We start from the raw sequence: 142,644 nt of genomic DNA, 5'->3' as shown, positions 1-142,644 counted from the left end.
TACAAATTTTAATGTAACATGAAGCAAGACTGTTCAGCCATGACTATGTGAGGTTGTAGTCACAGGTGCACTTTTGACCACAGTGACCAAGCTAGCATGCAGACATTTTACCAATCAATGTACTGCCCTGTTCAGACTTTGCATCCATCCTGCGCAATCCAGGCAAGTGGGAATTCCTAGTTTTTGCAGATGCAGAAGATAATTACCTCTCGCTGAAAAGTCAGTCGATTAACTCAAAATTATTATTTTATCATCTGGAGAATTAAATACAACATTCTCGGCAATTGAATAAGTATTTGCTAAAATATTTTAACTGTAACTTCCCAGGCTAAGCAATGTGGAAGTGCCAAAATCTGCAGTTCCTCCAATGGCCACTTGAGGCTGGCTGTAAAAGTGACAATAGACCTCTATGTTAAAATTTTCAACTTTACAGCAGAAACAAGTGGGCTCCACCCCTTTGCCCATTTTTGAATTAGCTGGGAGTTGGGTGGCGTCAGGCACTGCCAAGATGGCAACGGCCGGAAACACCACACTGAGCTTCAAAACTGCTCTTCTGGAAACCTATGGGTGGCTTCACGGAGGGTTTATCCATCTTTATCCACTCAGTGGTCTAGTCAAAAGTTGTGGACAAATGATAATGAAAAAAGCAACCTGCATTCTTCAAGTTGTACATGTCAACCCATGCAACATAACCATTTTACAATCAATTTATCAGTAAATTTGTTTCTGTGAAAGATGTTCGGCTGTAGTTCTCATTCCCAATTCTTCTACAGTTGTCTGTTTTTACATTTTTTAAGATGACTTCGCAAACATATTAGTCCTCCAGCCTCAATATTCTACTCATCTAAATTATTAACATTATAAATCAAGGCACATGAATGTATTATTTAGTAAGGTCTTTCACACTACTCTATAAAACAGACTGGCCCTCTTGTAGTTTATAACCATATCTGCATTCTCCTCATTCGTTTTGTAACCTACTTTTTCATGGTTCACTCCAATAAGCACCTAAAGAGGTCTGTACAAGCCATCGGCGATTAGAAGGCTCTGCTCCGAGCTTGACCCATTGACATGTGGAAAAACTGATTGCATTCTCCCTCCACAACAAATACTTGTTCTCACTTTCCACCGCAAACAGACCTCAGTCTTGCAGAGTGGCATGTTTGAGGAGAGGATTTCTCTCGTTTTGTGGAATGTGATTTACAGCCCAGCGTGTTTGTGTCCCGTTTATAATGGCCTCTTTGTCAAACCCTGATTAGGCCAAATGTTATTTCAACCCCAGCGAGATAATGTGATAACCACAGCCACCCCTCGCTGACTTAGGTAATCTGTATTTGGATTCAAATAATGAGGCAAAGAGTGCAAAGGCAGAAAGACCAGGCTAGCAGAGAGGACAGAGGTGTGGAGGCGATCAAGCAGAGTGCTGTAAATCTCAGTAAGCTCAGACTTAAATATGATGTTATAAAGCATCCCTGTGGCATTTTGTTGTTACAGACTTGCTGAACCTTTTCCGGCAACATTTGATTATCGGCCATCCTGAATTACATGAGTTTGTGAAGTCATGTTATATCACAATGACTGAACTGTTTTCATGTTTATAATCTGGTTACACATGAACATGTAAATCCACAAATGCATGACCTGCTCTGAATCGAGAACACTGGTAGATTTGTCTTCTTGTTTCTTGTTTCTCCATATATGGAGATTGTATTTTCTGTGCTACTTGTGTAACCATTTAATATAGGATTAAACATTTAGTCACTGATAAGTATTACACAGCTTTATCTCTTGACTTCAGACTTTTTTAACAAAATGTCCTTTGACCAAAAATGTGTACATGAGAGACCAGTGGTCTATAGCTGGAGTTATGGAGGTCCCAGCTCCAATACTACTATCAGTATCAGATGTGATATTATAATAATCAGAGTTATGAAACCACAGAAATGTAACATTACTCTCTCCGTAAGCTACGGACACACCAAACCAACATTAAGGAAGTTCCGGCAATTGTCGTTGCCTGTGCCTGGACGTTACACTTGAACGCCGCACAAAGACTACAACCAATGGCCTGTTGGCACATGTGTATTGGGCCTCTTTTCTTTTTAGATCCCTCACCAATTTGTTAAGTCATCATCAGAAGTCCAGCTAGTGGTAATGTTGCAGACACACTGCAAGAACTAGGGTCACAGATGCTTGTTGACTGCCCAACCCTAGGGAAAGGGCTACGCAAGTACCTGGTTTACTCACCTAACAACCAAAAGATGCATGTAGTCGCAGGTTAGCTCACTTTTAACTCATATCTCATAGAGTAGAAGTATCTTATTCTTATTGACACTATATAAATAAAACTGAATTGAAATTAATTGTTCTGGCATCATAACAACGAAAGAAACCTTTCAAAACCTGACACTGTCAAAAGACACTTCCCTGACACACACATACAGCATACAGCATATAAAGATAGATATAGATCAATGTGTATGATCATTTCATCCCTGACAGTCCACATCTGTGAGATGGACTGATGATATGTGTTGCTTGACCCTGACATGCCATGATTGTCCTGGATGTAAGACAAGGTTTTACACCCCTTCCAAACCATACGATTGGATGTCAAGACGGTCAAGATCCCAGAAAAGCCACAAATCATCTAAATGGAGCACAATGGAGGCTTTAACTAGCTCTGTGATTGACCTCACAGCTGTGATCGGCAGTCTTTTGGACAGTGTCCATTAGCTCAGTTCTATCTTTAAACCCCAGCTATTAGCGAGCTGGATGGAGCTGGCGAGACACATTGACATGTGGCTGGACGGAAGCCGATCAACGGGTCGCCTGCTGCTGCTGATGTCATTTCTAATTGATTTACCACTTAATCTCAAGTTAGCAGGAAGGATGTGGGAAATTTAGTCTGAATTTTTTCCACCGGAGCTATAAGGCTGGCTGCAGAAATACAGATAATGGAAACCAAGCATCTCAAGCCTCTGGATCAACACCCTGTGAGGTCTGTCGATTGGTGACTTACACATCCCGAATCATTACCAACATGGTTGACTGAGGAACTTGTGTCAGGCTCACTGTGACATTGAGGATTACACAATATTAGATGCATTCAGTGATCAGGCATAACATTATGACCACTGACAGGGGAAGTAAATAACAATGACCTTCTTGTGACAATCCAATGTTCTTCTTGGAAACCTTTGGACCTGGCATTCATGTGGATGTTACTTAGACATGTACCCCCCACTTAGACTAGACCGGGCACCCCCACCCCATAGCAATGACACTCCTTGATGACAGCAGCCATCCCCAGCAGGATGCAGCCTGGCACGGGGACAAACACAAAAATGATTTAGGAACAATTCAAAAAACATTAGCACAAGGTGTTGACCTGGCCTCCAAATTCCCTAGATCCCAAACTGATCAAGTATCTGTGGGATGATCCACATAGACCCCTCCCCTCAACCCATAGGACCCAAAGCCCCACACTAACAACATTCTGTTACCAGACACCACAGGACACTCTCAGAAGGCTCGTGTCCATTCTCTGATGAGTCATAAATGTTTTGGAGGCACAAGGGAGATCTACACAATATTATGAAGGTGGTCATGGGAGAAAAATAAAAGGAAACTTGAATGCACTTTAGGACTACACATGATTACAACTGGGCGGGGGTTGTGTTGTTTCCATCCTATGTTCAATATTGTTTGCAGCACCACAGATTTTGCACTGCTCAACATTCAACATACTTCTCTGTCTTATATCATAAAGGGTTGGGTTTTTTTTTCAACATTGTCATAAGATCAAGCCAGATGTGAACATTGCATTATAGATAGTGGTGTACATTATCCCATAAACTCTCAGTCACCTGTGTAGAGGTTTTATTTTGCTGTTGAGTAAGGGCTTCTCCTGCACTCCCAGGCCCTTGCTGCTATCCCTCTGTATGCATGTGTAACCTTGACAGAGAAAGCTGAGCTTCATTGAGTGCCTGCAAGCGCTGTGCTATCTTTAGCTTTTGTTGAAGCCTTTTTACCACTGGCCTCCTCCACCCACTCCTCCTCCTCAACCTCCTCCACTCCCCTCAGCCCACTTACTGCTGGCTTCACATGCACACACTTATGCATGCTTGCACACAACCATCAAACCCATGCACGGCCGCTAACGCACATATGCACACTGACTAACTGTTACTGGGCAGATTATAGCAAGCAACCTACTTCTGGGATAAAAACATGAAACCGATGTTTGTTTCTGAGTGCAGAGCGAAAGGCTGACTCTTGTTCCCTGAGTAGTCCTGATTCCTGCCTGAAGGCAAGTTATGAGCTGAGGGTCCTGCAGGATTCACTCCTGTTCTCCAAAATGAATTAAAATCAGTCAGTAGTACACTCACAGGCCATAAACTATTAATAAATGAATTCGCTCTTAAACCAAACTGTTCCTACAACAATTATCATTCATGAGACTGTAATGCTTCAGCACTTCTGCTTCTGTTATACCGAATATTTTGCACATGGCCTGTTTGGGTTTTTTCCAGTGATGTGGAATGCATTCTGATTGCTGCTGCCTATTTCTGTTTTTAACTAGCCATTCACATGCTGCTCTCCATACAGATAGGTATCTTTGATTTTAACAACAATAAAAGAAAAAATAGCTACTTGCAGGGTATTAATTACCATTAGAGGCTATTTTATTTCCAATCCACAAACTGCGTGGTCAGTCAACAAGTGTTAATCATGTTAACTGCTGCCATACTGAGGCTAAAGTGAGGGCAGCCAAGCATCAGCCTAAGGTGATGCAGAAAAACTAATCCTGTTTGTGCTGCGATACTAGTTCCCATGACGCTTTGCTGTTTGTGCACATACCCAATGTATTTCTCTTGGTATAATTCTATATAGTGGTAATTGTTTTGTAAAGACAAATGAAAGGAACAAACTGTAGAAATTATAGATGTTAAACTAATTGTCTTTAACTGTATGAACCCTTGAGACATCACCAGTATGTTTCCTGAGGAGCGGATTTGAAGCCCAGTGTGGTGTCTGTGGCCGTCGCCATCTCATCAGTACTTGACTGGCCCTAACTCCCAGCTAATTTTTGATTTTTTGTTTGTGCCAGGCTGCAAACATGTTTATTTCTACACGGAGGCCTATGCGAATTTGCTCCATTTTACAGTGAGCCCCCAGTAGTCATTCCTGGAACTGCAGTTTGTTGTTGGCGCATCATGTTTTCTTAAGTTTTCAGCCACAAGGGTTGCCTCTTAATGCAGATATGCACATAAGATAAACTTTAATCATTATTTGGGATGTTGGAATGCTTTAACTATAGGTTTATTGTGCTATTTAATTCAAGCACTGTTACAGGAAGCAAACTGAATAAATGTAAAACCATATACTTCACACAACATCTCATCATGTTAGATCTTTTCTTCTTCTTAAAGCAGATTATGGTGTTCAAAATGCAAAACTAAAATTCACCTTAAATGGTTCACATTTCCCACAACAAACAAACTGATTTGATTGCATTAGATGGTTGATACCAGATAGTCAATTAGCTTAGTTTAGCTTAGCCAAGCATAAAGCTAGCCTGGCTTTGTCAACCTACCATTTTTATACTCTATCATTTTATATTATGAGACAAAAGAAATCAGAGAACTGATGAACTGATTTTTACATGTGGACACACAGTAACCAAGCATGCTGTTTCCCCGTGCTTCCACCTTTTTTTTTGCTAAACTAAGCTAGCTGACTGGCTGTAGCTTTGTATTAAACAGGGAGATATACAAGTGGTATTAATCTTCTTTTCTAAGTCTCTGCAAATGTTGACCTAGTAAAGCCAAAATACATTACATGCACTAAATATAAATTCACTTGCTCTGTGATCCCACTTTTCCGTCGTATCGTTGCCTGCCATAATTTATTTGCAGTGCATGCTTATGTCTGTGTACTCTGTGCATGTGATAAAATTAGCTCCACTTTGAACATCTGCATATTGTGTTGTTCAAAAATGTCAAAAGAACATTTGATTGCGTCTGTGAAGTGTTTTAAAGCTTTAGTTTGCATCAGTGCTGCAGCAAAGCCTATGTTGAAATAATACAATATAGATGGGACTTCTCAACCAAGCTGAGATGATCTGGTTTAATTCAATTTAATAAATGTTAAGGAAAGGATGAATGAGGAAGTAGTCATCTATTTTTTTATATAAATCCAAAGAAGTGATATCATTGCCTGTTTGTGTCTTCTTACTGAACTTCGACAGCTTAACAAGCAACAAAAAATATCTCTCTTCCCACTGTGTGATAATTATCTGGGAACTACTCATGCATTTTTAATATCCATTCAATCATGTCTGTGTGAGATCGTCTAATAATAGTCATTTTACCCCGCAGAATGAGAGTTATTGGTGTCAGTGTGCACCTGTAATTGTGTCCTCCCCGTATTCCCTCTGTTTTTCTGCACTGCAGACTCTGAAACTGTCAGTCGAGCACATCCATCGCGTGTCATCTCCGGCCTGTGCGCCGACCACCAGGCGACGACGCATTGGGAAACACAATACTTCCTCTGTCGTCCTGCTTCACCTTCCGAGCTGCTGTCCCATGACACACGCTGAGCCGTGAGCTCTACGCTGCAGCTGACACATATATTCCTGTTGCACTGTGCTGCCTCTTTGCCTCTGGGAAGAAAACATCAGATTCTTATGTGACACTAATCATGTTTTTCTGTATTTATTCTCCTAACAAATGCTACAATTTCCAGTGTGTTTTTTTTTTCTCCTAACCTCCTGGTGTTTCTAGTGCAGCTGTTACGCTGTTCTGAAGCCCAGTATGTGTGCTTTAACGCAAATAAAACACAGCTGGTGAATAATGAATGGCAAATTGTGGTCTCCACTGCCTTAATAGAACTATAACCACGTAAAAGCAACTGCCAGGCTGAAGTCTCGAATCCTCTGCATTTGCCTAAAATTGCAGAGTGCCCTTGAAAGAATGACAGGGTATTTAGTCGCATTCAGCTGCAGCCTGAGGCGTTTTTCTTTCTTTTTTTTTTCTTTTTTTTTTAATGTTGCACTCACCAAGTTTCCATTCAGGTTTAATAAGTTGCTAATGAAAGAGGGCCGGCGGATGCAGTTTAAGTCAAGCTCCTCTGCACAGATCGTTGGATGCTCCATTTAGGGTGATTTAAATGTGTGCCACGGGACATATTCCAAAAAGCGTTCACACAATGGCTTTCCATTTACTTTCCTGCCTTTCCTCTTCTATTACAGTAATGGAAGCGGGGGTGTCTTGGGCGACAGACAAAGGGGAATCACAATGGTAATGCCCCCCCCCTCCTATACTTGGGAAGTGGCATGACGGTTTCAAGTGTGCACCGGGGTTTCATCCTTAAATACAGAAATAAAGATGCATGCACAATTGAGTGAGGAAAAAAAGAGGTGGTGCTACCTCAGTATTTCATCACATTGCAGCATGAGAGAAAAATAACTAATGGAGGAAGGGGGATAATGAAGGCCATTGTGCAACCTTTGAGGGTTTTTTTTTCCTGTTCTTTCATCAACAATGTGCAGCTCAAATGGATAGGGCAAGGCAGAAAAATACAGAAGTTTGATACTGAGAAGTCCTTTGCTAACTTAGATATAGATATAGTAGGCCCAAATGTTAGATAAAGTTGGAGCATCCGTGTCCTCTTGAAGTTTAACCTGTAATTATAATAGTTGACTCCAACAAATTAATTTAGCTTGACACCTTTTTTTGGTGACAAATGAAGCAAGTTAGAAAATGTTCATTGTACTTTACGTACAGTATATGTTCTCGTGGCAGAGAGAACACTTACACCTTGATATGTAAAGTGTCACATACAGTGATGTGATGAACTGTTAATTTAGTAAAATTTCACAATAAATTAATAGACAAAGATACAGAAATAGACAACAAAAGTTCAGATTTGAAAACATCTGGCGCCAATCTATTTTCAAACCGACATGAGACAGTTGGCACGCTAACTTGCCTGTAGCCAGTGCTCCACTAGTGGGATAAATTAAAAAAACAAATGGCACATTAGCATGTTAATAATGACCTTCTTATTCAAGAGGTAAACTCCCACCATTCGGGTGGTTTTAATAAACAAAACCATTTAGTTTTGTGTGTACTATCCCATGTTTTTCAAAATCTTGTTGACATGTTAAGTCACTCAAATGACTTAGTTAAGTCACCAAACTAAGCCAATTTCCTAAGTTAATCTAGCAAACGTTTTCTAGCTAGAGCCAGAAGATTATTATCTTAGCATAAAAAACTACAAATAGCTAACCTTGCTCTGTCCATGACATCTAGAATTTGTTTTTAAATTTAGGTGTGGATTCCAGATAAACTAACAAGCAAAAAGTGTTGGTTTAAAAATTTTGTTCATGACTCAAAGCCAGTCTAGTCTTTTTTCTCCAGATAGTCCAGTGATTGTGTGAAGCTAAGCTAACTCCCTCCATTCTGGTAGTTTTGATGGAATATGCCGCTAGTCAGTGGCAATATACAAATCATTGAACCCATTACCATTTAGTTTTGTGTGAACTATCTCATGTTTCTCAAAATGTATCACCAAAACCAAAATGGCCGACCTATCCTGACCTTTCAACCTTCAGCTGCTCTGTTATTATTGACAGTATTTCTTATTTTTTTACAAAACAGTGTTCCATGGTGTCCACAGGAATAGTGTAACGGGCCAAAAATATGACCTATTCATATTCACTGTGACCGAACAAAGTAAATGTTTCCTTTATTGTAATCATCTAAAATAAGATAAAGGAATCCTAATTCTTTTGTTTGACTCTTTCCCATATCATTTTCTAATCGTTTGGCAGGACGTGTGGGTCTGCATATGTAGGGTCTTACCATCCATTAGCTCTCATGTCTAGACGGGACTTAAGGCTATTTGTGACCTGCTGGTCTCATTCCACTGGTGATCCCTGGCAACACTCCCAGTTTTAGTCCTTTCTAACAAGATTAAAGCGACACTGGAGGACTTTGACTATGTCACCTTTGAACATGGGTCGTGAGTACACATGAATAAACAAACAGCTACGGCACCGCCTGTGCTTGATGTACAGCAACATTACCTGGGACATAGAGCTGAAAACTTGTTATTAGTCAGTACTGTTATGTTCAGGTTTATTGTCAACATGCATTACGTTGACTCTGAATATTATAGCAAAACAATTGGTAGCCTAATTGTAGGCGACGAAACTGAGATGTTTGGGAAAGTAAGAATTTGCTTAGTGTACGAAAAATCCGTTAATGACAGTAAACTTGGTTATATACGTAGGCAAAAGAAAATGTCTTGTCGGTATATTAAGTCCCTAATGCAAATTTCTCCTGCTTTTAGTCTGCATATTTAATTAAGCCAGTTTTCTTCACAATCTAGCATAAGTTTAGCTAGCTAGATCTAGAACCAGAAGATTATTAGCTTAGCATTAAAAATACAGGTAATCTGGCCCTTTCCGTAAAATCTAGGAAACTGTTGTTTTTAAATTTAGGTTTGGGGTCCAGGTAAACTAACAAACTAAAAGTGTTGGTTTATATTTTTGTTTTTTATGATACAAGTTAGGCTAGTTTTTTTTTTTGTTTTTTTTAACAGACAGTCCAGTCTTTGTGTTAAGCTAAGCTAACTTCGTGTCCCATGAAGTTTTATAAGAAGGCGCAGATAAGAAACAATTTTCCATCACTCTATCAGTAAGAAAATAAATGATAATTTACTGACATGACTATTTAACTGGAAAATAAAGCAACCATCTCTGCCCTTTGGAAGTTTTTCTTAGCAAAACAATTTGATTACATTTGTAATTGTATAATTTAGGAGTACTAGGAATAACCGCCTCTCAAACACAAGCAAATATGCACAATTAATTTGCGGCCAAATGCTTTTTTTTTTTTTGTCAATTTGAAACTAATTTGATGTTGATTTGAGTCAATAACTACATCCCCTGTTGTCATATCAGCAGTGATGAGCATCGGCCTGGCAGTCTGGCCAACTTCAGAAGCTCAAACAGAGAAATCTTTGATAAAATAACATGCAAAAGCAACAAAAGGAATCCTGTGATGGCTTGTGGAATACCGCAGTGTGGCTGGGATGAACAGAAACGCCACTGTGGGTGCCTCATTTGGGAGACAGAGTCCCAAATACCAGATCTGATCCGCATGGGTTCCCCTTCACAGCCTCCATCAAGATTCCTGGGGTCTTCTCTCCACAGTACAGTTTTCAGTTCTTTGCACACACGCATAATTCACAGCGGAGATATTCTTCAGCTAAGTGACAAATAAACAATAAGATTAATGACTACTAATAATGTTTAGCATGAGTTAGGATTTGTCATCATATGTTGCTGTATTACAATTGCTTTGTTTCAGAGAATCTGATATTTTTACTGCCTCCTTCTCTCTGATACAGTTCTGGTGTTTTGTGTAGTGTACAAAACATAGGTTGTATGTACAGAACCACTGCAATTGGTGATGACAGTAGCTCAGCAATACTAATATACTGATTTGAATCATATTTGCAGGTATAATTGTTTGCCATCTTACTTATATTAGCATGAATTAGGTCTATTAGGTCAAGGAAATAAAGTAGGTCTATTGAAAATGTAAATTTTTGACATATTGGTGGCATTGGTTGGAAAAGGAAGAGGTCACAAAAATAACTTTGTGGCAAGCAATCAAATCGTTATTAATCAAGACGTTGTACTCCATCAAGTTCATGTTCGTGAAGGAGGAAAAATCTAAGATATCACCAACGTCAGCAGAAATGACCAGTCGAGTGAGAAGATCCTGGAGGTGGACACTTTGGACATTTCTCTGGTAATGAAACAAACTCAGACTATGCTACAGTCAAACCTTGCAGCGTTGTGATAACCTCAGGGTTGGCTTTTTTCTTTCTTTCTCTTCCCTCCTTTCGTTTAGCTGATAGGCGGAGCTGAGCCCTTATTAGAGATGCACCACACCTGAGCAGACTGGGTTCAAGAGCATATAAACAAGGCTTGCAAGATCTGCGCTCTCTCTCAGCTCTAGCTGGCAGATTGAGTTACCGTGTTACTTTGTGGAAACCTTTAAAATGTTGTTAATGTAATTAAAAGACGGTCTGCACACCACGACTATGTGTTGTCTCCCTCTCTCATCACTTCTTAAGAGCCGGGTTGTGATAGCATGTATGTGCACCTAAGCTGAGAAGCATTTGTCAACTTCTCTTTCCAGCATAAAAAATGAACGGTCAGTCTCAAGGTTAGCTAAGACCTTTACGGAAGATTGTGTTTCTGATTTATTCAGAAACTAGAATGGAAGGAAGAAAGAAAGAAAGTGACAACAGGGAGAAAAACAGATATGCGTGACATGCCATGATTTGTCAGTGATCATCCTCCCACTGGCAGCACACACACAGAGAAAAACCTTCCCAACACGAATCGTCAGCTCACGTGCATCAGTCTCATGCTCACGTGCTTTCCCTGTCTGGCCAAAACTAAACAAAACCCCAGGCAGCTCTTGCATCCTGGGGGGAGAGCCACGGTATTGGGGTCCCACACTTGCTGGAGCTCTGGTCTTGGTCTCCCAGGCAGGATGCAGAGCCAACAAAGGACCCGTGGAGAGACAGAGAGAAAGACAGCATGACCTCAAAGATACAGTCTGTGTTTTCAGTGGGCCGAGTCATCCTTTCTTCAGACACAGCTGTGCTTCACTGGAGTGACAAAGTTCAAGTTCACTTTAATATGAGGTGGAAAACTGTTTTCCAACTACATTACAGAGAGCGACGTCAATTTGACAGCTATAGTTGCTTATTTGCACATGTGGCAGTTACAAAGCAACATTATGATTCTTGCAGGGTTTAGGTTCAGCTCATTAAAGTGAAGTACTCGTTCTGTTTTAGCTCAGTTTTTGGTCCGTACCAACACCTGAAGGAAACATCTTTGTTTAATGTTAAATGTGACCCGATAGCTAGCCTCTTACTGTGTCATCTTCTATTTAATGTTGAGCTGGTGTTTGATAGCACGTCTTGGACAATTTTTAATTTAAAATAGTTTGGTGGAAAACGGTGTAGGTGAACCAAAACACCGGACAGCTAACAAAAATAACAGGTTCGTTATTTTGGGGATTTTATTATGTAAGATCTAAATGTGTTCTTGTATTCTTAAGCGGCTGCTCTATTTGTTAAGATGTGAATACATTGGAAGCAACTAGCAGCGATTACCGCTTTTTGAAACTGAGCGAATTGTGACAATGATAAGAGAAAAACACCCAACTTTAAAGCCGATTTAGGCGACAACCAAAGGAAGCATCTGATACAGTTGGCTGACATATGACGTAAAAGTTTACCTCAAGAAATAACAAATTTGGTTCCTACCACCAAATTCAGCACACGGATAGCGGCTTTAGAGATTCGGGTAAACCGAGAGTCGATGTTGATATTTTATCTTCAATAAGAAAGCAGTGAAGAGAAGAACCTTCTCCTTCTATACTCTAGCAATATTTTCACATTCTGCTTGTTTCACTCAAATATTTGCGATTGAAAATGTACAGGAGTCTAACCTAGGCAAACACAGCCTGGAACGTACACTAGTGACCAAATGTCAACTACAAAGACGATCAAGTAACTTAACATGCGGATAGCTCTCAAGACCTGTGATGGCTCAGCATTATGCAGAGTCGCAGTTGTTATCCTCAAGTACATCTTTAACAGCACCAATTCTTTTACGTCTCTCCTGTCATATTAAAACATTAAATCAAGCCACATAATCCCGATGCCAGGGTGACACAGATAAACAGCTCTGATCACCTCACAGCAGGTTTGTTCCTCACCAGTCTGGGTTGCAGATCAGAGGTCTGTCTGCTTCCAAACAGCAACAACAGTCGGGATTAACAAGAGCTGGTGTTTAGTGGGTGCTGTTCATGTACACCCAACTAGCTGGCAAGCGCCAGATGGGTTTCTGGGTAATCCTAGTGTGGGATCAGGGGAAAGACCCAGGGTGGCGGATATGGGAGTACAGAATCTACAGTGGATTAAATGCTGCCGCTTTAAAGTGATAGTTTGGTTTCTCTGAAGTGGGCTACTTATCCGTGTTTTACCTACAGTAGATGGTGGTAGGCACGCCCCCATTTAAGACAGTCAAACAGGAGTGCTGGCAAAAAAGACAAGCAATGACTGTCTGAACTAAAACTTAAATCCACCCCTTCATAGCTACCAAAGTTTGTTAACAAAAACAGTAATTTTACCACACAGATCATGAGAGTTGCTTCCTCTACTCCTGTCTAATTTGGCGCTTTAACGCATTCATGTGGATGTCAATTTAAGGTCTTACCAAAGCCAAACGATAACCCATAGAAACAAACCAACCGATGAAGGCAGCAGTAGATCAGCAACCTGTGTGTTTGAGGTAAAATGACTGTTTTTGCCAATGGAGTCTGGTGGCTAGCCCTACGATAGACTGGCGACCTGTCCAGGGTGTAGCCCGCCTCTCACCCGAAGACAGCTGGGATAGGCTCCAGCAGATCCCCGCGACCCTTAACAGGAATAAGCGGGTACAGAAGATGAATAAATGAATGAATGAATGAGTCTGGTGGCTTTGAAGAGAGCATAGATTGTTATAACAGCTTCAGTTACCCATTGGAAAAGGCTGCGTATTAATGTTCTGAATATAGCACGCCGACCATCATTTACTTTAGGTAATACACCGACTATGAATATACCTCATATAACCCAACTTCAAAAAAACAGAGCTAGCCTAAGGAAAATACAAAATAAAAAAATACAGAAATGGTAATAGTTTCCAAAGTGTTTAGTAATAACCAATCTGTGTAATAATAATTCAAAACACAATTGTAGTGTGATTTGCCACACCTATTAAAATCAACATTTATGAAACACCTCGTGAGCCACATGCATCAAGGGAACAGGAGAAGAGATTGCTTTTGAAAAGCGATTGAATCTTGACCCTTTGAGTCTCTTTGTGCAAGGATGAAATCATCCATGAGGTCATATTTATATCCCCCTCCTGCAGCCAGACAAGTTATGGAAAAGTCTGGCCATGAAGTTTGAATCACAGTAAATATGTGGCCCATTATTTCCTCGTGGCTCCCTTGGTAATAAATCATCCTTGACTCTGAGTATTTGCTTGGAAACAAGTGTCTGTATAAAAGCTTCCACGCCCCTGATGTGAAATTGCCTATTCCCAATAAATCGAAAATGATTCCTGTGCTTTAGCTGGGGGATGTATTAAATGGACAATTGGGTCCATACGTTTTGGTGTAGGTTCACCTCAGAGATAAAGGCCATTCGACACAAACATAGAATCCCCTCCCACTGTGACATTGTCTCCTTCACATCCAAGAAATACAGCCTTGTTGTTAATTCTTTCTTCCTTTATAGCCCCGAGTGCAAAAGATTTCAAGCTTCACTTTCCTTTGCAATCCCTTCCCACCCATTCAATCCTACGAGCGTGACTCTAAATGAAGGCCAAGTGGCAGCTTTACGACCTTTCAGGAATAAAAGCTGAAGCAACTAATCCAGCCCTCCCACATACACTGTCCCTTTTGAACCTTCGAAAGACCTTCACTCTGCACCAACCTTGCCCTGCAACCACACCAGTGTCAACAAGCTCAGTTGGCTAGAAACGCTCTGTTGGCATGAAATTTGAGATATTGCCAAGGTAATTGACATCAGTATCAATAAACGGCAAAGTTCATGTAGAGAGTTAAAGAAGTTTAAAACAAGAAAGAGAATGGAAAAGAAACAGACAGAGAGTCAGACAGTGTGAGGTGGTGATCTCAGGGTTCCCGTATTGATCGGAGCTTCTTTTTCTAATCTCCCTGCCCCCTCAGTAACCTCAGCTGGATTGGACATCCAGCCACAAAAAGCAATTTGACCCCCACCACTGCCCTCTCGGGTCACCCTTTAGTGACTGCTGACTTCGGGTTGTCATGGCGACGGAAGATCACGTCTAGGGCCTGGTTGGACATGTTAAGAGGGTTGGATTTGTGCCCAGCTCCCCGCTGCTTTTCATCTCAGGGGCTATAAAGAGACTGCAGCAGAGCATTACTGCCCTGTTGTTATTTATGTGTTGTTGTTTTATCATAAATGTTACAGCGTTGATGGTGTTGTTGGTGGTTTACACCCCTAAGCTCACCGACGGAAATTAGTTTTTGTATTCTGTTTCGAGCCAAGCCAGGTGTATGTTGGTTGGTTGACCTCGTCAGTCCAATACGTTGGTTTACACTTGAATATTTTTTTTAAAAAAGCTATTTGATGCATTGCTATGAAATTTACCAAAAAATATTCACCATGCCCAGAGGATTTATTCTAAGAGGTTTGATGATCCCCTGATCTTTAACATAATGGTGCCACCACAAACACATTTGCCTAGCTGAGTCTCTTCGTATTTGCTTAGTTATGTTTAACAAGTCAGTTCACTAGTGAAACATTGCTTCATCTACCACTGCTTTCTTCTCAAAATGTGTTACAAATATTCAGGGTCTATAGGGCAGCTTGTTGTGCTTTGGTTCAAGACCAATCACCAGCAAAACTAACAATTCCCATCTCAGTTTCTTACTAGCATGCTAACACTCTAAGCAAAGATGGTGATAGCAAACTATGTTAGCATGCTGATTTAGTTCAAATCACAGCCTTATTAATACTCTGCTAGCATAACCCCGTAACCTTGTTTAAAATCAACTTATCTTTATTTAAACATTCCAGCTACTGCACAAAGAATAAGGAGGAAAAGGTTTTGCATATGGAGCGAGCATACAAATTTGCTTGTCGTTCAAGAAATGTTATCTGTCTTCATCCAGTGTTTTTGTGTAAAACTGGAAGTTACTAATCAAAGTTTTTTCTTCTACCTGCTAAGGAAACATGCTAAACAACAGAGTCTTAGCATTGTTAGCATTTTGTAACATGTACGACCTTGAAAGTACGAAGTGTTTGCTGATGTTTTCAGAAACGAATGATAAGTTAATATGCTACAGTTTCGGTCAGTAATTTTATAATATATTTTAGGAAAGGTTTGATATTGACAATGACCTTTACAAGTTACCCGGTCATTAGCTTGCTTAATTGTTAACCTAGTAGGCTGTGGACGCCAACAGTTGCCAAGCAGCTCTGTTCTCATGACTTACAGCTGATGTTGAACACCAAGTGTTTTACACGACCTCCCATGCTGTAACCACAAGCTCATGAGTTCCATTTGAAGGTAGCACAAACCCCACTGAGAGCTGCTTCACGGAGCTGCTAGCATGGCTGCAGGCTAGTCTTGTTATACACACTGTGCACCCTCGCATTCATTGCTTTATAATTTTGTAGGAGAATAGCGGGAAGAATTAGTTGTTTGTGTCTTTTTAGTATTTTTTTAAGCCCAGTGACGTTCCTGTCACTGATTTATGTCACAATGTTCCAGGTATAAACACCTGTCTATGTGAAACTCCCCTGTCTACGCGCTGACACACAGTCCCCAAGGCTTCCGTCTCTTGTGTGTCAGCCACCATTACGCCCTAGAAAACAGAAGGCGCGGCAGAGAGTAACAAGCAGTCTGCACAGCATGTGGCAGAAACGAAATGCAGAGTGCAAAAAAGCTCCCTTAGGTTTTTTTTCCCCTACTGCTGGGAAGTCAATCAAGCGTGCAGTATACTGTAAGCACAACAACACCTTTCCCTTTTTGCAGTACAGTGTCTTTGACACCTTTTATTCCGGGCAGAGAATCTCAATCACAGAATGTTTAGATGTTTTTCATTGGCTGACTGATGCTTCCAAATGGCCGCAGCGTGTCTCAGCTGTTGCAAACACATCGCAATGCAAATTTATTCAGGGACCAGCTGCTGTGTCAAGATGATTCTGCAAAAGGCATCCTTGAAACTTTTAATGAGCTCACCAGTGTGAATAAGGGGTACGGTGAGGTCACAGAAGTCAAGATGTGTGTGCGGGTGTGTTCACCTCTTGTCATATGTGCATGCGTCTACGTGCGAGCAAGTCTGGCTTGACATTGAGCATTTAAGGACGCTCAGCAGGAGGCCCGTGAGTAGGTAACAAGTCATTATCTCATCATGTCAGGCAAGACGAATACATCGCAGGAGCACACACGCACAAACAGTATGCAGGTCAGCAATTTGCCATCTGTAGATTGGACCTTGTATTTGTTGCATAATATCATCTTTGAGTGGCAGCTTAAGAGATTTGCAAGTATAAGTAAGAGGATAAGTGACAGAGCTGCCACAAGTAGTTTGAACACAATAATCGAACAATAATCCATCGGTGTGCAGGAATATATTGACACAAGTATAGTGAAATGCAAATAACCGGAAAGGTCAATGCCTTTACTTTCTCTTCTCTGGTATTGTTTTGCATCTTAGTCAACAAGTGAGCAGGAGATCATGTTTTGTCCGATTGTATTCAAAATACCAGGCATCCGGCAGTGACGTTATTTCCTTGAAAACGATTGAGGACACCTCCTTAATCAGATTGCAGCTATCTATAGAGTTACGATACTAAACAGCAATAAAATCTAAACTGATGTGAAGTGGTCTGTCTAAATCAGAATTACTTCATTCAGTGCGACAGAGCATCTGCTGTGCAACTACGATGCCCTCCGGTGATTCAGTCGCCCATGATCACAACATCAACAACAGGACTGAAGCGCCTCATCTCTGAGCCAACTCACCGCTAATTGATGCAATTACGCTGTCAGCAGTTGGCCGACTAGAAGGTGGGGATCAAACTAAATGGATTGTTTTGTCTTGTGTCGGGGAGCGGAAGGGGGCGCCGCACCTCCCCCCCCTCCGATGGCCTCGTTTGCTGATCCAGGCAGGCAAGGGTGTCGCAATCTGGACGGTCTTAAAATGGTGTATGAACATGCGTACTGAGTTATTGCATCACAAGCGAGAATAATAAACAGCACTGTTTGTTGGGTGTGCGCCCAGACGTGGTGATATGATGTAAATTCTGGATCACAGTGACGTGTTAAGTCTCACTCACTGAAAACGCACTCATTAAATCATTATTTAGGCACAAAGATTAGAACTCAAACCCTGGAAGTGTTATGCACTGGTAGCAGCAATAAATAAAGGTAAATAAAGACACCAGTCATTATTTAGGATGGCTACTTATATACTTATATATCACATGTTAAAGCCAGGTCTGAACTGGGTCTTAGATCGTACAGACATTCAAACCTGCTATAGCTGTACTTCTTTTGCTAACTGGGTGAGGAACAGAAACAAGCTTAGGATGCAGGACTGATGTGTGATCACCTTTAAGGTTAGCAAACTGTTCCCTATTTACACACAAACATGGAGCAACATTAGCTGTGTGTTTTAAGCCAAACATTCATTTAGCTCTGTGTAGGACTCCTGTGGGAAACATCTGTTTCTTAAGCCGCTAAATACTCTGTTGTTTGTGGCTCAGCAGGTAGCGTCAGATTAACAGCTTCCAGCTAACACAACCGAAACCAAGTTAAAATGCATGCCAGACAAGCAAAACATTAAACTGAAAGGCGCTGAAATGGATAGCTGAGAAATTTAATCATTTTAAAGCATATTTGTATGTAGTAACAGGCATTCCTCTCACTCATAATCATATTTTGGCCCCAGGTCTGAGCTATCGAGATGTTCGGTTTGTTAATTTAATTCTCTACAAAGAATGTTCTGTACAAGGCTTATATTTATTAAGTCTTCAGTTTTACAAAAATGTACAATTTGTATAAACACTATTATTATACGAACTGAAAAATCTGTGTCTATGAAGGGAATGCACTTAGGATCACTTTTCCATGGCAATCAAACTAAATCTGCGCTGCACTGCTTCATTTCATATCATTTACAAAACAAAAGTCCGTCTGTCCGAGCCAAATACTTGAATAAATATTCTGGGGAAACATCCATACACTCTGGAACAAAAGCAGATATTTAGTGGGGCAGATTCAGAAATTTATTTCATACTTTCTTCACCACACATCTGCCCCGTGGAAGTAAATGTGCTCATATTTTAGTCCTAAAATTCACATGCAAATGTCTTGTTTGTTAGAAATCTTCTTTAAAGCACTTAGTGAAGACTAACTGCTATCAAGATTTCCTTTAAATCTATAGCTTTCAAAGGGCAGCTGCATGATTGCAGAACAAAGAATGTCAATACTGCTTCAGTTATTATGAGCAAATCCATTCCTCCTGACCCCGAGGCCATGTGTAATTGTTGTTTTGTTGGCACAAATCGCTCTCCCATTAAAAGGGACTATTAAGCTTGGAAGCGTCTCAGCAGTGGATAAATCTCCTAAGGTAGCGTCCACTGTGTGAGCCAAGAGTTCATCTCTTTCTGTTCCTGTTGTTCTTCACCATCTTCCTCCTCTTCAGGATCATCTCGTACAGTTTCTCCAGGCCCAGCTGGAGTCCCTGACCGTCCACAGCGCTGCAGCTCTGCACGTGGTGCAGCGTGTACATGCTCAGTTCATGAACAGAAAGCAGCTTCTCCACCTCGCTGACAGACAAGGCCGAGTCCAGGTCCTGTTTGTTGGCCAGGATTAGCACGGGGACTCCCTGGTTCTCTGAGGTGCGGGTGATCTTGTGGAGCTCCACTTTGGCCTCCTCCATCCTCTCAAGCTCGGTGGAGTCCACCACAAACACCAGCCCGTCCGTCCGCCGGGTGTAAGACTTCCAAAGCGGGCGCAGCTTCTCCTGTCCGCCTACATCCCACACCTGGAAGTTTATAGCTCGGGATGTCCCCACCGCCACCTTGATCTTCTCCATGTTGAACCCCTTGGTGGGGATCGTCTTCACGAACTCCTTCAGCTTGAGCCTGTACAGCAGAGAGGTTTTGCCGGCTGAATCGAGGCCGATAACCACCACATGCACAGACTGAAAGCTTGGCAGGAACGGCGTGCTGGGAGCGATATCAGTCAGCTGGTTCCCCATGATTCCAGCCAAGCAGTTCACACCCACTTAAGCGAGGTGACAGATTCCTGATGTTATCCTTTCTCAGTAGATTGGCATTTGTCCTCGGAGGCAGGCGGGATCAGATGGTGCTGGATACCTTATCAGAGCACACAAGCAGAGGCTGGGTTAACATTCAATGAGAAGATAATGGGTGTTTAAGGAATGTCTGCAATCTAGGTGCTAGTTCACAGTGTCACCTAAGGGATCGCAGAGGAGACGCTGGCAATAGATAGCGGCGATTGTCAGTGGAAGAACATTTTAAAGTGTTTGATGCATTTTAATCCCATCAGCGCAGCAGTTCCTGTTGAGATTTATCAATCACTGTCCCACAGTTTAATTTCACACAAACTTGAGCCATTTTTACTTTGGATTATTTAAAACAATCAGCGTCTTTTAAACCGCAGAGCCAAACAACTGGGTGTCTGAGGTTATGTACAGTAATTTTCTTATTTGCTAAGGCTAATCCTCTTAAGACTGCTAAACCTGGAAGGCTTTTCCTGGGGCAGATTGATTTCAGCACAGCGGATGGATAATATGTATTCTATGAGGACTGCTGCAGCAGCACTAATCCGGTTGTTGTTGACATCCTGATACCCATCAAACAGCTGCATTTGGACAGAATACAGCCATTGCATGTTTACAAGAGGACATCTATTTGCTTATGAACCGAAAAATGTTGTTTCTGCATGTTCTAGGTGTCTCATCCAGCAGTAATGTTTTTTTCAGGAGGCAAAATGCATGTCTTTGAACTGATCTTTTCATTGCTTAACTGTATTTGAAGTATATACTTTTATTAATTTTCTTCCTCTCCTGCACGAAACTCTCCTCATCTAGTCTGTACTGCACACATTTTAGCCACTTGGTTAACTGTGCAAATAATTTACCTCAACATCTCCAACAGCGCTTGTAAGATTATCTTTGAGGTTAAGTTAACAAACACGCACGCAGTTTTTTCCAAGACCGCACGAAGCAAAGATTAAAATAATAAGCTGAGCTCGTTCTTACCTTTTTAAATGTTCGTCGGGATCATCATCCACAAGCAATAAACACGTCCATAGCTGGCAGCAAATGATGTTTGTCCCGTCGCTCGGCTCTCCTGCTGCTCTCCTCCTGCAGCACTGAGGATCTCTGGAGGGACTGTGGAGAGCACGGCACCTTAAAGCCGGCCTGACGACACGGACAACTGGAGAGCTGCTCTACGCCCCCTGCATGTGAAAGAGTGAACTGCAGGAGGGGGGACGCTCAAATCTGCACTTGAGAATAAACTGTATTTAAATCTTTATTTTACCTCGCCTTTTTTATTTTTTTATACTGATTGTGCTTATTTAATTCTATAAAAATATTTTAAACATCAAGGACAGAATAATAATATTTCACTTGTGTGTGACAGATGACACTCTGGAGTTTAACTGGCAAATTTGCACATGGAAGCTTTTGGTTGTCGTTTCATTCATTAATTTCACTGTAATATTTTTGATATATACTTACCTATCTTTACAGATTTTGTATGGTCTATCTATCTATCATTTAAAAAAAATCACCTTCCCATAGAGCATTAGAGGTCACAGTTAATACACAGAATAGGGTTATGCCCAATTATCAGGGGACCCATCACAACTTTTATCGTATGATTCTGGTTACATGTACCAATCACACGGCATGGTAGTCACAATCGCAGTCCAGATGGTCACTAATTTAAATAACATCTGAAACTGAGGTCATCACTGAGTTCATTTCGGCTCAGGGTATTGAGTGTGTGCATCCAAAACATTTCTCCATGGGACAGTTTGTTGAGATGATCTCCCTCTCTGTCAGGCATCCTGACCTCCTCAATCCCCCAGAATCTCAGTGAAGAAGGTGAACCGTGGTTTGCTTCAGCACAATGCTTTCCAGCTGCATAATCCATGTTACCTGTAGGGACTGCAGTTCTCCGCTCTGATATTCATAGTTTCAGGGAGCGTTTCCATATATGCAAGGCCAGATCTACACATGCCAGTTGTTGTCAGTCATGTATTTTTATTTAGATATATATTTTAGTACATGAGAATCGTGGGTGCTCTTCTAAATGAAAAACAATGGGTGGGATCTTACAGAAGTCCTTCAAGGAGTACATGCAAGTGTCACCAGAATGCCTTTCATTATTCCACAGATAAATTAGTACACAAATACATAAAAGTATAAGAGTATCTGAAAACAAAGCTAAAACAAAACAACACAACTAGACTTGCTTGGGATTTTCTCAAAGACATTTCACCCCTCATGGGTGAGTCGTTGGAGTACCACTAATTGTGGAAATAAACAGAACAGCACCCAGGTTAATCTGAGCAACACCCTTTATTTCCAGCTGAGTATCCGGTCGTTACAGACTTCAGTCACGCGAGTGACAAAAAGTGGGCAGCAACCACAGATGTACTAAATAAAACTCCTAACTAGTCTTTTTAATCTGAAGAACCATGACCTGGATGAATAAGAAACTTCAGAGACAAAAGTACAAGAGTAAAGTGTCAAACATATATGTACGCAAAAAAATATAAACATCCCTGTCATCGTTTATCTTTTGATAAAGATTAATTTCATTAAACAAAAATTCCCTTATACTATCATATACAGCAACTTGTACATGTACTGTGATTCTGTAATAATGCTTTGGCTCCACCATGTGTACAAACTCTTAAAGAGCAGGAGGAAATATTCTCTGGTCAATCTCACAAATGAGATCTTGAGCTAAAAGAGTCTTGCTGATTACATTAATAAAAACAAAAATGTCTGATTAGGATTAATATTTGTAATTCTCAGTGGTGGTATACAGCTGAGAGCTTTGAGGTATTTGCACTATGAGTATTTTATTTGATTTTATTTACATGATAAAATAATTGTAGTTACTTTACCAAAAAAGATTTGACTTGAGCTTCTAAAACATATACATTAAACTACAAAAATTCCAAATACTTTGTGCCAATTTCCCAAAATTTGACAAAAGATTAAGGCTATTAATAATAAAAAATATATATATTTATCATGATGAAAATAAACAATGTATGAACCTTGGGGTTAAAGTTGAAATTAGTTGCAGCTTTACAAAAATACTTAAACATTATTTCTATGATCTCAACCTGTTTCAGCATTGACATGTTCTTTACATGTGTGCTTGATCAGTTATATTTTAATTATATAACACTGTGGATTCAATTTTTCTGCATTGCATGCTCATACTTTAAATATTTAAGTAAAATTCCCAAATCATAACTACGTACTTTTACACACAGTAACTACATACTTTTACATAAGTGCATTGTTTATTCTTGTAATGGAGAACTTCTACACTGTGGTATTTGCATGCGGATTTAAGTAAAACCAACCAGTGGATTTCCTTCGTACCGACACTACACTAAATGTTTTTTAACTCGCCTTTAACGTCACCCTTAAAACCACAAAAAAAGAAGAAATGAAAAAAAAAAACACAATCTGCCACAGTTTAATAAAGTGCAAATGAAAAACAGAGGTCAACATCCAACAACACAAAAATTAAGCTACTTAAAAAGCATAGTGACATTTACATTACTATACAATACTGTTTGAATTGCACATTATGAGACATTTGATCTTGTGATTAACTCACAGATATCACACAAAAAAGAGCAAAAATTATCCTTGCTAAGACATAGGAAGCATCAGTATTTATAAACGACATTGTAGTGATTGATAGTAACCTCACAGTATGCTCTGACAACATACAGAATAAGACGAGACGTATTGTCACAGCGGTTATTACTCACATATTCAGATGAAATACAAAGAGGATAAAGGTATGGTGACTTGTCATTTGGATTTCACAGGATGAGGGATTGTTGAATTTGTGCCACAGTCAATATATTCATAGGCGTCCAGAGACAGCTGCTCCGTGTGAGACATGTAGGAAATATTCATCGTCATTCTGAGGGGAACAAAAGAAGAAAAAAAAACATACTTAATCCTGTTTTTCTAATGTTTTAAAGCTGAGCTAATCAATATTTCTATATTAATAATGGATCCTTTGGCTGTGTGTGATGTAAAAGAAGCTGATATCGAGAAAAGAAGCCACGATAAATTATCACCTAACTCTGCAGATACCCACAACTGAACAGCCTGGTTTATACTTCAGCAACTGATCTTTGCTGAACTTAAATTGTATCCTCCGTTTTGAGGTATTGTGGTCTATGATGTTTAGTTATATTTCTGGAGGGGGTCAGGCTACAGCACAAGCTATGGGGTACAGAGTATGGAGCTATGCTGTACCATGTGTACCATAGATCCAACAGAGAAGCATATATCTTACTTGAGGAACATTTTATTGTCTTTTAGCTCTTTGTTTTGTAGTAGTTACATTTCTGGAGAGGTGCATGTCAACTACGGCACTAGGGTCTGTGCAGGGTCTACGTATGCTCTGCACTGTCACCATAGCTTCTGCGTCAATAGTCTAAACCTCCTATTACTCAGCACCAAAAGTGTAGACAGAAAAAGCTAGTGGAGATTTAGCAGCTTAAGAGCCACATAATTTTCTCAGGCATTGGTGGAGACCAAAACGGACCTAGAAGGAGCATAAACATTTATCTTGGCCAGAGACATGTCTCAACAAGAGAGCAGTTCAGTGTCATTATTGCTTGCTATCACATATCAAATTGTAATACATATACTGTATATTATATTGTATGCCAAAGTCAATAATTTGTCTCATCACAAGAATAATGTGTATTGACTGTTGACTGTTTGGTGTGCAACTTGAAAACAGGACACTACGTACAGCAAATTATTAGCCCAGTATGACAATGTTATTTGCATTTACTTGCCCCTTAAGCGCAAATGTGTCATTCACTGTTTACAGAAGAAACTGCTGACCACATTTGAGACTCATCAAAACCAGAAATGTTTCCTGTACAAAACAGAAGTAAAGCAAATGAAAAAGCCACATGCTTGTTTTTGTGGGGAAGATCACATCCAGTTTTGCTTAATTCAAAAAGCAGCACAACACTGAGTTATCAGAAAGCAGATTTAGAGATTTGACCTGAACGTATAATGCGATTGTGCTTTGTGACCTGACACTGCAGAAGAATGATGCCTCTAACACCCTGTGGGTTTGAGATAAACTAACGTGTCTGCCTCTTCCGTTGGTTTCTACATTGATATTGACACTTACTGCAGCTGCAGAAATAAGGTGTGAATCTTGAAAGAGCTGGACTTGCAGTAAGATCTGAAAGAGATGTGTGGACATGCTGAATTCAGACATATAAACAGTAATGGTGGATATGTATTTTTATACAAAACTGTGATGTTTTGAATTTAAAGGTTCATTTCTTACACTAAGCCTTTGTCTGTAAGAGGAAGGTCAATTTCAATGGTGTACTGCAAAAGGTCAAAACACAGAGGTAAGAAACATACTGCACGTCAAAGATATATTATTGCATATTCTATTCTGCGTGAAACTCACCGATTTCTGTGACCGGGGCTGGATGGCTGTCATATTAGATATCTTGGTCTTACCCATGACCATGTCAGCAATCACCCCCTGCATGTTAAACTCAACAATCTGCAGTGGGAAAAAGTTCTCGTTGGAGATGTTGATGAGATTCTGTAGAAGGAAACACGCAGCTCGTCAGATGCAACCAACACACCTTTCCATTAATAAAGAGTCTCAGGGAACATTGACCTTCGCATAACTGTGGCTGCTATCTGCAGTCTGTCATGTGAATGCAATTTAGGCGACTCCTTGTGGATAGTGATTTGACAAATACCATAAAACAGTTGCTAGGGATGTCTGGTTACCATAGTTGGAAAAGTAGACTATACATACTGAATGAAGAATGATATACTGTATGTAGTGTCATCATTAGTCATCAAACAGATTTTAAACTGCTGCTGCTGCACTTGTCATAATCAAGGAAGAATCAGTTTCTGATGTGTTTAAAGAACATAATAAACAGATCCCTCAATTTTTTTACGATAAGTGAGCTAATTTTTTTACGATAAGTGAGCTAGTACCCAGAACCGGATTGTATTTCATATGACTTATACGATATGATACTGACGCAATATACAACCAGCAGTCAATATCTATCGCCAAACAAAATGCTTACAGTGTTTGAATCTGGGTATCTGTGGAGACATTCCTGCTTCAAATTTGTACAAAGATGGAATGTAACATTAATAATTCACCATTTTCAGGAGGGTTGGTGTTGGCTATCATTTGACAGACCCTGCTAGCTGTTTTCCCTGTTTCTTATCTTTGTGCTAAGTTAACCAGCAGCTGGCTGTATTCTTAGTCAAGTTGCCAATGTTCATTTGTTTTAACAGTGACCACAACTGTAAAGTAGCTAAAAGGAAAATGTGTTTGCTTTCATATGTGTAACTTAAATAACTCCAAATCTCATGAATCCATTTACGGTCAGAAGCTAATGGAAGTTACTGCAACACTGCAAAGCTATGCTAGTTTGCTTTCAGCATAACTAGTCATATCATGTTACATAACTTTTGAATTAGTTCCTAAGTGAACTGTAAACATGCTGGACATCAGTTCTGTTTATTTAGAGGAAAAATAAAAACTTTAAGATTAGTGTTGAGTGTAGCTAAGAAGCTAGCTTTGAGTCGACAAAATTAGCTTAACTCATGTTCGGATGCCGAGATTAGAGCCAGAGGGCACATTTTTTTAAATGTAATTTTAATATGTGTGTCATTGATGCAAGTCTTACTACATATTATTTGCCTCACTAATTAAAACATTTGTTAAGGATAACAATCTTTTAATAGGCAAACAAATGTCAAATAGTGTTGTCTTAGAGACTGTGTTTACATGGACATGCGCATCCCAGTTTTGATCGGGTTCTTGAAATATCCTGTTTTGGTGATTATAAACATCATATCCAGATTTCAAAAGACCGGACAAGCCTCTGCATTGCAGTTACTTACTGTCACTTCCATTTCAACTGTATCTGGGGAGAAGTACACTGTCACTGACATCACAGACACTGGTGTCAGGGTGATACTCCGTGGGAAGAGGAAAAACAGAATCAGGCAGCAAAGAAGGAGACACACAACCATGGAGACGAAAACGTACAGCTTCCTGAAATGCACAATTGTTCATATTAAATGACATGGTGCAACAGTGCAAGTCCTCTCATAAGCACAAATCCACTGCAGACTTTATAAAAGCACACACGCATGCTCATACAGGCCTATTCCTTACGTGCGTCTGGGTTTCAGCCTCACGTCATTACATGGTATTACGGCAACTAGCTGGTCTTCGTGACCTGTCAACATAAACAAACAGAAGAAAAAGTACTTTTTAAATTGCAAACATGAAGTGAAAGTATTTGGCTTTGTCTCACTTCCAGTTTTTTGGAGATGTGGAATGCAACACAGTGTCGGTTTTTAGCAAAGGAAAGATGGCTGACTATTTGGACTCTCTTCCTAAACTAAAAAGGGAAAATCAGGAATATAATGCCTCATCTTGGGGTGTAGGTTCATATTAATGCAGTAAATATTAACATCAAACATTTAAACAATAAACATTTAAAATCTGACTTTTCAGCAAACCAACCTCTGGGAATTCGTCCAGTGCCTCGACATGTTGGACAGGTGTCTCCTGTAGCGTTTCCAGTGGCGTTTCCATTGACGGAACCATATGGGGGAAAGTACTTCAGTGTTTTCGCTGTCTCCATCCCTTCTGTCCAGTCAGGATCCTCTACAGTTTTGCTGTTGTGGCCAGGCCTAACCACCATACTTTATAAGAGGTAAATGTCCAACCTAAAGTAGAAAACAAGAGACCAGACTTGTATCGTCGTCTTTCCTGAGTCTTTTCCAGCTACCTGTTGCCTTCCTCGCAAACCCTTAAATGACCAATAAAGCACATATTTCCTACAACTGTCACGAGGTGAGCAAAGTCTACACTGTGGTGGCAACAAAAAAAAAACACCTCAATGAAATTATTTTATAGTTCTATGGTCCACTATAGAATCATAAAACTAAATGAACTACTAAAATGGCATTAAAAGAAGAAGCAAAGCAATGTGTTGGATTTTAGATACAACAACATCAGATCTTGAGGCTCAGGATTTTAAATAGGTTCAGCATCAACTTTCAGTATCACATTCAATGTTCCATTTCCTGCTGGATGACATAAATATAGCAGACTTGCAATGATGCAACAAGTACTGATAATGACTGTGTCATCCTTCGCGAGATACTGAATCACTCTGTTCTGATGATGCAAAAGCTGTGAGTTAACAAGAGTTTATTTCCTGTTTACTGCGATTTTGAATTGCTTTTACACGTACATTCTATGTGTTTAATTTGAATAATTTCAGCTGGACATGTGGCTTTAGATGTCTTCGATCTTTCTTAGGAAGAGGAAACTCAACTGGTTTGTTCTGTTTGCTGAGTTGTAGCTCCACACAGTAAGCCTACATTAAACATTGATTAGCATGCACTCACTTTAAAGCCACTTACAAAAAACGTCTGGCTATATTTTTTCTTCACTTTCCCTAGCTACATCATAAATCATTCATAACATATACATATGCAGTATTCATCCAAAATCCAAAATGAATCCAAAATATGAATTAAATGCATGCCTACAATTGTGTTTTCAGTGCTTAGTAAATTTAGAAATCTGATTATTGCTGTTTAATACAGAAGGCTACACCACATCTTTGTAATGAGAGTTTAATACAACAACATTAAGATGAACCTACCTTCAGTTTTAACTCCAAATATCGCCTGGTGAAGAGACATAAATTCTGCCGATGGCCATAAAATTTCAAAACAAAGAGAGCCGAGTAGCTGCTTCCACAAAACTAGAATCTAGTGGGAGGAACACTTCCTCGTTCTTTAGGTAACGGATCAGACACTACTGCAGATCACATGTGCTTTTCTTGCTTCATACAGCACTACTACGCAGTTCAGATACACCCAAAATAACAGGCACTATTATACTTTGAAATTCAGTTGCAAGTACACACATGGATGCATTAAACTCATATATTGTCACAGAGGAAAAAAAATGTTTCCTGCTGCTCTTTTGAGAGCAAAGCCAACTCCACTCTGCCCCCTAGCAGTTGCAAGAATTAATGTTAGTTTGCGTTAGATTAACAGAGGTTTTATTTTAATAGCGACCACAATTGTAAAATAAATTTTGGAGAATTTTTATATTTGTTGCTCAGCTTGACTTTGCCTGTTAAATACATCCAGTAGCTGGTTACCTTAGCCCAGCATGATGCCAGGAGAAACGGGATCTACTCAACACCCCTTGCTTACTAATAATTCATCATTGTACAAATATATAAGTGTAAAAGCAATAATTTATCATTCCACAGACTTGACAGTTTCCTGTTTTTCCGCCTTTGTGCTGAGCTAACCAGTTGCTGGCTGCATTCTTGGTCAACTTACAAATGTTGGTTTATTTTAATAGTGGCCACAACTATAAAGCGGTTGCTTGACATGCTTTTCTGTTACATAACGTGGCCACCCTTAGCAAAAAGTAGTATACTTGAAGTTCATTTTATTAAGTATGCTTGAGTATAAGTATAGGAATATACTACAGACCATGTACTTGTAGTGTACTACAAAGTATACTAATTTAATACTTCTTCGGACTAAATTGGAACATTTTTAAGTTTATAAAAGTATACTTTAAGTATACTTTATAAGGTCATTTTAAGTTTACAAAAGTACACTTTCAAGTATACCACAAGTACACACATCTATATACTACTAGTGTACTAGGTATATACTTCTAGTCCACATTTTAGTTTATAAAAGTATACCACAAGTACACTCTTCAGTATACTACTAGTGTACTAGTTATATGTTTTAGTTTATAAAAGTATACTCTAAGTATACCACAAGTACACTCATCTATATACTGCTAGTGTACTAGGTATATACTTCTAGTCCATATTTTAGTTTATAAAAGTATACTTAAAGTATACTTTTATAAGTAGACTTAAAGTATACTTTTATATACTTAAAACGTTCCAATTTAGCCGGAAGAAGTATTAAATTAGTATACTTTCTACACTACAAGTACATGGTCTGTAGTATACTTACTATACTTATACTTATACTCAAGTACACTTAATAAAATGAACTTCAAGTATACTACTTTTTGCTAAGGGCACATCTAGCAGGATCATGTTTTCCTGCTTAAGGTGTTTCTCTCAGCAGCTGATTTTAGTCACACACACCTTGTAATGTTCCACAAAGATTTATCTCTTGAGATTGAGGCTCGAGGTTCTTGGGGCCAAAACACAGACATGGATTCTGATCAGTCTTTCTAGTTTGGGACTAGGGTCGAGAGATACAATAGCCAGGCTCAAATAAGTATGAGTCTATAACACAGCATTTGGATTTATGTGGTGCGTGTCAACTGATACAGAAAAATACCTCTGCACGCAGTTGAATAGTCTTACCATCAATCAGAGCCATTTTGTTGGCGCTCAGATGACATGTAGAACTACATCGTTGTTAGTCTTCCGTCCGTCACCACATAAATCCCAACCAAACAATCTTGCTCCATATTCGGTTCCAGTTCCAGTCCAACGCCACAAAGGTTGGACTGGACGGGGAAGTTAGTCTGGCTTGTGGGACAGTATTTTGCTTTTAGGTAAAAGCTAAGCTAACTGGATGTCATATATGCTTTTAATTTTACCACACAAAACAATTACAGTGGTATCAATCTCCTCCACACTTTTTGACGAGACAGCAAATTTCCAGAATTCAAAATTAATTATAAATCTTAAAACTTATATTTTCAGTCATATATTGTGTAATTCAGTAAGAAGTGTCATTCCAAAATGAATGAGCAAATAAAGAATGACACCATATGGACCTCTGAATTGGATATTGGCCCCTAAATCCTCAACGCACTCAGTAATCCAACTCTGAAGCATAAAAAGGCTGTTTAAAGGTTGCCATAAACACAGTATAATCAACACATAGTAACCTCTGTACTTCCGACATCACATGGTTAACCTTTTCCATAATGTAGCGTATCAACAACAGAAAAAGGTGCACAGTATTGCTTGACCTATATTTTGAGATATTCCATTAACAGAGAGGCAAGGAAGGTGTGCAAATAGTTTATTGGCGGATTGACAGACGGGTATTTAATGTACAAATACACTCTGTTTCAGAAGAATAGTTTGACAAGCGTTGTAGATATGTTCAGAATTATTGTCTGGATCGTGGTTCCATAAAACATGGACAATCAGAAATGTAATAAGTAGTAATGGATCAAAATACCTCAATCACACACACACACACAAGGAGGAAATCATTCAAAAACATAAAAATAAAGGCGTACACATTAACTTAAATCCTGACACACGCAAGAAGGTCAACTCACAAATGTTTCAGTAAACTAATGATCATCTTTTTGTAAAAGGCAACAAAATCAAACAGACTTGGTTCCACTATGAGATCGAGGAATGTATTGTATTGTACTGAATTAATGGTTTCAGCTGGTGGTTAAATGAGGACAAAATGCAGGCAGGCAGGCAGGCAGGCGGGGGAGGGGGTCGATAAAATATGACGCAGAGCGGACATTTTCCAGTGACTGTGCTAAGACCACGAGAACACGACTCATCTCTAAAGCCTCTACCTGTCATGCAGGTGTCTCCTAAAAAGCCGTAGAAAACATCTGAACGTCTGAGCGGTGATCCGCCCAGACGGTTTTGTATACATTCCACATGTCAACGTCTAAAATAACAGTACTCTGATTCAGAAAAAGGATTGCATTGTTAGGCAGATTTCACTACGATGATCGAGGAAAAAGTCTTAAATATCTGTTTCTCGTTACTGCACTCTGACCCTTCGCACACCCACGAAGATCCACGCTGCTCCGATAGCGCCGCCGTACGCGAGAGCCGGCTGTTCAGCACATTTTCTATGTTTTAAGGACATTCAACAAACTTTAATTTGTGGTTAGAATCCAGACTATTCAGTGCCGAGGAAGCAGCTACAACAGCCACACAAACACTAAAGATGAAGAGCGGAAATACACACCTGCTCATTTTGACATAAAGCCCCGGTAAACAAAGTCATAATCCATAATAATTTACACGTGTGTAATGGTGAAGCTAAATTAAAGGCAGGAGAAGCCATTCATGAATGTTCACCTATCTCTAATAATCAAGAACTCCTATTTCATTTTAATGTTTTTTTATTATTATTATTGTCGTCCTATTGGTCCAAATAAATGATTCAAATCAATCATAAATAGTTTTTCTCCATTTTAAATAACTCAAAATAATCCAGCACCTGGTTACACAGGTTGTTCTCTAATTATACTCTTTACATTATGTTTTAAAGTCGCCTCGATTCCTTCTTACGACTCTTCCGTTATTTTTAGCGGCCTTACAGTTGCCTCCCTCCCCCCCTCCTTAGCTTTCCCCCTCCCTCAGCGCCGAGCGTCGGCGGCTCCGTTCTGGCCGTCCTCGGCCATCTGCACCAGCTCGTTGACGGTGTGCAGCAAGCTGTAGCCGTGCTTCCTCAGCAGCTGCTGGTTGAGCCGCTGGTCTCTGAAGCCCATCTCCAGGAGCATGGCCATCATGGAAGGGTCCTGCCTGGCGGCGGGGTCGATGCCTCGCTGGAAAACAAGGAGCGTGAGATGAACGAGGTTAACGGGGAGGCTCAGGAACGATGAGAGAGGCTGGGGTGAATGTTAGAAGAAAAAGAGGTCTCTCTGAGGCGTACTGTGTCACGCCCATTCTGATGCTTTCAAAGAAAACCACAAGTCCAAATTTCTTTTATAACTCTGACACAGCTTCACCAATCTGTTTAACAATCAAAACTGTTTTTACCTTTATGTCATGATGAGGAGTCAGTTATAAAAGTGGAATTTATTATTTATTTATTTTACAGCCGTGAATACTGCAAACCTATGACCCTATAAAGTTGTGTAGTGAGGAGTCAACTCTCTGCAGAAAGGATGGGAGTGAGATTCTCCCTTTAACTACTAATATTCACCTTTTTAACTTTCATAGTAAAGAGAATGAGTCATCTTTTCATTCATATTAATTTGCCATAGACAGAATTTAGTCAGACCAGGTGCCTTAGACCCTAACCCTATGTGGAGGACTGCACCATCACGCTTTAGAAACAGAATAGACCAAAATCTTACTTTCACCTTCTCCTATAACCAAACCTAAAGGACGCTTTACACACAAAAAAGATTTCACCCTCTCCCTCTCCTATCCTAATCTTACCTTCCTCTCCACTATAAATCACATGTGCATTCCTGAAAGTAATTTTAAGCTGAACCTGCCAAACTGAAGCACACGTACGAAGTCTGTAAGAATTAACCGCTACCCGAATGTTTTTCTTTTATCGCGTATAATAACACTTATCGCGTTGGATGCAGCGTAGCGTGGCGTGGCTCATGTGAGATATACGAGTTTCAATTTTATTGATAGCTTGACTGGACACAGTGATAAACTGCACTGTGCCTGACTGTGCACACACACCAGAACTTTTTTCTGTTTCATTAATCGTTTTCCATTCTTCAAGACTGTTCTAAACTACATAATGATTTAAAGTTGCATGTAGCGTGTATTTAACATTGAAGCTAATGCCCTAGCATAATTTGATAGGGATTTGTACGTTTTGTTGTCTGGACAACGGCATTACTTTACAGTTTCCTTGTGCTAAGATCTAGCAGTATCTTGTTTATAGCCACTTTAAGTACTATCAAAACTTTTAGTGCCTTTTTTGGAAAATCATTGAGCAAATTTAGTTTGGTTCTGCTCTCATTAAGAGAGTTACCTTTCTCTTTACCTTTACATACAGTATCGCTGCAAAGCGCTTGTATTTAGCACCAGAGAGATTCATCATTCATCTAAGTCATTTGCACACTGCAGTGTAATCTACCTGTATTGAACAGTTTGGTCCAGTGAAGAGAGCCTTATAAGCAGATGCTGCCACAGAGAGGGCCCCCTTGACAAGTCCCTCTGTGATGCCTCCTTGGCCCCTAACACAGACACAGCGCTGTGGTTACACTGAGTTCTGCAGCAGTAGTAGTCTTTTAACGTTGCAATCAACACAAAATAGGAAACTAAGCAGCAGAACCTCCCGCACAACAAACAGGTGGACATATTAGGTTGCACACTTTGTTGTATTGCACCTTGGCAGCAGCGCGTTGCCGGGTCTGGGATTATACGTCTCAAAGGCACTGGATGCTGAGCCTGCTGATCTCGACAGACCAGATGACACTGCAGAAAATGAAAGGAAATAACAAATGAAAACACGTATGAGAGGAGGAACAGAGTCTTGTGCTGAAGATGCTGAGGTAATGTATTCTGAAAACTTGCGTGATATCTTACTTCCCATCTTCTTACAATGGACTGAAGAATGAAAACTCTTAATTCAGGTCAACGTTTAACTTTAGATCTAGGACTGTATTGTACCGTTGATGGTAAAACTCACCATTTAGGTGGACACATGGCTGGGGTGGCTCATACGGATCACAGGCCGGAGGACTGGGATCCTCTGCCAAGTACAGTGCCTCAGACCTTTAACGCAGAGCACCAAGAATTAAACCCCTGAAGGCTGCAGCAGTGGAAATATTTATTAAAAAGGAAATGTCGTTATGTGTGTGTTAAGACATTTCTGAACTACTCAGGGATCATTTGACCGAGCCCCCATCTAACCTTGGTGAGTAGAGGGCCGGTGGGGGCAGCGGTGGGTTAGGCAGGACAGGCGGCGGCACCACCTCAGGGGTGAGCGTCACGGCGTCCAGAGTCTGGGAGGCGCAGAGCATCTGGTTCACGGTGCTGTTGATGGGAGGGGCAGGCGGAGGCCAGGTGTTCTCCAGCGACTCCTCGGCAGCATCCACATCTGTCTGCCCCTCCGTCAGCGGTGCTGCCGCCCTAACCGGCTCCACGATGGAGTCCTCCTCTTGCTCCTGCTCTGGGTCGGCTGAGGTTTCGGTTTCAGCAGCAGCAGCAGCAGCAGCAGCAGCAGCAGCAGAGTCAGGCTGCGACATGGCTGAGCTGTACATGGACTCCCCCAGAGGCCGGCTGGTGTCAAAGCAGTCTGGGAGGACGATGATGTAATCATCACAGGAGGAGACTGAGGAGGTCTGGCTGCTGACCTGAGACGCAGGAGGAGACGGGGACATTTACAAACGTCATTCCCACTGAGGTGAACAGAATTCAGGCTTTTATTTTAGGCACATTTCTTTTGCCCGTCAGTTAATCTGAACTCAGAGGGTTAGGGTTAGGGTTAGATGCTTACATGTTGTCTTTATAAATTCAAAATAATCTCATTTTAACTTCATCAGTACAAGGAGAAACTTGCAGCTTTTTTTTAAAAATTATTTTCAAAAGAAAAAGATTCAAAAGATTCAATCCTCACCTCATCCCAGTCTTCTCCTTTGGCTCCGCCCTCCTCTTTCTCTTCCTGATCATCCTTCATGTTTTGCGTTGCGTGCAAGACGTCATTGTCCTCATTAGTGTGATGTGAGCGGAGATGCAGGTTTTCATTCTCTGGTTCCAGCATAAGAACTTGAGAGTGGGAGAACAAAAAAAAAAACACCAAAATGAGATTCCAGATATTGCAGGCGAGGCTCTGTAAAATTAAAATACATAGTTCTTCTTTCACCTGGCCCCGTCTCTCGCTCCAGGGTGATCTGGTTGAGACCCGTGTTCTCAGGCAGAGCTGAACTCTCGAGTCTAACGGCACAGATCTCTTTATTTCCCTCTTGGGGCCTCTCTGAGTCCTCAGCCTCGACTGTTGTCTCCAAGCAGAAGCTTGGACCCCGGGAAACAACTGGAAACGGTTTCAAGAAGAAAGAGTCGATCATTTTAATAACAAAACTGTGCAGTGTAGTCAAAGTTCAGCGTTCACAGAGGCTCCTCACGCTGTGGTTTGTGGCTGCTGTGCGAGGCCCTGCGCAGGGGTCGGTGGTCGGGGGCTTCCTCCAAAGTGAGGGAGCGGATGAGCGTCTCACAGAGGAACTGAGCTCCGCTGATTTCCTCCTCCCTCTCTTCCTCCTGGGTCACAGGCTCCGACACCTCCGTCTGCTGCCTCAGTTTAACTCCTTGGAAAATATAAGACAAGAGTGTAATGCTCTCAGTTAGAAGATAAAAAATATCTTCAACTTCTTCCTTCATCATTCAAATAATGATACCTAAATTACCCACAATGCAATCTAACACACAGCTCAACAATTGCTAGTAACGTATCCTGGTGCTGCTGGCCTCAAGATTCTTTCTAACTTCACAGCTCTTAGTCTAATTCTTGGATGGACTGGATAACATTAACATAGCATAACATTATGACCACCTTCCTAGTATTGTGTAGATGTAGATCTCCCTTGTGCCTCCAAAACAGTTGTGACTCATCAGTGAATGGACATGGGCCTTCTGAGGGTGTCCTGTGGTGTCTGGCAACATAATGTTGTTAGTGGGGGGCCTTTGGGTCCTATGGGTGGAGGGGAGGGGCCTCTGTGGATCATCCCACAGATACTTGATCAGTTTATGATCTAGTAAATTTGTTCTTCGTGTATTTTAAGTTGTTCCTGAACCATTTTTGTGTGTGTGCCTGTGTCAGGCTGCATCCTGCTGGGGATGGCTGCTGCCATCAAGGAGTGTCATTGCCATGGGTTGGGGGTGCCTGGTCTGGTCTAGGTGGGTGGTACGGTCATTCTCTTCTCCTGTCAGTGGTCATAATGTTGTGGCTGATTGCTGTATAATAACTATGACTAACTCACCAAAAAGTGTTTTGACTCCTGCGACCTGTGTGTCCTCCTTTATCTGCGAAGTGATGTTCTTTTCCAACACTGGTGCATCGTGGGGGAGAGGAGATATGCAAGGTGTCAAATCTAGAAATGAAGCAGAGCGGACACGACATTTACGTACTTGATGCTGCCAAAATAAATGTTTGGAAGTAAAAGGTGTTAAAGAGCGGAGAAGCAAAGGATACACACACAAAATTGTCTCAAAGAAAATGTTAAATGTTTAAAAATCTTCCTCACCCGCGGGAGTATTGTTAGGAACCTTTTCCAACTCCTGCACAATATTTATATCCAGCAACTCAAATGACAGCAGATCCTAAACAGACGGAGCAGATCAGAGATTATGAACACCGGTCCACTACTCCACCTCCAGCATACTTTCTCTCAAATGAGCTATCCGAGTGTGCACCTGTGCAGTAAGCAGGTCGACTGAGGGGAAGTAGTAGTCGTCATGGTGGAGGTCCACCGACAGGTCTGGGATGCTGACCCGGGGCCTTACCTCCCTCTCCTTCTCCACCGGCTTCACCTCCTCCTTCTAAAGCACAAACAAGAACGGCACCGTTAGTACGACAAACCGGTGATCACTCAGACATTTACATTTACATCAAGACTGCGACGCATCTCTTATTTTGACGTAAATCCTCATTTTTTCGCGCACAGAAATTTCTACTGGTCTTATTTGTGACTTTAGGGTTTAATTGATATTGTAAAATCATGACAAACATTCCTGTAATAGTGAAAAGGATTTGTAAAAGGTTTCTCCAGATTCAAGCATTATCGGCATCTTTAAATTTAAACCCCTTCGCTTGCATTATTTATTTTTTCTACTTTTAGCCTGGACGATCTTTTAATTTCAAATAATTAAGGGTTGCAACTATAGATTCATCTTTTAATTATTTGCTGTGATATAAAAACTATATATATTTTTGGATCCGGAAACAGACAGCATTTTTTTTTTAATGATTATACAGTGTATAAAATGGTTCATGGTTGTTTTTCTGTGACTGGTCACTAGACTGTTAAAGAAGAAAAAAACAGAATGTGTGAACTGAATCGGTAGCAGCTGTGCAGCGTGTCACTGGTTTTGCAGACTTGCCGGCGGTTTGCTCTGGTGCCCCAGTGCGTTGCGGGCGTCGCCGGGGTCGACCACGATGCTGCACCACACGCGCGGGCCGAACTGGCAGCCGCAGTGCGCCAGCCGCCAGTGGGAGGTGTACGTCCCCTCCATCACGGGAGCGACAAAGGCCACACTGACCACTCCCACTTGGCCGGGCAGCAGCAGGGGCACGGGCACCTCCCTCTTCTCCTCTGACGCCAAGCCAAGGTTTCCCCACATGAACACTAGCTGGGTGCACGTACACACATACACAAAACACAAAATAGGAATACACATGCGAAAAGGCACAAAGACGACAGCATGCAACCAAGGTCACGAAACGGAAAACACGCACGCGCTCAAGTGAGAGCCACGCTCACAGACATTCGAACAATGACAAAGACTTAAAAACTTAAAGCACAACACAGATTCAACTGATTTAAAATGATAAACATCTCAGACAAAAAGGCCATTAGTGCTATTAGACTGGCAAAGAAATCTTAGCTGGTGTTAGAGGATAAGAAGAGGCAATGAGTTGAGTGGAGACTCAAAGTGGAAGTGAAGCAGGGGGGCATAGAGAGTGGGGCCTGTCCTCTCGGCGAGTGGGAGGGGTACCTTAGTCTCTGAGGTCCAGCTGATAGTGCCCGAGTTCCTCATCTTCCAGTATTTGATGAACTTGGTGCCAGGATCCAGACGGGTGCCGTCAGGCAGATTTTCATCCAGAAACAAGGCAGCCATAGTGGGCACCAAGGACGTGTGCGAGACCCCAGGACCCCTAGTTTCAAGTGTACAGAGCATTGTTGAAAATAGCCCTGGTTTCTTATAATACCCATCTCTTTTGTTCTCTACGAATCAAAAAAGCAGGACCCCAGATTTTTTTTGCAGCTCAAAAGCAATTTTCTTAGAAAATCTATGAAGCAGCAGCAGCAGTTTTCACATTGAGGTAGTTCCAACATTTTCCACCACCCCAGAGCAGCCAGCGACACACTCATACAGACTAGATTACAAAGATGGCATATTTTGATTTCTTTTCTTGGAAAAAAATGACTTTTTTGCATCCATGCTGGGTTCGAGGTACCCAGCACTGTCGGACGCCCTTCCGAGGTGGCGCTTACTCTGGACTGGAGGCCTGGGGATCAGGGACCGGGGCAGGGATGGGACCTTGGGCTGGGGCTGGACCTGAGGCTGTTTCTGAGGCAGCAGGAGGGGGCAGGGCTGGGACCTGGGTGGACGCTGAGGTCATGTTTGTCAGGTTGGCTCTGCCTGAGGTAGAGGGCCCACTCCACTGCAGCCCCCTCTTCTCCAGTCTCAGTTTCTTCTTGATTTCCTTCACTTCGGCTCTTAGCTGCCTTCTTTCAGCTTTGAGGCGCTGTCGCTCGGCCTTGCGCACTGTCCTGTCTCCTCGCCTTGGGAACCTGGTTTGAAATGTCATCAGGAACACCTATTTGTTGACTATCAAAAGTTTATTTTCCAAAAACAAGACACATCCCCACCCATAAATTCATGAATGACAGTTATCTAGCTGCTAGAGAATGATTTGCAATCCTGCCTTGTGCATTTATATTCATGTTTTCCTGCATTAACGTAGAAGAAGTGAGAGCAAAAAGGGCCTAGCACAGTTGTACGTACAAATATCTATCAGCTTCAAGAAGTAGTTGAATTCAACATCAGTTTTGGAGGTGTACCTTAACTCTCCTGACATTCCGTGCTCAGGGATGGAGAGAGGTGTCTTGGTTCTCACGAGGTTGTGGCTGGGGTCATGGCTATGTCTGCACAACTCACACAGGATGCAGGACGGGCACACACTAGAGAGGAAAAGCATCGAAGGCATCAGTGTGGACACACTCAGAGCAACACTTAGGAACAGCAACTATGCAAGAAAATGCCAAAAGCACCACGTTAGGATGTATTTCATGCCTACCTGCATTTGTAGGCTCCCTCCGAGGTGAGTTTGTTGCAGCTGCTGCAGTTTGGGGTGTAGCCAAGGGATCCATTCGAGGTGGAGGGGCCCGGCCTGGGTCCCACAGTGCCACCACTTGCCCCGATGGCCTCAAGGGGGCCATCAGAGGATTTGTGGGTACAACACTGGCCAGAAAAGTCGCTGCACATCCTTTCCACTACTTCTTTTACAACCTCATCCTTAAACTGCGAAAAATTATTTAATTCAGTACAAGAGAAACACAAAGGAGATTCTAATTAAAAATCCAAATTCTGAGTTGTTGCTTTACTGATTCCAAATGAAACTTACTTTCTCCATGTACGATCTAAACCACATGGGAGGGGGCTCATCTTCTGGTTTGCTCGCCTTGTCCTTTACTGCAACCTGTATCAAAATCACACTTGCATCAGTACAAGGCAGAATTCAGAGCTGAACTGAATTCTTCTTATTTACATGCGGTCAGCTGTTATAGTAGAGTTCCTCACGATCTTTAACTGATCTGAGGCAACATTCAAATTATTTCAAAAACCTTACACGTGACTTAGCGAGCTATAAACACTTAAAATGCAAAAATAAAGCGGGTCCAAGGGGAGAGGAGAGTCAACAGTTTCCTTACAGCTTCGCGCTCTGGGGTGACCTGCGTGCCTTTGTCCACCGTTTTGACCCGGGATGGGTAAGGAGGAGCCGGCCGGAGGTCGCCCTTCAGCTCCTTCACCTCCGTCTTCAGCGGGCCTCCACAGGCCTGCCCTTTCATCTTGTACACGTTCATGTGCAACTGGTTCCCCTGCTTCTCTGCGCTCTGAAATTAGCATGAAGCACACTGCGCTGGAGGCTGACACGACAACGTACAAAAGGCAAACACCTGCACATGTATGCATATTCAATGAGTCAGTGTATGTACTGGTACAGAGCTGTCTTTTGTTCTTCTACAGCTGTGAGAATGCTGCTACACTGGGATAATAACATGTTTGCAGTGTGTTTAGGTCCTCTCAAAATAATCTGTGTGGCGTTTTGTTACGTTTGACAGTACCTTGATGGCTTCTTCATATTCATCTGGGGGGAAATAAACAGTCATAATAATAGTAGGATTAGCATTTTCATATTGCGCAATGAAACAGGGAATTTCTTAGTGAATGATTAACTTATTTTTATGAGGGAAAAAATTACTCACCTTGACTGTTTATGCAAATCTGAAAAAAGTAAATGAAATACGAATAAATAGATGATATTAAAATCAGTCAAAACATAAACACGACCCTCATCCAGCCATTTAAAAACACACAAAACCCCATTTGTACACAACGAGCCTCCTACCTCTTCGTTGTCCTCGTCAAAGTATTTAACTTGGAAGTGGTTGATCCCAAATGACGCTTTGATCTGAAACACAAAGGTGGTCGAGGTGAAATCCACAGCAGACACTTTCTCATTGAATCAGCGGTTTGTTTTCTCACGTGTGTCGCGAAAACATCAATCATGGCAGGGTGGCTGAGAAATATACCTCGACAAAAAAAAAAAAACGCAGTAACCTTAAAGCGCTCGTTGTCCTCTCTCGGTGTCTTTTCCCGAGACACGCTAAGTTAGCTTAAAGATTAGCTTCACGTGTACATATTTTGTCGCAACGGTACCGTCTGTCCTTCAGGTGCTCTATTGTTTACGTGTCTAGGCCATGTCTGGGCCTGCTTTTTTTTTTTTCTCCACCAAACTGCGCCAGCGTTTAGCCAACGCGCTCTGCTAGCAGCTTACCCAGGCTTCAACGGATTCCCACTCCAGTTTGTCCAAATCCTGGGCCAGAAATCGCTTCACGTTCCCCCGGAAGTTGACTTTAATCGTGACGGGGAGCCCCATGTCGGCCACCTACGGGCATAAGCGGGCTATCATTTGAGGTGACACCGGCCTGTTTGATCCCTGTTGCCCTCGACTGTCTTTTCTTGTTTACATCGTCAGCTGCGTCTCGAAAAAATACGGTGACGTTTCGCGCAAGCGCACTCGGAGCAGCGCCTTTTGCCGGTCGCGCGTTGACGACGTCATCTTTAAGCTCACAAGTGTGGCTGACAAGTAGTAAGCCACACGTTTGTCAGTGAATTTAATGTTGTCGGGACAATCGCTCTCTGCATATTAGATTACATAAGATGTCTTCACTCCTCAAGGTGGACAATGAAATTAAAACTAAGGTGAGGCTTGTCCTTTGGATACTCATTCTAAGGTTATATGACGTGTTGTTGTTGCTATTTGCTTGCTAGCATGTTAGCCACACTTTGTAGCATGATGTGAGAGCACTGATAAGGCCAGTGCTAATAGCAGCTATCGGCGGCTTACCGGCTTTTTTCCCGCCTGCCACAATACACCTGTCCAACCTTCCTACAGGTGCTGTGTCACAGTGACGTTACGCTTCACTGGGGACGCTGTAAGCTTATGTGAACAACGCTCTGTGTGTAATTATCAGTTATTGTCGGAAGAGCACATGTGAGAATGCGGGCCTCAGGCTACCAAGCTGGCTAACCCAACAAGCTGCAGGCGTCAACTTATCTTACCTTAAAGCTTTTATCTCACACACAGACGCATCGGTTTACTTTACAGAGCCCGTGGCGATAATTTAGACCACAATGGCTCATCCTGATTTCTATCGAAATGCAAGGAAGAGACCACGTTTACCCAGAACAATACTCGGGACTAATGCTTGGACTGTTGTGCGTGTGTGTGTTCGCAGGTTGATGCTTTCAGGGAACGTATCACCTCAGAAGTAAGTAGTAAAAAATGTATTATTATTATTATTATGCTTTCACGGCTGTCACTGGTGTTTAGTTTTAAAACGTGACTCCACTTAAATGTGTCTGATTTGCTTGCAGGCAGAGGATCTAGTCGCAAACTTTTTCCCAAAGAAATTACTGGAGCTTGATCACTTTCTCAAGGTAAGTTATTTGTTTCATCCAACTCAATACACAATACACTCAATATACAATTTCATATATAATATTTGGATTGTTTTTTTTTTCCGATTGAATCATGACACTGAAATAATAACATCAGTCAATGCCAAAACAAGAGTCTTGTCATTTCCTGTGTTTACATGGACACTGGTGTTCCACCAATAAGAGGAAAATGGCTCATCGCAATAAAAATGCCTTATGTAACCGCCTCAGAACAGACTGACTCGATCAGAAGGAGTTTTCAAAGGAGACTGAGAGGGGTGTTGTGAATATTAGCTTCTAATAACCATATTACAGTGTATCTTATTACATAATATTAATCAGCGTCCATGTAAACAGTTGGACTCTGCCCACTCTGGTCTATTACACCCAAAAATATTAAGGAGGCATACTTTACTGACACGATAAAAATATGTATATATGTAGTTTGTTTGGCAAAATATCAACCAAAGTTTTTCTTAGAAAGTCTTATGACATATTTTGCCAAGTGAAAACTAATCATGCGTTTGCTGTGCAGGATCCCAGCATAAACATCACCGAACTGAAGGAGATCCACTCGGAGATAAACCTGACGGTGCCCGACCCCATCTTGCTCTCAAACCTCCACGACGGACTAGAGGGGGTAAGGTTCTGTTTGCAAAGTGAAGCGTTCCTCAATACTTAAAGCAGCAGAGCTTAGACATGACACTTAATCCTGCTGCGTCTTTCCACAGCAAAATGCCAAAAAGCGAAAGCTTGAGGATGGAGGCGGAGAGGATATGGGTAAGTGCTGTGCAAAACGAACGTTTAGCTGCCCAACTCTGCCTGACCTGTAAGTTTGAATTATAATTTCTTTCTCTTACATGTTCCTCTGCTTCTTCTGTCTCCCAGTGAGTGGCACCAAGGTGTTCGTCATGCCTGGTGGGATGATGAAGAGCAACGGGAACCTTGTTGAGCTTATTGAAAAGGTCAAGCCAGAGATCAGGACGCTCATAGAGAAATGTAACACAGTAAGTAATGTTTATGATGTCTTTAAGTCATCAGCTGGATTATTTTATCTTGGATGGGATTTGGCTGCAACACTTAAGACCACTAAGTGTGGCATTACAGCTGGAAATGTGTAAAATATGGATGAAGACATGTAGAAAAATATAACATCATCTTCACAAGATATTCACTGCCAGGGTCGACTTGACTCCTGGCCGTCCATATGTTGCTCTCTTCTTTTCTCAGCAACATGTCTTTCTTTCCTCAGGTTAAAATGTGGGTTCAGCTGCTCATCCCCAGGATAGAGGACGGCAACAACTTCGGAGTGTCGATCCAGGAGGAGACGGTAGCCGAACTCCGAACGGTTGAAGGGGAGGCAGCGTCTTACCTTGACCAGATATCAAGGTTCGTAGAAATCATAACGATGTGAGGCGTGAAAATGTGTGTGTCTTTGAAATTGTAAAAAAAAATTCTTCTGTTTGTCTTGTTTACTTCTAGATACTACATCACAAGAGCAAAGCTGGTTTCAAAAATAGCTAAATATCCTCATGTGGTAAGTCAAGTATATCATAAAGTAGAAAAGTAGTCTATTCAATATTCGTTGTGGGAGTTGGTGTCAGATAAAGCCTTAGGAGGCCTTTTAGTCTGTTGTAGCAAGCTATTTGGATTTAATTATGGGGTGTTTCAACCAATACAGAGGAAAAAGAAAACCTCTGCACGCAATTGAATAGTCCTCCAACCACCGAGAGACATTTTGCTGTAAACAAATTCAACTCCATGGCTCTCAGATGACGTAGATGACCATGTGGTGCGGTTGCTCTTGTGTACATCACCACAAACATTTATGCTGCAGCATATCCTAACGGAGAGACTGCAGACTAAATTTCCACCACGAAACATGTGCAGGCTGGGAAGTTGGTCTGTCTTACAAGATAAAGATTTTAGGTTTTTGTGGTTTTTCGTGAGTGAGCACAGTGACACCTGGTGGTTTCCAACGTGTATAGCAGCCCTTTAAAGCCCTTTAGAAGAAAGAGGGTTTTAAAAAAAAAAAAAAAAAGACTAAGAGGGGTGATGTAAGAAACTGAAAACACAATATGTAACTTTTAAAATTCACTTTTTATTTGAGGATCAATTTTGGATTAAATCAGCAACTAGTGTCCCCAGGTTTTATTCGTAGTTCCAACACAAAGCTGAGTTTTACTTCTTCTTGAATTCACCACTTGTTGTCTTTATAGCAAAAAAAAATATGAAGCCTTATCAGCATTACCATATTTTTTAAGCTGTCTGCAAAGATGAATGACAAAACATGATATCTCATAAACAAAACTGAAATAATTATAGTTGCGGTGCTGCCAGAGGCTCACACTGCCCATGTTTTAAGAATTTTGAGGGTAAAAAAACAATGGTTACATCTCTCTGCATACGTGATCATGGCATGTGGAGCGGTTTTCAACACTCGAAAGAAATATTTTCACTTCTGAAGCCATGTGGATGAGTGGTGAAAATATTATTTTCCAGAAACAAAAGTTCAGAACGTAAGATCGACTCATGTTCTGTCCCTGGACTCATATCCCGGTTTCTCCAAAGGTTTAAAAGTCATGTTTAAATGATCAACAGACACCCAAAAACCCTGATGAAATAAATACACTTCATGTTAACACAAATCGAAAATCACATCATCACACACTATGATTTCTCAACTCTATTCACTGTTTGAATTGCTGGCTAATAGAAGATATATATGTAGAGAGAGATAGAATATTAACGTTTTATTAACTTATTTTAATTTTTTATTTATTTTTTTAACAGGAGGACTATCGGCGCACAGTAACCGAGATTGACGAGAAGGAGTACATCAGCCTGAAGATCATAGTATCTGAGCTCAGAAATCAATACGTATGTCGTGGTCTTTATTGATTAATCATCATCATTTGCTGAAGTTTATTTCATACCTGCTCGGGGCTCACAGGGTAATTGTCTGTTTATGTCCAGGTAACGTTACACGACATGATCCTGAAGAACATCGAGAAGATCAAGAGGCCTCGAAGCAGTAACGCCGACGCCCTGTACTGATGTTCCTCCCGCCGTCTCCGCCCCCGTCTCCCCATCTCGTCATGCCCGTTGAGCTCCAGTAGCCCAAGGACTACACAACTTAGACATTCACCTACTTCAGTACAATCAGCTCAGCCCAGTACGACAAACATAGCTTTCATAGATGGACACATGCAACTTTTTTTTTTTTTCCTGGTTTGTTTTAATTGTAAAATATTTTTCTTGTTTTAAAGCCTTTGAAGACATAAATATTCTCTCAGAAAATGGCGAGATAGATGATAGACAACAAAAAGCGCTATGTATTTTTTAATTTTAATTAAACGTTTTGTCCTCGGATCTTTGTGAAATGTATTCATTTGTAGCTCTTAAAGTAAAGTGAGATGTTGTCTGGGGTTTATTCATTACGCCATGCAGTGGAAATAAATAAATGTTGAGGTTTTAGGTCCACAGACTTAATGGTGTTCAGTGAAAAGTCTCCAAAGCGTCTACTATGTTGAGGCATTGACTCTGCTAAATAAAAGTTTTGATAAGAGATTTTGATTTTATTTTTATTTATTTTTTTGAGTATGAAAGTTTGGGGAAACCAAACTATAGAATTGAATAATTATTAAAAAAACAAAAAAAACAATGTACTACTATTCAAATCCAAATATATCTGGTTTAAATGTGTTCCTTATAGGATAATTAATGCACATCTGTGCAGTTTGTGTTAAACTGCAGCAGTTTGAGTTGAGACATGCTTGTCATGTCTCCTCTTGACCTGCAGATGGCACTATAGCGCATAAAAGCATTCAGGCGCCTTGCGTTCAGAACAGACGAGATGAATAATAAACTCATGAATAGTAGGATGTGACTTTACTCTGTACAACACCTTCAAATTAAGCATATAATGTTCCCACTGCTAAGAAGTTTTCAGAAAACCAGATTTAACATTCAATCTACTCTCTGTGGCATCAACACTTCCAATATTTCAGGGGACCTAAGACAATTAAAGTCTTATTAAGGCAAATTAACTTTAATTCCATACGGAGAAATAATTTAGAATTTAAGTACAAAATTTAATAAAGTCAAGTCAAAAATCCTTTATAGGACACTCTTTGAAATACTTCAAATTTTCAACATTCATTCATTCATTCATCTTCTGTACCCGCTTATTCCTGTTAAGGGTCGCAGGGTCTGCTGGAGCCTATCCCAGCTGTCATCGGGCGAGAGGCGTGGTACACCCTGGACAGGTCTCCAGTCTATTGCAGGGCTAACATAGAGAGACAGACAACCATTCACACTCACATTCACACCTACGGCCAATTTAGAATCACCAATTAACCTAACCAGCATGTCTTTGGACACATACACATTATCACATTAGACAATATTAGGACACTTATTCGTGGTACCTAATAAAGCAGAGGTGGACCTTGCAGACCACATTTTACCCTGATTTTAAAATGTTGCCTTGATCTTTACTGACTGGCTGGGGGAAAACCACATGCCTCACTCACAACCTCAGTGAGAGGCGCAGGAACGCAATTTAAAATGTGTGTGGAAGTTACCAAATATGGTTCCTCGCCCAATAAAGGGTTAAGAAAATGCATGAAATAGCTGAAATTAACTATAGAGGAACAGAGACTGTGTGGTGTCTAAAGACCTGCAGACACTACTCAGGGCAGGAAAAAATGTCTTGCATTCAAAAAAAAAAAAAACCTTTAGAAAGCATTTAAAATTCAATATCACCTAATCACCTAAAAATGTGCCATAACAGAACATTAAATGGTGAAATAAAATGTTTTTCATCATAATTTCTTATTTGCTAGACTGAATTAAGAAACTAAAAATAAAGAAATACACCCAAAAAATATGCAATCCTCCCATAAATTCTATAGCCTTTATTGTCATTATACACAGTACAATGAGATTTAAGCAGCTCCTTAAAAGTGCACCCAGCGCAATATGCCTTAATAGAATAATAAGTAAATGCCTAAAGCATTTAATGAAAATATTTTCATGTGTATGAAATCATTTCTCATTTGCTTGACTGAATTAGGAACCTCAAGATACTTATGAAACCTTTTTGAACCTGGAAAACAGGACGAGGGAAGATCAATACACTACACTGATAAAAAAACATTTGATGCAACTTTTGCACCACTTCCCTCCATGTGCAGTATTTCATCACCTTTCACGACGACTCCAAACTTTCATGTGAACAATATGAACGCTACTGATGTAAACTAAAACTGTGTTTTTTTTGGTGTTGCTGTTTTTCCTGAAGCAACCGAGGTGATAAGATTAGACCTGCACATTATACCTGAGGAAAAACAACCAATCTGAGCCAACCGTCGTGCATGTGAACTGATGTCAACAGTTGCTCAACGTCCCTGACGCAGTTGGGATGTCTGTCCGCTGACCCCTCCACCCTCTCCTTCACGCGCATGCAGCCTGCCCGTATATAGCAGCGCCATATAGATATAGCTTCTGGAGATAAGCGTAGGAAACGACTACAACAGATAAAAGTGAGAGGAGGTGGTTGAAAAAATAAAAGGAGACTTGTGATTTGCAGGCGGGAAATGTGTCAATGCCACGGTGTTTGTGTCATCAGACCGTGACTTCTGGACAGTTTTCACATTTGAAAAAGTGGAGTTCATGTGCAAAACTATCTAGGAATTAAAGGCAATGTGAGAAAACAATACTGTGAATAGTTTTCATTACATTTTATCTTTGCACAAGGCTTCATCTTTGTTTGATTCTTCATGCCTTTTGTCAAATCATTTATTTTAAGCAGGCTTTCATGGAGCCCAAAGTGACTCCATAATGTCGAGGTCAGGACTAATAAACCATCTTCTGCAGGACTCCATCTTTTTCTTTTTCTTCTTCTTCTTCTTTGACTCTTGTCGTGTGTTTGAGCTCATTATTATGCTTCAGAATAAATTCCACAGCTCCTTCCTGCACAGTTCTGTACTATGAATATTACATTTGAAGTAAAAAAGAAACCCACATGAGATTGATTGATTAATTGAAAATTTCCTCTGGTCATGACCAGATTACTCCTTACTGACCCACAATGATACATTACCAACATTGTTTTATGATCTCATTATCAAATTTACGGAGGTGAGTCCGTCGTAATGGTGACCTTTGAAACGCTGCTGATCTCAGTACCATGCGTCCAGAACTCCCCTGACATGTCACCGGAACAATGTGTGACATTAAACGCACGTGTTGTCTGCAACGCTTTCTGCCCCTTGACCCCCCGAGCCGCTGGTGGAGACGCATGGCTGAAAGGCAGTGCCACTATGTGGGAGTGAAGAGAGCATGCTCTGGTTAATGTTTAATGGTTGTTCCCTGCCGGAGAATTAATCAGTCTGAGACGTTCTGAGAAAACAGCTCAACGCTTCTAAAATAAGCACCACTCTTTGTAGAAAACAGGTTGTTATAAAAAACAGTTTTATTTGTTAGCTAAGGAATAACAGTGTTTGTATAAAAGTCTTTCTTATTTTACATGAGTAGCCTATATTTCTGGGGCATGTAATATGTGCAGACAATTTTTTTCTGAGAGAAAAATTAGATGGCAACATTTACAGATGACTAAATCTAATTAGGAACAAAAACAAAAATCTATAATAATTTGATTATGACCATATTAGCACTGTTACAGCACAGCTTATAGAAGCTAACAGGCATTACAATTTTTTATTTTATTTTGTGATATAGTCTGACATTTTAGAGAGAAATATGAAAATTGACACCCCTGTCATGTCTGAGCCAGCTCACAAGTTTAGCCTATAGCTACTCCAGCTCTTATTTAAACAAAAATTAAACAAATGTAATGTAACATATTCATTAATGAGATTCAGAGGTGCCTGTTTGTCCATTATTTCACCTGACAGAGCCAGGCTAGTTGTTACTTCCAGTTTCTAGTACTCACTCTAAGCTAAGCTAACCAGTTGCTAACAGTTGGTCATATTTAGACATTTAGACATTAGAGTGACATCAGTCTCATGTTGCCTTCAAATGGGTGGTAATTACTGCGTAAACAAGAGACGTCAACATGAACCACGTCATCTTGTGGTATTCCTAATCTTGTGACTGCAAATGTTTTGCTAATCTGGCTTTAAGTGTTAGCTTAAAGTCATGTTAGCTGATGTTTTTACAAATGGCAGAAGTGCAGCATAAATTAATATTTTGTCATTTATTACAATATTTCTTTGCAGTTTTACAAAACTATGAGTAAAATATTGATATTCCCAATGTCCTTGTCCTTTAAATACACTTTTGTATTCCCTAATTTAAATTACCTGGTCGTTAGCTTATTAATAGTTAGCCTCAGTGGCTTCTAGACCTCAACAGTTGCCTAGCAGCGGTTGGGGCACTTGAACTCCAAGCATTTTGTGTACCCTACGTGACTTCATGTGGTAAACAAAAGCTCATGAGTTCCATTTGAAGATAACCTAACTCTCAGTAATAAGTCTATTCACTAAAATATTAAACTTAAACTCCTGAAACTTTAAATGTCCTAGAGCCTAAAACAAAAAGAAGAAACAATCCTAGTAGATACAGAAAAATTAAACTACAACTTTTTGTCTTCTTTCTTTCCCTTGCAAATACTGTAGAGAGCCCAAGGCACAAGAGTGGTTGGGATTAAAAGTGCGACTGCACTCTTACCGAAAGACAGGCCATAAAAAGTCACGTGGTTTTCAGAGGAAAATGTCCACCCATCCAACAACTGTAGCAGGATTAAAGAGATTACAATACATCCCATCTTGAACGTGGTGCTTGTGTTCTCCTTCCTGGTGTTGTTGAAGAGCGGCGAGTGCAGCCCAAGGCCAAGGCCAAACAGAGATCCCATGTTACGAAGGAGGCTAGCGAAGGGCGCGGAGTCCAGGTTGACCCACTCTGGCCTGATGCACCACTTCTGAGCTTTTGCCATGGTCCACAGCAGGTCCACACCCAGAGCTTTGAGGAGGAGGTAGAAGCCGAAGGCAAAGGAGGTCAGGAAGAGGGTTATGAAGAAGTACTTGTTCATGCTGGCGTTGTAGATCCATTTCACCTTGGAGCTCAGCTCAGCAACCAGAACACCTGGCAAAAAAAATAAATAAAAGAAGAGGGTCCATCAAACATAATAGATATTAATCAAGTTGAATGGGAAGTAACTCTGGCCTTGGGACTGGAGGGTCACCAGTTCGAATCCCAGGACTGAGGGTGAAGACGCATCTAAGACCAAGGGGACTCACTACTCTTTGTCTGTGTGCACAAATGGATGTCAGGTAAAACAAGTCACATAGCAACATTTGTAAAGCTAATTAATGTTACATGTTACAGCCCAATAGGGTTGTACTGGTAGGTTTTGTCCTTGTTAGACAAGGCCATGCTAAACTTTCCAGACATTATGCTAAGCTAAGCTAAGCAATCTCTTTGTCTAAAATACTGATTAGGGAGAATGGTCCCGTTCAGATGATTATCATCAACCTAAATATATCATGTTAGTGGAACTTTATAATTGAGAGAAGCCTTTTAATATCACAGTTGCTTCTATATTTGTCAATCAGACAAACTTTACAAAACAACACCAACCTGTGATGACTCCAGCAATGACCTGGTGGGGGAAGTGGGCAGCCATGTAGACCCTGGACATGCAGACCATCAGCAATACCAGGAGCATGAGCGACCACAGGACAATCTGCAACAATCTGAAACCCGGATCATGAGTCTACACCCTCTCCCAGAAGCTTGTTTTCAGAGGAATAAATAATTACGAATTACTCACTTGTATAGTAAAGGGGGGCATCGTTTTTCTGTTGCAAAAGAGAGCAGCGCTGTCACCATGACATACCAGACACCAGCTGCGCCCATGGCATGACCTGAAGGGCTTCCTGCAAGGAATAGACTTAAACTTAGCATTTCCTAATTTAAGGCAAAGGTTGCATAAATTATATTAAAGCTTTGCACAGTTGACAAATGCAAACCACTGAGAAAAAAATTAAAGGCACCACAAAAGGCCAAAGGTACTGGAGTTTATAACCCAATTATTACCACTTAAATCATTTCATAGAAAGCTGTGCTCTCTTGCCAAACATCACACAACAACAATTGTCTGGCGATTTACTTAACTAGGCTAATAGTTCACTGTGCCAAATCTAATCATCCTGCTGTGACAGACTAAATCAATGAATTCTTTGGAAAGAAAAGAGAGTCGTCATGTGATCTCCTGGTCTGTCGTGAACTCTACCTGGTCCAGTCTCACATGTGATGGGAAACTGCTGCAGCGAGGGAGCTTGTCCTGCGCCGTAAAACTTGGTCTCCTGAACCCACCAGTAGGGTCTCTCCCCAAACATAACCCTGTCACGGGGGAAACCGAGAAACACGAAACACAACTGTGAGCCCTCTCCATTTGTATGTGACTAGATCTTTTGATTAGTTTACCATTTCAGGACCAAGTTGAGCCAGTCTCCAATGACCGCCACCCAGATGAGCCTGAGCCCCGAGTCCTTGCGCAGGTGGAACCAGATCGGGAACCAGCAGAAGAACGTGGTGTGCAGATCTGCCACCGTGGACGCCAGGCTGAACAAGCCCTCGTAGCTGCTGTGTCTGGTCTGCAGATGGACTGCCAGCTCAACCCCCCAGCTGTGGAGAAGATCCATGATATCGCAGACCCAGATCTCCGTCTGGGGATGATGCACTGAATCTGGGGTGTTTTGTCTTTTATTGTTGATTATGTTCCTGTCAGCAGGCTGGCCCTTCTGTCCTAGCTCTGTGTGATTCCCATTGGACTTTACTCAAGGCTAGCAAATTTGTTTGCCTTTGGGACAGTGCAGACAGGTTCCCTAACCTTTAAACCCCTGAGGCCCCCTCTGCTGAAATCTATCGTCACAGAAAGGTGCCCTCTGGCAGATCCTAGATTTCTAGAAAAAAATAAAAAATGTTCTCTTATCTGAGAAATAAAGTAGCTCCTGTACAAACTCCAAGTGAAATCCATTGATCTTAGCTCACAGTTAATCCTTTTTATCCCTTGCATACACTTTCTGTACCTTCTACTTGTGGTTAGGATGCCAAACTGAGAAACAATAATTCAACTTTTCATGAATGAGTCCCAAAAACAAGGATCTAACATGATCTCTTCTTTGCAGACCTGTGCAAAAAAAAAAAAAAAAAAAAAAAAAGTCTGCAATTTCCCCATTGCGGGACTAATAAAGGTTTTTCTTTTTTCTTATGTCATAACAGAGCAGTAAGTTGAGCACAGCCTCTAACCTGCTAATCTGTTTTCTTCTGTTTTATCACCAGCTATCTCCACAACATCTACTCAGGGCAATCACTTAATTACTGAGCGCATTATGTAACCCACAAATGGGTTACTCCATCGTTCTGAACGGGGTTATGTTTTCACCAATTCATCGAAAAAAAACAATTACATAACTGAGAAATTAATAGTCAGTGCAAGCATTCATAAAAACGTTTTCGAGAAATTCTGTAAAAATCTAAGCAACATGGAGGGAAGTTAAAAGTTCAGAGCTCACACATATAATTTCTGTGTAAAGAAAATTAATTTAACTATGGAAGGCAGCCATTTGTCAATGACGTCCTCGCTCCCGTGCTACGTACAGTAATTCAGCGTCAAAGATACCAATTGACGTTTTTGTTTTCCCACTATCTTTTCAGCTTGTTTGTGTGACAAACCTCCCAAACTCTCCCAGTGTTTTATTACACATGCGTAAGGTCCAAAGATCAGTGTGAGCATGCGTTTGGGTGGTGGGTCCCTCTGGTATAAAACCACCCGGCTCTGTCACTGATAGCAACAGTCCTCTCTTTTTTTGTCACTCACACATCAACAGACTGAGATTTCTCCCTCAGACAGCTGAGATGTTTAATGCCATGATGGACGTCTTGCAGGGCTTTGGGGTGAGCAGCACTCACTACCTGCAGACCAACTACGCAGACGCCCAGGGTTTGTTTCTCTGGGTGTCCTGGGCGGCGGATCTCAGGAACACCTTCTTCATCTTCTTCCCGCTTTGGTTTCATCTGCGGGCTTCAGTAGGCATTAAGCTCATCTGGGTGGCCGTGATTGGAGACTGGCTGAACTTGGTGTTCAAATGGTGAGAGTTCACTATCCATACCTTTAAACTGAGCATGTGAAATCAGTTTTTAACAACTATAACTGAGTGCACATTTCTGTCGTCTTCTTCAGGATCCTGTTTGGAGAGAGGCCGTACTGGTGGGTCCACGAGACGGCTCATTATGCAAACACTGTTCCTCCTCACATTGAGCAGTATCCCATGACCTGTGAGACTGGGCCAGGTGAGACATAAACATGCACTGCTGCATTTACCCCCAGCTCTTTCCACTCTCCATCTTTTAATCATTTGGCTCCAGGTTTGAGGTGGTGTAGTAATTTAGTATTTACACACTGAAGGTCTAGATTCTGACACGTCCTCAAGATCATGTGAGAAAGAAAAGCCCGTCTTAAGATTGAGATGTCAGTTGATATTGTGCTTAAATGGTGCATGTGCTTAGACTCCTAAATAAAATTAGGATTAAACAAACCTGTTTCTGCACAATGGACCAGAAGCCAGAATCAATGAGTACTTAAATACTTTTAAAGTAGTGCTCTTTACGCACTCATTCACTCTCTTATCTTTTGGCACAACAATGAACAATGAATGAAAAATGCGAGTGAATCAGACACTGATATGTACCCTTTCCTCTCCATCTATGTTATCTAGGCAGCCCCTCTGGCCACGCTATGGGAGCTGCAGGCATCTACTACACCCTGGTGACCTCGATCCTCGCCGTAATGTCCAGCAAGAAGAAACCTGCAAGCAAGAAATCCACCAGCAACCACTGGTGAGTCAGAGAACTGTCTGCAAAACCTACAAGTTTAGCTTTGCTCTCTGGTGTCCTCTGACGTCAACATTGTTGACCATTTTGCTTTGAACAGGGCTTATCGTTCTGGACACACTATCTGTTCTTTGCTGTGGTTGATCATTGACTTATGAGACCTATTGGTTGGAAAGATGGGTTACATGGGTTGTTGTTTTGACTCAGAGGTGGATGAAGTCCTCATGATAAGCGGGTTTAGTGGGGTGCGCTGACAAATCTACCTTTGCGTGTCAACAGGTATCTGAAGGCCGTTCTGTGGACGCTGTTTTGGGGAGTCCAGGTGTGTGTCTGTCTGTCCAGGGTCTTCATCGCTGCACACTTCCCCCACCAGGTTGTTGCTGGTGTTATCACAGGTCAGCATGGAAACTGTTTGTGTACTATTTCAGTGGGTGAAAGGTCAGTTGTCTAGTCTGCAGTGGTTTACCTGGGGTTCTAATGTACATCCTAGGTATGATTGTGGCCGAGGCTTTCAGCAGAACTCAGTGGATCTACAACGCCAGCATGAAGAAATACTTCTACACCACTCTCTTCTTGACCTCCTTCGCTGTCGGCTTCTACCTCCTGCTCAAAGCTATGGGAGTGGACCTGCTGTGGACTCTGGAGAAAGCTCAGAAGTGGTGCATCAAGGCTGAGTGGGTGCACCTGGACTCCACGCCCTTCGCCAGCCTCCTTCGCAACATGGGCACTCTGTTTGGCCTTGGCCTTGGCCTGCACTCACCGCTCTACACAGAGACCAAAAAGAGCAACAGCACAGCGGTCAAAGCGGGATGCATCATCAGCTCTCTATTCCTGCTGCACCTGTTTGACTCCTTCAGGCCTCCCACGCACACCGCAGTCCTTTTCTACCTGCTGTCCTTCTGCAAGAGCGCCACCGTGCCTCTGGTCACCGTCAGCCTCATTCCGTACTGTGTCAACAGAGCTATGAGCATGGACAGCAAAAAGGGAGTGTGAGCTCTGGTTATAAAAGACTAATGAGATGGAACTCTCTTCCTGATAAAATTAAAAAAACACTCTCCTTTTCTGCTTATTACATTCACATGACCAGCTGATCCAGCAGAAAAGCTATGAGATCAATCGTGTGGATGCTGAACTCTGAACACTGTGACACAAAGAGAAAGCACTATCCAAGATGCCCGCTGGCACAATTAGCTATTCTGAAGTAAGCACAACATGATAATTAAGGTCATTTCAGAGTCCATGCACAAGTCTAGCAGCAAATGTTTGCTCATCAGTCACTCAAAGATGTTATTTCAGCTGGGATAGTGATGTATTTTTAAATGTTATAGAAAATATTTTTTGAAAATGTTTGTATTTTTTAATAAAAATCTTGAATGAATGGCTTGGTTTGTAATTTAATGATATGTAATTACGCTGGACTTTTATTTTATATAGTTCTAGGGATATTTTATTGGAGGAGATAACACACTTGTTTATGAGTAATAGTTTTGCAGTAAACTGATTTATTACCATGCATGGAAAGGTCGATATTGTAGAAGTTCTCAAACCAATAACCATACTTTAATCTATTTAATGCTGTTTTAAGACCACAAAATTTATCTGTATTTCAAAAATGTCTTTTAATTTAGCTACAGTAAATTGGCTAACTACAGTAGTAGTTAGTTTAAAAGCCATGTTGTTGAGACAGCTGTAAACCATTAGCGTTGGCTAGTTAGCCAATGCTAGCTACGCCACAGGCACAGGCAACTAGCTTAGCTAAACTTAATTAGCATTACGCCATATTTGCCCCAGACTTTTCCATGTACTGCTTGGTAGTGTTTTGTATATTTTTTTATTCATTCAAATAAATGGAATAAAAAACAAGTAATGTTAAAATTGTACCTATTATACTTTAGTTAAAAGTGCAGTACCAGAAAAAAAAAAGTTATCTATTCCTCCTTTTCATTTAAAATTTTCATTTAGAATTAAGTAATAATAAATAACAGCAGAAATAAAAGCACAAAAAGCACAATTTTGTAATGTTTTCAATACTTTATAAAACCCCATTCGTAAAACGGTTGCTCTTAAATAAAGGTATTTTCCATTGACTGTATATACTAGGTATTTTCCTATAAAACGGAAGATGGCGGTATTGAGCCACCATCATGATCGACCCGATTTGGAAAAGAAGAAGAAGAAGTCGACAGCGGAAGTAATATGGCTCCTCTTTAGTGGATGTATGCGTTTCTACCACAACAAAACTAGTCAAAGCTACAAAATGCTGACGGTTTGAAGAACAAACCTCGTCGGTCCGTCATGGCTAAACTGACGGCGCTGCGGACGCTGGTGGCCGAAAGACTGGCGGCAGCTGCGGAGGAGATATTCACTGTTACGGAGAAGATGATAAGAGAAAACATGCTTCACACGTCAGGTAGTAAACACAACACACTTAATAAGAAATACTGCAATTATTATTATTATTATTATTATTATTATTATTATTATTATCAGATATTAAAATGGTTTTATAGTAAGACCTCAAACGCAAATTATTATGAAAATATACAGACAAAAATTGTTCATTTAAAATTCACAAAATGGGCTGGGTAGAAAAATTTTTTTTGAAGTGGGTTTATATAAACGAGATTTTTTAAAATAAGTTTCCTGTTACAAAAATAATAATAATAAAATAAATACAGATGTTACCCAGTGAAATAAAATTAATGTTTTGATATGAGGGGTAGTATCAGTCAAGAAAATATTTGTAGTGTAGTTTGGAACAGAAAACACGGCCTCTAAAAAATAAATAATAATAATAACCACACTTTTAGTCTTTCTAACATCACTTCTAATAATAGCATTTGATCTAATAATGGGTATTTTCCTACAAATAAGTTTCTAAATCTACAGAACTACTGTCTTATAACACTGGTCCTTCTATATGGCCAACTTTTAATGAATGTTAATGTGAACTTCTTCTTAAAACTGAATGGAAAAGTGGTTGAGTCCGCTTAGAAGTTATTTTTTCAGGCTCTAGTTTGTGGCGATGGTGACCTGTATTCCACTGACGGATGTTTTATGTATTTCATCTACCCCTGTGGATAGAAACCATGTGAATATTAGACATGCCTCTCGGTATAAAAGTCCAGTTGTTGTGCTTATTCTTTTCATTAACTCTTTCCATCAGAAATGTCGCCTGAACAGCAAAGGGCCATCGTACAAAAGGTGGCTGATGAGATATTCAGGATCCTTGAGATTATGATGAATGAATGTGAGGCAGAGGTGTCATGTTCCCGTCTCAGAACAGGTATACTGAACATTAAACCAACTCATTTTTAACAGCATTAGCTGCAAATAGTTTTTTTTTTTCTTTTTCTCTACAGCTCATGCATACAAGCTTTGTATTTAATGAATGTTCTATCAACATTTTCTTTGCAGATAAACTGCCAGACTCTGGGTCGGATTGTGAAAAGGACATTTCCTCTGAGCATCAGAAATGTGAGCAGATTAGGAGCTTCAGTCCGGTTCAGACAATGCTGGATCCACCTCACCTTAAAGACGCATCGACAGAGACAAACTCTGAGTCTAGCAACCGACAAGCAGGTAAAGGCGCCTCAACAGTGATAGAAACAGAGAGACAAAGAGAGCACTGTCACCAGCGGGACCCGTCGCCGAATATCTCAGAGGCTGTGTGTGAAAATAACAAAAGTGATAGAGAAGTAAGTGAGACACCACTTAAACCAAACAAAAGAAGAAGAGTTCAAAGAGAAATTCAGGGTGCAGATTTTTGCAAAAAGTGTGGAAGATCTTCTCACGGAGAGCCTCAAAAGAAAAAAGCCGCAGCAAACAAGAACGATAAAGCCAGACGCAGCTGTTGCAGAGTTTGTGGCAAGTTTTTCCGGTACAAACGCTCTTTCCTCAAGCATGCCCTGACACATGAGCAGACTGCTGATTTGTGCGGCGTCTGTGGAAAACATCTGGAGTCTGATGAGAGACTGAAGGTGCATTTACAGACCCACAACGAGGGAAATGGCTGCAAGGATGAGACAGATGACAACCAGTCCGGGGCAGAGATCGCTGTGAGTACAGCAGGGGAAAGTGATGAGGATAGCGACAACGGAGGCAGCGATAAAGACACCGGAGAAGGATCTTGTTTACATAGAGAGTCAAAAACAGAAACTGAACAAAAACCTAACGACTGCACAGATTTATCTGATATGAAATACAGTTGCAAAGTCTGTGACAAATCACTCTCCTACAGTGCTTATGTGCAAGAACATAAGAGGGATTCAGGTCAGAATTTTGAGACCGAGGACAGCTTGAGGCTTCACTTGAGCCAATCTACGGGCCAGAGTTGTTGCAGAGTGTGTGGCAAGTTTTTTCACTACCACCGTTCTTTTCTCAAACACGTACTCAAGCACGAGCAGAGCACAGATCTGTGTGGAGTCTGTGGAAAACACCTGGAGTCCGACGAGACACTGAAGGTGCATTTACAAACCCACAACGAAGAAAACTGTTGCAGGGATCAAACTGATGACAAACAATTGGAAGAAAGGGGCTTGGAGAGTGAACTGGAGGATGGTGGTGAGGACTGGAGGGAGAGTGGAGGAAGTGATAGTGACGATGGAGAGAGTGATAAAGAGGAGACCAATGAAAGATCTTGTTTACAAAAGTCAAAAAGTAAACCTAAGCCATCTAAGAATCTGGATTTATCTCATCTGAAATACTGCTGTAAAGTTTGTGGCAAGTCTTTCCGCTACAGAGCCTCTTTTCTGAAGCATGTACAAGAAGACGAGAGCAATGCAGATCTGTGTGGTGTGTGCGGGAAACACTTTGAGAATGAAGAGAGCTTAAGGCTTCACTTGCAAACCTACATCAGAACAAACGACTGTGAAGTCTGTGGCAAACATTTTGACGGCCATAAACAGCTGGAGATGCACATGAGAACTCACACGGGAGAGAAACCGTTCGTCTGCACCGTCTGCGGCAAGGCCTTTGCTCAAAATGGAAACTTGATGGGACACATGAGGGTTCACACGGGGGAGAAGCCGTACATCTGCAGCGTGTGCGGTCAGAGCTTTAGCTTTAAAGAATATATGAGGGCACACATGAGAATCCACACCGGGGAGAAACCGTTCCTTTGCAGCATCTGCGGGAAAGGCTTCAGGCAGAGGGGGACTCTGAAAACGCACATGATGATCCACACGGGAGAGTCCACGCACCGGTGCGCCATCTGTGACAAAAAGTTCTACAAGAGCGGAGCGTTGAAAATCCACATGAGGTCCCACACGGGAGAGAAGCCGTATCTGTGTAACGTGTGCGGGAAAAGCTTCAGCGCTGGAGGATCGCTGACCAAACACATGGGAGTTCACGAAGGGGAGCGAACGCACTGCTGCAGCGTCTGCGGCAGAGGATTCCTGAGGAAAGACGATCTGAAAAGACACGCTCAGACTCACGGGGATGAATCCACCCAGCTGACAAACCTTTAATGCTGAGACATGCTGCTTTTTGAAGCGATAGTCCAACATTTAAGGAATAATGTGAGGTGAGAAGATCCGCAAGATGTTTATGATTTTAACAAGAGAAAAAAACAATTAAAAATGAAACCACCACTGTTTGTAGAATGCAGTGTTTAGATCTGCTACCAAACCTCACATAGTGAAATAAGCCAGTTGTAGGTCATGTTTCTCTGCTGAGATGTTACAGTTAATGTTACTGATATTATGCCAAATGTAATGAGTTACACTTACTTGATGGATCACACTACATTTCTATATTCATGTGAACAACCCTGATCACTTACCGTAATGATTATATTCCACAGTTTTATTATACCTCATTTTAAAGGTTTCAAAATGCTGGTACGCAAATTATGTGGAAAAATATCAAATATTTATTCCATATCAAGATTTTTTTATTTTATTTAGATATATAAAAAAAGTAAAAGCTATGTACAAAGAATGAGCCAACTAGCTTTAATATATCGGGACAGGCATTTGTTCTGAATATTTTGTAGACCATAACAAATGCAGATTAATCAATAATTAGCTGTTATAAATCTGTTGAAAACAGGATCAAGCGGTTACAGAAGATGAATGAATGAATGACTGAATGAATGAAATCTGTTGAAAATACAATGAATGTCTACCTGCTGCAACAATTATTATTTATTTTTTTGTTTGTTTTTTTTCTTTATAACTTTCATGTATTATGTTTAAATAATGATCAGGGAGTCAGTTTTTATCAGTAGTTTCAAACACGTCATTGTAAGTTTTGTTACAAATAAATCTATTGGTTTCTGTTATTCTACAAATCATCAGGGGAAAAAAAAAAAAACAGTCCAATATGGGAGCTTCATGAGTATTATTTTCTCCGACCAGCCATCCTTTATCCAAAAATGTCAAAGTCACAATAATATAAAATGGAGTGAAGCAGGATATCCTTCACATCTGGAATAATTTAACAAATATTGGAAGGATCGATGATGGACATTTGCAAAAAATATGGACTACATTTAAATTTGTATCCTGTTGCGCCATATTGACACCGACAGCTATTGGCCTAGATTTGTCATGAAACATGCAGGTCACCTTCAGGATCATTTGTAATCATCCAGATTATTCACAACAAAATAAAAAAATGAGAAATAAAAAATATAAACTCCCCACCAGTTGTTTAGAACTGAAGAGGCCACTTGAATTAGCGGTGAAATGTCTTTGAGAAAACTCAGCAAGTCTAACTGCTGTAATTTTAACTTTCACGGATGACTGAAAATCTTCACAGACACGTTACTGATTCATTAATTTTTCCTGTAGCTTGTCCAATATGTCTGTGACTAATTAACCTGCGAAGGTAATAAAATAATCCATTCATCTTTTATCAACAAATTATCACACATTATCAAGCCGAATTAAAGGGGAATTACCGTTTTTTTACAACCTGGACCTTATTTCTGGCATAAAATACGATCGTTTACTCACCCATATAACTTTGGTATCATTTGGAGTCATTTGGGAGTCGTTTAGATCCAGTGGAGCGCTGCGTATATCCATATAGTGGGAGTGACTGGGGCACCGAAAACGCAGCCTCTAAATAAAACATTAACTGCTGTGAAACTCGTTCATTTCACTAGTATTTTGTTACGATAGGCTAGTGCTATTCCCTGTTGAGTCTGGAGTTACCTGTTGTCATCATCTGAGGTCTGTAGATTTGACCTGGATGATGTCATCTCTGAGCGCCGTGCGCACCCTCGACGGTCGGCTTGTTTACCTGTAATTTGCTGCTGCTATTTTTTTGCAACATGGCTGAATATTTTTCCGATTCTGAGGTTGTGGACGACGACTTTGTTTATGATGGACGTCCTTACTGTTTTGAGCCAGAGTATACGGATGAGGAGCTTGTTGAAAGGAGGATGCGGAGGCAGAGAGAGGAGCAGCTGGCCAAAGAACAACAAACCGCTGCACGTCTGTGAATAGATAACAGGAAACTCGGGACTCAACGGGGAATAGCAGTTTCGTGGCAGATAACGTGTTATTTAGAGGCTGCGTTTTGGTGCCCCAGTCACTCCCACTATATGGATATACGGGGCGCTCCGCTGGATCTAATATCTTCCAAACAACTCCAAATGACACCAAAGTTATATGGGTGAATAAACGATTGTATTTTATGCCAGAAATAAGGTCCAGGTTGTAAAAAACGGTAATTCCTCTTTAATTTGGCTTGATAACGTGTGATAATTTGTTGATAAAAGTTGAATGGAGTATTTTATTACCTTCGCAAGTTAATCAGTCCGACGGAGAAACATTACCGCTGTGTCTTAACACGCAAATAGATGCCAATGCTGCAGTCTAAAGATCAAGAAAGCAGACAAGACTCGGCTCAGTTTAAACACCATTTATTTTTTCTGCTTAAATAATTACTTGGATCATCCAGTGTAGGCTATGTTGGTTCGTCATACATGTTGGTACCAGATTTATCATCGACAACGGATGCTTAGGGTGGATTTGTATGAAAAAAAATAAAATAAAGGACGAGAATAAAAACATTTACACATGAACAGAAAACCTCATTTTAACTACGTGTGTGTGATCAATAGAGTGATTTGTGTGATTTCAGCTGTCGGTACAAAGAATTAGACTTGGGGCTGAAAAATAAAAAAATAAAAAATGGGATTCTCTGTTCTCATGTAAAGACAACCAATCAAACCAGATAAAAGTCAACGGACCGCCAAAATAAAACACAGGCCCCTTTTTAAAACCACAGTAGACCTAAAAGCCTAAACGTACAGTTGCGGTTATGCATGGGGGGCTTACGCACAGACGGGTTTTATTTGATGTTTTACACAAATAAAATCCAATAAAAGCAGTTTCCTTGCGGCGCAAGAATGAAGCTTTGCTATTTCGCCATGTGACTGTGGAGTGTGTGTTTTTCGATTGTAAAAAATAAATCCGAAGAACAGTTATAGATGACAGATGGGTTATGAGAGCTCACACAGACATAAGTACCATCAAACCCCCCTCTAATTGTATTACAGTGCTTTTGAGTTAGGAGGAAAAATAAAAGGAAAGCGTTAAAAATAAAGTGACGTCACATGCAGCAAAATATCCTTTCTCTGAATTCAAAGAATGTTCCACAGACAGAGCGGCGTTCAAAAGAAACGTGTTTAAAAATCAAGCAGTTGTTTTTTTTTTTTCTTTTCCATTCGTCTCTCATTCACATAACGGCTTTATTGTTCCTTTTTAAATTGGGAAGAGCATGTCAGGTGACACTCTCAAGGCTGCTCAAACAGTGTCGACCTCCCGATACAGACGCACCGACTCTGCCAAGCTTCAACTCAAATCAGTGCATAAACAATCTGTGAAGCTACTGATTTTTTTGATTTTTTTTTTTTTAGATTTTATACAGTGTCGTTTATATACAACAAAATCACCCATTTACTATATTATATATCAGTTTTTATAAAAGAACCACGCGGTACACCCCAATACTGTGGATCCAGGAGGAAAAAATAGACCATATAAGGCGAGTGTCAGAGAGAGTGAAGTCTTATCTGTCAGCAGTTCGCCCCCCCCCCCCCCCCCCCCCCCCCCCCCCAACACCTTCCACCCCTCGCAACTTGTGCCAGACGCCTTTCATTCGCTGTAGGTAAAAGGAAGTTCCAGCTCACGTCCATGCGTGTCCTTCGGTGTTGTTGTTTTTTCCGAACAGTGAGTGACTTTGGTGACATGCTCATGCGAAATCAAAGAAAAGTAGCTTGTTTTTGCGTTGTCTTGCTGAAAACCATGCGTTGTTAAGTGAAAGCTTCAGACACGTGTTGACTGATTGACATGGCTCCGCTGTTTCTCGGGCTCCGGTCCGTTTTTCCTCCCAGGGTGTATGTGTGGTGGGGGGGGGCCGCAGGTGGACGTCTGTGGACCTGGGGTAAAGGATCACAAGTTTTAATTGAAAGCCTGAGCCCAGAATATGTCTGAAATGATGGTTTGACTAGATGTCAGGTGGCAAGGTGAAGAAGGCATTTTTCTTTGTTTTATATCACTTCTATTTGAACATCTTCAGGTTTTAGACTGTTAGTTAAATAACAAGTGATTAAAATATGTTTTAAACTATTTTTATATAACAAATGATTAAAAATAATTGAATTAATTTAATGATTATTGTGAAGAAAATGTGAAACTATAGGTGATTAACTTAACCAACCATACTGTAAGTATGACAAAATTTCACATGAATGTCTAATAGGATAAATTATGAAATATTATAATACATGATTACAAAAACCTTTGTTAAATTCCCTCAAAATCTTCACTACGTATATTATTTTAGTCTGAACCATAGACTTTATAAAGATGGACTGAGGAACAGCTCCTTGAAAGTGTAACCAAAGCAAGTAGAGCTCCCCCTGGTGGCTGGCTGCAGTATAGGTCATAAATAAGTTCCACCCCCTCTATGTTAGCGGATGGGACTTGGGCGCATCAAAAAAAATTTTAAGGATGGTTTCTGTCATCTTAGGTAGTTAATTCAGTTAACTCAGACATGCAACGCCACAGGAAGTGGAGGTAGAGCAGAGCGTAGTATTAGTTAAACAAAAACACGAGTGAGTCTGGCGGAAGTGTGGTTCGATATCATAGACTGATTGATATCACGGCTCCGCGTGGTTCCACTCTCGGACCGTACTGCTCAGTCTCCAAACTCGCAAGATGGCGCCACCAGTATCCACGGGAAAATAGCGCCAGTTTGGTCAATGCAAGGAAGTGGGGACGGGTTGTCCATATTTATATACAGTCTATGGTCTGCACAGACAAAGATGAAAGCTGCAACTTAATGCTTGATGTTTTTTTTACCTTGGAACAGCATCAGACTAAAGTTTCCCCATCTTTCCAGTCTTGGTGTTAAGCTAATAACCAGCTGGCTAAAGCTTTAGCGATTTCTTTGCTTAACTCTCAAAAAGAAAGCAAATAAGCAGATATTCTAAAATGTCAAACTATTTCTAAGAACTAGTTTAAGCGCCAGTAACATAATGTATAATCAATGTGGTTGCTAAAATAAGCGACATGTACATCACTATGGCACACTGTTTCTGTTATTCTTCATATTATTAGGCCCTTACCAGGTTTTAGGTGAGAGCTCTGCTGTTATGAATGACTCTTCTTCCTTGTTTCTTGTTGGCACCATCTCCAGACTTGAGAGAGATCGATGGAAGCGGTGAGGTTCATCGTGAGACAGAAAAACAAAGAAACAGTCAGTTCCGTACTCAAACTAAATATGAACCTCAGGTGTTAATGAAGCGCAGTTGAGCTCAGCTACTACATCAGACAGCATGCTGGAAGAAAGATGAGATTAAGGAGAGAGAAAGGAATGTTAAAATTATTACATCTGTACAACTATAAACTAAATCACACATGCTCAAACTAACATTTCTTCTATATTAGTTGAAACACTGGATATTAGTAGTTCTGAAGCCCAGTCAATGAGCTTAGACTTAGGGACAAAGACTGTTGGCACTACCGGAGAAACACACACATCACAACCACTGCAAACTGCAAAACACATATCCAGACAGCGAGATAAGATTAATGATTCTGCGATTTCTGCGTATCCACTCTGGTGATATGTGCTCAAAATGTATATAAAACACAGCTAAAGTCCTGGGAGTCTCATGAGGACAGAATTCTGCACAAAGACTTTGATTTATTTTTGCTTTCTCTCAACCGTCTCTTGCTCATCTTCACCAACTGCCTTTGCTCAACATATAAAGCTCTGAAACTACCGGAAGGCCTGACATGCACCTTTCCGGAAACGTATGTGCTGTGAAGGCTCCAAAATGCATTTCTTTGTTCGCATCTCTAGGACAAGCGCAGAAAATTCCCCTTCCATATGTCAAGACATGTCATAGTCATAGATGCATCATTGCAAGCATTTATACTTTGGTGTGTTGGCATCATTTTGTCATTACGCCTCTAAAATGCCAGTCAACGGGTCGCCAGCTGTTTTTAGTTTCTCTGTGTACTTTGGTTGGAACTGAGCGGCTAATGTTGGAGTTGGAGCTACGTTGCAGCATGTCTCTGATGAACTAGCCTCAAACTGCACATGTGAAGCACTTCCAAAAAGCGTTTAACAAAGGCAGCTGGACTTGTAGAGATTTCTGAGAAGGCGTTTCGCCACTCGTCCGAGTCTTCAGCTCTGATTTCATCTCTACGGATAAGCCATGACCTGGATGACTGAGAACCTTCACACACATGTGAAGTACTTCTCTACAGTCAAACTCTAGATACCAGGATTAATCAGGAGAATACTTTGGGGCAAATGGGCTTTAAATACGAATAAACCGTCCTCACTTGGGAGCCTATTAGTGTGTACTCTACTCATCCTTTCTGGCATGGACGAGTTATACGTTGTAAAGATCTGCAGGGTTGGGATTTTTTTTTCCACATTAGTCTACATGATTTTACTCTACATTCGGTTACAGGTTCATGCAGGTGTAAGTGAGCCAGGGTAGCTCAGACGACTAAGTCAGGCGGTCGGTTTTAACGGCAACCTCAGTTTTCCCTCTCTGGGCCTCCTCCTTGTGGCCATGACGAGAGCGCTTCCCCTTCTTCTTCCCCTTCCCCCCTGGTGCTGCTGCTGCTGCTGCTGCTGCTGCTGGTGGTGTTGAAGAAGCAGCATCTGCTCCACCTGAAGCTACACCACTACCACCACCATCACCACCAGCTCCTTCTTCTGCAATAATTTCGCCTTCACTTTGACTCCTTTCCTGCGAGTGCAACACTCGGCGCACCACCTTTCTGATCACCTGTAGGGGGCAGAAGCGTGTCACGGGGGGGTTGTGGGTGAAGCATTTTGAGAAAGGAAATGATGAAAAGAAGGAAGATGCATGGGCGTGTGTGTGTGTTCTGGTGTATGAGATGCTTGGTGATACAGTCTGTGTGTTACTATGTGAGAGTACTATGTGAAGCTAACAGATTCTAGCAACTGGAAACACTGTGTGTGTTTATTATGTGTGTGTGCCAGCAGTGGGATAATGATGAGGTAATGCAGGAGGAGGAGGATGATGATGATGGTTACTTTTCTGGTGACCAGATTTCCGTCTTCGTCTGTGAACTGCTCCTCGATCACAGACTCTCCAGGAATGTTTTTGGCCTCCTCTCCCTGGGGTGAAGGTTTGAATACAGATGGAGGAGTAGTGAGAGACAAGGGGGTGGGAAGCATGAGGCGGGAAAGGTTGCATGTTGGGTTATCTATGAGATTGTTATTCGTCTGTTGTCGTTTTTTTCAAGCAAATGGAGAAGCATTTCCAGAAAGACCTCAGCCTGCCTGTCACAACTGCACTGCAGTCTTTATACATGCACAACCAGGGTAATTATGATTATTATTTTCATTACTAGAATGGTCAGATTGGTTAAAAAATATATCTAGAACTAAATGACCATTCATAGGTCGTATTCATGATGCAGAACTCTTTACATAGAGCTGGGAAGGAAGCCAATAGTTTACTGTTTTACAAGCATTTATTCTATAGAAATATAAAACAAAATGTTTATGATTCAAATTCGGCTTCAAGTGGAAAACCAAAAACCAAAAAGAAATACACAAAATTTCACTTGCAACCGTCCGTTGGAATGACTTTTCCAACCAAATCCTTCGTGCACAAGCAGAACCAAGGCAACACCGCATTTAACAAGACCACACAAATGTATTATTATGCGCTCAAAAGTCAAACCGATCAACAATCTATTGATTAGTCGCCATAAAATAAATCAGTTTTCATCAATTTTTTTGCAGCCTTCCGTAAACAAGTGTAAACATTTGTTGGCGTAGCCTTTTGCAGTTGTAAATTGTCTTGTTGGGTCTAGAAAACATTGTCAGACTAAGAGATTAAATGATTCCCTGAGAAAATATTCAGAAAATTAATCAAATTTAAGTTGCAGCTCGTATCTTGTTTGAATTAAGACATTAACTACCACCACTTTAGCCCTCGTGTGTCAGAAGGCGGTTGGACACACTCAGATCTTCTGCTTCTGTGGAAATCCAGCCTCAGAATGACTTCCAGGAGCTACATGCAGTACACCAACCAGGAAGAAACTCCCAAACCAATCAAACCAAACAGCATTTCTGGGAGTGTAGAGGCTCACAGCAGCAAACAGTGAGTAGCATGTCATGCTATAGCAACTGCAGTCTAGTTTCCATCTCAGCGCAGTGTACTTTTTCAAATATGTTCAGAACATTATCAAAAGGCAAAGCCAGTTTCTGCACATTTTACAAGCACTGCTTCTTCACACACTTGCGCAGAGTCACGCAGCTTCTGCTACACTCGAGCGAGCAATCTCCACACACCAGGCCGCACACACCTTGAGTATGACCCGTCTGCGGTACACCCTTGTGGTGACAGTGGTCTCCTCGTCAGAGCTGGACTCCATCGGTCTAACACCCCGCTGGTGAAGGCAGCGTGTTGAAGTGTACACATAACATCCATGTTGTCAATTAAAGACTTAGTGGGCACAGTCGTAATACCCGTAGTTAGGGCAGGCTCTTAATCCTGGGCTGTGCTTTGGAGCCTTAAACGTTTTAATCCCGCTAAAACCGAAATTGATTCTTGAAAGGCTTTAGACAACAGCACATGAGGATTTGAATGAATCCAAAATGCATTCAAAGACTTTTCAGTAGATAAACTGTGAGCTTAATTTCCCGTCTGGAAGAATGACTCTCACCTGGACTTTGTGCTGGGACCTGTCACCTCCCTCCTCCCGTCCTCTGCTCGGTCCCGCTGTGCTGCTGTCCTCCTTCTTCTTGGCCTCCTTTTCCTTCCCTGCCTCGGTGTGACCTCCATTCTGGGCCGGCGGTTGCTCCAGTGAATCGGCTAGACTGTCAGGACTGGAAGAGTGGAGCATGGAGGTGATTATATCAGCGTCTAGACTCACACTGAAGTTTTGTACAGAAATACGAATCAGATGGAATCCTACCTGCCCTCCTCAGCGCCGGGACTGTGGCGTTGAGCTGCCGACTCTACGGTTGCGCCAGACGTCTCACTTCTCCAACCTGGAACTGAACAAATGTCTTTTTCTGCTTGGCGTACTTGTTCAATGATGGCATTCACCCTCTCTTCCGTCATCTCCTCGTCCTCCACGCCTCCTTCCAGCTTTATATCCTCCAGCAGACTCTGCAGCCTCTCCTCGGTCATCTCCTCTTCGTCCTCCTTTCCGTTCCCAGGACCGGCGTCTGAGGTGACCTCCTCTTTTAGGTTTCCTCCCAGACTCTTCAAAACAACACCTCCCTCTGCAATCAGTTCTTCTGCCCCCTTTCCTGATTGCTCTACTGCTCTTCTGTCATTATCCGCTCCGGGTCTTTCTTCCTCAGATATCCTTCTATCTCCGCCGGTCAAGGCTGTGTCTTCAGCCCCAGCCATGGGCGGCTTCAGCCCATTGGAGCTGGGGCCCGGGGCCACCGTGGGGGGGTCGCTGCTGGAGGTACTGGTGGTCTGAGTGAGAGAGAGGTCGCTAGGTCTAGTAAGCACGGTCTTGCTAGGGGACTCTACGCTACCATCGCCCTCGCTAAAGAAGTCGTCTGAGTGCAGCGGGGTAGGGGGCACGTAGTTGAGTTCTGTGGGGGTTTTCAGCTCCAGCTCTATATTCTGGTATCCTGGGTGGACGGCAGGAGTAAAGGATTAGAGGCCGAGAGGTTCCAAGAGGGACGAACAGACACAAAAAAATACGTGAGGAAAGAGGGAGGGGAAGGAGAGGTACAGTGGTGGAAGTGATGAAATGAGAAACACTTGAAACATTTAAGGGTGGCATGTGTTCACAAGTCACACGTTTAACCTTAACACATTAATGCTGCATTTACTCTCTACCTGTGAATCCAGCACAGAGCAACGTTAGCCATCATTTAGAGGGGAGCTTGAGACTCTCTCTAGTTCTGGGCGTTGTCTGCCCAGGACTAGACAATGGAGTTCTTTAGTTAGCGACTAGCTGGTGAAAATAGTGGAGGACTTAGCAGCTAAAGAGTCGGGTATCTTCCAGGGATTGAGAACAAATTAGAGCTAAAAGAAGCGTGAATGTTGGACTGCTACTCTGTATCTAGCCTGAAAGCCAGCCCAACCCAGGATATTGGTCTGGGGTTGCTCCGTTGAGAACGGATTATACTCGTGCACAGATTTGCTTATGCGGTTGACGCATGAGATTAACAGCGACATACACGTCATCTGAGCAGATAGTCCTCAATATCCAACTTTTTTGTCTGTATCGGTTAAAAAAAATTCTTTGTAATGAAATCATGTCAGCGTTGTTGCGTTTACATCTTGTTCCTGCTGCTGCCATCAAGTGGAATTAAAAATACACATGTTTAAATGAATCCATATTAACATGAACTCCAGTGTGACTTCTGAACCAGCTCCCCAGAGAAGACAGGACAAGATCGAAAATAGATGGTAACAGAGTATAAAACGTACCCTAAAAAGTTAACATACTGTTTTTATAAAATTTCCACAAACATTATCTGCAATGTCCCTAAAAGTGGCACTTAACTAAGTCAGTAGTTTGGTAAATGCACTTCAGCGTCAAGTTTTGTAACATAAATTACCATGAATTAAATGCGTGAAATTTGTGAGGAAGGACTTCGTTACAGCACCTCAAAACACAATCTTCACCAATGCTCATTGTCAGTAACCACGTTAGTTAACGAGCAAAAGGCTTGAGCGTTATTCAAGTAGCTCGGTTGTGTTGATTTAAAGAAAAAAGGCGGAGAGGAGCAGAGCAACCGTCTAAATGTAAACCTCGGGAACCGAACGATCCCGGCGGAAGTAAGGAGGGATACCAGGAGGGAGGGGAGAGGTTGGAGGAGAGACAGGGGGAAGAGCTGGAGCTGGAGAAGGAGAAGATTGGGGTGGGGGAGAGGGAGAAGCGGTGGCGGGATGTGGAGATGAAGAGGAGGCACGTATTAAAGAAGGAGAGGGCAAAGGAGGAGAAACTGGGGAATGAACAGGAGGAGGAGATGGGAAGGTGGGAGAGGAAGGGCCAGATAAGGAGAGGTGTGGGGGAGTAGACTGAGAGGCAGGATGAAGAGGAGGGGAAAGGACAATAGGAGGAAGCGAGGAAGAAGGAGGAGGAGGAGGAGGCGAGGGCAGACAGAGGGCAGAGGGGGAGAAGTGAGGAGGAAAGAAGAACGAGGTGCCGGTTAAAGGACTTCGAGGTGAGGACGGAAGAGAAGAGGAGTAAGTCAGGGTGGAGAGGTGAGGGAGAACAGGAGCGACAGGTAGGAGGTAAACAGGAGGCGTGGAAGGGGGAAAGGCAGATGAAGGAGAAGTGAAAGGTGTGATAAGGCTGGGGAGAGAGGGATGAGGAGGAGGAGGAGGAGGAGAAGAGACAGAGGTAGTGTGCAGAGGGGAGGGCCGACGCGTTCGGGGACACAGGGGGAACGTAGGACTTCTAAAAAGTTTCGGAGCTGTTGCAGTTATCACAATTCACAAGGGACAGAAAAAGAAACGAAGAGCACGGTTAGACAAGATGAAAAGACAAACACGAGCATGTAGCGTCAAAACCAAAGTGGTCAGTACGCAGAGACAGTGAAGACAGTGAACATGTGACTGATGAAGGCTGAATTGTTCAGGAAGCTGCAGAAGCGGAAAAGATTGCACATCAGAAACATGGGTTTGCTTATCTGGGCCGATAAGCAAGAGGAAGCTTCTTAGCGGTAGCATCGTTCAGAACAGTTCATCACGGGATGGTAAAAAAATAGTTTGAAATCTTGAGGACAAAAGTTTGTTGAGCTGCAAACTAACTAACTGTCATAGGGACTGTAAGTGGGTGGGGGGTGGGGACGTTGAAAAGAAGGCTTGTTTAAATACTGAGGTCCAGCTGTGCACCCTCTCTAAGAAAAACTCCAGACTACTTTCTTTGTATATACAGCACATGTTGTATATAATCAACATTAAAGCGCGACGTATGTCACCAAAGCATTGACCAGTCTCACATGATTCCCATGGGAAGGTTGAGCGCTGCTCTTTTGCAGAGGTGAGATAAACAGGTGTACATTCACAAAGCCAGTCAGTTCGTCTTCGTGCTAGTTAGCATTTGCTGTCTGAAGTGTTTGCCTCTTTCAAAAACAAAGACTTAGAGGCTCAGGACTAATTGCTGGCTTATATAAACGCACATCTGGTCAACCTTCCAAATCTCCACTCAAGAGCAGCTGCCTACTCCGTGCAGCAGATATGACAAACTAGCTCTCACAGAAGTCGCCTAAACCTGTCAGCTCCCTGAAGTGACTTGCGGGGAAGTTGTATGTGTCTCATTCTGATCAGCAGCAAGGGTAGCAGCGCAAGCTATGATTGGGTCCAGAAGCTGCTAGCAAAAGGTAGGCATTGCTGGGAATTAGCCGGTTAGTGGTGCTCAGCGCTGTAGAAGTTAGTTGCTCAGAAGCAAGAAGAGGAAGAGGTAGAGGAAGAGGAGGAGGAGGAGGCTGGAGGTCTCAAAGCAGGAGAAGCTACAGTGGAGCGTAGAGGCTGGGAGGCTGGGAGGCTCGGAGGAACCCAGGAGATGACAGGTACAGTACAGCTAACAGCGGCGACACAGAAGCACAATTATACACTGCACACTTTGAAAAAAGGTGTTTCATTTTCAGCTCATCTCAGAGTGTCGCTGTGTTACGTGGGCACATCCTGATCCAAAGGGACAAAAATAAATAACATAAAAAACACTCCTGGATGTGTTGAAAAGGCTCCACCCGTTTAAAGAGTGTTAAAAGTGTATCGCTGGGAGTCAACGACATTCAGAGCAGGCAGCCTCTCACACAGAGCCACAGCCATGCATTTTGTTGATTTATTCTTCTTTTTTTTTAAATTTCAAATATCGGTTTCGCTTGAAAGTCATCTTCGCAAAAAGATCCTCTCGGTTCCGCTGTTGGTCAGAGCAACGGGAACACCGATCCTTGTGTTAAGATGACTTTAAGAAACCTAAATAGACAGACTGGGAATGAGGAGCATCTCAGAGCTTTGTTTCAAAGTGTGCCTCTGGTTAGCGAACTAACCCTGATTTCACCGAGGCTCTTTATCTCCTTGTTTCCTCAGACGACAGATTAAAACATATATTTTTATTATTTCTAAGGATTTGCATGGGCAAAACTAATAGCAGCAAGCATACAGTTAATGAAGCGATGGAGGAAGAAGACATTAATATGGACCTTCAGGTTATTATTATTGAAACATATAGCAGCTATTAATGTAGTTGCTTAAAGCTTACTACTTTATATCCTTTTATTAATATAAAATCTGCATCTGTAAAGTGATTAGCACCTATAGATGTCAGATTACTCTTTTAAATGGAGTGTTTTCTGTAATTATCCACGGCAATAAAGAGGAAAATCGCCTCATGACTTGCAATATATCGACCACAAACGGCACATTGTCAAAGTCCTGAAATGGCCCTCGGTGTATCCGTCACAACCACTGATTACTGCCACATTTCACGTTCTTTTGAGAGGAAAGAGAGAAATGTAGAAGGAGAGAGGAAACATACTGCTTAAAGCGACCATGCAGTTTGTTATAAATTGGTTCTTATAATTATGTTTTTATGTATTTCAATCAAACCAATCTGCAGAAGATAAACCTGTGTTGTACCCGAGGTCAAATTTCAAAAACATACACATAAACATAACTATTGTTAAACCAAATTACAAACCAGTGCACGGCCCCATCTGAAAAACGCACACCGTCAATCTTGTCGACAGGATTACCAGTACCTTTATCAGATGAGATGCCGTTCAGTTCCTTCATCATGCTTTTGTACATTTTACAAAAACAGTCTCATGCACCAAAAGTGGTACAGATTTCCCTGCACTTAATTAAAATCAAATAAGTTTAAAGATCTGTCACTTGTCATTATTGTTCCAATGACTGAGTGCTATGAATGAGTCGCACTGCCCAGTGTTGGAAGACTAACAAGCTGACTGATGCTATTGCTACCTGATGGTCCGTTAGCGCCTAATTAACTTCCATTGTTTGGTCGAGCCGGATTGGTTCCGTTATTTGTTTGCACCGTCAGGTCTGACTATCTGGCTGAGAGAGGAGGTGAAGAAGGGTGAAGGGACAGACTGAGAGATAGACTGAGAGTTCAGCTAGGGTGGGCTACACTTTACCATCGGACTGATCCGGGAATACTGCGTTATCATCGGCAAAGCAGCGTGTGCCTGAAATGTTACCGTAGTCAAATATGGGCCCTTCCAGCAAAGTCACAATATCCAACCGATTGATCTTAGTCAGCACCGCAGTTAAAGCATCCGCTAGAGAGGACGGAGAGAGAGGGAGTCAGGTTGTAGCGCCACAAAACATTCATATTATTTATATAGATTATTGTTTCACATACTCTAGCAGCTATTCAGCCTAATATCTTATATACATGAGCTTTGCTTACTTGTGGCATTTTTACCGTCCCTGTGCACCCATTTCTTTAGGAGCATGAAGCTCTGTGCTGTCAGGGAATTGGGGTTCTCCACTCTGATGAAGTTGATCTCTTCCACAGAGAACTCCAGCTCCCTGGCCAGCTCTGTAACAGCAGCAAAAAATTTTTTATTTTTCTGTAGAAAGTACCACCGAAAAGGACCAAAATTCACATACAAGTTAGGTGGTGGCTCACAGCATCATAGAACATCAATAAGGATGTGAGAGTACTTTATGAAGAGGAGCTGCTAATGCACAGGTTGGTTTGGCTCTAAAATTAGTTGACATACAAAAAAACTGCAATAATAATGAGTTAGAAAAGATACCTAAGCGTTGCAGATTATTTCACAGTTACAAGCTGCATTTGATTGCTTCCTGAAACAAGAGGCGACGGGCATAAAACATCCGCTCTAACTGCCAAAATGCTTCCTGTCCAGACAAGAGTACGGCGATAAATCTAAAAACATGGGAACATGATGTTCAGCAGATCGACTCGTTCACTGCGGCTTTGCAACAGGAACACACATTAAATATGGATTAGATTCCTTTCCTTGGCTCGCTCGCTCGCTCACTCAGTCAGTCCCGGCACAGGACAGACAGGCGCGGCGCGCGGCGACAACTATTCACACTTTAGAGGATGCCTCCGAATGCGTGCACACACATACACACACACGATTACAGGGCATCCACACCCAGCCGCTCACATGCAGGCTAGTGCTGCAGTGCAGGTGGTCAGGCTTGGAGCAAACTGCAGAGGCCACGCCTTTATCGTTGCTCACATGCAGTATACACATAAATCCTCTTAATGTTTCTCTCCAATACATTTAAACACACAAATGCATGTAACACAATTTGTTCATTATAATTAGCAAAACATGTACTGCTGCACATATTTTTCACTTCCCAAATCCTTTTATTTCTCACAGTGAGTTGAAAATGTTTAACTTTTCAAAACAATCCGAAGGTTAGAATATTATCTGAGTTTTCTAATATCCCAGATGATGTGTATGCGAGTATAAATGCCACTGCGGTACTGCTCAGTCCAGGATATTGTCATAATATTCGTCCACCAGATGGCAACAAACACTGTAAAACTAATCCTCTCTCAGTGCTCTTTAAAATGCACCTAATGAATCCTCTCATGCTGCATGATGGCCATCAAGTCCAATGGAAAAACTGAGTGCAATCACACGAGCACGAGAGCTGAACTGATTGAGATGGAAATGATTTTCTCTTGCGCTGATTAGCACACATTAGTGTTCCGGTGCTGGTTTTTAGAGTGAAAATGTGAGGTGCGTTTCGACTCACCAGTCCAGCTGAGTCCCAGGTGGTCAGCTACTATTGCCATGCGAATGTCTGTTCTCTCACAGGGACTCTGAGGGCCTGTGAGAGGTAGCAAGGAAGGGCAGGATACAAACAGTTAGTGTGAGATTATGACAGGAATCAAAGAGTGTGCTTCTCAATAGGAGACTCACAAAAATAGCTCCCAGAAGGAATCAGTGACATTTAATGAGAGAATTGAATTGGGATTGTGAACTGAAAGTTTGTCTGTTTGGGACTATTGATACTAAGACCTACTAAATAACTAGTGAAGTGACTACCTACTTAGTTAAATTAGACTTTTTTTCCCTTCCACTGATGTGAAGTTCATATTAAACCCTGTTGTGTTGGTGTTGGAACAAACATTAAGACCAACTTTAGCTCACCGTCCCAGGCCTCACTTCCGGAAAAAAACAAAAAAAAAACAAAACGCTTTTCTGGCCAGACTCTCCTTCAACATTTCAGTTTAGCTGTTGGACATTTCGGAAAACCTTCTGGCAAAAGGTTGGACTAGAAGATGCCTCTATCATAATCTGTTCATTAAATAGATATGAAACTAAAACTGGATACTGTTACTACCACCACCTCTACGCTCACGAATTAAAGCTAATGTATTGGCTCTGAATAGAAACCAAAATGTGAGATGTGATGTTGGATGATTTCTTGTCCAGGAGCCAAACTAACCTTCATCCCTCAAATTACCATTCTATAACTATTAAAATGAGTGTATTTGATTTATTTTTTCTCCATTCATTGAACCTACGTAGGGATTTCTATACAATGTTAACTGGACTAGCTTTAATGTTGCGGCTACTAGAACTATGAAGGGACTGATAATAGTATCAAGGATCTGAAAGGCCAGAAAAGAAAAACTGAAACCATATATTCACACTGAAATGTTTGACGTTAAGTAGTATTAGAATTAGTAAAAAAAGTTTAGAGAGTTTTGTATCACGTCACTAAAAACACACAATCTACCACCAGGCAACATTCCCTCTCACTGATAAAAACAATTCATCGCTTCGACTTGAAATCAAAAGTCATCCAGCTTTCCCAACCACTTCTGGACGACTTACTACACCGACACACTCTTGACTGTCAAGTTCAGCTTATGAATTGTTTTCACCGCACCACCACGTGATATCTACAAACCAGGCAAGCGGACCAAAAACAAACACAAGGTCATATTTCCCCAAGCAGTCACTGACAACCGGGTCTCGGACATGTCCAGAGTGGAGGTGATCGGTGTGGTGTGTTATGTCGTGTGGTGAGGTGCAAACCTAACTTCATCTTTAGTGTGAAAGGAAACTGGGGGATGTGCAAGGTGGACCCACTAGTGGAAAAGCATACTCACTCCCAACTCTTAAAACCAAACTAAAAGTTGTTCTCTGATAATGAAGTTCTAGTTCATAGGCTACGACCCTTTTCTTTCTAAAAGACCTAATTTAGTTTGTCGTAAAGCTGCCACTAGCAGGACATTATTTTGATGAGGTAATTAACTGACATCCTGTTTCCTCACAGATTTTGAAATATGAAATAAAACCTCTGGCTTGATCCAGGGAGTCCACAGTCAAGACTTTAAAATCTATGTCTATCAGACAGCACAGGACACAGATAACAAGAATGACAGGAAGAAGAAATGACAGCTACAGTTACGTCACGTCACAAAGCACCCACAACAGCTACATGCATCCCATAGAGTAACGTAAGCGTTCAAGAAAGAGTTTACAAACTAGTCTCGTTCTCCGTGACAGGAGCCGTGATTGGTGGATCAACCTGACTCCCTTCCTCCTTCTGCTCTTGCTCCTTCCCTCCAAGTGTCCGCCTACTCTTCCTGCTGCTCATCCTCCTCCTCCTCCTCTCACTGCTGGCCTGCTCAACCTCAGCTCTCACATCTCTAGCAGATGGTGTTGATGTGGTGGTGCAGGTGGACGTGGAGGTAGAGGTGCGTGAAGTGCAGGAACTTCTAGAGGTTCTAGATGGTTCTGACAGGGAAGTGTTCCTGGTAGTGCTGAGGCTGCAGCTGTCCTCGTCCTCAGTGGGCAGTGATTTTCCCTCTAACTTTGCTTTAGCCTCCTGGGGGATCAGTTTTTCCAAAGGGGGGGCAACATAACCTCTGACGGAACTCGTTTTTGTGTTTTTTGAGAGTACTGCACTGTTTTTTCTTCCTGTCTCTTTTGCGGTACCTCTACTGGGGGGCTTTGTTAAACTGTATCTGTGTTCAGTGCTGAATCTGCTTTTTGTTTGCTGCTTATCACCCTTGGCTGTTTTAATACTCCTATCACTTATTGCAGATTTGGTTGTAACCTGCTTCCGCTCCTGAGAACAAGACGGGTATTTAATGGCTTCCATCACTGGGATCCTAGACTTTGGAAATAAACCCTGAAAAGGGTCCAATCTTTCCCTGACTTTATGCATAGTGTGTTTCCTGATTAGGAATTTGTTTTCTTGTGCCTTGTGTTTCACAATTGGTCGACTCTGATTGCATAGTTTTCGGCTGGGCGCCCTCAGTGGTAACCTGGATTTGAATATCTGGCCTTTGCTCTCTTTGGCTTCCGTGTTTGTTATTGCTACACATGGAAAAGTCCTGCTTTCCCTGTTGTTTGCCTCTAACTGGCTGAAGGATGTTTCAATCCTGCTGACCTCCTGCAGAGTGGGTGCCGAAGAGGACAACAAGTTGAACGCAATACTGCCAGGCTGAAAGACACCTGAACAGACAAAATGGGTATCAGGGATGTTGCTACTGGCATTGCTGCTACTTGTTTGGGAATTCCTAACCTTTTGTGAATGGCCAGAAGAATAATCTGTGCTCTGTTGGAATGTACCTGAAGGAATTCTGTTATTTGAATGATCTTCTGTGATGCAAGATGGTTTATTATTCAAACTGTTCTCTGTAATGGTTGATGTAATTAAAGTACAATAATCGGCATAGTTTGATGTTGCAGAGTACAAACTATCTACAGTTGTTCCTGAGGTTATGTTATTAGAACAATTTAAGGTGCTTGGAGTTCTACATGTAGAAGTGTTATTTGAAGCAACTGAGGTTTTATCATGTGACTGCTTGAATCCTGTTTTAAAAGTGGAGAATTTAGGCTCCGTATTGGAGTCTCTGCACATGCTGTAACTCCCAGCCGCATTTGATATTTCTAGTTGAACAGTAGTAGTCTGGATAGAGACTTGGGGGACTGATAAGATATTTGTAGGATCTTGCATAATAAACTGATCCCTGTGTTGTGAGGAGGCATCAATCTCTGAGTCCCTGACCCTGTACCTGCCCGCTGAGTAGGAATGCTCACCAATCTGAAAAAACTGGAGCCTCTCCTCCACCATGTCCCTCTTGCTCATGTCAATCGCACCACTGCGTGTCATCTCAAACATCTTCCCTTCATGGAAGGGGAATGGGTTTGGCTCGCTCGTCGGCGTGCTATCGTCCGTTGGTGTTCGGGCTGGGGTAGTATCTGGTGTTGTGACCTGAGACTGGTCGTCGACGGCCGATCCATAAGGCTTAGGCTCACCATTGCTTCCCCGTGTCCCTCCCATGTCAACGACTTCTTCTTCTCCACCTTTACTGGGCCAGGGGTCAAAGTCCAGCCCTTTAGTGGCCACAGTCTTAAAAGGAGAGTTAAACTCCTCTTCTAACTTATAACTAAAGTAAGTGTCTGAAAATCCCTCTTTATCAGAGAGTTTTTGTTCCTGACTTTTAGCTCCATCTTTACTAACACCATCAGACTGAACACCATTTGAGGGTGTATCCTTTTTGACAGTGTCCTTTTGACATTCCTCTGGAGTTTTCTCCTCTTCAATAACCTCTAGTTTGGTCTGGGTAAAAGAGCGGTCACAGGACCTATATGTGTCTGTCGCCCAGACATCTCTCCGGCTGTCTGGGAGACCAAACAACCGTAAATCTGCCTGCTCACACAGGCCATCGTCCTCATCCTGAAGTTCATACCCATCAAGGGAGTCTATTTCAGTCGCATCTGTGTCATGAGAGAATTCAGCCGTTGTGGCTATTGAACAATCAGTTATTGACTGATCATTTCCATTTTGTTCATATTCATAATCATCTCCTTTGCCATTAGAACCTTTAGATCCGTTGCTGGAACCATTGGAACCATTGGTCCCACCATGAGGTTCTTTGTTATTTCCATTTTTGTCATGTTTTTTCGATTTAGCTGTCTTTTCCTTCTCCTTCTTCTTCTCCTCCTCCTCTGGAACTTTGAAAGAGAATTTCTTACAAGGAATCGGTTGGAAGATTGACTCATCGTCCCCCTCGTCGTCATTTGATTGACTGTCATCTGCCCCAAGGTTCACCGGGGAAGGTGGTTGTATCCGTATAATTGGCTCGGTCAGCAGATGCTTGTCATGTTCTTCCTGTAAGTTCACCTCCATCATTTCTGTCTCAGTCTCTGAAGAGGCGCAGGAACCTTTCCTCTCTGTGTCAGAATTTTCTGAAACTGAGTCCAGAGGAGGAGGGGGAGGGAACTCAATATATGCAATACCTTTATCTTTTGAGACTTCTTGCCTCTCTTGCCCTATTATTTCATCATGCATACCAGTGACTGTTATGTCTTGCTGGTTGAAATTACTAGTTAAATCCTGCTGGTTATCAGTAATTGTTCTTTCTTCTTCGTTGGCATTAGCTAGGTCAGCCTGGGTAACCCGAACACCAGTTTTACTTTCTGGTAGGGTCTCAATGTTGCCCTGATCATCTTCCTCTAATTCCTCAGATACTTCCATAATGGGACTTGGTTTCCCTGTCAGGAATTCCATTAAGCCATCAGGGGTCTTACATGTGAGCTCATAGCTGACCTCCTCAGAGCTGGGGGTCTCTGGAGTAATGGGGCTTTTTCCTGAGCTGTCAATGAAAGAGACCTGTTCTAGTGTGTCATCTTCTGGGCTTATAGGGCTAAGTGCTGAATTTGATTTCTGTTTGACTGTGTACACTGCTCCCTTTGCTTCCCTCTCTGCCTGCCTGCCGACCTGGACACTGACATAAACAGGCAATGTTTTGATGCCCTTGAAGTTCTTTGGATCTTCTTTGGTTGTTATAGCAACAGGAGGGGTTATGACTTTCTCCAGCATTTCTCTGGGACTAGGAAGATTATTGGAGTTGGAATCTCTGGGTGCATTATCGAGAATTTCAAAGGTTAGATCTGTTTTTGCAGGGGTCGGTTCAGGACTGAGTATCTTGGTTTTAGCTAGAGTAGGTATCTGTGAGGGTTTAGTTAGTGTCTGTTTCTTTGTGAGGTCATTATCTAAAGCGGAGGGCGTTGTTCTTACAGGAATTTGGGATTCTGTCTTTTTTCTGAGGTTTTTATTTAGTGGTTCCTCTGCATCTTTCTTCAGCACCTCAGCAATAATTTCTTTGGAAGCAGACTCAGTTTTTGTGATTTGTTGGTATTTTTTAGCATCACTGACCTTTTCTACTAGTTTAGCAGTGTCATGGAGGATGGGCATCTGAGCTTTCTGAACATTTATGCTTTCTTTAATTTCCTGAGTAAGACTGGAATGAATAACTTTCCCTTTAGTAGTTGCTTTATCAGTCTTTGTTTCATTAATTTGTGGCAAGGCTTCTGGGATGTTTTTGTTGGGCAGCTTGTCAACTTTTGTGAATTTAGGCGTTGACATTGAAGCAGGTTTACTGCCACCTATGTCCTTCTCAACATCCTTTTTAGGGCTTCCTTCTTCTGTTGTTTCAGATTTTGCTGATTTTCCTCCTGCAAACTGATAAATGGGAAGCTTGCTCTCCTGTAATTTTTTAATTGAAGGTTTTGGCTGCACTGGAGGAGGGATTTTGGTTGGACTAGACTGACTTTGAATAACTTTCTGAGCCTCAGATTCAAACTTCATTCTCACGGCACTTACTTTAGATGTTGATTTTACATGAGCAGGGGAAGAAGGTTCAGACTCGCTAGTCTTAGTTTGTCTAATTTTATCCTCACTGGTATGAGATAGAACACTTTTCTGGGGACTGCTTGGTAAGCTGGAGCTTTTCTTTTCAGCAGTTGTGGTGCTGCCAAACATTTTACCAACTGACGGCTCCCTGAGTTTGCTTTTGCTGAAACCCTCTTCTCCTGCCTTAGCTGTTTGCTGTGTTTTCTCGGGGCTGCTGCACGCTGAGCTAGGCCAGGACCTTGGTTCCTTTGGCTCTCGTCTAACAGGCTTTTTCTCAGGGGACTGCAGCTCATCATTGAGCTTCTCTGTTTTGTCACGGAAGAACTGTGATACCTCACTGAGCTTTTCTTCAGCTTCCTTTACAGTTTGGTCCACCCTATCCTCATAAAGTAGCTTTTCCCTGTTTCTGTCATGTTTATCCTCTGTGAATCGCATCCAGACTGCATGTTTGGGGCTGCCCTGTTCTGTGGAGTAATGGAGCACTGTCACTTTATCAAACTGAGATGGATCATCCCTGTGCAAGAATTTACCAGATTTTGGGGAACCATCTTTTGATGACTTAGAAACAAACTCTCTTTTGGGGCTTCCATGTTGCTGACTCATACTCTCAGTACTACGGCTACCGCTTTCCTCAGAAACTGTGTGCCGACTTTTGTCAGCCACCATTGTTGAATCCTCTGCGTCAGACTGTGGCAGTGATGACACGTCAAGTTTCTCTGAGAGAAGCATTTTCTCAGCAAACCTATATGACTCGCCTCGAATCTCAGATAGCTCATCGTCACAGTATTCTATTGAGTGTTGGCTCAATAGTTTCAGAGCTTTATATGAATCATCTGCTATCAGCTGGGCAGAACTAGGTCGACTGTCCTCCTCCTGTGACACAGGGGTATTAACGCGGGAAGTTTCCAGGAAGGAGGGCAGCGATTCTTCTGCAGTAAGCTCCTCTTCTTCTTGTTGGGCTTCATCATAATCAGTAAGTTCCTTTATTCCACGGTCCCCTTTGTAGACATAAAGCTCAGGATGTTTCTTGGTTTCCCTGATGATGAACTCAGTCGGCTCTGCAGAGCTGTGGCCCTTTTCAATATGAACTTCAATTATCCTTTCGACTTTGGGTTTCGATTTAATGTCTCTATCAAGAAATCTAGGTGTTAGTTCATCACCTTTGACAGAATCCTGGCTAGCCTTGTGCTCAAAAAGGCCTGCCAGTTCCTTAGATGGGTCCCTGCCTGACTGGAAAGCTTTCATTATATCTCTAACTGACATGCCCTCCTCTATCATTTCTGCACCATCAGTGAGTTGGGGCTTGTGATAGACCATACGTGTAGTGGTAGTAATATGAGTTTCCTCTTTAAGACACATGCTTTTGTTCATCATTGAGTCATCTTCTGGCATTTTCATCTGCATGGCTTTGCTAGAACTTGCTGAAGCTATTTCTGGCTCCATAGCTGGTGGAGCAGATGCAGCCTCCTCCATGAGTCCAGGCTCACAAGGATCATCGGGCTGTTCAAAGCTTCTAATGTGGACCACTTCAGTCCTGGTCTCAGTTACACAGGGAGGGATAGGTGAATCTGTGAACAAAGGCTTAGGTCCTGTGCTTTCTGCACTTTGAGGAGCAGAGGGAGTCTTTTCACTCCTGGTCTCAAACCCGCTGTCTGACAGCGGACTCTTATCCTGCTCATGAGAAAGGTCCTCGGGTGATTCTAATATAGTGTCCGACCCCTGATACGACTCTGCAAGTTTGCTTAAGTCCTTCTCTGAGGGAGACCTAAGCATGCCTGAGACTGGTGGAGGCATTTTTAGTTTGTGCTCTGGTTTGAGAACACGTTTCTGTTTCTCTTCTCCTTCCCTTTTTGCCTCCTCCTCATACCTACATTTCAGCTCTGCCATTTTTGAAAGGGAGTTGGCACCAATGTCATTTGTTAAATAATCTACAACTTTTGCCAACTCTAAGTCTTTGCCTGACATGGACGGGTGCTTTAGCAGGAGGGTGTTTTCATCAAAAGGTGGATAACAATCTAAGAGGGCACTTCTTTGTGCCTCCTCAATTTCATCTTTGGAAAATTCCTCCCATTCATCCTCGGAGGCTTTCTCTTTACCTGCAATGGTCTTACCTTCATTTATGACATCTTTCTGTAATATCTCACTGACTTTGACTAAATCTTCTTTCACTTTCTCCACAAGAGTAAATGGCTCCTCATCCTCTAATTTAGCCTCTTTAGGAGTGCCAGTATGTGATGTTTGTACAGTTTTAGCTGCTGTCTGTGTGTCTGTTTGTAAGATAGCTGTCATTCTGATTAGATCTTCTTTCATGTCTGCTACATCTTTGAGTATCTCCTGGTTGGAAGCTGCCGTTGGATGGATGATGGGTGGAGTGATAAAAGGAGGGGATTTCAATTGGGACTTTAATTTTGTTGCAGTAACACAGGAAGACAAAGAGGAAGAAGACGAGGATGAGGCACGGGGGGAGTCGGGAAGCGCCATTTTGAGGGACCCGGGCCCTGGTTTGACAGGGGGGTCTGGGATGACGTTAACCAATGAATAAACAGGTACGGTCATTGTATTAGATGAGACTGTTGAGCTGGTGGGAGCAGTTACGGATCTCAGAGAACTGTAAGCAGAGCTTGTTGTTACAGTTCTACGCGAGGAGGTCAGTGATTTAAGAGTGCCATAGCCGGAGACAGAGTATGAGTCTATGGCTTCATTTATGGCTGCACTGACACCAGAGGTTGCTGCCTGGGTGGTGGCCTGAATCCTCTCCTGAAGGCTGCTACTTCTCTCTGAGAGTAGGCGTGAAGAAGGGGAGGATGGTGTGGAGGAGGAGGATGGATATTTAACCGGCGAGACTGATCCATTCATCATGGAGAATTCTGAGGGAACCGTTGTCTGGCCAGTTGAGGAGACAGATGAGAGGGAAGTCCTCCCTCCTCGTGATGAAAGTGTTGAATCAACAGACGTTTTCAAAGAAGACAGACTAGAGGCGCTTTTAACAGAAGAAATAGGAAGTACCCCTGCATCTGTCACGATTGTGGACCCAAGGGCAGTTTTAAAAGGCAGATTAGAAGTGTACATATTGTATGGCGTCTTCTGTGACGGTGCAGGAGGAATAGGAGCTGAAGACCTCTCTGGTATAGAACCATTGGGTACTAAGTGAAGTGGAGAAGTCCTTGATGTGTACGCTGAAGCAAGATTTTTGATAGAAGCAGGATCTGTGGCAAGTTTACTTGGACTTCCAGAGATCTGGACAGGGTACTGACCATGCTGGACAACAGTTTTAATGGGAGACGGCATAGTCCTGTATGACCTGATGGGAGATGAGGACGCTATGTCACTGACTGATTTAACTGGGGACGACTGGGTGGGCGGTGGTGGTGGAGCTCCAAGTGTTAGTTTAATAGTTGCAGGGCATGGAGGTGATGGGGCTGAGAGGGGCCAGGTAGATTTTAATGGAGAAGCAGCTGGTGAGCCGGCCGGTGAATCGGTACAGGTGATGGAACCCCCCACTCCGAGGGGCCTTGTTTGGCCAGGGACGGTAATAGGAGCAGTCGACCATGGTGGGTAAGGTCTGGTTGGAAAGACAGGTTTGTGAGGGTAACCAGCAGGCAGTGTTCTTGCGGTTGTGCTTCGCTCGACTGCAGTTTCTTCAGGTGAATTTATAGAAATAATGATGAAGAAGGAATGGCAAAAAAACAAAACGAAAAACAATCGAAAGAATGTAGAATAGTAAAGATAACAGAAAATTATGTAGGGGAAGAAAAGGGACGAACAAAAATGTGAAAGGAGAGACCAGAGGAGGAAGAGTTGGTCAGTGATGCAATCCTAGTATTAAGGAAGGAAAAACAGCAGTTTTATGTGCTGAGGTAATATATTTGAGTATTGACTTAAGATGGATGGGGTTATTAAAAGAAACAGATGTGTTCCTGTGTGATTCAGGATTGGACGATGACACAAACAACAACAACAGCAAAAACAACATAAGGAAAAAACTGAACAAAGCACAAAACGCAGCAAAGTAAACTTCCAAAGACAATGGTGTAGACTAACAGCTGACAACGGAAAATGGCACGACAAATGCACCTGGGTTAACACAAAAACAACTTCTCTCTTTGGACTTCAGATGTTCAAATACCAGCATATGGATTCTGACTCTAATCTCAATCCGCTTTTAAAGTGCCTTTTATCTGTTTGGTCCAAAAAAAAATGATATGACAAATTCCTCAAAGACAATTTAGACGCTACGATACAACAGAACCAAGGTCCTTTTTTTTTGTTTAGAAAACAAAAGATGAGAAAATGTCCTCCCAAACTAAAGTTTTGGCCCATTTTGTCATGCAGCATCCAATCGGTGACAAGCAGAAATTGTGAAAAACTGAAACACTTGAAAGAAAGCCAAACTCAAGACCTCTAACATGCATTGTTGTCCCACATAAAGCTGCTACATCATCACAAAGCCAAAAAGAGCTTTAAACTCCGAGGGGACAAATGTAATACAAATAAAATTTTACTTTGACCTACTTCCAAAATGCCTGTTATGTCGGTAAGTCAAAGAAAAATTTTGGTGCATTCAGACTTGTAAAACTCAGCAGTGGAAATCAACCAAACAAACCCAGAAGAGGTACAACTCACAACGTGGGCAAGCATGGCACAGAAACTTAAAAACCACTCATTGACCCATGCAGAAAAATATGTACCATGTTGATAACAAGCATGTGGACAGTGTATGTATGTAGGATGAGAAATATGTATTTATTACATTGGGTAAGTCACATCTGTCTAAATATTGATCACGCATTTTACAGGTTAATTAAAAGTGTTAATCAACTACCTTAACTACGAATCTTGGCATTATTATATTCATCAAAGTTTTTGTTAGTGAAGATGTCAAACTCACTCAGTGCAGGCTCGGCCAGATAGCTGTAGCGCTTACGTAAGGCTAGGGATGCAAAGGTATGACGTCGTTCTGGCTTTTCAGTCTGCAACAATAGCAAACAAGACAAAAACCTATCAGTTCTAGGTCACCCTACAGTCAATAGTGCTGCCAGCGGAGCAGCATTAGGACCCTGTAATGTCAAATTAAAGCAAACCCTGTAGTCTGCATAAAAAAGTCCATATTTAATTGCAGAACTGCAAATTCTCCTTAAAGAGTATTCACTGCACTGTCAATATTGGTACTATGACTTACAGTAAGGGTTACTATGCCAAGCTAATCAAATTAGCTTGAGTTACTCATGATGAATCACAAACTTTAGATTCAAATTTGTTAAACCTTGACTTAAGGACAAGTGACCTCCATAGTCACTTGTGTCACATACCGTAGAGCGCAGGGGATAAGAACATGAAGCAAGTAATTTTTCATATTTACTGTATATCATGCAAAAACTGAGCTGCTAAATGTTGCTTTGGATGTGGAAAGCTTGTATTGCCCATGTAAAAGCGAAAAAGATAAGGCTATGAAGAGCAGAGCGGGGCCGCTATAGATCTAGCGCAGAGGAAAGCACATGGTGGGGAGGGTGTGGTTTACCTCATCCTCGGCATCTGACTCCATTTCCTGGTTCCCAAGATGCATTGCAGAAACAGGGGGGAGTAACATAATGGAAAGCAGGGGGGGAAAAGAAACATCAGGGTGTGAAAAAGGAGTGATTGACAGAAGCTCCAACGCAGAAGAGAAGCGACTTTGGCAAACGAAGCAAAAAAAAAAAAAAAACCCAAACAAACACACGCACACAAAAAAGTAAAGCGCCAACATTCAGCAGCAGAGACGGCAAAAGAAGTCAAGCCACGAAAAGCCAGCCTGCTTATCTAAAAACTGTTTTGCGCAGAAGCCCTCAGCCAAAAAGCATGTCATCCAAATCAAGAAGGAGGTAGGAACATAATGAAACAGCCAATGAGAAGAATCCACTGCATAGGTAACCGATATACATAGAGAGAAGCTTGAAACAGATAAAAGACACAGTGGCGGCAGTTTGGCCAAAGTCTTTCTCTGTCTTTTTATCTTTCAGTGTTACTGGTGGGGCCTAAAATAACCCTGACCATGAATATGGTTATGGACGTGACAACGGAGAATGGTGAGTTCACACTGCCTTACCTTTTTCACCGCAGGAAGTGTGATGTTCAGGTTGCACACAGCCGTTTGTGGAATGCCTTTCATGGTCTTACACTCTTTCAGGAAAGTCAGACGGCCACATGGCTCCTGACTGGGATCTCTAACCTGAAGAGAGAAGATCGCTTCTTTATGTACTCTTTTCTTTTATAGGGTTATTATTAACATGGTGCACTCAGGAAGTTTTTTTTTGCTTGCTTCTCTGCAACTGTGTTTCCCGATCATTTTTTCACACATTTCTGCACTCATTAATTCATTAATGTCTGAAATTTAATGTCTGAAGCTCCAGAAAGTTTGAACTTACTGCATCTTGTACAGCCCGCAAAGTCTATTTGAAATTCAACAGAAAACTTCAACTAGGATGACATTTAATTTTGCCTTCATTCTTTAGTCCTAAATATAGGTGGTGTTGTGATAAGGTAGTGTCTGATCTAATGCATATCCTTTAAACATTAACAGAGCAGCACGTGACGCAATAGGATCGATTATGGAGAGTTAATGGGTAGATCAATGAGACGAGGCTATTTAGCAGCGGGAAAGGGAACTGGGTTGTACGTTGACTCTATATGAAACTAGAATTGATTGGTCGGAGGAGCAGAGGAGGATAGAACTCTAAGTTTTTGTCTCATCTGGAGCGTAATTTTAGTAACTTATAAAAATAAAGTTTTGTGACACTGATTTATAGAGTTTCCCGCTCCACGTTCCAGCCTGAGCGGGAGGTGATAATGATGACGGAGTGTGCTGTATGCTAGGGTACCTTGACACAGAAAGGCAAACGGTTCTCCTTGAAGGCGTAGAAGTTCAGAACTAACTGCTGACCAGCTTTGGTCAGAGGAGCCAGGTTTCCGTAGCAGTCCACATAGATGGGCCGTCCCTCCAGAACCTGAAGTGAAGACAACACTCATAATCAACTAAATGAAAGTTGAGAGAATTAGCAATTTATCTCGACAAGTTTGAAACTGGCTTGCTCGGTGTGAAATACAAACATTTATAACGTAGTAAACTGTTGTGTTTTATTTTATAGAACACAATTTAGAAAAAGATGCTTGGGATAATCTTGAACTGCAGCTATTGAACAGTTTATCTAGCAGAACACAGTTTACAATACGATCTGCAGCACATATCACATAGCATGTATCTATGTAGCAGTTTTTAAAATATACTGCTACAAAATTAACCTCTTAAAACCTGCGCCTCCTGCTTGAAAATTTAAAATCTGAGTATATCTGAGCATCTACAGAGTTTATTTGTACAATTTATGTCTCATGATAAATGTTCTTCACTTCTAAGTTTACTACAGAGGCATACAGATCAGATTATATGTTACTGGGTCAGAGAAAATGAAGATAGAACACAGTAGAAGTACCTGTACCAAGACTGATGCTGAAAAGCTTTAGAAGTTTTAGAGAGCTTTTAGTATAAGCCAGGTTTAGGTAAGCTCTCCAAATGGGCAATTTTGGCACATCTGGGGACCATCTGTATTTCCAATGTCCCCTAGTACCAGAGGTTGCACCTCCACTGGCCTTGCAGAGGGAGCGCAAGTGTCTTTGGCTTATGCATGGGTTTAATTACCATAATCAGCCAAGCATGGCAAAGCACAGCTAAAGGGGCCTGAGGAATACCAGGGCGTTCCTTTAATTTGCGTGATTAGACTCTGCCAAAGTAGTGTCCTAATTCAAAGTACACATCTGACCAAGTGCAGTCCAAACACCTGGATGTGTTCTTGCCATGTCCGTTTTAGCAAGGATGTAAAGTACTGCTAGTGGATGATACAGCAGCAGTAAAACAAATATTGAGTAGACTAATCCACATACGACTGCGTACCTCTATGTCTTTGCTTCTGGCCACCTCCTCAAAGTTCTCCTGCTGCTCCAGGGTTTTGTCCACCTTGTCGTCCGTCATACAGAAGCACCTCAGCTTGGACTCCACTGGGTCGTTCATCTTGGCAAACACAACAAACTTGGCCATGTAGGGCACGCAGATCAGCTCCCTGTACAGCTGCATGGCCAGGCCTACCGTCTCTGGGATCTGGTGGCAGTCGGCTAGCCAGAACCTGCATGGGTGGCAAATGAACATTTCAGTCACTGATAAATAGAAAATAATTGAGGGAATGACACTAACCGTTTCAGAGGAGGTTCTCTGTAACACCGTGAGTAGCACATATGTTGTGTCTCACCTGGCAGAAACATTAGTCGTGAAGGAGACGCAGTCGTTGACGAACGTGAGAGGGGTTGTGCCGGTGATGTCTTCCCACTGTGCTGGTGACGTACCACCTGGTAAACAGTCACACAGATAAAAATGAATATTTAATGCTTTGGCATGTATTACATACAGGAAAACAACCTGGACTTAGATTACACTGACATGTTTTAAGTCAAAGTAAACGTTGCAGATGTTTGATTGGCCCCAAAACAACCCCAAACACACAACCAACTTAAAAACAGCCACCTTCTATACGGGTTGTTACTGCTTAAAGGTGAAACTAAACTCTTACATCTTTGTTGCATGTCTTTCTCGGGCTCAAAACTGACCTATACATGAATAAATACCTTCTTAAAATATTGGCCAAATTGTCCCTGCTTTTCCAAAAGTACAGCATCTAGCTCATACCTGTAATGCTACAGAGGAGGCGGAGGCAGGGAGTAGAGTCTCCTTTGTAGCCGTTGGTAAGCCCCTCCCCTGAGAGGGGCGGGATTGGGATTGTCATGGTGATGGGCTTGTGGAACTTCCTTCTTCTGGGCTCCACGGTAACAATGGGGCTGAAGGTTGCTCGGTTACCGAGGATCTTCTTCACGGCCTCGTCAGGCACTGGCTGGGCCTGGCGAGAGAAGAGGAGATGGATGAGTGACGTGCTACGTTGATAATGTTAAGACAGATAAATTGAAAACTTCAAATCCCTCAACTCACCTGCAACCCAACCTTGATCTTCTTGGTTAACGCCCCTTCGGGGAAGGAAGCCTGAACCAATGGCACGCTGCGGCTGCACAGAGTCCCACCCTCTGGTCCCATCTGATTGGTCTCTTGTCTGATCCGAGACACTACAGCAAAGTATTGTGGGAAGTCCTTGGTGATGATGCGGCAGATTCTCTTCCTCTCCAGCTCATCGGGACTGTCCAGTTCTACACGAAAGATAAACACGTGCTTGATTGGAAATCGTAAATCAGTTATTATCCAAACCTTTAGAAACAAGTCAGTGTGTGGTTCTCCAAGCTTCAGACTGAATCGCATGCAGCCACTTTAATTATCTTCATCCTACTTGCTATAATCATCTTTATTCATTTGTTTTGTGATTGCACAAATGGTGTTCTTTAAAAATATACCTTATGAAGTAATTGGTGTTGTTAACAACCAAGCAAAAGACAGAATAAATGCTCAATAGCAATGGTTTCTTAGAACAATACAAGCTTTCCTTGTTCAGTAACCTCCCACTGTGGTCCACCACTGTAACTCGTCTAAGGAGTCCCTTCGGCTTAAGTATGAAATTTCCAATTTGTATTGTTCACAGTACGTCTCTGTGGAGTCACGGACATCAGCAAAGCAACACAAAAAGCTAAACCCAGTGCTTCACCTTCATCCATGCCGTTGAGGAGCTGGTTGAGGTCGTCAGTCTTGCAGTCGTACAGATGCTCCTTCCAGGTCTCTCCGTTCTCACTGCGCAGCAGGATCAGCTCTCTCTCGTGGCCTCGCATGGAGCCAAAATGAGGGATCTCCACTATTACAGGCCTGGTGAGGTGCATGTCATGGAAATATGGTTGAAATAATCATTCATTTCTGACTGCAATGATAAGTGACTAATAAACCAAAACATAAAACTTCTACTCTATATTTGTCTTTAAAAAGCCGCTCAGAGGAGAGTAGAAAATTAATGGTGACTCTTCCCAGCAGTTAACACTGGCAAAAAATAAACTGTATGAACTAATAAATACACACTGAGCTGCTGCAGAGGAAAACAAACATTTCTAGAAGCACACAGGTATGAATGAACTGTGCTCTGCTGATGACAGTGTCTCGGCCGTGCTGCAGGTCGATGGGACATTCAGAGTGAACGTGACTCGACACAACACAAATGAAATGCAATGGAGGGGAGGGAGGAGAAAGCTGCACAGCCCTTACTTCAACAAGACATGATAACAACACAAGACAGAAAAGATGAACAACCTACGTGATCAATATATTCATTGATCACCTCCTTGAAAATCCTGATGAAAAGTCGACTCCCAATATGATGATATTTCTTGAAAATACTTTTTTCTTAATCAGTTTCTTATTGTGAGAGATGGAGTTCCACAGAAATACTATTACTGTTTTACATTATTATTTCTTATTTTAGTTCTTATTTTAGCATGGTTTTAGATGAACTGAGGTTGCAGGTGGAAGTGGACACATTTTTTGGGCAGGTTTGCAGAGTGATCTTTGCCAAGATCCAACACTAACTAACTGGTTATATGTTATAGGTAGAGTGGGTTCTCCATAAACCAGGGTCCGGTCCCCGGTACATGGACCACAAGCTGAAGTGTCCGTGAGCAAGACACTGAAACCCGAGTCGCTCCCACTGCTTGGTGCTGGTAAATGAATGAGTGCATTTGTGTGAACAATTGGGTAGATGTTGAATTTTGACTCTAAAGCTCTTTGAGTACGAATAGGTAGAAAAGCATAAGATCATTCATTATCATTTATACACAATAGAGACTTTGCTTCCTGTATTCAGCTGCTTCTACAGCTCCTACAAGCAAAAATGACACAATTCTGCAACAAGACATCAGTTTCTCTTTCCTAAATCTCCACTACATCCTTCTGTTTTAAGTGCATTTTGGACTGATGAGAAAACAAATCACGAGGAACCACTAAAGACCAAACAAGCTGTCTACAATGGCTGACAGTGTGAGCCACCTCTTCAAATACCTCCTGCAAAGTTGGAAAATGGCCATGCAACCAGCTTCTCCGTAACTGATTGTGTCGGTCCAAAAGTTCATGTTAATTATTGTGCGCGGCGTATACTTCTGCGTCAGTTTGTCAGCCCAGACCCTACGTAGACCCTAACGCCTGACGTGCACCTCCCCGGAAATGTAACTACAGACCACAAGAGCTGTGATTGGTCCGCTTAGTATTTCAGGCTGCATCTCCATCCCCTCAATAAAGATGGAACATAACGAGGAAAGTGAGGAGGTTCAGAGATACAAACGACTCGTCTTCGGCGAAAGTTGCCAACGACGCAGCGCCGACGAGCATTTGGGTGGCGTTGTTACAGAGCGAGCCAGAATGACAAACGCACAAGCATAAATGGCTCCCACTGGCGTAGGCTGCGTCTATGCCCCACAGAGGTATGAACCGCGCTTTAGTTTTCAGCTATTTTTGGAAGGACCTAAAGTGGGCGGGGCTCTGCAGGGGAAAAAAAATAAAGTTTGTTTCCATGCACCAATCAAGAATCCAAATCCCATAGCAGTTACTGGGCTGTTTATTTATGTTGCCGGAACAGGACTAAAACATACATCTACACGTCCAAACAGGCTGTCTGCTGAGGTTAAATAATACCTGTCTGTTTCTTTCCTTACTTAAAATCCACTTTTAAGATCTTTTAAGAAGCCTATAGTGTTTATTTATTGTTGACACTGTTACAGAAGTGTTTGAATTGGTCAAAGTTACTGGACTGCATCATATTAAGAGGAGTTCTGCACCATCATAGGTGTGTAAATACACCAAAAAGCACTTTTCAATATAAGTAAAACCCCATTAAAAATGTATGTCAGAATTTACTTCAAAATCTGTGTGACTGTGAAACATAATCCTGATATAATGAAAAAACACTGACTCAATGTTTTAATGCATTATGCTCTGTCATCAGCTGAGCTTAAATTGTATGCTATATTGTCTTTCAGTATGGATCACTATAACTCCTTCTACCAGTAGCTCTGGAAATTAATTACACAACGATAGTGTGGGATGAGGTAAAACTGATCTTAAACATGGAGTAACAGCAGTCATGGAAAGCAGGATGATGCTTGGCTTGAGGAGGAAAAGGCTCATGCCCAACAAGCGCAGTCCAAGTCCAAACAGCCAATAAAAACCTTCACATTCAGTGACGTCAGAGGCCCACGTAGAGCTTCTGAGATAAAACAATACGATGGTCTCTAAATGAAAGTAACGGTGATGGATTTCAAGCTATTCTGCGTAGTTTTAGGAAGAATTTTAAAATGTTCCAAAAACCATATTCTGTGTCTTTCCCCCTGTGATGCTACTGAGGCTAAAACAAATCCTCTTTGCTCTGGTGGACTTCTTCCCAAAACTACCATGGCAACCGTGTTAACGCTGCATCCTGACAAACCAAAGTCAACGGAGATGGGTAAAAGAATCCATCAGCATGATGATTCAGCCTCGCTCATGTCCTTTTCTTTTGGGGGAGGGGACGTGGAAGGTACAGGGAGCAAGAGGAGGAGGAGGAGGAGGAGGAGGAGGAGGGAGTGGGTGCTATGTTTGGTTCCTACCCAACAAATCTAGTTCCTCTGGGTCCCAGCTGTAGCACGGGACTAACCAGGCTCTCGCCTTCATTAAGGGCTGGCAGCTTTCTGGGGAGATGTAGTTTACTGCGTCCGCAAGATAATGAAACACACATACACACAAAACACACACTCGCAGAGTCAGTAAAAGCACACACTATGGAGCTCTAGTTGTACATCATTTCTTCCAGGAAGTGACAACAACTCATACACATTATCACTATAAGTAGTAGGAGTATTTAGTTTTAATATATTGTGTTGCTTGTACATATAAGATTCTTCTCTTCTAGTCGTGAGCAATGTGCTATTTATTTTTTCTGTTTTATAACAATTGTATTTTTGGTTTTTGGGATTATTAACTCATGAATAATCCCCAAACCTTCAACATATGTGAACAAGTGTGTTTTGGCAGTAATAACAGTATATGAAAATGTTATTCAGTGTGTTGGATCAGGTTTCTGTTCATACTTTCTTCAACTTGACTAAGATCTTTCTGATGAAGAGGTTCCAACTTTACTGTTTACACAGACACTAAATAAAATCATGTTATAAAATAGTTTATGTGTTTACATGCCTGCTGTGCAGCGTTGAATTTGACAGTAGAAGAAGATGTCAAACAGAAGAAGCCGACCAAGATGTTTGTCGACTTTGATGCCAACCTCCACGTATCTGTCCCTCTCGGACACTACTCACGTCACCTCATGTTTATTCTATGTCGCAAACTTGCTTAGAAAGAATGGATTCATTCCACTCAGAGAGAAACGGTCGATCATTTGAGATATTAATTCATGCTTTTTGTCACTTGCTCGACTACAGCTGGTTCAAAATCTTGCTGCTCCACTTTTAACTGGCGCCAAAAAACAAGAGCACGTTATGTTTAAACGGTTCGTTTTCGGATTCATTCTTTAATTTGTGTTTAAACGTCTTCATGGCCGACCTGCTCCAGTTGTACGCTCTCTCAGGTCGGCAGGTCAGTCACTGTTAGTCGTCCAAAAGACACAGAGGAAGCTGAGAGTTGATCTAAGGATTTACTCCAGTTTGTAATTCGATTTGTGCGTTTATATTCTTCTTGAGTGCCAATATCTACATATGTTTTTCATTATTTGTCCAAATTAACTGAGCAACAGTCTTTCCGTGTATCCACACCACTGAGTATCCATTAAAGGAACCCCTAGAATATGTTAAATATATAACTTCCATCACTTTTATAAATGCTACTTATATTGTTAAGTAAACTTTTTAAATATAGTATGGCCAAATTCTGCAGTTTAAACTAACTGTAACTGGATGTATCCTTCACACTCTGACTGATATACGGGTGTAACACGTAGCATATTAAAAACTGAAGCATCAGCACACATTTTCAACCATTAGTGATGCTGCCTAAAGGGAAACACAGCTTCACGAGTCGCTTATAAGGTCAGCCCGCTGCAACAATATCACTTCTGCAGCAAATCAAACTGCAGTTACACACAAACATTCACACTCCTAAATATAAACGCAGCTGGTTGGTTGGAAATGGCGATGGCACGAAGCAGAAGGAAGGAGGTGTCAAGTCAAAGAACAAAGGCGCAGAAAAAATGAGAACTTAAGCAAAAACGATATCGGTGAATAAATAAAACAAGTAGTCTTACCCGAGGAACTGAGCTCCTGCGGGGCCGACCTCGACCAGTCTGCTGGCCAGGCCTTCTCCCTCCACCATCGGAGGAGGCGATGCAAGCTTGTGCTTCTTCACCAGGCGGCAGGTGATCCTGGTGGGCGCCGTGCACTTTCTCGGCGGGATGATGATGCGCATGCCGTTGTGGCGACTTCCTCTCATGGAGCCGCCCCTGGCGTCGACCATGAAGCTCACCAGGAACCTGGCGGCGAGCAAAAGAGGAGGACAGAGGAGGAAGAGACAAAGAGTGATAGGCAGACGGAGACACGGTGAAGCAGAGAGCGCAAGGGCGATGGGAGTTAAAGAAAAAAGAGAGGGAGAGGAGAAGATGTAGAAAAGGAATGGATAAAAAGTCAAACACGTGTTCTGCTGGACAGCGGTACTGATGAAGAGACAGGAGATTTAGTTGAGGTGAGGTCGCTTCCCATGCTGTGATCCTCAAAACACCGACAATGTAAGTGTGAGCAAAAAGAGAGGTAAAGAAAGAACAAAAACGTGAGGGGAGGTTTCTGTGTCGGCTGTGACTGCGATTTAAAAAAAAGCAACTTCGATGAGAACAAAAAAATCTACCGACTGTTTTGCTCGGCAGCCGAGATGCCGACACAGGAGCCTCCATTGTACCCTGTGTTTGACCCACATTAGAAAGTAGTGTAGTTCTGGAAATCTTAATTCACACAAACATACACACACACAGACCCACACCATGCAATATGGCAACTGAAATGTTAGTTTGCATGAAGTTTTTGACCAAATAATGCATGAACTGTACCTTTAAAAAGTAAGACCGATGTAAATATCCACTCACACACTGTCAGACATTCAAAGTGGTCACATTTATCTCAAATAACAATATATTTAACTCCATAATAATGAAATAAAAAGCATAAAAACTAAGCCAGATCTTCCAACATAAATGAACTCATCCAGATACGTTACAGGCTCCAAACAACGACAGGATTAAACACAATCCAAACCACTTTACGTCAAGTCTGGAACAACACGTGGGTGAGAAGAGCAAACACAGGTGTTGTGAGTGAACAGAGAGGGGGAAGGTGCGATGTCACCGTAAAACAAGGTGGTGGTGGGGAAAAATAAAATAAAATAAAATAAAATAAAAAAAGAAAGGGCGACCAATCACAGTCAATCACCTGCTGTCGTACTGCGGGAGCGGAGAGGAAAAACTGCAGGATGGACGACAAAGCAACGCAGGAGTGACAGGTCAACAACAGAGATTTGTCACTGGAAATACCACTGAGAAGACAACTACCAGGGAGTCCTTTAAAGGATGAGTTTGACATTTTGGGAAGCAGATTTGTTCTGTGGTGAATTAGGCGCCTGAAAAGACTGGCATTGTTCTTTAGGGTTAGAGATGCCTGTAGGTCGGGCTAATAGTATCCCCATTGACTCTATATAAAGATGGACAAACCTTCAGTCACGTCACATGTTGGATTCCTGAACAGCAGTTTTAAAGCTCAGTGTGGCTGCCACAAAACAAAACTCCATCTAAATTCTGGTGGCAGGAGGATGAGGCCTAGGCAGACATAGAAAATCCTGAGGACACCCAACTGTTAAATAACCTTTAGGCTTGATATCATTTAAACAGGTTTTAAATCCTGGAGAAATTAACCACAGAGACTAATATATATACTTATACCAGGCTGTAAACATGGTTATCTCCGATGTTAAGTTTGACATTTTAACATGGAGGTCTATGGGGATCAACTCAATCGGCCATTTGAAGAGCTGCAGGTTGCAGATCGAGTTTCCCCTCCTTTCCAGTCTAGTGTATTTCTTTCCCCCAGTAAAGTAAATCAGCACACTTCACAAAATGTCAAACTATTGTCTCAAATCACATCTCCTTCATCTCCACAATTAGAGTGAGCCACAGGTGTCTCTGCTGCTGCAAGCCCACTGATCTGCGTGACCTTGAGCATCAGGTGAGCACGGGTCAGATTTCATTTTTAGATTCGTATATATATATACACCTTATGTCAAAGAAAGAAAAACCCAGAGCCAACGTGGACTTAATCGAAGACGACCGACTAGGACTCTATTGTTGGTTTGGAATTTGCGTAAATGCATATTGACAAGCCACACTGCTTCTGGGAGAATGTCCTTTTGGACTTTTCTTTCTTTTACGGAAGGGTATCAACGATTTTGTCCACGTCTGATAGAGAGATATAGTAAAGCCAAGTGTACTTTTGTAGCAGCAGCATTATCCGTTTCTGGTTTTTCTACACCTTAATTGCAGAAATGAGGGAAATAACAGTTGCTAACAATCTTAAAACAGACAATCAGACAGGGTAAAGGAGAAACCGCTGCAGGAAGGAGCCGTTTTCTCGAAATGAGACGGAGCGAATCCGCAAGAAAAGACACAAAATACATAACAGGGAGGTGGAGACAACGACAGGGACTTCATCTTCTCCTCTAAAAGCTGAAGAAAAGTAGCAGGTTTACTTTCTTCCTTTCCCTCTTCGCTCCATCTTGTGATTGGATGAGAGAGGAGAGTTGCATTCGTCCTATAGAACATGCTTACCCGGAGTGGATCGGTGAGGAGACGAGGTTGACATTATCCAGTGCGTCTGCGGTCCAACTGTACCTCCTCAGAGAGTCGCTGTCAAAGTCTTTAGCCGCGGCTAAATGCTGCAGAAAAGGAAACAAGGTCACAGCAAAATTCACATTCAAAAATTCACATTCAGAAAGAAAGACAAACAAATGACAAATCATTTAGGATGCAAAGTCCACAATCTGAGGAGGAGAAATCAGCGTAAAAACTGAAATAAGCACAACAGGAAAATGTGCTCGTGCATGTGCTCAAAAACGAAACCTAATAGCTAATAAAGTAAAATTTTAAGGATAAAAAATACAAAACCAAAGTCAGGGCCAAGATAATGTTAGCAATTAATAATTATCATAATAAACATGCTTTGATACAACTGATGGCATGAAAAAGAATACTACACAGTACTGTACGTGACGACAGCAACATATGGATGAACAGTCACTGACAGAAGTAGTGCGTGGTGTCTACCTTATTGTGTTGCTCTACTATGAAAGACTTTTCCTTACAGAGCATCTGCAGCAGCGTGAGAGGAGACAAGCTGTCAGTTGGCAGCTGGTACATTCACAGATCAAATAACCTTTCCGTCACATTACAACATTAAGCGTTGCACCGTCTGTGATACATTTCGAGGCAGAAATAGCTCTGCATATAGTAGGGGTGTTCCAGTTTAAAGGCATGTTGTGGAGTGTTTGACCACTGGTGGTGCTAATGAGCAATGTTTTTATGAACGTTATCTACTCTCGTGCACGTACAAATTTATGCAGCTGGTTTCATTAAAGGCTATTAAAGTGACTAGTGGAGTTTACTTATGTTTACACATTTCTTCCAAAAAGAATAGTCAGCTCTGATTGGTCTGCTCCAGTGGCCTGACCAGGCACCGCCCACACATGTTCAAATAGAAATCCTAAGCTGGCAGGATTTCTGGTGAAGGAGATATGCAAGGAGGAGGAAGGAGGGAAAGCATTTCATTGGACAAAATTAGAACACACCCCTTAGTGCAGGATGAGTCATCAGCATGTGTTTTTTCTCGGGAAATGACAAATTCTATTGATTAATTAAGAATATAATAACTATTTTGTTGATGAAAACATGTCATATATAAACATTTAGACAATAGATTTGATTTTATGGGGACTTTAAAACATAAAGCTACAATTATTTTATTAAATAGTATCTGTGAATATCAAAAAGTAGCAATAATCAAAAGCTGACACTGAATGCTTAGACGTTTGGGTATGTGTTTTACGTATTTCTGATCTAAATCATAAACTTTTCTCTAACCTCAAACAGCTTTTCTTTAGGTATTAAAATGGCAACAGTCCCACCAACATGCACAGTTTGTCTTGTCTTGTGCCGGTAGGGAAGCAAATCAAATACTTCAGAGGCACATGTTTGGTGCTAAATCAAGAAAGTGACTTAAACCAGCCTTTCATTTCAAGTCATAAGCTCATTCTGCATATGAGCCATATTGCCTTTTGGCTCACTTTGGTTTCTCGTGAACTTCTACTTTACCTTAAATGCCATTTTGCTGCATCCTCAAAGAAAGTGGGCCATCACAGTAATCCCCGTTAGTTCGCAGCCACTAACCACTAATCTCCTTTTCTCTTTCAGTAAAATGTAACAGGATTGGTCGTCTTTATGTCAGCGCAAACTCAGGTGTAAGAGGATTGGTGAACAGCCTCGCTTTTGGCACGGCACCAAGGCGGCCTGGCACAATCGGAGACAGAACTACGTGTCTCTTGTGGAGTTAATGACCGGCGGATTACTGGCTGAGAGAGAAACAAAGCATGTGCACATTTAAACACCCCCTCCCCAAAGTCCGGTCAGTGTACATACCATCTCCTTAGCGGGTGCCAGGATCTCCTCTATCATCATGCTGTCCCGCGTGAACGAGCTCCGGTTCAGCGTGTTGGACCTATCAGAACTGAAGGAACGCAGGCTTGGTGTGGTTGTCGTAGTAGTCACGGATTACCAAGACAACAATCACAACGATGGAGAGGGAAGGTGAGGAGGAGGAGGAGGAGTTGACAAGGGGTATGAAAGTGAACAGAAAAAAAAAACAAACATAAACACATTAAATGCATGCAGCTTCCAGGAACCTGACTGTATGCTACCAGTGACAATAAGACCCCCCAAGACCCTTTAGAGAGCAATGACTCGTGTGGCTGAAGGAACAAAAATAAAAAACATCTAAAGAAATTATAAACTCCAGAAATCCAGGTGCAAATCTGATCAGAGTAGATTTTCAAATATAATGAATGCACAGTGCAAGAAAAGTCTAAGCAACCAGAACTTCACAGCATACACAAAGCCTGACTAACGCAGAGTAGCTTATGAAAGTTAAGCACATTAATAGATGGAGACGGTACTAAATCGGAGCAGTACGCGATGAAAAATTAGCTGCTGCAATCCTCATCATCTTTTGCCCACATTAAACTGCACAGGCTGTTGAAGAGCTTTACACTGTGTGTGTGTGTGTGTGTGTGTGTGCGCGCGCTGTGATGTTATCTGCGAGATGGACTTTTATGAGGCTAATGAAGAGCATTCCTGAGCAATGACATGTGATGAGTGTTCGCCTGTAGCGTCCCAACAACAATTACAACACAACACCATTAAACTTATTTACTCCCGCGTTTAGAGGGTGTGATCTGTAGCACAACCCTTAGTGTGGCTGCAACAGATTTCCTACATTAGTATCAAATTAATTACAAATTAAGTATGTTGTTGGCTAGGCGAGTGTTTTCATCATAAAAAAAAAAAATTAGATATATATTTTTATTTCAAGACAGTAACATCACATTATCATTGAAAATCTAATAAAATGGAGTCAAACTTCAGAAAACTGCATGAAGGACGCGGATCTAATGAGAGAACATAAGGAAATGATTGCAACCTCTCCGCTGGCAAAGTCTTATAATCATATAATCTAAAAGCTAAATGCAATCTGACTTTATTTAAGACCCTTACAGAAGTGATCCGGCATCGTGTTGTTTGCATGTGTGTTTGTAAAAACGTACCTAGAACACGTGTCTTTTAATGCATCTATTAGATTACGAAGTCAGGTTTGTGTTTTGCAGCCATCAAGTCTAAATAAAATAGGCCAAATTAAATCCACTAATGGTAATCTAGTATGGCTACGTTCTACATGTATTCCACTAATAATCGGAATAAAAATGCCTCACGGTACCACCACAATCCGAACAGAACGAAGAACTGAGAGTGGTGGTGTGGCTCCTAATGACCATGCAAACACTTGATCTGATTGTTTCTCCATCTCTCTTGTTGGAAAATAAATCCATTCTTTCGGAGCATGTTCATCCCACGTGGGGTAAACATCGGGTGAGTTTTCGTGACGGACAGAAACATGGAGTTATGGAAACTACCGGTTGTTCAAAGAAGTGTTTGAGAAGATGAACGAAGCTGGAATCTATGTGGAAAAGTGGAAACGGCTCGGTCATCTCTTCCTATAAAGTTGGAAAAGGCTCCAGAGCAGCAGAACCACTTTGTCCAAACTGTTTTGGGTGCATGTAAACACATACAGCATGTCTTATCAGATGGTTTTATTTAGCGCCCATGTAAACAGTTTAAGTTGATTTTAATCAGGCTGACAAAATGTAAACGCCATGCAAACGTAGCCAGCGACTTCTAATTCAAGCATGTGTTTGCACTTCTCTACAGCCATGATTCTATGTGTGTATATATATGTTACTTTAAATACCACTTTGTATTGAAAGTATACTGCACATCCTTCTCACAGTGATGTGCGATGAGATTATTCGGTGCTGTCCATTCTTTGACGCTAAACTGATGAAGGCAGCAGCGTCCCTATTGCCTATCAGTTCAGGTCCCTGGAAGCTCGATGAAGCAAACTGTCCAGACGGAAACCAAAATGATACGAAGCTCCACCTTTGTGGCGAACCCACAAAGAGCCAGGCACAGACAATAACCACAGTCCAACACAAAAAGGCAAACACAATAGGCTCTTTTCAACAGGCAACAAAACCCAGCTGAGCAGGAAATCGAACAGAGATCACGCACAGGTGAACCACGGTACACGACACAGAGCCTGGTGTTAAGACACCACAGTGTTAAGAAACGTAAAAACTGGTCATTAGTAGTAAAATGTGTTAGACATATATTACACTGGACCACAATACTGACTGGAGGGGTGGGGAAGGGCAGGAGATGGATGGGGAGGGGGGGAGCTTTAGAGAGGCCTCTTCATGCCTTGAGCCTTACCTGACTTTGGGACTAACATTAAGAACGGACATGAGGAGAGAATAAAACATCATGAACAAACAGAGGAGTGGACAAAGAGATGCAGAGAGGAGAGAAGCCAAAGCAGAGATGCAGGTCGGGAGACTGACACCGACTGACTGACTGTAGTTGATCTTATTTTACACTTTTTATAAAAGTTATTTATCAGAACGGCTTCATGTCAGAGTCCGTATGTATTTTTATTGATGATTTATTAGAGTGTTAGGAAGAGGAGGGAGTTACTTCATCAGAGCACAGATAACCTATTTCCTCTGTGATATCTTTACTCTTTGCAATAACATAGTCCATATAGATAGATGTAACACCTACACTGTGCAGTATCTGTAATTGTATTACATTACAATTACAATGTCCAACAGCGTGTGCAACGTCAACCCAACGTTGAGAACTTAAAAAGAAATTAACTGTTTCTTATCTAGAATTTATTTCTTTTACTCATTAACAACGTTTGTACTTGGGTTAGAGTCCTGTGTGTACACTTCCTCTCTATGGTATCAGTAAATGGCTGATTTGTTCTGATCTGATCTGATCTGATCTTATGTTATCTTGAGGCCTCCAGTGGTTGCACAGGCACAATTTTCACCTGCTGGAATCATCAGTACAAAAGATAAACATCTGTTTTAAAGAATAAGGCCCCGTTCAGACTTTGCATTAGCAACGCTCCTATGGAATCCATTCATCAGCGTAAAGGACAGGTGTGAACACACTCAGGACGCACTGAGGATGTATTTGAAAGATCAGATCTCTGACCACATTTGGAGGTGGCCTATGTCGCATTTGTCCGCATTCCATTGTTAATGTGAACGCACAAAGGGTCCTGAGTCAGATGACCTGCTGAACAGGTGTGATCTTGGGTCAGCGCAGTTTTACTTCATTCATTCAGAAAAAAACACACACAACCGCGATTATAAATGATCAGAGATCAATAAATAATAACTTAACATGTGTGCCCATGTCATGACGTTCTGTTCTTGCTTCTGAAACAGATCTGAAGAGTTGTCTGGAGACGCATGTGGACTCGCGTATTAATGGCAGGTGTGAACACAGGTACTAAAAGCTGGCCACTTGCTATCAGACTGCCCAGGTCACATGGTAATGCAAGGTCTGAACACGGCTTAGTAGCTACTGGTATATGAATGTAAAAATTTAGTTTTTCTGTTTATTTTTTGGTAAAAGTGACCAAAACCAACTTTTAATGCATTGTCACTTATATAATTGTTATGTGAAACCTGTTAGCTAAAAAATAGCCGCAACATTATCATTCATTTAGAGTCGAGCCAGCCCTGTGTGCATCTACACCTACTCTTGAGTGACATATCTGGCTCTGCTGTATGTGTTCACCTGCTGCTTGTTATTCAGCATGTGTAATACAGTGGGTTCATGTATTTGCTGCCTGTTGCAGCTTCAGATGATGACAGCGGTGAGAGTCAAATAAAACAATGAAGTTAAAGATCATAAAACCAAAACAAAGACCTGAAAGTCGCTAAAGTTTTAAGAAGTGCAGCTTGAAGAGACATCAAGGAAGATTTTAGTAAGAATAATAACAATAAGAGGGTAAAATTGTGCTGTGTGGTCTGCTAACATGCGTTTTGGTGTTGAGGGCTTTTGAATATATGTAGCTAAAAATCTGGTAAAGCTTTTTTTCATTATTTTTGCACGTGATCTCACTCTGAAGTTGACTGAACTGGAAGCGATTTGAATCCATCACTACAGAGAGGAAACCACTTTGTTCAACCATTTCCAAGCCGGGTTGATCAAACACACACAGACATCCCCTCTCGCTCAAACAGCGCGTGTTGATCTAACCCAAGGCGCTCAAGGCCATGGGATCGAACATGGTTCTAATTTCCTGTGGCTCTGTGTCCATATGTGTGTGTCACTCCTCAGATATTCAATAACCCCTCCCTCTTTGGCGTGTTGCACAAGTGTCAATATTTTTGCATGAGCATAAAGTTCAGCAGCAACAGAGGGCGAACTATGACCTCCCACCCTTGAGGCAAAAAATCTGCGCGTGGCTGCTTGGGAATCAGAGGCCTCATTGTCGTTTCACTTCTTCCAGATATTGTGACAATTCCTCTAATTCCTGAGTGTTGTAATGCTTTTCTTAAAATAACAACATTTTTTTTTAAAAAACTCTTTGTGAGTTGAGAACTGTTTATGTGTTTTTCAGATCATGAGCTTTCACAAGACTAACTCAGTGTAACTCTGCTGTCCTACGAATCACAGGACGACATTATCAAGAGATAATTATGTGTGAAAAAAGACTCAGTATGTGTTCCATTCACAAAGACAGCTGCATGGCAGCAATAACAATAAAAATGCATTTAAAAGAGAATTATATATGAAAAGCACCAGTTTCCTCCTCTGAGTGGTACGATATCCCACAACCAGCTGATCTGTGCTTGAAGAACAAGAGTTATGGACATATCCTTTATGAACTGGGCTGTTTATTCCCTGCTAGCGTTTTGTTCTGGGGAGACTGTTCACTGTTCAGTTAAGTAAAGAGCTGCTTTAAAGGCAGAGGGCACTCAGAGCTATAAAGCTTTCTACCTGATGGTTCACAGGGTTGAACCAGTGACCAGTCATATAACTCTCTTTAATTGTTCCTCTTTTGGGAATTAGATTTATTACTCTGACAGAGCAGCTTTGTCTTTTTTTCTCAGGTCAGAAACATGGATGTATTAAGAGAAGAAATTGAAAGTAGTGCAGCCAATCCCAGCGGTAATGTGTGGTAACCCCTGACCTGACAATATGTTTGGTTTATACCCTTTCAATGATGTATTTGTGAAAAGTTTGTTATGCAGTTCTCTTTACTACATCCAGGATCAGAACTGACAGGATAGTTTGCCGGTTTACATGCCATCGTTCATCAGAAGCCAATCATCAAAACGAGCCTTTACACGTATCCTTCACAGTTGGGGTGTAATTGCAACTGATGCTAGGATGCTACATGCGTGTGTAAGGTGCGTCTTACCTTTGAGACCGCGCACCGACGCTGAAGCCCATGTACCCCTCCTGAGGGAGCGAGTCATCCCCCAGCTCCCGCAGGTCCTGGGGGGCCAGATACTTGTCCGTGTCCCCCGTCATCGCATCGTCACCTGGAGGGCCGAAACACACCGGGCAGAGGGAATTAAGGTCCCGTCCGTTTCTCTCGAGAACTTTTACCAGTTTTAAACTTTGTGTGCGGAGGGAGAAGGAGGGCGCCTCCTGGCTCTCTTGTGAAAGTTCCTCCTCGATCGGAGAACTTTAAATTTACTCGTGTAAAAGCTTCATGCGGATGAGAACGCATTTGCTCTTTTGGACAAACAGACAGATCAATGCGGCCTCTGCTCTGCCTGCAGGCTGTTTTCCAGCTGAGCTTTGGCCCAATGAACCCACTCAAACAAAAATCTGTCTGAAACTAAAAGCTTTTTGTTCAGTAAAAACAACCAGTAAAGCTCAGAAACAACAAAGAATACAGATGTCTGTAACTTTTTATGTCTGCAACAGCAATAGGATGAGTTTGTATTGAAATCAAATTAAGGTAATGAGCAGGTTTCACTGACTGTAAGACAGTTTCCAGTTGAGGTGAATGAAAACAGAGCAGATGTCATCACAGCTAACACATCACCGAGCCAATAAAAAGTTATAAAGAGCTGAATCAAACGTTACAGGCGTAGCAGGAGGAAAAGTTAGCGGCATGTTATCCCCTCGGGCTCGTACTGTACAGGTCCCAGCCTACTGATGAACGGGAGTTGAAAGAGCGAGGGGAGGAGAGCAAGTGCATGCAGGCGGAGAAACCAAGAGAAAGAAAAAGGAAGGCATTCCAGCAACCACAAAGCAGCGGAGACACCCCCGTCCTCCCCTCCTGTCCCCTCACCCCCCGCTGCTACATCACCCCTCCCCCTAGACTTTCTCCCCTCACACACACACACACACATATTCACACACACTTTACACAGACCCCATCTGGCGACATTCCAACCGGTTCTCCGGGAATCATTTCAGCTTGAGCGGGGAGCAAAGCCCTCAGAACTCACCTCCTGCTTTAAAGCACCTCATTCAGCCAGTTTGGAGGATTTCACCCTGAACTAACTTTTCCTCCGACTTGTAACCTCCCTGCAGCTCTCTGTCGCTCTCGCTCTCTCTCTCTCCCCCTGCACACACTGTCTGTCTCTCTTTCTTTTCACAGCTCACACAAACAGATCGGCTTTCTCCCGCCTACCACCCTGCTCCGGGATTATCCAGTGTGGGTGTGTGTGTGTGGGTGTGTGTGTGTGTGTGTGGGTGTGTGTGTGAGTTTCCGAACAGACACCTAGAGCTCACTGCAGGACAGAAATAGTAAGCGAGTGTGTGACTCAGAACAACATCTAAACTCTACCTATGCTGCATCTACAGTGCAGTACAGTATATAAATATATACTCTTATACTTTGAATCACATTGCATCTCCCAAGACTACAACTTTACATTCTTCGCGCCCGTAATAACGTCATCACAACCCGCGTGAACCAGCATGCCAAAAACAACTTTTCTGGCTGCAGAAATTCATATCCAAATTAAGATTTTGGCAGATAACTCCAGCTCATCTTTGTACTTGTAAAGACCGTTACATTTCACTGTGAGACAGATTGTCAGTGATGTGAAGAGACTCAGTTTATACACTAGCAATATCTTTGAGATCTGCTTGTTTCACTCTGAAACATTTGGGTTGATGCTGTTACCGGGGAAACCAGAGCCTGGGACGCCCTAGCGACCAATCGTCGTCAACAAAGAAATGGATGAGAATGCAATCACCTTGTATGATGATCTAGTTTAACACCGACTTCTGCTATTTACCCCCAAACCTTCAAAGCAACCAATCAGAAAGCAGAATGAAACGATGCAGGATACGCTCTACAATGCCGATATTGATATTAGAGGCACCCACGGATGTACATGTAGGTCATATTGGCCTCTGTTGATGAAGTGATGATTTGCCTCCGATTGCAAATGTACTTTTTAACATTAGCATTGTTTAATTGTGTGATTTAATTCTTATTGTTGCTTTTTATTTTTATTTTTATAGTATATTTCTTTGAGTTCTTCTCTTTTACATTTAGTTTTCTAATCCATATTTCTCACATCAATCCTGGTGGCATCCCACTTTGCATTTCAGTGAACTTGTGTATGTGGCAAACTAACCAACAACGCTGTTTTACACAGTTGCCGGCGCCGAATTCATGCGTCCAACCAATCACTGTACACTCACTAAAGGTTCCTCTATGCTACGATATTCAGAATTTTTACAGTGCGAACAGCAAACACACACACACACACACACACACACACACACACACACAAAAAGGTTATTTTTCTCCACCAGTTACAGGAATAATAAAACGTTCCAAAACGTCGTAAGAGTTCAGAAGATTTTTGCACAGTTAACTTTTAAAATGGTACTCAGCCAATTTAGGACAACAGGAATCTTCATTGTTATTCTTCTTTATAAAATGTAAGTTTAACATATTTCTAGGTTAACATATTTTCCAACTCCACACCTCCATTTCTTTCAGTTTTAAACTTGTCGACTTCAGACTTCAGAGTCTGTCTTCAGAGACTCTGAATCAGAGTCTCCCTTTAAAACAGATACTGGTCCTCAAGAATGAAGTCGAATCTCAAGTGTCTTAATGAAATTTTAAGTTAACATGCGAGTACGCTGACTGCTGACCTGATTAAAACAACATGAGACCTCAATATTTTCCGTGTCCAACATGAATTCCTACACAGCAGACATTCGTCAAGAATTAAATATTCAAAGTTAGAGGCTGTGTAAGGCGTGCTTGCTTATGTCTTATTCATTTTAACTTCCAAAATTTGAGATTTCTGTCTTACAAGAAGTCCAAACAAACCTTCAAGACTTCATTGTCTTTATTTTAGTTTGATTCGAGCCCAACTATAAAATAACTCTAATATACGATACTGGTCAGTCCCCATTTGAGCAGGTCGGCGTCTTTGAATGGTAGAGTGCTATATTTAGAATATGAAATACCAAAACCAGAGACAGGCATTTGCACCAAGGATGGAAAAAAAATAAAAAATAAATAAACAATTATTGGAACAAGAAGAAAACAACAAACATAAACCGACACGTCATAATTGTGTTAATGCCTTATAAATCCTTTAATTATCTCTGGATTTAGATGTCCATGTTGACCAATTATAAATGAACTTTACAGCTTTGGAAAAACTCTTTGAAGGGTACAGTTTACTGCAAAGGGGTTTCCTGATTTAGATCGCGGACTGTGTGTTACTGGAGATGTTAATCATTGCTCCGCTGGTATGCGAGTGTGTATCTGCGTGCCTTGAGTTACACTTGATATATATTTAGATCAGAAATTAGAGTATCTACCAAAGCGCTACTAGAGAAACGACGACTCGCGCAGCGATACGGTGTAAAGACAAAACGTGCACACATGACTACATTTAAGGAAAAAATGGCAACACCAAAAAAATTGACAAATAATTCACACAGATGCATTTAGTTTAGTTGCATCACTTCACACTGGTTATTACTGGAGTTAGTTGCAGGTTGTCGTCGTCTTAACTTACAGGAATAGCTGATGCAGACATTCTCAAATTCCATCTCTGTTTAAACACAAGCACATTTGATTATTTTTGCAGTTTGTTTCAGCCTCTGGAATATATTTCTGACTTAACCGTACATGAAACACTTCAATGTTTAATGTGCCCGTGTGGAAATACTCCACTTTTACCCTTTTCCGGCCTTAAAATTTCAATTTTCCCACCATCTACTGGAAGCAGGAACGCCAAACATTCAGCTATAATCCAGCGGACAGACCTTCACTTTATGCCATTCTTTGCAGAGATCTATATGACATTATACCGCCTTTAAAATCTATTAAACATACTGTAAATGACAGGAGCAGGTGTGGAAACAATGGCACACCTGATAATCTCATGATATCACCCCTCACACATCTGCGGGAAAGAAAACTGCTTCAACTCGAGGGAGTTTCTGCGGGCTGCTGACTTTTAGCTGCCGACAGCGAGAAGCATGTGACGGACTAAAAAGAAAAATGAAATGAAAGCCCGCCATTCTTTCCCATGAGCGCGGCAAAAGTACCCGAGGGCAGGAAGGGGCAAAATGAAACAGAGTATTGATTGAAAACTCCATATATCAATCCCTAGCTCTATGTCCGTCTGGGACGGTCGGTGAAAAGTTCAAGTTCGGCAGCTTTCGAGCCACAATAGTGACCAGAAGAGATACACAAAGTAAACACACACACACACTTTCTGCAGCAGCTGTTTCAGAGTGTTTGCTTTGCCCCGACCGGGTGAAACGACAATGGAAGCATCACCGACAAGCCCCCGAAGACAAAGGCTCAAGTGTGTGTGTGTGAAAAGAAATCCGCTACCCACTCCGCAGCGCCGCATGCAGACAGTTGGCATGGCAACCGGCAGAAACGCACTTCGGTGCATGAAATTAACCGGACGCTTTAGAAAGAGGACGCGGGACGAGGGAGTCGGAGGGCAGAAAGTGCTCAAGTACACTATCACATGAGCAGCTAAACTTGGGGAAAATATTAAAAGCAGGAGAGAAAGTACCCAGCAGAAAGAAACGTCATGTAAACACTTGAACCTGAATAGAAAAGGTAAAGATTGAACACTCAATCAGGAGTGGAAAGTAATTACACAATGTTATTCTCCTGCTCACGATGAAATTAAGTGCATATAGCTGGTGACACCAGTGGGGGAGGGTTAAAAGGAAAACAAAACCAGAGACTGGAGGTGTTAAGAACAGGAAGAATTACAAAAGAAGAGGATTTAAAGAACCAAAACGATACCTTCTTCCACATCAGAAAAATAGTCCTCTGTGAGCATTTCGGGGACATTGGCTTTACGGACTGCGTGTTTGGGATGGATGGAGGAGACAGTTAGAGGGGGAAATAGGAACCATAAATCATATTCATAACAAAATCATAAAGAAAATATAAGAATTTATGGTACAAAATAAACATCAATAAATGACGAAATAAATAAAGGTAATGATGTGTATATCATCCTATTTCAGTCCAAAAAGCCAAAGGTGACTCAAGCCGATCATTTACAGACTTATAGGCTCCTTCTTTGGGATGTTGTGACTGTTGTCAGGTTTTATAGTGGGGTGGGAGTGGGAGTGGGGGTGGGGAGACTAGTTTTAAAGTCAGGTTTACACATCAATAATCCGTCATAAAAATCAGTAAAGCGAAGCCTTCACCTTCATCGTCGGACATGTCCAGCCCCTCGTTCGTGGTCTCTGGGACATTTATCCTGTGCTTCTCTGTCACGGTCTGAAAAACAGAGACACGTTCTTACAATATAGTTTACATTTTCTATATTTATTTAAAAAGGCCGGGTCGGTACACATTATTTAAACACATACCTGAGTGGTCAGAGTCTCCTCTGTGACCACCTTCAGTGTGTCAACTACAGAGATGTAGCCGAGCCTCCGGGCTATGGACAGAGCACTGTTCCCATTCTGGTAAAAAGAGGAAATAAAAAAATAAAAATGAAAACTACTGATTTCCTTGGGTCATTTCATATATTTTCTAGTATAGCTGAAGTGTACTCACAGCAGTGAGTTCGTTGGGCGACGCTCCGTGCTGGAGCAGCAGGTTGATGATGTGTGTGTGTCCCTGCTGTGCGGCCTGATGCAGAGGCGTGTACCCGTTCTGCAGGTTAGGGAACGACAGAGGAAGTAAGAAAACGCACACGTCAAAATGCATCCACGATACACCCTCAAGGATATACAGCGAATGATATACTGCTCAGATGTCGTCGCTAAAACATTACCTTTGTCTTGGCGTTGACCTTGGCCTGATTTTTCAGCAGGAAGTTGACCATCTTCACGTTGCCATAGTGACAGGCCACATGGAGAGGAGTGTACCCGAGCTGATGGCAGAAAAATGTGATTAGCAAAGAGTCACAGGTAACAGTCTAGCCTCTTATTTGACTTCTTAAATGTACAATTTAAAAACGTTCATTATGTTCAGTAAGGCAATACATGAACTAGAGAAGACGTTTTTCTTAATTTAATCACTATTCACGCGAGATCAGTGTCACCTGGGGGCATCATGTGATTTAGAAATGGCCCCCCTATGTCTGTTTTTCACGTGGCTCATTCGCACGCTGAGCAAATGTACTGACTTTAGGTAATTTGCAATGTCATTTTTACTTTACAAATTATGAACACAGCCAATTCACACAGGATTATTATAAATCACTACAGGTCCCCAGGTAAAACTAGTCCCCTGCGAATAGCACTTTAGACTCAAAGGAAATATCAACACATAGTACACTTAATGAATCGGTTTTTTTATACAGCGATGTGGAGATATTGTGATCCCTAACTCCACAACAATCTTCTGCACCAAAGCACTTCCAGCCGTTGTTAAGAGCGCATCTAAAGCCGGATGTAAGACCGACAACAATCAGCGGACATAACATAAAGACGTTAGAGGTGAAGACAAACAAGTGTCTGACATTTGTGTTTTTTGGATCTTTTACGAGACATTTTAGTCCAGGACCTCCTCAGAGGATTTTTTGTCTTTGAAAGGACGTGACAGACAGTGTAACAGATCGATGTGCTTTATTAGCTGCTCTACCCCTCCTGCACATCCCTTATTTTGCTGGCATCTGATTACAACTCTCATAATCCATGGTTGAACCAACTAAAAGGGATTGTGCTGTGTATAATGTTCGTATTTTTATGTTATTAATCAAGAAGTGCGTCGGTGAGCTCTCACTTGCAGTCTTAAGGGCTCCACGGACCGAGGTGCAATAACTGAAAATGTGTCACTTGTATAGACTCCTCACAGTTACTCGGGGAGTTACTAAGCAGTGATAGTACAAGACTAATGCTTTGTAAATGACGTCAACATTTACAAAGCTCCGAGTTGTTGACGTAGTTACAACGTGAGCAGGAATGAGCAGCTCCATTGTCCGAGAGTCGCCGCTCAAGTGTTGCTCATTGTCGCTGTTCTGTCGTCAGCTGGTGAGACAAACATTGGTGTGATTGTCTGTGAAGGTTCTCGGTCATCCAGGTCAAAGTATGTCTTCCAAAAATAAACTGTAACTAAGGAAACTGAACTGAAGAAGCTACGTGGATGAGTGGTGAAACGTTTTCAAGATACTCTAGAAGCCAAGTTGCCCTTGTTGCAGCTTTTTATTTTGGGATATCGATATGACTGGTTGACGGAGTGGGCGGCACAGCGGTGTGGTGGTTCGCGCTGATGCCTTGCAGCAAGAAGGTTCTGGGTTCGAATCGATTTCTGTGTGGAGTTTGCATGTTCTCCCTGTGTCTGCGTGGCTTTTCTCCAGGTACTCCGGCTTCCTCCCACCGTCCAAAGCCATGCTCGTTAGGTTAACTTGTACCCCGTTTCTTTTTAACATCTTCCTTTAAGACAAGAGGACATTAGCATCCTTACCTTTGTCTCAGGGTCCACAACAGCTCCCTGGTTGACTAACACCTCAGCAACGTTGACTTTATCCTCCTGGGCAGCCAGGTGGAGCGGAGTCAGACCAGACTGAGGACAGACAGGAAGAAACGATAAACACAGGGTGATAGAGTAAAAGGGATAGAAACACAGCTGCTCAGAGCAAGATGGCAGGATGGCACTTTATGATCATGAATCACAGGGCATAGGAAACATCAAATAACTTCTCCTGGATAAAGACAGTCATTTTCTTTAAGTAGAATTAAAGCGCTGGCTGTTTAATATATGTTTATAGTATCCACGCAGCTAGATGTTAAGCCCATGTTATAAGCAGAGAGAATAGCACCATCGCACCTTGTTGCCCATGTTAATGGGAGCGTCCCGAGCCAGCAGCAGAGTCACTATGTCCACGTTGCCCTCCTGCGCCGCCAGGTGCAGAGGAGTGATGCCCTGCCGCGTCACCGTGTTGGTGGAGGCGCCGTACTCCAGCAACGTGGTGGTTATCTCCATCTGATTCTTCTTAGCTGCGATGTGGAGCGGGGTGTAACCATTCTGAAAAGAGACGAAGAATAATTTGCCTTCTTTCTCCACCACCAAGTTTAAACAATAGAACAAAGACTTAAAAGTGTTCTCACTCAATGAAGGTGAGGCATGTTATGAGGATTTTCAACTAACAGTTAAATACTTTTATAGGCTTTTATAGAGGACTTATTTAACCGTGCAGTGAGATGCTGTAGGTTGCTGTAGAGAGCATGTCAATGCCTCAGGTTTGAGAGACCACTCACATATTTGTGTGTCAAACGTGAAGATAAAGCCGGGTGATGTTAGCTTAGCTTAGCATCAAGACTAGAAACAGGGGGAAACGGCTTCCCAGGCTCAGTTTGAATCTAACAAAATCCGATTACCTGCACATCTTGTTGGTTTGGTTCCCCAAAAAACACAACCTCTTTATTAACACGTACGGTACAATACCCAGGGCTGTACAGTATCATATTTAAAGCACAAAGAAATTAATTTATGTTCAAGAAATGACAGTAATTATATAACAGTACATATATTTGTAGTATTCACTGCATGGAAATGACATGATATTCCCTCAGTAACAGAAATTGGAGCCTTGTCAGTTCCAGTGGACTGTTAAAACTGGAGAGGGGCGTCCAACCGTCCAATCAGGACGCACTGCTCCACTACGGAGCTCAGAGAAATTGAATGTGGAATCCAGGTCAGCCCGCTCTCACCCCGAGCCAAACAGAGAGGTTTCGGCGCACCGAGGAACATTTAAACTCGTACCTTTGCCGCAGCGTGCGGTGAAGCTCCCTGGTTGAGCAAGAGCAGCGCCACCTTCTGGTTGTCATAGTGCGCCGCCACATGCAGTGGAGTTAGTCCACTCTGAACGCACACAAACACGAGCATAGTCACAGTGTCCAGTGCGGTATGAGCAGAGGTGATTAAGCTGCTAGAGGTGAAACTGTGTGCACCTAACGTCCTAATAAAAAAACTCAAACATGCGTTACCTTCCCGGCGGCATCAGGCTGCGCATTCTTCTGCAGCAGGAGGTTGGCGACCTCGATCTTCCCGTATTTTGCTGCGACGTGTAAAGGAGTGAAGCCCTTCTGCAGAAACACACACAAAAACCATATTTAATACAAAAGAGTTAAAGTAATCATCTTCTCCCCTGGTTTATTTAATATACACGTCTCCCTGAAGACTCATTTGCAGGGTTGTGTCATGACAACATGGAGAGCGGATTAAAAATTAAACAGAAACGGTCAGGGTGGAGACATTTGATGTGCGTTACATTGGATTCTTTAGCTGTGAGGGAACACAGACCCGTGATCATGGTCTGTGTGAGTTTGCATGTGTGTATTGTGCGATATGTGAGCGTCTGTGTCTGCAGGCAAACAGAGAAGTGACTAATAGTAATGGACTTCAGACTTGGCTTTCTCGTTCAAGGTACAGCTCAGTAGTATGAATCCCATCCATGGTTGGGGAGGGGGTGGACGGATCTATCTATCTTTAAGCCTCTTTAAATTAATATTGATCATTCTTTTTTTACACTGATTGATTATATTAAAGACCACAGAAATATTAGGACACACAGGTTTGTGCTTCACCTGTCCTTCACACTAGGTTTCGACAGGTTGCAACAGCTTGAACTTAAAGATAAAGCCAATCTGCAAGTGCGAAAAACTGCAGTTCCTCTAATGGCCACTTGAGGGTGTCGCCAAAAGCAAGTCAATCTCAAGAGATGTTAAAATGTCCAACTTCGCAGCAAAAATAAACCGGTTTTCTGCATTCATGACAACCGAGTGGGTAAGAATTTTTATATCTCTATACAACGCACCCATTTATATTATATCAAGGCTTAAATTTATGTATCATAATGTATAATTAAGGGAGTGGCTGCTTTGAGTGGGTACAGTCTGAGGCGGTTAACTGTCTGCCCAGGCTTTACCCATAAGCCTCGGCTCTACTCACGCTTCACCTCTTTGAGCATTTTTGAATTAGTCGGGGGGTTAGCGTGAGTCAGCCGCTGCCACCATTGGCAACGGACCAAAGTGCCGCACTGAGCTTTAAAACTACACTTCAGGAAACGTCTGGGTTTGTCCAGCCTTTTCAAGACCTGCAAAACATTGTGTAAGTAATCTATGACCTTTACTGAGCGGCATTGCTAGCTAATGTATACAATTGTGTAATTTATATGCATTTTTAATAATTAATTATTATTGAATTCCGTGGCCTTAAAAATGCACCATCTCAGTGCCCACTGTTGCTCTGAAACGAGTATTTCTCAAGCAAACCCGGACGAACTGCTCGTCCAGCGAGAGCAGCGCTTTCAGACTCCAGTCCAAACATTACAATGACACAACTGTTCCACTGGCACACAGTCAACTGTAATTTGTATTCCCCAATCATTTGACTTCACCAAGTCCAAATGTTACAACATCCCTGTGGAGGTCACACGCCAGGACTTTCCTACTTTTCTTGCCCAAGTTAGAACAAAAAGCAGCAAAGACTACAAAGAACTGCAAAATGTGGAAGATCTACATCCGTATACAACCTTACCCTGTATTCATTAATCAGGTTAATGGTCCAGATGGTTTCTGGACTCCTGTACGTGGTAGTATGTGGTGTGTGTGTGTTTGTAACAGTAGCGTCCCCCTGGCTTGCCTGCAATATGTTTGCATTTTTTGGTTCAATCAACAATCTCCATTACATGTCTGTAGTGTTATAAGCACAACATTTTTCCTCTTTTAGTAGTTTGTGTTGCAGGTGTGAAACCCTGTAAATGGGTATTTGAAAACTGTTTTCTTTTAGTTTTTAAGTATAGCATGAGATCAATCCCATAGTATTTGGGTGACTGATATTTACCTTGGTAATAATACCCAGACTAGCTCCTTGGTCCAGCAGCGCTGCAGCTATATCTCTGTGTCCCTCCCTGGCAGCCAGGTGTAGAGGTGTGTATCCCGAGCTGGTCGTGGCATCTGGGCACGCTCCGTTGGCCAGCAGCTGTTGCACAATGTCTGGCTTACCGAGACGGCTTGAGATGTGCAGCGGAGTCTGATCATCCTGGCACAAAAAAACAAAAAGGGAGAACATTAATGGAAGCAGTGAGTGCTTATTTAAACAACCAGGAGCAACATCATCATTTGGAAGAGTGTTTGGAGTGTTTCTGACCAAAAATGTAAACTCAGTATTTATACTCTTTCAACTCAGATTTGGGCCGTTAACAATTCCTAAAGGGGCACTTCTGACTCTTTAGCTGCTAAATACTTGTTGCTAGTTGTGTCTGTCTGTTGTTTAATGTGTGTAAAATGTGTGGGTTTTAAGCCATTTTAGGTGCCTGATGTCACAAAAAAAAAGTGCTGGGAGAGTGGACAAAGGGGAATGAACAAAAACATCACATCCTCTGTAGCTTTAACAGCAAAACACTTGCTGTAAAGAACAGTGAAGCTTCGTGTTGTCTGACACGTTTACACACTGCCGTTCAAGAAAGTAATCTAAATTTTGTTATTTTACAAATTATTATTCAACTATTTTGTGTCATTCTTCTCCCTACAGGCCATCCAACACTTAACAAGTTTAGTCATCAAGAAAGTTTGATTGTAACATTCATTGTTGTCGGTGTATTCCAAAAAAGAAACCATTCATTTTGATCATTATGCCGTGGCAGCTTCCCGTCAAAAGCTCTGTCTCACAATAAAACATCTGGAAACAAGAGGAGTGTCTGTACTGTAATTAGACACGTGCAAAGACACAACCACACGAACACACACACACACACACACACTCAAGCTCTGACTATAATCAGTCTAAATAAAACACTGACGTAAGTGCACACACACACACAGACACACAGATGTAAAGTATTGTGGCTGATGCAGTCTACCTTGGACTTTGCGTCGACTCGTGCTCCGTTCTGGACCAGATACCGGACCACATTTGACTGTCCCGCCCTGGCTGCCATGTGGAGCGCCGTCTCGCCCCTCTGAAACACGCACAAGACAACGAGAGGTCAATCAAAGTTTTCCTCCAGATCGCTCTCTGTCACTGCCCTGATGTTCTCAGAGAAAGAGAAAAGCCGAGGGAGGGAGAGAGAGAGGGAGGGAGAGAGGGAGAGAGAGACCCCCTCGATCTCCACACCCAACTCAACATAATGACGTCCCATAATGCTCCGTTTCTACGGCAACCTGGCCACAGACACGGCGTGGGCGACCAAATACTTGGGGTTGAGGAGTTGACTGTGCAGCACTCTCCCCCCTATCACCCCCCCACACGTTTCTCTATCATCTCTTTCACTCATCTGTCTCTCTCTCTTTAATGTGAGGGTCAGAGGTAAGAGTTTGTAGCTCCTACAGAAAGATGACAAACCTACACATGGCATTAATAGACCTCCTCTCCTCTTACAGGGATTTCGTCTGCACCAATTACAGTGATTTGAGGGTTTGTGGGGGGAATTACTCATCATGGTAACCTTAAGTTCCCTTTCTAGGTTCGGATTTCCCCGTCAAAGGTTCTGTTTGCTTTACAAGAGGTGGAAGACAAGTTTAAGAACCAGTACAACAATGACAGATACACATGAAGTAAGTAAACATCTAAAATCAGCAGAGGCAGTGGAAATAAGTTATAAACACAACCCAGCACAACAGCTGCTCATTTATACCTCCAGGAGTTACAACGCCACATGATTTTAACTTGTGTTTCTGGCCGCCAGATGATCCCAATGACTTTTGTTTGGTTTTTGACATCTCCTGAAGGAAATATCAGGATCATTTAGATGCTAAAGTTGCAGCGGAACATCTAAACAAACCCTGAAATTCACTAGAAAGCGCCATTACCTTATAAACAACTCCAGACAATAGTAAATTTACTGCATTTCAATGGCAGTATACTTTAGAGAAAGTATCACCAGCAACATTTAGTTTAAAGAGCAAAAGTTGTCATATACATAATTTCTGAGCTGGTTGAGGTGAAGCCTACTACAGCTTCTTGGCCCATTAGGCTTCCTACAGCAGCACTTCTTTGCTCTTTTACTGACATTTAAGATACTTTCCAAGGTCTAAAACATTTAAATATAACAATGTGAACAGTGTTTGAGGAGTTAGCACTGATGCCTCCCAGCAAGAAGGTTCTGGGTTTGAATTCATGGACCGAATGGGCCTTCCTGTGTGGAGTTTGCATGTTCTCCGTGTGTCTGCGTGGGTTCTCTCCGGGTACTCCGGTTTCCTCCCACCGACCAAAGACACACTCATTAGGTTAATTGGTGATTCTAAACTGGCCGTAGTTGTGAGTGTTAATAGTTGTCTGTTTCTCTGTGTTAGCCCTGCGATAGACTGGAGACCTGTCCAGGGTGTACCCCGTCTCTCGCCCAATGACAGCTGGGATAGGCTCCAGATTGATGAGAAAATGCCATATCACATTGATGATCAAACTAATGATGATGAACTTCCTGAACTCACCACGTTGCTTGTGTTCGGTGAAGCCCCGTGGTGGATCAGCTGGTGGACAATGTTTTCGTGTCCCATAAACGCCGCGACGTGGATCGGCGTCAGACCGGACTGGAGAGCGAGACACACGCGGGAGAAGGAAGAAGAGATGAGAGGACGACAAGCAGGAGCGACCGTCACATATCGACAAAACGATACGACAGTGTTCCCTCTCCTCATACTCTGTCGTCTAATGGCGAATGTTTGACAGTTTAATACATCCAGTCTAGAGATTAGCTGTGATTTACTGCTTTTTTTTTGTATCGTGTTTGTTTCATAGTGCTAGTCAGTGGTATAGTTTCACTTCTGTCCTTCAAGCTGCAAGTAGTCCCCACTAGAAATGTTAATGTTTCACAAGATTTGTTGACAATAATGAAAATATAGCCTCCGCAGCTTCTTTTGTGTGAGATGCTACAATATGCATTCAGGTCAAGAACATAGATTTCATTGATTTCAAATCAATCAGTTGAGTCTTAATGAGTCATTGTTAACATCAAGTTAATGTGTTCAAACAGTGTTCCTGTGTTAAATCAATGTGTCTGTGACAGAAATAGTTTCATTCATATTGAGATCTGATGCATAAATATTGGCTACACCCAGCTGAAATCATCTCATCGCAGCAGACATCAATTAGTCGGAGATATGTGGGAAGTGTGCGCAGTCTACAATGGTTATCTTCAAGGCAACACTGACTGGAATTGGAGTACGAGCGTTTTCATCGGAAACGCAGTGGAAGTACACAAAAACAAACTAATGACGACGACGATGATGATGACTCCCCCCTTTCCCGACACACTCACCTCTGTGACTGCCTGTATAGACGCTCCATGCTTCAGGAGTAGCTCCATCACCTTGACTCTGTTCTTCTTGCAGGCGATGTGCAGGGGAGTGAAACCATTCTGAAGCACGGAAAAACAAGAATAAATCGGTTTGAAAGTGTATAAATTAGTCCAAAAAAAAGTCTTGCGCGCAGCTCTGTAGGTCTGTAGGTCTGGCAGAGCTGGGAGAAGACAAGTCTGGAACACCGGGTGGAAAATACAGCACAAAGAACTTTTTTTTTTCTCCCCCTTTATCCCCCCTTCTTTATGTCACTCTTTCTCTTAAACCCTCTGCATTCAAACCACAGTGCCATGTGTGGAAATAATCGACTCCGAGCTATAAAAAAAAAAAAATTAAAAAAGGAGACTGCTCTGAAACTTTACACTTTTCTCTCCACAGCTTGCACTCTCTCTCTCCCTCTCTCTCTCTCCCTCCCACCCTCCTCCCTCTCTTTCTTACTCTCCTGACTTTGAGGTTTCTGGCTCAATCCTATGACTTCATTTTCCTCTCCATGTGCTCTTTTTTTCTTCTTCTTCTTCTCATTCTCTCTGGCTATAAAGTCCCAGTGCTCTAACCACACCCAGACTTCTCCCATTACAGAGCAGAGATGCTTGTCTTAAGCCAAGATAGTGGCCGGGTTTTTTTTTTGTTTTTTTTTAAAGCCTGCTTCCTTCATTATCATGTTCTCTCTCCGGTGCTGTGTCTTCCCATCCGCATTAAAGGCCCTTGCTCTACATAAACAAACAAAAAGCAAGGTTTAATGAGGGAGGTGAGGAATAAACAAAAGGAGGGGTGAGGAAATTGAAAGGCTTGAAAGGAAGGAAGGAAGACCGTTTTGGTTGGCTGGAAGATGAAGTCATTAACACGACCCTGAGCAGATACGTGAACGGGCAGGGAGCTGTACATGTTGTTCTCGTGTTTAAAATAGAGTTCAGTTCACTTCGAGTCTGAAGTGAACTGAACAGAACCCACATCTTCTAAGAGCTCTGCAATAAATACTGAATGTCATTCGGTTGCTAATGGAAAACTAATCAAATCTAGGCTAATGGAACATGTCGATGCACCACAGTGTTGTGTCGACTCCTGCAGTGAGGCGTGCTTGAAAACATCTGACAACGGCTGAATGCTAACGTCAAAAGTGTGTGAATTCCCTTAAAGAGAGACCCAATTAGTTAGTTTTATTAGTTTTAGTCTGATTGTTCGTTGGCAGGGAGTCGTCGAGTCCTCATCTGCTGCTTTCCAGTACATTCACAAGTTGTAAGCAGTTTGTTTCTGCTCATATGTTAACGTTCTGAGTGGGTGTAAGAAAACCTTGCAGATAATAATACAGCTGCACTTCCCTCAGCACGATCTCAGCCAACCAACTGGATCAGAATAAAGTAAAGGAGAGCTTTCCTAATTAGATCTGAACTGAATAAACCAGTCAAAACAGTTTTGACTCATCAGAGAAAGGACATGGGCCTTCTGAGGGTGTCCTGTGGTGTCTGGCAACAGGAAGTTGTCAGTGGGGGGACCTTTGGGTCCTATCGGCTGAAGGTAGGGGCCTCTGTGGATCATCCCACAGATGCTTGATCAGTTTGGGATCTAGTGAATTTGGAGGCCAGGTCAACACCTTGTGCTGTTCCTCATGTTTTGTTTTTTAGTTGTTCCTAAACCGTTCTTGGTTTCCTGCTGGGGATGGAAGGAGTGTCATTGCTATGGGGGGTGGGGGGGTGGGGGGGCTGGTCTGGTCTAGGTGGGTGGTACGTGTCTGAGTAACATCCGCATAAATGCCAGGTCTAAAAGTTTCCCAGCAGAACATTGTATTGTCACAAGATGGTCAATGTTATGTCTGTATGCTCTGTCAGTGGTCATAATGTTGTGGCTGATCGGTGCATGGTTATTGTTTACGGATTAGTCGACTGCTCTGAAAATAATTAACCGATTAATCGTTTGACTTTGCTTGCAGCCTCATCCGTCCCCTTCCATTTGCTTTTTTTCTTCTATCCTCACCAGTGCTTTGGCGTTGGGATTGGCCTTCTTGTCCACTATGACCTTCGCCACCTTGTAGTGGCCACAGTGAGCGGCCACGTGCAGCGCCGTCAGGTAGTCGTTGGTCACGTCGTCAACAGGCACCTCGTGGTGCAGCAGCAGCTGGACACAGTTGAGGTGGTCGCCCTGCGTTGCCATGTGGAGAGGAGACAGACCGTTCTGGAGGGAAAGAAGAAGAAAGACGTGAAGTTAAAACGGTTGCGGTTTGTTTCTTTGTTGGCATGCATGTGAATCAGGAGTGTTAGGAGTATAAAATAAAGAAACCCCGAAGCTGTAGATGTACCTTGGTCTTCGACAGTATCGGCGCTCCTCTGTCCAGCAACATCTCCACCACCTGCTCATGGCCGCTCCGAGCTCCACAGTGCAGGGGAGTCAGACCGTCCTGTGAAAACACAGAGGTGATGTTCAGGCTTTGAACTTTTGAACAATGGCCTCTTTGAGACAAGACATGACAAGATCCTGCAGGTGACGCCTCAACCCCACCCGCACAGCTGCGAGAGGATTATGAGATAATATGTATGTTTATAGGTTGAGAAAATCCCTCAGCTCAAATCACAGGATGGAAAAACCTAAAATTACGCTGAGTGACCCTGAGAGATGAGACTTTAATGAGGGTAACTGCTGCATGCTTCTATTGGAGGATAAATGACAACAATTTTCTTTAAATAAAAGCCATTTTTGAAAGAAATTGGCATCAACATTTTAAGCTGCTTTAAATGAAAACCATATTATGGATGTGGAAGCTGATTTTAAGTAGTAGTTCTAAAACAGACGTAGCAGCTGTTTAAATATCCACTAAACATGAATAAAATATCAGACAAAGCAGATTTTCTGGGCTGTGCATACCTTGGTCCGTGCATCTATCTTCGCCCCTCTCTCCAGCAGCAGCCGCACCATGTTGCTGTTCCCACGTTTGGATGCTACGTGCAGCGGCGTTATGTCATTCTGCAGAAAAAGAGAAGAGGCATCATTTAACCGCTCGGCGAAAGACGGAAATAACACAAGAGGAACACCACACAGAATGTTTTTTCGTTTTTTTTTTGTAGGTCGCATAACAGTTAAATCAAGGTCAAGCCTTTAAACACATCTGAACATTTGACGGAGCTGCAGGAAAACGGCTAAACATCCCCCTCTAGAGGAACATAACCATGTCCAGGTGCAGAAAGCTCGGATGCAGCGTTCTTCATCTTGTTTTTTCCCCCAGAGAAAAACTGCCAGAGTCTAATAGCACCTCTGTCTGCAAACTGGGTGTGTTCAGCAGATGTCTTTCTATAGATGTGCACCGGTAAGACTGAAATATGTGAAATTTGTACTAATTTGTAGGGGAAATACTGTCTTCTTTTCTTTTCTTACATCTATCGTCGATAAATTCAATTGAAATGAACCTGCAAGTTCAAAAGGACCTTCACCCCTATTTTAAACCCTGTTATATTTCTTCAAGTAAATCTTTAAAACAACAAATCCATGGTTTCTTTATTTATTGAGGCTCAGTATTTGACTTAGAATATTGACTCAGTATGACTTAGAATAAACTGTGTGTCTGTGCATTAAATAATGTCTTTAACGGAGGAATAAGATTAATCTGACTTTGGCAACGCACCCTGTCCCTGATGGATTAGTTCATTTTTGGTTGGAGGGGTGGGCAGGTGTCTAGGGGAAGCTACTTCGGGTCCAAACCCTTCATCTTGACAAATGTGATCAAATCCAGTCTTTTTTCATTTGATAAATTCCTGGCATTTGATCACATCATTCATCAGATTCGGTGAACAGTGCGTTGGCGCAGTTTTGCAATTAAGCGAGATCGAGCTTTGTGTACCGGCAGGCTGACGTTGTTCCACACTGTCTCATTTTGTGTCTGAAACTCCCAGAAGTGGCACTAAGGGATTTAAATCGGTGGGTTTGCGTACAGACAAATATCTCTCCGATAACACCTGACATCCTCCGGCAGGCCTAGAACATACAATATGAACTAAAGGTGCAAACCAAAAACCCAAAAATGTTCACATGAAGGGCTGGGGAAGTGCAGGAGTCTCTGGTGGTATATGAGCTTTACTACCCTAATCAGCCACAGCAGCGGAGGTATGAATAAAACACATAGCTGCCATGGGAGTTTAAGCAGGCCAAAGAGCCAGATGTGTTATTGCCTTGCCCGTTTAATCAAAGATGCATCGGGAGGTAACTTATGTGGACTTGGTATTACGACTTGGTACAGTACGTATCCCACCACGCCTTTCATGGGCCTCATTAAATAACGTACTGACTCTGTGCTTCAGTTGAACTCTTCAAGTGCAAACGACCCAGCATGCAAATCCAAAGTTCAGGTACTAGGTCTTGACTCCTTTTTTGGTTTAATTTACCAGAATAAATCTTTATTTTTTTAACCTCTAATGTCTGTGTCCTTTGACTTGTAACAAGAACAAATATGTTGCTGAGCTTCTGTTTAGACCAGAGCAGACAATGGATCACCTTGAAGTATAAAAGCTGGTTTTGCTTTCTTGATTTAATAATAAGAGGATTATCCACATATCCGCCCTTTATTCTCTGCTTCTGTTTTCCCAGCTGTAAGCATAATACGGGAAGTCACACAAATAAAATAACGTATTGTATTTTCCATTCATTATTTGCGAAACTGCAGTGTACTATAGTGTGACACGCAGGCGACGTGTGAGTGTTTCCTCCAGCAGAGTGATGAGAACAGCTGTGGAGTTACACACAGATACCTGCACATCGTCCCACCCTCTAATAAAAGAGAGGCTCGGACTGAGTGCTTTGCAGCAGCACTCGGAAACGGTCTGCGTTGAGTACGTACCCTCGCCTTGAAGTCCACGGCCGCCCCTCTGTTCAGCAGCAGCGTTGCTACGTTGATGTTGCCGTAGTGAGCCGCAATGTGGAGAGGAGTGAAACCGCTCTGAGGGAGGTGGGGGCGAGAGACGGACAGAAAGAGAAAGGGGATCACTTGAAGGAGACAAGAGAAGGAAGCCAAATCTGCCCATTAACGGGCCGTGGGCAAAGCATGATGGGACGTTACATACAGTAGCAGCTGGCTGAGAGCAGAGCAGACATATCAGAGCTGAGCAGAAGTCAAACATGCTTCCAGAATTTGACAAAACAAAAGAAGAGCTGGATTTCACTTTTAGAATAAAGATACAGTACGTTTATTGGCGTTTCATAATTAAGATTAACACTGTTCAGGTTTGAAGTGGACAGATTCACAACATAAGCAGCTTAAGCTCCTGTCAAATGAAAACCATGCAAGCTGAGCCTCTAGTTCAGTTCTTGTTTCAGCACCAGTTCTTCTGTGATATGCTTTCATCTGACAGGAAATATAAAATACAGACATGCAGGTGAGGCATGCATCAGCATTAGTTAAAGGACCAAATTGCACTTGAACACACCGCTGGCACATGCATTCTGCACATGTGCACCGACAAACTGTGACTTCCAACAATAATCACAGAATTTCAGGTTCCCATTTTGTTAAAAATTATAATAAATCAAATTTACTGGTTTGCTAAACCTAAACGAAAATCGTCTTCTCATCAACAGCTGGGTGACTTGCTGGATCTTTAATGTATCAGCTGTACATTTTATTTGCTATATTCGCCAAAACCGGAAGATGCATATCACAAGCAATCGCTTCGAAAAGTTCGAATAGCAAAACCATTTTTTTCCAGCTGATGGATGTCACAAATGTTAATGGGCATTGAGTAGGCTCCCGTTACAGAGAGAGAGGTGCTACTGTGGATGGAGACAACCAAAACGAAAGACAACACTGCCAGTAGATGCAACTTTAGAAGAGATCTTGTTAGTTTTTATGCTTTGACTAAAACCTTGCATTGCCGCCAGTGCATGCTGCAAAGAAATGCAGAACAGTGCAGAAGCATTTAGGGTAAAAACAACACCGAATGAGGGTGAGATCGAAAGCCATTTTTTTTTACAAAATCTTTTACAAAGTTATTAGGCATTCACTCACACTTGGTGTTATTATTGTGATTAAGACAGAGAAAGATCTAGATGTGAAGTAGATGTGAAGCTACAATCCACGGCTGTTTAGCTTAGTTTAGCATAGACTGGAATCGGGGTTAGCTAACGGCTAGTGAGCGATGTTGCCACCTTAAGGGTTGCCCGGCAACAAAGTCTCCAGGAAGTGCCCAGCCAAGAAATGAGTCAGTACATTTCTTACAGTCACCACTGTTATTTTTAGAGCTGTTTTCTAGTATCTTAATTTTATTTAAGCTGAGCTAAGCTAAGCTAAGCTAAACTAACCAACTGCTCCCTTTAGGTTCAAAATCACTGTATATTGGCATAGAATATCAATATATCTTCAATCTCACCAGGAAAGGTATTGAAAATATTTCACATAATTGAAAAGTTGTCCTATTAAAAAGCTGGTTATGGCATTTAACGACCAGAAACATGTCCAGCGGTGAGCAGCAGGAAATGAAAACTTACACCTAATGATTTTACAATAAATGAATAATAAATTACAACTGTGCAAAACCTGAAAAGAGGGAAAACTAGAATTAGAGTGAATGGGAAAAAAGGTGCTTGAGTTAGAAATAGATTCTATGACAGCAAGGTGGTTAGTGTAAAATGACTCTGAGATCCTGACGTTACACTTTATTTCATTTGTGCCGCAAAACAGCAAGCCACTGAGTAAACACGAAGCAGAGTCGAAATGCATTACAGGCTTAAAAAAAAAAAAAAAAAAGAGGCACACAGGTGAGACTGTCAGCAGCAAAAGCATTCATGCCAGCATTTAGCATCCATGCTAGCAGACAGAAAGCTTTGCAAAGGTGACCGTGAGTGAACAATGAGAGGAGAAAACAGGAGGAGGAGGAGCAGGAGTAGAAGAAAGTGAGGAAGGACAAGAAGAAGAAGATGTACCTCTGTTGTTCTATTCACCATCATCTAGAAGGGAAAAGGGAAAAGGGAGGGGTTGGTTGGGTAGGAAAAAATATAGGGAGGAAAGGTAGTAGTAGGAGGAGGAGGATTAGGAGGAGGAGGAGGAGGAGGAGGAGGAGGAGAGAATGGGGTGGTTAGTGCACCACAACAATTACAACAGCAACACCAACACCATGGTTGCACCAAGCTGTACGATGGATATGTGGCAATGTGACCGTACATAATGAAAAGAACTAAAAGGCAACCACACAGAAGTACAGACAACCAGATGATGGACTGCAGCTCTCCCTACAGCGCTTTATTTGTTAGTATCTTTGTTTTTCTGAATCTTACTCCCCCTGAAAAAAAAGACTTTCCTCAAAACTATAAATGTTCGTTGAACTGCTGTCCAACAGAAGACGTGTTCAGGACTCACGCCATCTCCTTACAGTTGGAAAGCAACATTATAAACGTTACTCGTAGCCCCATGACACCTTGCGTGAATGATGCGCGTGCTTTGTCTTTTTATGAAGGCTGCATTGGCGTATTTAGTGCTGCAGGTTTAGACAAAGAGGCACATTTGATTATCCAGCAAATCTGTATGCAGCCTGAGAGACGAAACCCAGGGGAAAATAGAGTTTGTATCAACATTTTGGGACAGATGGAGAAACAGAGTAACTTCACTGACTAAATCTTATTTAAACTGTTTAAATGAGACAGAGGAGACACCAGGTCATGTTTCCCACATCCCCGGAATATTAAGCTCATCCTGTTCACGTTGGCGCTAACAGCTTTCAACTCACAAAGGTAGTGGTTAAATGCAACTAGACACTCTCAAGTAGTGAAAGGGTTCATGGGGCTACGAATAATGTGTCTTCAACAGAAGACAAATCAGTTCCTCTTTCGACAGTAGGTCCCGCCGAAGGCTCAGAGAGCATACCTACCTTGGACTCCACGTCGGCGTTGTGGTCGTTCTGGAGGAGGAGGGCGGCGGCCTTGGTGTCGTCTTTCCGGGCGGCGATGTGCAGCGCTGGGAGCCGAACTTTCCCCTTGGTGTCATTTTCCAGGAGGAGGGAAACCACCTGGTCGTGACCCTGCTGCAGCGCCACCGCGAGTGGAGTGAAACCATCCTGGAAACCAGCAGAAACAGTAAATACTTGAAGTTAGCTGATAGTTGCAGCGACGGCTAAACAAAACCTTTAATTTCTATATTTCTATGTTAGAAAGTGTTAGTGTGTTAGAAATCTTGCATGCTAAAACACAGCAGATACTATTTGCTATTCTTAAAAATTATGAATTGAACTTTATTCTTCAGAAAAATGCGCTGTTTATGCTTATGCCTCAGTTTGACGATGTAGCTACGGTGACAACCCAGACCCTACCCAGACCCTAACACCATAGCCTGACATGCACCTCCCCAGAAATCTAACTACGCGCCACGGAGATGCAGACCACATGAGCTGTGATTGGTCTGCTTCTTGGTAGCATATTTCCGCATTTTTTCCGATTGTTTTGGATCAGTAAAGATGGAACACATCGAGGAAAGGAGGTTCAGAGGTAGGCTACAAGCATTTGTATGATTCGTCTTTGGCAAAATTCGGCAAAAGTTGAAAGTGAAGCAGAAAGTAGAAACAAAAATTAACCCAACAGCCAAAAAAGACACCGCGCCGTCTACCGTTTGGGTGGTGTTTCTACAGAGCAAGCCAGACTGACAAGCGCACAAGTATAAATGGCTCCAACCGGCGTAGGCTACATGTGTAGGTTATGGCGTCTATGTCCTGCAGAGGCATAAACCACACTTAAGTCTAGGCTATGTGTGATCTGGTATAAGCTTTTTTTGCTTTTTTAGTTATTAACAAATTTAATATCTTGGGAATTGTTCCATTAAAAACATCTATAGTTTTTCGTTACTGCGCTGCTTTTACTGCCATCAGGGGTCTGAACGGTGGCAACGGTGGGGGGCACAGAAGCAAAACAGACGCTCACCACCGTCATGACTCAGCAAACAGCCGACCGTCGGTTTTGTGTTAGTTTGGCATCAAATTATATTAAAGAGTCTGAAAGTGCCTTAACAAGCACAGAGCACTCAACCATTTAGCAATTTAGCCATTTTAACTATTGCTCTAAAGATACTTTAAGTGCTTGAGTAGGAGTTCGGTGTCTCAACAATTCGAAAAGGAAATTTAGCCGTTAATGGATAAAAACGACGAAGCAGAGATAACTGCATCCACATGATTCATATAGAGGACACGAGCAGCAGCAGCAGTATCTATGAATCATCAAAAGGAAAGATTTCTCACAACTAAAACTACACACAGATTATGTGCATTTGTGTGTTTACACAGGACGCCGACTGTCTGGATGAAACCAGCTCAGCATCTCTACACACCCACACATCAAAGGAGAACAATCCCTCGGAGATCCTGCACAAAACAGCGTCCACACACACACACACACACTGACACACATTCATGATCTGATCAACGAGAAAAATGTCTGCAGAGACTCATCCCAAAGCTGCTACTTCCTCTGCATCATTACGGATTCACAAAGCTAGGTTATTTAATGTCCTAAAAACATATCTGGTGAGACAAAAACAACAAAGAAAAATGCGTTAAAAGAGGAGGTTTGATCTGCGTCTTCAAGCTGGGAAACTTGCAATGACACAGCACAATTTCACTGTCACCAAAATAGAACCAACCAGCTGATATAATAGGAAGTGATCTTTATTATATTTGGGCTGCTGACAAAAAAAAAAAAAAAAAAACACAGATCTTTAATCTTATATGTGTTTTTAATCAAAAAAATTTATTAAAATGAGTTTAAACAAAAAGATATGACATAATATTCTAAAAAAAATAAAAAATAAAAGAAAAACAAGGAATTTCTGATCCATCCTTCTTTGTGGTTTCTCCAACGGTTAAATATAAATTATTCAACACCAGGAGTTGCTTCAAACGTGGATATATATTTCCCCGCATGAATAATTCACTCAGCCTCCCGGTGGAGACTGTAGGGAGGGAGGAAGGAGGAGAGCGTCGAGAAAGCACGATGAGGAGAAGGAGGAGGAGGAGGAAGAGGCAGACAAAAGAAAAAAAATGATGGAGTGAGAAAGGGGAAAGGAGACAGGAGTAGAGAAAAAAAATGCAGCGGATCTGTAAAACCTAAATCCATAGGACTCGCTCAGCGTCTGCTCTGCTCCCTTCACACCACCGAAGGTGTATTAATCCGCCTCTGAAAATAGTCCCTGACAAATGCACTTTGTAATCCTTTTTGAGTAACATTTGCTAATTAGAAAAGTACGGGTGACAGGCCGGGGAAGAACCGAAAGTTGAAATCAAAAACTATGCAAGTGGGAGGACTTGAGCGACTTAGGTAAGGACCACACTGTGACGGCTAAGAGACTGGGTGTGCCTCAAATTATAAAAATGGTCGAGAATCCCAGTCCAATCGAGCATCTGCAGGATGTGGTGGACAAACACATTCGACTTTCAGGCAGGAGTTCTCGGCGCCAGATACCACAGCACACCTCCAGAGGTCTAGTGGAGCCCAAACCTCAATGGGTCAGGGCTATTTTGGCAGCAAAAAGACGACCTAGACGATATCAGTCGAGTGCTGATCAGCGGTTTAATAGTCTTGTTTACTTATTCTCTGATCAGATTAGCATGCTAAATATCTAATGTCCATCTGATGTGCTGTCTTTGTCCTCTGTTACTTTTAAAGCTATGGGGTGAAGAACACATTTCTAACTACCTAGTTGCTGATTTAGCACTCTACCAGAGAGTACCAGACCTCCAGCCCAGTGGCAGCTGGGAAAGGCTCCGGTCCCCTGCCACTCTCTGACGTAGATAATAATCTGGATAGATGCTGATTTAAATTCTTGGACGACTGCTTGTGTATTTGAATTGCATGGACTAGTATCTTGCATTCTTGTTTGTGTGTTGTGTACGTGCACCATTTATGCTTTCTCCAGATTTATCTTATTCGTTCCTCTCTTCTCGTCCTCTTCTTATTTTTTTTTTATATTAATTAGCTGCTCAAGGTGTTTTCCTGTTTCTTGCCACTATTACTAGTTCTGCAAAGTGTCTTGAGACAATAATTTGCAGAGTTTGTGACAAAAACGCCCAGACCTATAGTTCCTGGCTATTGTTCCACAATCACACAATGATAAAATGGGAGAATCAAACTGAGCTGAACGTAAATTGAGGCTGCGGCGGTCGCACTTTAGTCTTACGGTGGTGGCACTTGGCCGTGTGCCGGTACTACAGCGAATGATGGATGGCTGTGGCACACTTGCAGCGTAGCGCTTACTCGCGCCACAGATGCCAGGCTCTGGTAACGTCACTGGCTCCTGCTGCAGGCAGCCAAGGTCACTCTGAATGAAATCATCGTCACACTGCTGTCACCAGCCCCCTCACTCTCTTTAGTCAACAGATTTTTTTTTTGTGACCAAACTGTTGGTCGTAGTGTTGCAGTGTAATTACAGGGAGGCTAAATGAAGGCTCAGACACAGGTTAGCTATTAGAAGCTGCTAATGAGTGAGTGTGTGTGTAAACAGCCCACTAACTGCATTTGCTCTGTACATTATCTGTTTGTTCGTGTGTGTGTGTTTCTTTACCTCGGTGGCGATGCTCTGACTGGAGCCGTTGTCCAATAGGAACTGCACCACTTCCAGGTGATTCTCCTGCGCCGCCATATACAGCGGAGTAAAGCCATTCTGGAGGGAAACCAAACATTGATGATGATGATAAGGTTTTAAAGAACCAATCAGGCTGGATATACACGTTTCTATTTCAACCAAGTTAGTTGAACATTAGATAACAGATACCGCCATGCTATTGTTAATGCACATTATTGCACCTTAATAATCCTTCCTTCCTGATACTACAGCAATTTCCGTCGTGGATGCACAAGTACTGTGGGATGATCCACAGAGGCCCCTCCCCTCAACCCACAGGACCCAAAGGCCCCCACTAACAACATTCTGTTGACCTACACGATCTTAGGTCATAATGTTATGCCAGATTGCTGTATATGTTCTGCTTGTTTCAATCTGAAACATTTGGGGTGGGGTAACAGGCATATAAGAGGAAACCAGAGTTAATGTGCACTAGAAAGTCCATGAGTGAGTGAATCTCTTTGCTTCACTACTCTACAGCTTTTCAAAAGAATAATGTTGCTGCACTAAAATACAATATACGGTAGTCAGGCTGACTTCATATTAGGCTCATGTGCTATGTACTGATCTATCCCATAAATATCTCTGCTTGCATTAGTGTATAAAAAAATAAGCAGGACTGCTGCAAGGCAATATTGGATCTACAGGATTTGTGCATTAATGTGATAAAGCACCTTGACGTGTCAGGGTTTTAACTGACATGTTTTCCATCCATAAAAACGTTTCCTAATTAAATTTCAGGCAAATGTGCTTCACCATCATATATTTTAATCAAGTTAAGACACAAAGTTTGATCCGGACGATCGACTCCCGAAAGACGGGAGGTCGTGAAAGCTCCGCTCTTCCAGCAGACCTCTCGTGGCACAGGCTACATACTGTCACCTCGGTACATACCTCACACCTGATAACGGTGGAGATAAAAGCCGATCCAGAGCTGTGGCTGACAGCTGTGTGTGTGTGTGTGTGCGCGGCGCGACACAAGAACGAGGAAAAACACATCTCCATGGCAACACAGGGATCCGAAAACACGTGCAAAGGTACTCTGGTGTCGCTGCAACAACTGCTTTATTCTCCTAACACTCCTCATTTAAAATTCAGCCAGAAATACACCGGACTACTACCTAGCTTATGAACATGTGTTTCTATTGTGAAGCTATTAGCGATGTTAAAGAAATACAGTAGTTTGGGATTTTGGGAAATACATTTCTTCCCTTACTAGTTGAGAACTAACCCTAACCCTAGAAGAAGACTAAAACCTCTCTCAGGTCTGTATGTTGAATATGAAACCATGGCAAGATGAGTGTTAACCCTCGTCCACATTTAAAGAAATTAGCTCGTCGTCCATCTCTTTGTTGCTGTCAGTTGGTCACTAGTGGATGCTCTAGGCTCTGGTTGACTAGTTAACCTCTAATGTTTCCAGGTGAAACAAGCAAACCAAACATATTGCTGGCGTGTGAACGGAGGTGGCTCTACTTGCCATCAACGGATGCCATTGCTCCATCAGGGAGCCAAGTCTCTAAGCCCACTACCAGCATGGTGAAGAGGTCAAACAACTGTATAAGCTGCTACCGCTGGTCTTTGCTTCAACTGTGTCGCTTCAAAGCTTCGATAAGTTCAACTTGGTTCCCGCCTACTTCTAGTCGGCAGAGGTGTTTCCGCCTTTCGACGTTACAACGACGTTGGTCCTCATCCAGTGTGCACACCACGTACGGCTGCACAACCTTTTTTTTAATTGCAGTTTCAATTCAGACTCTGATTTGTTCTGCCATATTTGAATTAGCAAGGAGCATTAATAAAACCAAGCGGCCCTTTTTCAAACTAAGGCTGGTCAAGGGTTTCTTTGTCTGTCATGACTACAATCTTATTCAAATGTCTTGGTCTCTTGTTGTCACATTGCTGCACATGCCCTTTTAGCTTAGCAGAGGAAACAATCCAATCAATCTACATGTTTTACTCAAAACAGACAATTAATAATAATGTCAAAAACCAGTAAAGCACTTTTAAAAAATAATACACATTACATGAAAGCAGAACAGCAGCCCAACAGAAGTACAAATGTATGTGTTCAGTCATAAACACAGGAAACAGGCATCAGATATGGATATATCCCTCCATATAAGTACTGTGTACTATATTATTACTAGATTACTAGACTACTAGATTATACAGTCAAATACAATAACAACAAACACAACAATTTGTTAAAAGCGTTGTATCAGCTTTCCTGTTGTCCACTTTGAATCATACTTTTACCCCAAAGTAATGGGCCATCAATACCCGTGTAAGTTTCTTCCTCTACAGCTCCAGCCAAGGCTTTGACATTGACATTATTATGGTTGCTGTGGTGACACGTCCAGTGTGTATTTGTGTGTGTGTGTGTGTGTGTGTGTACTATTGAATATGGGCAGGGCTGCAGTGCAGTGCTGCTGACACAGGACGCAGGACACACACAAACAGAGACACTGTGTGTAGAGTAGTTGTGTACACATTCATCTGCATGAACGCACACACACTGAAACATGGATTTTTACAATTGGGGAGCTTTGACAGTGTGTGCGTGTGTGTGTGCAGGTGAGGAGGGGGTGTTTTACCTGAGACTGTGCGTTGACATTGGCACCGTGGTTAACGAGCTCCTTCACCACGTCTGTCTGGCCGGCAAGGGAAGCTATGTGGAGGGCAGTGTTTCCTTTCTGCTTTCAAAACATAAAGAGCATGTTTTAAGTTAGATTTAAATTATTTTTTCATTGCTGGTGTGTGTGACGCCTGTCTGTGTGGATGGAAGGATAAGATAGTTACTCATCATCGTCCCTCACACAAGAGAAACGTTTTATTGTAGCTGAGATTTAAAGAGTGAGATGGTGCCTGTGGCCTGACGTGCACCTCCCGAGATATTTAATTACACATCGCGTTGATGCAGACCACAGCGGACGTGGTCGGTCCAAAACGCATTTCCTTGTCCACGTCTCTCAGCGGCCGGAGAAGCACAAAAAAAATAATCACTTGGCTTCTCAGACGTCTCCTCTCTTCTCCGCGCTGCAGTGATTTCAGTAAAAGTAACTGTTGTTCATTATTCATTAGCTCTGGCTCCAACGTGACTCACTCAGTTCCAGTCATTATTTGAAATACAAGAAGAAACTGAACACAGTGACACAGAAATCCCACCGCTAACGATGACACACCAGCACACAGGTATGAATGCTTACAATGTCTTGGGCCATTGTTCCAGTAACCTGGAAACCAGAAGAACGTCCCCACCCATACATTTCTTGTGGTGGAAAGTTGTTCAGGAGCCTATTATGCTCCGGCAAAGATCTGCTGGGTCTATTATAACGTCTGGCCAGGCTTAATGTGGTGATGGACAGAAGAGAAACAGCAATGAAGTCTTAAGGCTGTTCTCGCAGCGCTCGGTCGGGAGTTCCCGCAGCTTGTTCTCGTTGTGACCGGCTACTGTTCTGCGATTGGTCAGAAATTGGAAGTGGGCGTGGTTAATGCTGAAAAGCGGAAATGCTAGCGACTAGCAGACATGCTCTGTGAGCTCTCTGTTGCTAATATTCTGTGAGTGGGTGCATGCTGGATGAACAGAGTGACCCAACGGACACATCGCCAAATCGACTGGTCGATATCCAAGCTTTATGAGTCATCTGAGTGCCGTGAATGGCTCTGACTGGTTGGAGAACTATCCAATTGCGTGCAGAGGTGTTTTTTCCTATGCATCGGTTGAAACATGCCCCATGATGAAAGCTAAGTGGCATGTGACCAGACTCATATTCTGAGAAGAATCGAGTCTGGCCGTGTCAGCTCAAATTGTCTTCACTTAGATGCTGAGTATGCACAGTTGTCATGAATTGTAGTTTAACAGACACACACATATTATGCAGGCTATTTGACATTTAGAGATTTCTCTGCAGTGCGTGTATCTACAAAAAAAAAAGACGAATAAGCATTATTAACACTGTTGAAGTTATCATTAATGATTTCTCCAACCTGCCTATGATTTCTCTTACATTTTCAAACTGTCATGTAACATCATCAGTTTGTATCATAAGATTCCACATGTACGCTTTAGTCAGATATGTGTATCTATGACAGATGTATGTTTATCTTGCTGTTCTCTTCTCTCTTTCTTCTGTCTGTACCCGGCTGGCCTTAGGCAGATGGGTCCCTCCATATGAGCTGGGTTCTGCTCGAGGTTTCTTCCTGTTAAAAGGGAGTTTTTCCTTGCCACGGTTGCCTTCAGGCTTGCTCTGGGGGTTTCAGGCCGGGTTTTTGTAAAGCGTCTTGAGACGATTTGTATTGTTATTGACGCTATATAAATAAAATTGAATTGAATTGAATGATCGGTCAATAATGGTGTATAATGGTGAGAAATAGGGAGCAAGGTTTGTGGTGACATTCAGAAAGAAGAAAATCTAAATATGTGTGAAGTGTTTAAGAGTTCGTTGGGTAGTACACATCCTGATCCTCCAACGGAAGCACCTGTCGTGCGCGCGTCAGCTATAAGCAAGCAGCAGCTGTTGCCATGTTGCCATTCCTGCTGCCACTGGAACCTCCACATAAACACCTCCCCTCATTCCTCATTCCTCATTCCTCTTCCGTCTGCTACCCCCGTAGCTGAGAGCGACTCGACCACGTGAGGGTCGAGTTATGGTCTCGCCGAACTAGCGTTGCCCTGCGTTAGGCCACAATAATTTACTAACAACTGAAAAAGAAGACAGCTATGGGGCTTCAACCTGCTTCTGTAAGGATCACCGTATTCTTAAAACTGCATATAAACAGACTCTATGGCAGAGAAAGCAGGCTGTAAACACAGCAACAGTTCATTAAGTTTTTATGGTAATTTATGCATTGAGCACATATAAAGCATTACCTTTATTTAGTTCTCTTTATGTCCACATGTAAGTCAAGTATTTAGGAGAAAACTGGCTTAAATCTACCAAAGTTCTTATCTGGATTTTTAAATGTGAACGTCTGCTGACAAAAACTTGGGACAGGAATCTCAAGACACCATTGAGAAGACCATGACGTTTAACCACACACCTCATATCTAATTAAAAATTGGACTAAAGCTGACACTGGTGCAAAGTTGGCCTTCTTTTAAGTGTGCTATTTTCCAGAGCTTACAGTAAAGAGAAGGTTAAACCCCGAATGTAAAATACTCAGAGCAGAACTACATGAACCGTGGTGCTCAAACTATCAAAAAATAATAAATAAAACATATAAAAAACAAAAACGGCAACGTCTCGGAGCTGATTACTCAATAAAAAATGTAGGAACTATCTCCTGTCGACCTATTTACACCCGCCTACTCTGCAGAAAAAAGCATCTACTCATTACGGGAGGCTCGTGGCAGCGCGACAGGATGTAAACAACGTCTCCTTGGCTTAACTATAACTGTAGCTTTGTGGCGAGGCAGCTAGTAATGTCGGACAACGTGGTTCAGCAGTGCTCATTTGAGCCGGTTTACAGAGAATCGCAACAGCTGGATGCAGGGAGAGTCTAAATGGCAGTGGTGGGTGCTCCTGCTGCGGTTAATCCAGGGTTCCCGGCATCCACATTCTTGTAGAATTTAATTATTTTTCCGCTTGGATGGGTTTACCTTGTTGTATTGGATCACTACTGGCTGTCACTGCCACAGAGTTTACATACACCTCCCGGCGGAGAAACCTCTGTACGGTGAAATACCGTCACGCACACGACAGCGCGGACCTTCACTGAATCAGCTCTAACACGCAGCCATTCATCTCCTGCTGCGAGCCGCCCAAGCGGACTGTGACTTCGAGAAGATGCTAACGCAGCAAACTGTGTGTGTGTGAAGTCATGCGTGTGAGGGCGCGCGTGTGTTTATGCGACTCACACCTTGGTAGCTGCGTCCACGTTGGCGCCCTGCTTGATGAGCTCAGCCACCACTTCCACATGGCCCTCCTTTGAGGCCAGATGGAGAGCATTCAGGCCATTCTGCAGAGAGGAGACAAGCGGAGAGAGGGGTGTTAAAATCAAGAGAAGGAGGTGGTTGTTGTTGTGTTGTGAGTCCTTGAGTCTTTGAGCAACTGAGGGTTTGTTTCTAAAGAATTCATATCAACTAAATCTTCAATACAGATCTTGTCATGTATGTATATTTTTATTAAAAAAAAAAAAAAACCCATAAAGACAACAAAGGAAATAATGTACTGGCCCTTTTCTTAATCGTCTTCCTAGCTCTCAACTTCAACCTTATTTGTTCTTAAAGGGGAATTACCGTTTTTTACAACCTGGACCTTATTTCTGGTATATAATACGATCGTTTACTCACCCATATAACTTTGGTGTCATTTGGAGTTGTTCGGACGGTATTTAGATCCAGTGGAGCACCGCGTATATCCATATAGTGGAAGTGACTGGGGCACCGAAATGCAGCCTCTTAATAACGCATTATCTGCCACGGAGCTCGTTCATTTCACCAATATTTTGTTATGATACGCTAGTGCTATCCCCCGTGACAACAGAGGCATTCCCCCTTTGTTGTCATAGACAAACATTGTCCACAAGAACACCACCAGCTACTATCTATTCGCGTTTGTTGTTTTTTGGCCAGCTGTTCCTCTCTCTGCATCCGCATCCTCCTTTCAACGAGCTCCTCATCCGTATACTCTGGCTCAAAACGGTAAGGACATCCATCATAAACAAAGTCGTCATACACAACCTCAGAATCGGAAAAATAATCAGCCATGTTGCAAAAAAATAGCAGTGGCAGGCAAACTACAGGTAAACAAGCCGACTGTTGAAGGTGCGCACGTGCTCAGAGATGACATCATCCAGGCCAGAGGTTAGTAAGTCAATCTACAGACCCCAGATGATGAACAGGTAACCCCGGACTCAACGGGGAATAGCACTTGCATATCGTAACAAAATATTGGTGAAATAAATTAGTTTTGCGGCATATAATGCATTATTTAGAGGCTGCATTTCGGTGCCCCAGTCACTTCCACTATATGGATATATGTGGCGCTCCGCTGGAACTAAATATCAGCCGAACGACTCCAAATGACACCAAAGTTATATGGGTGAGTAAACGATCGTATTTTATGCCAGAAATAAGGTCCAGGTTGTAAAAAAACGGTAGTTCCCCTTTAAGGAAGACAAACTAATTTTAGAAACCAGTTTGTTTGTTTTTGGTTATTTTTTTTAGTAGGTAATATACATTTTATGTATTACAGCTTGTTCCCACAGTCCAAAGACATGTGTGTCTATCATGGTTTTAGCGCTGTGATGGAGCGACGACTTGTCCAGGGTGTACTCTGCCTCTCGCCCAATGCAAATGGCAGCAGGGATAGGCTCCAGTCCCTGCGGCACTCTACAGGATATGCAGTAATAGATAATGGAAGCATTCAACACAACAACACGCTGATAAGCTGTTTAGCTGTTTCCAGAATTTATGTGACACTAAAGAGCAAAGGAAACGTATCAGGGGAGCCAAGACATACGGTTAATTTCATACACACCCGTGTAAATCATAAAGACATCTGCATTTGATCAGCAGTGTGGCGTTAGGCGCTGGTGAGAGATGAACATGCAGCTTGCAAGTTACAAAACTGTAGTATCTGGCAAGTCTGAGTCTTGTGTCAAAAGTTGTGCAGCAAATTTTTTGCAGATTTTCCAGTCAGGAAGTTTTTCATCACATGAGCACAAAATAAGATATATTAGTTGCTGGATATACAAAAACCCATTTCTCTGTTGTTTTGGGGATCACCAGATTTGCCCTTTAAAGCGTTGCCTAAAGATATTTTCAAAGGCAGACAAACTACCCACAGTGGCCAAAGAGTTACTCTAATTTTGTCAACACAACAATTAAATGTCACAAAAAGGGAAAAAAGGCTTGGAGTCTGCAGACATGTTTTTGGATATTATACTTTGAGCTAAGTGCTAATGTCAATGTGCTAATATGCGCACGGCGACAATACCTACATGATGTTTGCTCACGTTAGCCTACGAGCACAAGGAAATGATGATGATGAAAAAATATTAAGGGATCCGTAAAGTCATTACCAGAGTCTATATCAAATATTACCATCAAGTTCATGGGGGCAATGTAACATCAAAGTCAGTTTGTTTAATCTTCTGAGGACTATGAATGTCTGTACTAATTTTAATGGCAAATCATCTCATAACACCATAGCAATGGCTATAGGTTACATGGTTGTAGCGCATTTGGCAATGAGATTTTAGATGGACTATCACCTTGAGGTCTGACAGTTTTTGTCAACTAGCAACCTCACCTGATTGCAAATGTTGATGTCGACTCCATTCTTCAAGTAGTCCAAAGCTTTCTCTAGGTTCCCGGCTCGAGCTGCTCGCAGATAACAGGCGTTTACATCCGTCTGCAGGAAGAGAGGAACAGGATGGTTACAGTTACAGCTTAACGGTGAATATATAAGAAGCTGAGAAAATAAAAACTGGTGCTTTGTAATAACAGAATAATAAAACATACAAAACTGAGCTTTTTCTCTTTCTATATGCAAAGGAATAGCACATTTTAAGGAGCTTTGTCTATGTGATGTATTACCTTGAAAATAATGCAACATTAGTCAGAAGTTATTACGTATGTGTCATAGCATCCTAATGAATCCCTGCAATGAAAGATAAGTTGAGCAAATCCCTCAAGGCATGCATGTTATTAGCAGAAAAAAATAGGTTACATTTTGTGAGCTGACAGAAACTGAATTAGAGCTAACATTGGAAAACATTTCCAGTAGCAGGTTTGAGGGTGAAAGAAATGAAAATACACCGTCTCCAACATGCCTGCTGGGGTAAACTGCACTACACCAAGCCAAGAACAAGCAGCCTGCCAAATCCAAGCCTTCAACCAACATCTGTTGGATCAGGCTTGCTTGGTGCCAACGTGAGGTTTTGTTCTTTAGCTTTATGCTAACGGTAGCCAAAGGCTCACGGTTGCAGCTGTGGCAAATTCAATTTGACACAAGGACACCGCACGACGATCACAGCCATCATATCAACAAATGGAAAACGGAGATTGTCTTTAAGCAAAATGGACTCCCGAGCTACAGTAATGCACACGCCCTGCACAGAGAGCAGCAGCTGCGGGGCAATTTGCAGTTAACTCGTCACAACTGGGAATGACAATCAAGCTGAGCTAAGGACTTCGAAAGTGGGATCTAAATATACTGTGCGCGCACATGAGTAAATCCGTCTCGTGTGTGAGGATGGCAGGGTGTGGTCGAGCTGGTGAAAGCAGGGAGGGGGTTAGACAGTGTGAGATGTAGAAGCAGAAACACAGGCTACATTTGGGACAGTGTGCCCTTTGCTTGTGTGCCTGTTAACCTACAACATCCTCTACAAAGCTTATGAATACAGAAAAAGCATTATAGAGTTAGTATGCTTTTTGGAGTGTTTGATACGGATAAAATCCATGACAACTGAATTCACAAACTAATCATATTCAATAGACAAATCCTAAAATGTATTGTTACAGTGGCACAAGCAGAGAAAAGTCCCAAGATGTCGTTTCCTCCGAAGATTGGAGGGAAGTTCCCGCCTACTTTTGTCAGACTCACATTTTCAAGCAGGAATCCTCTTTTTGCCCACTTTGTGAATGATCTCCGTAAACGGATATCTGCATGTGCAACGTGCAAAATCTGTGGACAAGATTTTGGTAATGGAAGCTTTCTGGTTTCTGTTAGTAGTCCGAGTAGCAGTGGCTAATCTCGCTTGAGTTGGCTTTAGTGTAGCCCGTAGGAAAGCAAGCTAACATGCCATGTTTGTCAAGCACATAGTAAACTGACTAGATGTGAAACAATTCCCTCATAGATGATGTCTCTCAACGGCTGTATGTCTATTTTCGTCAGTCACAACAGCCGATGGCGTCCCAGACTGTCCTGGGACTTTCTGTCTAGTGTTCACTCTCTTTAATCTCTGTTTTGGTCACTACCAACTCATGGGGGGAAAATTGTGTTCTCTAGCAGACTTCTTCAGCTTCATCTGACTGCAGATAGTTTATAGAAGCCTATTAGAGCTAAAAACTCTAATTTTAAAGCTCTGTAAAAATTTATTTTTGTCTTGTTGTTTCATCCCTACATGTGAACCCTTCTACAAAGTCGAGTTTTAAGCGGAAGTACATTTTTTTTAACTTAAAAATACAGATTACAGCTGCTTTTCCCACAAATATTTTTTCAACTATTTACAAGAACTGGTTTATCTGATTAATTCAGCTGGTTTATCTGATACGATTGCTTTAAAGCCCCCACAACATACGGCGCGACTTTACAATCAAGCCGGCCAGAAGATTGAGACTAATACCGCCTTGTCATGCTCACTGCACCATGATCTTTGTTGCCGTGGACAGATTGTTGGCCAAAGCTGGTCGCTGAGCTCATTTCCCTCTCAGTGAATGGACCTTATCTGAGTTCATCGCTCATACACAGTGTGTTTCTGGTGTCAGCATCCAGAGACGAGGGGGGGCTTACCGGACGTCAGGCTGCGGCCGTGACAGCACAATAAAACACAAACGCGCAAGTTTAGTGAATGGGTGCTACTGCGAGGAGTTTACAGACCTCACAAATACAGTAGATTGTTGGAGTTGGCGTCACTTACTAATACATTAAAGGTAAATGTTATTGAGTAACTTCAGTAGTTAATATCGATGTGCAGTATCCTTTACTCTTGTCTGACCTTGCTCAAGACAAATACACTGTAAATCAGCACCAGCAGTGACACTGATGAAGCTGACATTTAAGTTTCTCATCTGCCATTGGTATGGATATGTCAGGGCTAAAACTGGCAACCCTGGCTCTCAAATTCCTTGCTTGTCTTTCTTTACATTTAGGAAAACTGTCTAAGTTAAATAAGCCGAATGATCTCTTATATGAACTCCTGTTAAAGTTCATGTACCCACGAATGCACATCAAACCTCCCCTGGAGTACTAAAGAAAACTTTGGAGTTATAAATTACATCTCTTTTTCCAGGATTTCGAAGCTGAATTAAAGTTGTTTATTGGACACCAGACATAGTTTCCTCTAAAAGTGGAAATCACACTGAATCTAAAAACATGCATATCATTTGTGGCTGTAGCGGTTATAAACAATACTACTTTGCCCG

The 142,644-nt window shown here is 42.1% G+C and overlaps 8 protein-coding genes across 10 annotated transcripts; 3 read left to right on the top strand and 5 right to left on the bottom strand.

The window, feature by feature from the left end:
- Positions 1-18,751: 18,751 nt before the first annotated feature.
- On the bottom strand, positions 18,752-21,188 carry arl4d (ADP-ribosylation factor-like 4D). Its single transcript, XM_084568248.1, has 2 exons — positions 20,934-21,188; positions 18,752-20,025 (listed from the first exon to the last, which is right to left on the bottom strand). Exon 2 carries the CDS (start codon positions 19,905-19,907, stop codon positions 19,302-19,304), a length of 606 nt encoding a protein of 201 aa, XP_084424374.1. The 5' UTR covers positions 19,908-20,025; positions 20,934-21,188; the 3' UTR covers positions 18,752-19,301.
- A 1,804-nt stretch (positions 21,189-22,992) lies between these two features.
- tmem106a (transmembrane protein 106A) lies at positions 22,993-28,749 on the bottom strand. Of its 2 annotated transcripts, XM_084567619.1 has the most exons (8): positions 28,652-28,749; positions 27,499-27,704; positions 27,145-27,208; positions 26,868-27,021; positions 25,393-25,533; positions 25,264-25,307; positions 25,102-25,155; positions 22,993-23,862 (listed from the first exon to the last, which is right to left on the bottom strand). In XM_084567619.1, the coding sequence occupies exons 2-8, from the start codon at positions 27,677-27,679 to the stop codon at positions 23,748-23,750; spliced, it is 753 nt and encodes a 250-aa protein (XP_084423745.1). In that variant the 5' UTR covers positions 27,680-27,704; positions 28,652-28,749; the 3' UTR covers positions 22,993-23,747. The 2 variants fall into 2 exon arrangements, with proteins under 2 accessions (XP_084423745.1, XP_084423746.1); XM_084567620.1 differs by lacking the exon at positions 28,652-28,749 and having other exon boundaries at positions 27,499-27,806.
- Positions 28,750-31,022: 2,273 nt separating this feature from the next.
- Positions 31,023-41,682, bottom strand: nbr1a (NBR1 autophagy cargo receptor a). Its single transcript, XM_084568028.1, has 22 exons — positions 41,469-41,682; positions 41,040-41,102; positions 40,897-40,915; positions 40,756-40,778; positions 40,342-40,524; positions 40,035-40,109; positions 39,708-39,931; positions 39,472-39,591; positions 38,902-39,201; positions 38,402-38,561; positions 37,787-38,035; positions 37,100-37,225; positions 36,931-37,006; positions 36,667-36,777; positions 35,815-35,994; positions 35,556-35,723; positions 35,310-35,458; positions 34,604-35,046; positions 34,380-34,465; positions 34,078-34,165; positions 33,825-33,924; positions 31,023-32,544 (listed from the first exon to the last, which is right to left on the bottom strand). The coding sequence occupies exons 1-22, from the start codon at positions 41,568-41,570 to the stop codon at positions 32,356-32,358; spliced, it is 3,234 nt and encodes a 1,077-aa protein (XP_084424154.1). The 5' UTR covers positions 41,571-41,682; the 3' UTR covers positions 31,023-32,355.
- A 63-nt stretch (positions 41,683-41,745) lies between these two features.
- On the top strand, positions 41,746-46,004 carry psme3 (proteasome activator subunit 3). The gene is made up of 10 exons (XM_084568030.1): positions 41,746-41,896; positions 42,433-42,465; positions 42,572-42,634; positions 43,170-43,274; positions 43,366-43,414; positions 43,523-43,641; positions 43,887-44,023; positions 44,117-44,171; positions 45,428-45,514; positions 45,611-46,004. The coding sequence occupies exons 1-10, from the start codon at positions 41,855-41,857 to the stop codon at positions 45,689-45,691; spliced, it is 771 nt and encodes a 256-aa protein (XP_084424156.1). The 5' UTR covers positions 41,746-41,854; the 3' UTR covers positions 45,692-46,004.
- A 3,593-nt stretch (positions 46,005-49,597) lies between these two features.
- g6pc1a.1 (glucose-6-phosphatase catalytic subunit 1a, tandem duplicate 1) lies at positions 49,598-52,311 on the bottom strand. Its single transcript, XM_084566924.1, has 5 exons — positions 52,088-52,311; positions 51,894-52,003; positions 51,432-51,537; positions 51,239-51,354; positions 49,598-50,743 (listed from the first exon to the last, which is right to left on the bottom strand). The coding sequence occupies exons 1-5, from the start codon at positions 52,303-52,305 to the stop codon at positions 50,235-50,237; spliced, it is 1,059 nt and encodes a 352-aa protein (XP_084423050.1). The 5' UTR covers positions 52,306-52,311; the 3' UTR covers positions 49,598-50,234.
- A 1,051-nt stretch (positions 52,312-53,362) lies between these two features.
- On the top strand, positions 53,363-55,805 carry g6pc1a.2 (glucose-6-phosphatase catalytic subunit 1a, tandem duplicate 2). The gene is made up of 5 exons (XM_084566825.1): positions 53,363-53,754; positions 53,847-53,956; positions 54,382-54,502; positions 54,776-54,891; positions 54,987-55,805. The coding sequence occupies exons 1-5, from the start codon at positions 53,522-53,524 to the stop codon at positions 55,487-55,489; spliced, it is 1,083 nt and encodes a 360-aa protein (XP_084422951.1). The 5' UTR covers positions 53,363-53,521; the 3' UTR covers positions 55,490-55,805.
- Positions 55,806-56,744: 939 nt separating this feature from the next.
- On the top strand, positions 56,745-60,792 carry LOC311504908 (uncharacterized protein). The gene is made up of 3 exons (XM_084568247.1): positions 56,745-56,906; positions 57,663-57,782; positions 57,914-60,792. The coding sequence occupies exons 1-3, from the start codon at positions 56,792-56,794 to the stop codon at positions 59,962-59,964; spliced, it is 2,286 nt and encodes a 761-aa protein (XP_084424373.1). The 5' UTR covers positions 56,745-56,791; the 3' UTR covers positions 59,965-60,792.
- Positions 60,793-63,561: 2,769 nt separating this feature from the next.
- On the bottom strand, positions 63,562-140,395 carry LOC311503952 (ankyrin-1-like). 2 transcript variants are annotated; one of them, XM_084566877.1, is made up of 44 exons: positions 139,808-140,388; positions 137,412-137,510; positions 134,147-134,245; positions 131,496-131,594; positions 127,822-128,007; positions 124,803-124,901; positions 122,840-122,938; positions 122,277-122,375; positions 121,955-122,152; positions 119,944-120,042; positions 119,117-119,215; positions 117,547-117,645; positions 116,529-116,726; positions 114,671-114,769; positions 114,447-114,545; positions 113,511-113,708; positions 113,148-113,246; positions 111,514-111,612; positions 111,294-111,392; positions 111,104-111,199; positions 110,939-111,011; positions 110,526-110,585; positions 105,675-105,798; positions 100,259-100,361; positions 98,396-98,502; positions 95,837-96,061; positions 91,277-91,431; positions 90,616-90,827; positions 90,319-90,526; positions 89,885-89,981; positions 89,533-89,761; positions 88,466-88,591; positions 87,694-87,816; positions 86,500-86,581; positions 75,705-75,779; positions 74,371-74,502; positions 74,096-74,239; positions 68,932-69,607; positions 68,680-68,842; positions 68,320-68,403; positions 67,037-67,120; positions 66,510-66,764; positions 65,082-65,153; positions 63,562-63,890 (listed from the first exon to the last, which is right to left on the bottom strand). In XM_084566877.1, exons 1-43 carry the CDS (start codon positions 140,111-140,113, stop codon positions 65,088-65,090), a joined length of 6,171 nt encoding a protein of 2,056 aa, XP_084423003.1. In that variant the 5' UTR covers positions 140,114-140,388; the 3' UTR covers positions 63,562-63,890; positions 65,082-65,087. The 2 variants fall into 2 exon arrangements, with proteins under 2 accessions (XP_084423003.1, XP_084423004.1); XM_084566878.1 differs by lacking the exons at positions 63,562-63,890; positions 65,082-65,153; positions 66,510-66,764; ... (2 more) ...; positions 68,680-68,842; positions 68,932-69,607 and adding exons at positions 109,270-109,305; positions 126,881-126,904 and having other exon boundaries at positions 69,628-74,239; positions 139,808-140,395.
- Between the last annotated feature and the right edge of the window lie 2,249 nt (positions 140,396-142,644).

This window comes from Chelon labrosus (genome assembly GCF_963514085.1).
Source record: "Chelon labrosus genome assembly, chromosome: 19".
NCBI lineage: Eukaryota > Metazoa > Chordata > Actinopteri > Mugiliformes > Mugilidae > Chelon > Chelon labrosus.
Note: the sequence above shows the minus strand (reverse complement) of the source record. Positions and strands in the feature narration are given on the sequence as shown.

Coding starts and splice junctions, on each gene's coding strand:
- arl4d (XM_084568248.1), bottom strand. CDS start 19,907: ATGGGGAACCAGCTGACTGATATCGCTCCCAGCACGCCGTTCCTGCCA.
- tmem106a (XM_084567619.1), bottom strand. CDS start 27,679: ATGGTGGTTAGGCCTGGCCACAACAGCAAAACTGTAGAGGATCCTGAC. Junction 25,308..25,392: donor AGCCCCGGTCACAGAAATCG/GTGAGTTTCACG, acceptor GACCTTTTGCAG/TACACCATTGAAATTGACCT. Junction 25,156..25,263: donor CTTACAGACAAAGGCTTAGT/GTAAGAAATGAA, acceptor CATCTCTTTCAG/ATCTTACTGCAAGTCCAGCT.
- nbr1a (XM_084568028.1), bottom strand. CDS start 41,570: ATGGGGCTCCCCGTCACGATTAAAGTCAACTTCCGGGGGAACGTGAAG. Junction 36,778..36,930: donor TCCTAACAATACTCCCGCGG/GTGAGGAAGATT, acceptor CTTCATTTCTAG/ATTTGACACCTTGCATATCT. Junction 34,466..34,603: donor CCGGCCCTCTACTCACCAAG/GTTAGATGGGGG, acceptor TCTGCGTTAAAG/GTCTGAGGCACTGTACTTGG.
- psme3 (XM_084568030.1), top strand. CDS start 41,855: ATGTCTTCACTCCTCAAGGTGGACAATGAAATTAAAACTAAG. Junction 42,635..43,169: donor AGCTTGATCACTTTCTCAAG/GTAAGTTATTTG, acceptor TTTGCTGTGCAG/GATCCCAGCATAAACATCAC. Junction 44,024..44,116: donor TACCTTGACCAGATATCAAG/GTTCGTAGAAAT, acceptor GTTTACTTCTAG/ATACTACATCACAAGAGCAA.
- g6pc1a.1 (XM_084566924.1), bottom strand. CDS start 52,305: ATGGATCTTCTCCACAGCTGGGGGGTTGAGCTGGCAGTCCATCTGCAG. Junction 52,004..52,087: donor CTCAACTTGGTCCTGAAATG/GTAAACTAATCA, acceptor CCCCCGTGACAG/GGTTATGTTTGGGGAGAGAC. Junction 51,538..51,893: donor CACATGTGAGACTGGACCAG/GTAGAGTTCACG, acceptor TATTCCTTGCAG/GAAGCCCTTCAGGTCATGCC.
- g6pc1a.2 (XM_084566825.1), top strand. CDS start 53,522: ATGTTTAATGCCATGATGGACGTCTTGCAGGGCTTTGGGGTGAGCAGC. Junction 53,755..53,846: donor CTGAACTTGGTGTTCAAATG/GTGAGAGTTCAC, acceptor CGTCTTCTTCAG/GATCCTGTTTGGAGAGAGGC. Junction 54,892..54,986: donor TGTTGCTGGTGTTATCACAG/GTCAGCATGGAA, acceptor TGTACATCCTAG/GTATGATTGTGGCCGAGGCT.
- LOC311504908 (XM_084568247.1), top strand. CDS start 56,792: ATGGCTAAACTGACGGCGCTGCGGACGCTGGTGGCCGAAAGACTGGCG. Junction 56,907..57,662: donor AAACATGCTTCACACGTCAG/GTAGTAAACACA, acceptor TCTTTCCATCAG/AAATGTCGCCTGAACAGCAA. Junction 57,783..57,913: donor ATGTTCCCGTCTCAGAACAG/GTATACTGAACA, acceptor TTTTCTTTGCAG/ATAAACTGCCAGACTCTGGG.
- LOC311503952 (XM_084566877.1), bottom strand. CDS start 140,113: ATGTTGCATTATTTTCAAGGTAATACATCACATAGACAAAGCTCCTTA. Junction 122,939..124,802: donor CCGTGGACTTCAAGGCGAGG/GTACGTACTCAA, acceptor CTTTTTCTGCAG/AATGACATAACGCCGCTGCA. Junction 111,012..111,103: donor AGGAGACTCTGACCACTCAG/GTATGTGTTTAA, acceptor TCTGTTTTTCAG/ACCGTGACAGAGAAGCACAG.